Here is a 144179-nt window from a genome sequence, read left to right on the forward strand (position 1 = left end):
TACGGCTTACCGGAAATTGAGCGGCGGAACGGGGCAGCGCAAGGGGGCTCGGGCGGCTGGTACGCAGAGGCGATGGAGGGTGGTGCGGGCTCGGTTGTACTGGGGATCTTGGCGGCGGCTTAGGGCAGCTCGGGAGCGCGGCTACAGATAAGAAGGAGAGGACCGGCAACCTCGGCGTGCGTACACCGATCCAACGGGTGCCGCGCATCCCGCGGGCAGTTGCCGCTCGAGCCTCATCCGAGCTCGGGTGACTTCCAGAGGGTTCTAGGCGGGGTGTAGAGCGGGGGAGTGGGCCCAGGGGAAGCAGCGGAGCGGGACCACGCCCAGAGACGGCGGCAGAACCGGCGGGGAGAAACAGGGGAGGGCGCGAGGAAGGGGAGGGGTCTGACCCGTGGGGTCAGGCTGAGGGAATGACTGAGAAAGGAAGGGAACGACTGAGAAAGGAAAGGAATGACTGAGAAAGGAAAGGAATTACTGAGAAAGGAAGGAATGACAGAGAAAGGAAAGGAATTACTGAGAAAGGAAGGAATGACTGACCTACTTTCCTGCTTCTTCCCTTTTCTTTATCAACCCAACTCAATTCTATTTGAATTCAACTCAAATTTGAATTCAACTCATGTGCACTCAACCAAAAACAACTTATGCACCAGCATGAATGCACAAACATGTTGAACCTAAAATAAATTTTAATTCTTTACGTTTTAAAATTACTTTAAATGCGAGACAAACTAGGGAAAACCCTGAAAATTTTATTTAAGCCCAAATAAATTCCTTAAAATATGGGGGAAATTACATTAGGGTGTTACAAACCTACCCCCCTTACAGGAATCTCGTCCCGAGATTCGAATAGGCTAGCTAGCAAAGAGATCGGGATATGTCTTTCTCAACTCATCTTCTCGTTCCCAAGTAGCCTCATCCTCCGTGTGATGACTCCACTGAACACGGCACATCTTGAGCTTCTTGTTCTGGGTAACTCTCTCGGATGTCTCCAGAATTTTCACCGGATGCTCGATGTAGGTCAGATCTTCCTGCACATCTAACCCTTCTATCGGTGCTTGCTCTTCTGGCACCCTCAAGCACTCCTTTAGCTGAGACACGTGGAACACATCATGCACTCCTGAGAGATTGAGAGGCAACTCCAAACGATATGCCACCTCACCTTTCCGTTCCAACACCTTGAACGGACCAATGTATCGAGGGGCTAGCTTTCCTCTTACATTAAACCTGCGAATTCCTCTCATCGGCGAGACCTTCAGGTACACATGATCCCCCACTGCGAAGGTCAAATCTCGGCGATGCACATCCGCGTAGCTCTTCTGACGAGTCTGAGCGACCCTCAGATTCTCTCTCACCTGCCGCACCAGCTGTTCGGCCTCCTCAACAATATCCGGACCGAATACCTGCCTCTCACCAATCTGATCCCAATACAGCGGAGTTCTGCACTTCCGACCATACAGGGCCTCGAACGGGGACTTCTTCAGACTGGCCTGATAACTGTTGTTATAAGAAAACTCTGCATACGGCAGGCATTTATCCCAGCTGGTACCATACTGAATAGCACAGGCTCGAAGCATATCCTCCAGCACTTGGTTGGTCCTTTCCGTCTGCCCGTCTGTCTGAGGATGATAAGCGGTACTGAAGCGCAGCTTCGTATCCAACGAATCATGCAACTGCTCCCAGAACCGCGAAGTGAATTGAGATCCTCGATCAGATATAATCTTCTTCGGAACACCATGCAGACAGACAATCCTGGAGATGTACAACTCTGCGAGTCTAGCGCCGGAGTAAGTAGTGTTCACTGGAATGAAGTGAGCAACCTTCATCAAGCGATCCACTACTACCCATATGGAGTTGTACCCTTTCTGAGTACGAGGCAAGCCAACGATGAAGTCCATAGTGATCTCCTCCCATTTCCACTCTGGAATCTTCAACGGCTGCAATAACCCTGCTGGCCTCTGATGCTCTGCCTTGACACGCTGACAAGTGTCGCAGATAGCTACGTAGTCCGCAACGGAACGCTTCATTCCATACCACCAGAATCGTTCCTTGAGGTCGTAATACATCTTTGTACTGCCTGGATGGATAGAATATGCGGTATCATGAGCCTCACTCAGAATCAGCTTCCTGAGATCTGCCACATCCGGCACACATATACGACCCTTGTACCACAAGGTACCCTGCTCATCCTCTCTGAAATGAGGAGCCTTGCCCATCTTGAGCAACTCACGAATCTCCTGCAGCCTCTGATCTTCCTTCTGATGCTGCCTGATCTCTGCCTCCAGAGTAGGTTCTGCCTCGAACGATGTACCCGAGGTATGATGCAAGAAACCCAGACTCAACTGCTCAAACTCCTCGCATAACTCCTGAGGCATCTGAAAAGCCACGGCCATGTTAACATAGCTCTTCCTGCTCAGAGCATCTGCTACAACATTAGCCTTGCCCGGATGATAGTGAATCTCCAGGTCATAATCCTTGACCAATTCTAGCCATCTTCTCTGCCGCATATTCAGCTCACTCTGAGTGAAAATATACTTGAGGCTCTTGTGATCGGTGTAAATATCACACATCTGCCCAAACAAGTAATGCCTCCATATCTTCAGAGCATGCACAACTGCGGCTAACTCCAGGTCATGAGTGGGATAATTCAGCTTGTGCCGGCGTAACTGCCGCGAGGCATAAGCTATCACTCTGCCCTCCTGCATCAGGACGCAACCAAGACCATCCCTCGAAGCATCACAATACACTGTAAACCTCTTGCTCTGGTCTGGCAGAGTAAGGACTGGCGCCGTAGTCAGCCTCTTCTTCAGCTCCTCGAAGGCCTTTTGACGCTCATCAGTCCAAGAGAAACCCACGTCCTTCTCCAGTAAGGAAGTCAAAGGCTTCGCAATCTTGGAGAAATTCTCAATGAACCTCCGATAATAACCTGCTAAGCCCAGAAAAGAGCGGACTTCCTTCACCGTCTGTGGTACAACCCAGTCAAGCACATCCTTCACCTTCCCGGGGTCCACAGCAATACCTCCCTTGGAGATAACATGACCGAGGAACGGTACCTCGTCAATCCAGAACTCGCACTTGCTGAGCTTGGCATACAGCTTGTGCTCTCTGAGCCTCTGCAACACGAGCCTCAGATGCTTCTCATGCTCCGCTTCTGACTTGGAATATATCAGGATATCATCAATAAATATCACCACAAAGGTGTCCAGATAATCCATGAAAACCTTGTTCATCAGATGCATGAAGAAAGCCGGAGCATTGGTCAAGCCAAAGGACATGACCGTATACTCGTATAGCCCATACTTGCAAGTGAATGCCATCTTCGGGATATCCTCAGGATGAATCCTCAGCTGATGATAACCCGAACGCAGATCAATCTTCGAGAATACACAAGCACTCTGAAGCTGATCAAAGAGATCCTCAATACGAGGCAATGGATGCTTGTTCTTGATGGTGACTGCATTCAGATCCCGATAATCGACGCACATTCTCTTCGCGCCATCCTTCTTCTCTACCAGCAATACAGGAAAAGCCCAAGGAGAGAAACTGCGACGGATATAACCCTTAGCTAGCAACTCGTCGACAGTCTTCTTAACCTCCTCATGCTCGACAGGTGCCATACGATAGGGCCGCTTAGCAATAGGAGCTGTGCCAGGCAAGAGATCAATAGAAAACTCAATGTCGCGATCAGGCGGCATACCTGGCAAATCATCCGGAAAGACATCCGGGAATTCAGACACCACGCGAATACCATCCGTGGGTCTAGCCTCCATCTGATGAAGAAATCCAGAAGGCTCTGTAGCACCAACAATAACCTCCTGACCATCCGGTGCTGACAGAAGAACAGTCCTCTGAGCACAATCTATCCGGACTCCCCACTTGGCAAGAGTCTCCATTCCGAGGATCACATCAATGCCCTTGGAGTCTAACACCATCAGATTCGCACTGAAATCTACCCCCCTTATAGCCACACTGACTCTGGGACAGAAGACATGAGACCTCAACTGTACTCCCGGTGAAGATACTAACATGCACCTCTTTAATGTGCTAGTAGGAATACCATGATGCTCAACAAAAGACTGGGTGATGAAAGAATGCGTAGCACCGGTATCAAAAAGCACTGTAGCAGGATGGGTGTTGACCATGAACGTACCAATAACCACGTTAGGAGCATCGGCCGCTGACTCGGCCGTCACGTGGTTCACCCTGCCCTGAGCTGGGGCCTTGGGTTGAGCTGCACGCCCTTGCTGTCCTGCCTGCGCCTTCCGAGGGCAGACGTTGGCGTAGTGCCCTGGCTCGCCGTAGTGGAAGCACACTCGAGGAAGTGCAGCGGCCTGCTGCCCAGGAGGAGGAGTGAGCGCTCCCTGCCTCTGAGCTGGTGGAGCCGGAGGCGCTGGAAGCCTCTGACCCTGTCCCGCTTGCTGCTGCTGCTGAGGACGAGGCGGAAACTGCTGCCTCTGCTGGTACTGCTGGGGCGGCCTCTGCTGCTGCTGTGGTGGATGCTGATAGCGGGGACGAGTGTTGCTGCCCGAAGAGGATGGAGCCAACTTCCTCTTCTTATCCTCAATCTCCCGGCACTTGCGCTCGGTGTTGAGGGCCGCGTCAACCAGCTGGTTGAAGTTGTCGAAGCGGTGGTTCAGCAGCGCATACTGGATGTGATCATCCAGTCCCTCCTTGAAGTACTCCTGCTTATCGCTATCACGAGCGACGTCAGCAGGGGCGTAGCGGGCAAGCTGAAGGAAACGGTCACGGTACTCCGTCACCGTCATCGGTCCCTGAAATAACGGACACAGATAACAAGGATAGAAATCGCTCAATTAATCAGGTTTACGAAAGAAATCAAGGATAGATCAAGCTCAAGAGATTGCGGAGAATTCCATTCAAATTTACCTGCTTAAGGGCACGGAACTCCTTCTGCTTCATCTTCATAATGCCCTCAGGAATGTGATGGTTCCTGAAACGCTCACGGAACTGGTCCCACGTGAGAGAGTCGCGGTCCCGAGCTGGGTAGGACTCCCACCAGTCAAGAGCGGAGCCTCGCAGCTGCCCTGCTGCGTACAAAACCCGCTCTCGGTCGTCGCATTGCGCAACAACCAACTGGCGCTCTACCGAACGAAGCCAGTCGTCCGCCTAGAGTGGGTCCGTGGCGTGAGAGAAGGTCGGAGGATGACCTCTCAGAAAATCCGCACGCCGATCACGGGGCTGAGGTGGCGGAGGAGGCGGTGGCTGAGCGTGGATCTGCTGCAGAGCCTGAACGGTGTTGTTCAGGGTCGCCATCATCTGCATCTGGAGCTGGAAGAACTGCTCCGGGGTCAGTGGTGGAGGCATCGGTAACGGCTGACCAGTACTCTGGTTGTTCTGCTCCTGCGGGTCAGAACCGGAACCGGTGCGCCTGGTGTTCACCATCTGATTGCAACAAACGAAATTTATGAGAATAAGATATGGTGCCGCTGAGGAGATGAAACTTCGATAGGATATAACAGAGAGAAAGGAATATAGGTTTTACTCCCAACGATCTAAATCAAATTTTATTATTTAGTTCAAGTGGGGTTAGGATCAATTTGCATGAACAAGTTTAACTACTAGACTATGCAATCAACCAAAAATCCAAATCAAACATTTGCACAATAACAAACATTCAATATTCACAACTTAGTCGAGTTTTCCACACTACTCGACTAACACCCTCGTTCTAGCGTATTTTCATCGGAACAGCTTAGACTTATAGCTTATAGGGTTAGACACTCAGGCCAACGTCTACGGAAAACTCAAACTATATCTCAAAAAGATAGGTGAGATAGCAAATCAAGGGCTTAAGACTCAAGGAATAGAAGCAAAAATGAATGTTTGGGTTTTGCGGAAGCAGAGCAAGCGAAAAGAAGTCCTAAACTCGACCAGTTCTATCTAGGCTTCGTCCTACAGTCGACACGGCTCTGATACCAATCTGTCACACCCGATTTATAAGAACATAAATCGAGCAATCATATATGCGCCAGGATCAAGTCACGCATATATACAACAGATTATCAAGATATCACAACACATGCCACGAATAAAAATGTATAAATTATAAAATGAATATCTTTATTACAACTGAATCAAGAATCAGTTCAAGGAATGCGGAAGCGTAAAATGAATACATGAAGAGCTGGGAGCCACAGGGACATCGACTGGGAGACAAACGCCTAGAAGTCGTCGAAGCCACTGACGTAATCCTCCACGTTGCCGGGCACTGAGCAGCAGTCGAAGATATCCGAAAATAGAACAGAAGAGTAGAGAGGCAAGTGTGAGTACAAACTCGTACTCAATAAGTATAACACGAGCATGAGGCTCTAAGGTTAGCTGACTCAACTGCATTAGCTTTTAGTCTTGGCAAATTTTATTAAAGCTAATTACTACAAGTGGATGAATTACCATAAACCCAATGGCATAATAAATTAATCAGTATTAATTAAGAACTACTGAGAACCATCCAAACCAAAACCACCCGGGGAATCTCCCTCGTCAAAGGTTGATAACCCCACTAATCAGACGGAGGATCTGGGCCGCTCATGACTATGAGCACAGCTGATATATCAGTTTTACACTCTCGAGAGGTTGCACAACTTTACCCACAAGTCGTGGGCTACGCTAGTTGTTCATCACACTGCCTTAGGTGAGATGACTAGCAAGCACACTACGAGACCGTTACAAAGGACCACGTTGGTAAGGTGTAACCGCTAAGGATTCTGGATCAGCGACGATGGGGCCCACCTCCGGGGGTACAAGACACACAGCACAGACCAAGCCGGAGGAGCAGGGACCATTGAAGCTTACCACCCCTCTTGCCCACGCAGGTAAGTTACTCCCGAACCAAAATGACCTAATTAGTAAGTCAAGACCGTCCCATTCCAGTCTTGTGGTTGCGCGGTTGTCCCAGGTTGTTGCTCTATGAACCGGTCCTTATGGAGAGTGGCCAACCAAGCACTAAGCACCGTGCTGGCCCCCTAAACCATGTTTCTACCAAAACATCTTTTAAGGAGACGTGAGCCGCTCAAGCACACAGCACAGAGGGCCACTCTCAGAATTAAGTTGCATAAGACCATTAATCAATTTAATTAAAAAGGACCAAGTGTGTTATAGCGCAGCAACCTAGCACAACTAACCAAAATGCAACCCAAAGGATATATATATAGGATATAAAGTGGCTAGGAAAGTCCTTATAGGCATACAGTATTAAGATGCAGTATGAAATTGTATTTAAAAGTGATAGGAGGTTCATTTTATACTTGCCTTCCTCGTACTCTCCCGGCTGCTGCTCGAACTGCTCGGAAGATGGCTGCTCCTGGTACTGATCCAAAGGCTCCGCGTCTACTCACGATTATCAAGCATAGTCCACACATACACACATGCACAAACAATAGCAACTATAAGAAAACAGTACAACATTACATAGAAACAGCACACCAAACTAGTCTAAAGCTATCCTACGCGTTACAACGATCGCGTGGATATAAAGAACACCTAAAACGGAGCTAAAACGCGAAAACTACGCTTAAAACAAGTTCTAGGGACCTATTTGCGAGAAAAATAGGAAAACCAGGGGCTTCTGGATAAAAACTGAGGACTTAAACGTAATTAAAGGATAGACACGGGGCTAGCGCGTGAAAACACTAGATATGGACTGCGGGTTCAAGAAATACAGGAAGCTCAGGGGTCTAAACGAGAAGAAAAGGACCTAACTGTAATTATTTTTGAACTACGGGTGGACTGCGGGTTTATTTCCAAGAAGGCCGGGGTCTCTTTAGCAAAACTACCGGCGCTGACCGGTACGCGCGGTTCTGGGCCATTGGATCTAATCTCTACGGCTCGGATCAGATCTATTTCGTGAAGGGGTATGCGCGCATCGTGGCCGCTGGATCTAGATCTAACGGTTTACACGCGATCCGTTTACGGACGGTCCGATCTAACTGCCGTTTACGGACGGTCCGATCTGACTGCCGTTTACGGACGGTCCGATCTGTCCGAGGGGGTCCGGTCCACTGGATCTTGATCGGAGGGCTGGGATGGAAGAGGTACGCGGGATCTAATCCCGACCGCTGACTTCGGATCGGACGGCTCGGGTTGGGTCGGGGAGCACAGGCGGCGGCGGGAGACGCCGGCGATCCAGCCCGCGGCGGCGCGGCTCGGGAGCTCGCCGGAGACACGCGATCACGAGTTCCCGGGGACGTTTCACGATGAGATCAAACCCAGGAGGTAGAGCACAACGCTGGGAACCTAGCTGGGCACTTGTGGAGGTGGATTCGAGCTCGGTTAGGGTGGAACGACGGCGAGAGTGGCTCGGCACGACAAACCACGCCGGCGTGACGACGGCGCGCGGGTTCCGGCGCTACGGGTGGCTAAGAGCTACGGCAACCGGTGCAAGAGGTCCAGGGAGAGGGAGCGAAGCTCACCGAGGGGCTGTGGAGGCCGGGAATACGACGGAGGAAGGACGACGACGACGACCAGCGGCGGAAAGGCTCGGGCTCCCGCGGGGAGAGGTGTTGCCGAGGTTCTCCGGAGTACTGGTCACCGGGGATCGTTGCGTGGAGGTCCTGTGAAGGTGCAAAGAGGGTCAGCTTGGCCGGCGGCCTACTGGCGGCGACCAATTGCCCGGAGCGGCGTACGGCTTACCGGAAATTGAGCGGCGGAACGGGGCAGCGCAAGGGGGCTCGGGCGGCTGGTACGCAGAGGCGATGGAGGGTGGTGCGGGCTCGGTTGTACTGGGGATCTTGGCGGCGGCTTAGGGCAGCTCGGGAGCGCGGCTACAGATAAGAAGGAGAGGACCGGCAACCTCGGCGTGCGTACACCAATCCAACGGGTGCCGCGCATCCCGCGGGCAGTTGCCGCTCGAGCCTCATCCGAGCTCGGGTGACTTCCAGAGGGTTCTAGGCGGGGTGTAGAGCGGGGGAGTGGGCCCAGGGGAAGCAGCAGAGCGGGACCACGCCCAGAGACGGCGGCAGAACCGGCGGGGAGAAACAGGGGAGGGCGCGAGGAAGGGGAGGGGTCTGACCCGTGGGGTCAGGCTGAGGGAATGACTGAGAAAGGAAGGGAACGACTGAGAAAGGAAAGGAATGACTGAGAAAGGAAAGGAATTACTGAGAAAGGAAGGAATGACAGAGAAAGGAAAGGAATTACTGAGAAAGGAAGGAATGACTGACCTACTTTCCTGCTTCTTCCCTTTTCTTTATCAACCCAACTCAATTCTATTTGAATTCAACTCAAATTTGAATTCAACTCATGTGCACTCAACCAAAAACAACTTATGCACCAGCATGAATGCACAAACATGTTGAACCTAAAATAAATTTTAATTCTTTACGTTTTAAAATTACTTTAAATGCGAGACAAACTAGGGAAAACCCTGAAAATTTTATTTAAGCCCAAATAAATTCCTTAAAATATGGGGGAAATTACATTAGGGTGTTACAGGACCACTCTCAGAATTAAGTTGCATATAACCATTAATCAAATTAATTAAAAAGGACCAAGTGTATGAGAGCGCAGCACCTAGCACAACTAACCAAAATGCAACCCAAGGTATTTATATAAAGGATAAAAGTGGCTAGGAAATCCTTATAGGCACACAATATTAAAATGCACTATGAAATTGTATTAAAAAGTGATAGGATGTTCATGTTATACTTGCCTTCCTTAAAGTTCTCCTGCTGCTGCTCAAAGAGCTCTGAAGAAGGTGGCTCCTGGTACTCCTCCGGTGGCTCAATGTCTACTCATGATCGTAACGTCAAAACATGGTCCACATAGGCACATACATGCAAACAATGACAAAAGATAAGAAACAGTACAACAATACAATAAAACAGCACACAAAACTGAGCTAAAGCTATTCTACGCATTACATCGATCGTGTGGGCGCGAAAACCACTTAAAACGGAGCTAAGACGCGAAAACTAGGGCTAAAACAAGGTCCACGGGCTCTTCTGTAAGAAAATAGAAAGTTCCCGGGGGTTCTGCGCAAAAACTAAGGACTTAAACGAAATTAAACTATAGATGCAGGGTCTAACATGCCAAAACTTAAGGTCTGGACGGTGGGTTCTATTTCTAAAGAGCTCAGGGGCTTAAACGCTAAAAACAGGGCTTATCTTGAATTACTTTTGAACAGGGGTGGACTGCGGGTTGATTCCAAAGAAACTCAGGGTCTCTTTAGCAAAACTGCATGGCTGAAGCGGTATCTTCTCTTCTGGGCCGTCGGATCTGGATCGAACGGTTCGGACGCGTTCTGGTTCGGACAGTCCAATCTGAACGGCACGGGTTCGGACGGTCCGATCTGAACGGGGGGAACGGACGGTCCGATCTGATCGCTGTGGATCGGACGGTCCGATCTAGGCGATGGATCGGATGGTTCGATCTGAGCGGGGAATCCGGTCCACTGGATCTAAATCTAACGGCTCGGGTCGAAGAGGTACGCGAGATCTAATCTCACGCGTTCGCTTCGGATCGGACGGCAAGGGTTAAAAAGGGCTGCGGCCGGCGGTGGAACTCACCGGCGACCTTATTCCGCGGCAGAGCACGGTCGGAGTTTGCCAGACTTCACCGTAAACGGTGCTCCGGGGGTCAAATCAAGCAGGGTTTGGGCCTGTCGTGATCAGCGTGACACGCGTGATCCACCTGGGGCACTTGCGGGCCTCGGGGGTGCTCGGGGTTGCACGCGCGGCGGCGGAGGCGGGTCCGTGCAGGGGCGCTTGCCGGCGTGCAGCGTTCCGGCTGCAGGAACGGGCTAAGGCCTACGACATCTAGCGCAAAAGGACCAGGGGAGGGCACTGGTGCTCACCGAGGGTTTAGGTCGGGTTGTAGCGCCGTGCAGAGGTGTCGACGTCGGGGTCCGGCGGCGGAGACGGGGCGACGCTCGTGGAGAGGGTCGATGCAGGGGTTCTCCGGGCTTCTAATCCCCACGGGCAGGTTCAGCGCCGAGCTGGGAAGCCAGGGAAGTGATCAGCACGGTCGGAGGAACGCCGACGGTGAGGATTCACGGTGGCGGACCGACTCACCTGCGGCAGCTTCCGGGCGGAATTGTGGTGAGGTACGGGTCGGGGGCTCGATTGCAGGGCTCGAGAAGCTTCCCGGTGGTGAGGCGGAGTTATTGCGGGGCTTGGCCGGGGCGGAGGTGCAGCGGAACTGCCAGACCATGGCGGAGCAGGGAGCTTAGGATGGTGGAGGCAAAGCGGCCGGTGACACTAGGGTTAGGGTCCCAGGAGGTTGGGGATCCTATTTGTAGGGCGGCGGGGCATCCTCGGTGTGCGGGCCTGCGCGAGGGCTCGCCGGAGATCTCGGAGGACTTGGGCGCGTTGGGGAAGAAGGAAAGGAGGAGGAAGAAACACTGACGAGTGGGACCGAGCGGTCAGAGAGAGAGAGAGAGAGAGAGAGAGCGCGCGGGCGCTGCTGGGCTGGCCGGAATGGGCCGCAGGGTGAGGGGGAGAGCGGGGGAGGCAAGCTGAGCGAGGGGAGGGAAGAGGGGAATGGGCCGCGGTGAAGGGAACCGGCCCGAGGGGAAGAGAGAGTATTTCTTTTCCTTTTTCTTTTTCTAGTCCTTTTGAAATTCAAATCTATTTGAATTCAAATGAATTTTCGAATTCAACCCTATGCACTCACTCAAATAAAACCTATGCACCAGCATGAATGCACAAACATGTTGAATCCTAAAATAAATTTTAATTCTTTGTGGAATTTAATTAAATTAAATGCAAGTTAGGCAAAATAAATCCTTAGAAAATTACTGGAGCCAAATTAAATTCATTATAAATCTCGAAATTTTACATTAGGGTGTTACAGTTTCCCCGGTGGTACGCCAAAGACGTACTTTGTCGGGTTGAGCTTCCACTGGAAGTTGCGTAGGCTATTGAAGGTTTCTTCTAGGTCCGCAATGAAGTCATCGTGGTTTCTGGTCTTGACAACCACGTCAACCACATAGGCCTCCACATTGCGGTGTAGCTGGTCAGCAAAGCATAGCTGAATTGCCCACTAGTATGTTGCGCCTGCATTCTTCAACCGAAAGGACATGGTCGTATAAGCATATACACCATAAGGGGTGGTGAAGGCAATCTTGATCTGGTCTTCTTCCTTTAGGGCAATCTGATGGTAGTCCAAGTCGCAACCAAGGAAGCAAAGTAGTACGCAGCCGGCGGTGGAATCAATGACCTGGTCGATGCGTGGTAGCCCAAAGGGATCCTTCGGGCAGTACTTATAGAGGTCGGTATAATCAACACACATCCTCCATTCATTATTATTCTTCTTCTCTACAAGGACAGGATTAGCTAACCACTCTGGGTGGAATACCTCTTTGATGAAACCAACCGCGAGTAGTTTAGCTATCTCTTTTTTGATTGCTTCGCTTTTATCTGGAGCGAACCTACGAAGTCGCTGCTTCTTAGGAATGGCCTTAGTATCCACTTTCAAACTATGCTTGATCAGCTCCCTAGGCACACCTGGCATATCCGCTGGTTTCCACGCGAATATGTCTCGGTTGGCCCTAAGGAAACTGATGAGCATGCTTTCCTATTTGACGTTGAGCCCTGTACCAATTAGGGTTGTCTTGGATGGGTTGCCCTCCTGCAGCTCGATCATCTTGAGTGCAACTTCCCCGGTGTTCTGCACCTTCGAGTGGTTCGCCTTCTTCATCAGGATCTCCAGCCCAGACTGGGAGAGCTACTCTGCAGCCGCGAGTACTTCTAATGAAGGATTTGGCGGGATGTTGAAGCATATTCAATAGCCTCCTGGTTGCAGTCGTACGACTTCTTCAAGTCGCCTCGTGTGACGCTCTGAAAATTATCAAATCAAACTACGCGTTAAAAACTTTCGATCAAAAACCTGATCATCGTCAAAGCCCATCCTAACCCCCTCTGTTTTTCCCCGCTATCCTGACAACCGACATGAACTCGACCGCCGTCCCATCCCGCACCGCTCGGTGGCCTGTCGCCCACGCGTAACCACCCGCCGCGATCGGCACCGACGCGATTTCCCTTTTCTTTTCCCTCGCGCAGCGTGCGAGCGTCGTGCGCGCGTGGCCGACCAACCGCGGTCGCCGCCGCGATCGGCGCCGACGCGACTCTCTCTCTCTCCTTCTTCTTTTTCTTTTTTTTCTCCCTCCCATTTCTTTTCTTTTCCCCTTTTTCCTTTTTCTCTCTCTTTCTTTTCTTTCTCCCTTTTCCTTCTTCCTTTCCCCTCTTCCCTCCTGCTTGGCTCCTGCACGCGCGCCCGGCCGCACCCCGCCGCGCCAGCCGCCGGCCGCCTCCCCCCCCCCCCCCGTGCATGCGCGCCCCTGTGCTCGGCCGCCCGTGCCCACGCGCGCGCCCGCGCGTGCACCGCGTGCCGCGCCGCCCGCCGTGCCGCCTGTCGCTTGCACGCGCACGGCCGAGCCGCGACATCGCGCCGCCCGTCGCTGCCGCATTCCACCCCGCCACGCGCGCCGTCACATCCTCGCCCCTGTGACGCACAGCGCCCGGCCCCTCAGCGCCCACGCCGCACGACGACGACCGCAAGCAGCCGGAGCGCCATTAATGGCGCCCCGCACTGCCCGCCAGTCGCCACCATCCTGCTCCCCTCCGCCCCACCGCCCTCTCCCTCTATAAATTGGCCCCCCGCGCAGCTCACCCTCCCCACGGCCTCCACCACCGCTTCCGCCCCCTCCCAAAGCTTGCAGCGCCGCCGCCGCCCGCGGTTCTGCCGCCGCCCGCCGCCCGCCGTGGGCACACCTCCTCGCGCCGCCCCGGCCCGAGGTGAGGCCGGGGATCGAATCCCCTCCCCTCCCTCTCCCTTTTCCCCCCATCCCGAGCCACTGCCGCGCCCTGGGCCGCAGGAATCGGCCGGCGTAGGGGCTTCCCTCCCCCGCCTCTGTTTCCTGTGGGGGGAGGAGGAAGAAAGGGGATTTTGCCCAAGGACCCCCCCTTCTCTCTATTTCCCATGAGCACCCCCCCCCCTATTCACTCCCTTTTGCAAAAGAAGCCTCGCTCTTTCTATTATTTCAAACCGAACCCTCCATTACATAAACCTAGATACACTCGGCACCCTTTAGCAGGCCCTGAGTATTTCTAGGGTTCGCAAAAAGGTCCTTACTCCCTCCGGATAATTGCGAATGAGCCCCTGGACCCCTGTTTAGCCCCTGAAACCCCCTTTACCTCGTCATTTTGTGCGCCAAACGGTCTCCGATCGACCCGAATCCTTACCACACCCTTTCTAGTATAGTTCTAGCCATGCCATTAAGAAACCACCCAAAAATATTACCCCTATCTCCGTAACTAAATTATTTCCGATTCAAGCTCAACGATGAAAGCTTTTAGTTCTTTCGCATGATTGTGTGTTTGTTTGTTTGCACCGTAGGACACGGAGTGAACGAGGAAGGTCCCGACTGTGACCAAGCGAACAAGGACCAGTTCTGCGACCCCGAACCCGAGGGACAGTGCTTCGATCAGGACCTCCCGCAAGGATTTGATGATGGCAAGGTTAATCCCGCCCTTTGATGCATGTTTCTATCCTAGTTTTTATAAACACAACCCAGTGGCCTGTTTTATAAAATTGTATGGTTTTGCTTATTGAAAACATGGTAGGATAGCCACCCTTGTTTGTGATAACCATACCTTGACCACCTGGTTTTATAAAGAAAGTGTGTGTGTGTGTGGGAAGAGATAAAATGTGGTTTTGAAAGACGAGTCAGACGGGATGGATGGCATTTCTGTGTGAATTGCCGTTGGTGTGCTCGTACCTATGTGGTTGAGCGAGGAAGGGAGATATCCATCTTGTCACCCCTAAGGACCGAGTTGATGTGTCATCTCACCTAGCTTCCTGTCGTGCAAACCACTTGACCGTTGTATGGGCAACGGCTTAGCATAAATCCCACTAGTTAGTCTGATAGCCATCAGGAGAGCTGAGAGCAACGGGTGATCAAGGAGAAGAGATAAGCTCTGTGTGACTTATGCCCCGGTTAAACCTCGGAGATAGGTCGAATGACCCCTTGATGGATCCCGTGGTGGCTAGTCAGGTCTAGCTAAGGTGGGTAATCGCTTTGTTGGGATCTGCACCGACACTAAGGTGATCGTGCTGTGGTACCCCACCTGTGGGTAAAGTTGCACACCTCTGCAGAGTTAAAATCTATTCGAATAGCCGTGCCCACGGTATTGGGTAAGTTATGGTGTGGTCACATAACTAGTGTTTCTCTTTGGGAATGGTTGGACTGGTGTGGGTTGTTTGGAAATTGTCCGGCAGTTGTGCCGTGTACTACGGCGAACGGGGAGTCCGGTAGCAGTTTAAAACTTGGATCCTGTGTGGATCAACACCATGTGCTCCTTGATGCTTAACAACTTGTTTTGGAAAATTGTTTTAAACGAACCTTTGCATATAACTGAGTTTTCCGAAAATGAACCCTAACCTTATCCTTGGACTGTCCTGTGCATTGATATACCCCCCCCCCGTGGGTGTGATTGGACTTGCTGAGTACGTTTGTACTCACCCCATTCTTACTTCTTACAGCAGAAGATCCAGACTACATCCCCGAAGACGTTGAGTAGGGTTTCGTCCTGCACCCAGTCTTGCCTGTGGTTAGGGCCACCGCCGGAGTTCCGCATGGCGCAAGACTCTGATGACTCTCTTTTCGTAGCCAGTGTAGTAGTGTGGGTTTTAGTTGTAATTCTCGCGATAGTGGCGCTTCACTGCCCATTACCGCGTAGAGTTGTACGGTGATGTACCATCTGATGTAATAAAAGTGTTATCAGCCTCCTGGGACTGATAAAGTAACACTTTTAAGTCTTCCCTGATGGGGGGGACGCTTCACCTCGGAAGGTGAGCACCCCACTCTTTCCTGGCATATTGAGAAGCAGGTAGACGTAGTGAGGCACGGTAGGTCTTCCAGGATGGGGTGGTACGAAAATTTGAAGTTTGCCACCTTGAATTTAATGTATTCGGTCATGTAGTTTTCCTGCATGCCGAATGTGACTGTTAGGGTCACTGTCCCAAGTGGTGTTGAAAGTGCATCTAGGCCTCTAGTGGGTTTTGGTGAATAGAGTGACACCACGATTAAAGAACTAATGATCTTGTTGAGTATTTGAGCAGGAGTTGATTGGTATATCAATGGAATATTTATGATGAAAGACATTGAAAGTAAAGATAAAAGGCTCATATGATAAGACGTGTGATTAAGCTATGATTAAAGTGACAATATTGCCAAGCAATGATTACTATATGGATTGAGTTAAGTGTTTGACGATAACTATTTATTCTTATATCCAAATGAAGCTTGTTGACAAAGTCATAGCACTAGAAGGGAATTTCTTGTGAAGAAATGGACAATCTATCAATAGAAGATAAGTTGCAAAGAATTATGAAGAATGGATTTCATTGATGATTTAATTATGATACAAACCTATATGAAACTCTATGTGATGCAAGGATGAAGAGTTGGAATTTGGGATAGTGTTTCGAGGGACTAAGCTTGGCGAAGGGCAATTGGTTTGTGCCGAGGTACCAACGCTAGGGTGAAGAAACTTTCTTTGGATTCAACTTGAAGAATCTTGGTCATGTAAGTGTTCATATTAGCAAGTATCAATCCTTCTAGAATCTTATTGTAGAGATGGTGGTTTGAACAAGAAGTGGATTTCATTCAAAGATAATGGTTCAAGTCACTAGCTCAAGGAAGTTATGCTCAAGTTATAGAAACCAAGTTGGATGCACTCCTCAGATTGAGAATGATCAAGCCACGACATGGGACACTTTTGAGAAACTCAAATGGTTGAAATGTAATCTATCTTTGATCTTGAGTATAGGTGTGCTGTACTATCAAGAGGGATGCATCACATTATGTTTTTGTTTAGTCTCAGTGCTCAAGTAACCCAAGAAAGTTGAGAGAGACACAAAAGCCTCAAGTGCACATTGAGTGGAATTAACAGGGGCAACCTGGAAGTTCCGGGTTTTGCTTACATGGCACTAACGGCTATTAGGTTTGAAAATCCGGAGGTTCCGGGTATGAGAATCCAGAAGTTTCGGGTTCTAACTGTCATATAATTACTAGTTTCTTTGGACCCAGCTATTTATACCCTTGAGCCCCCTCCTTAGTGGGCTGCTGTTCCGGGCATTTTTCTGCTGCTTGCTGGTCGTCCTAAGAAAGCTTGGTAGTCTTGTTGAGCTCTCTTCAACCTCTCTTTGTGAGATTGTGTGATTCTTGGAATATCGTTAAGTTGGGTTTGAGAGAGTGAAAGCTTGAGAGCACTAGAGAGCACAACAAACCTTGAGCACTTGAGTTTGGCCAAAATTGTGTGTTTCGCATTTGTTACTCTTGGAGCTTTGGCTCCTAGACAGCTAAGTGTTGCCCTGCGAGCATCTAATTGTGTGGGCTGTTGCAGGAAGTTTGTTAGGGTTGGTTTCCACCACCGCAAGGGAACGGAATCAAGATAGTGGAAGGTCAAGTTGTGCTTGTGTAGTGCCTTGGCAGGGGGCTTCGCAGCGCTCCTCAACGGAGAGTAGGATTCACTGAGCTTGTGTAGCACATGCAGTGAATCCGAACTTCAGTAAAAATCCTTATGTCAATTGTGTTCAATTTTATCTTGTAGATTTGAGGAGCTCTCCATTGAACACTTGTGTTCTTGGAGAGATTGTTGTTTTTGTAATTACAGGGACTGTGTGGACCTACTTCAGAAACTCCACTTAGCCTACTTTACATCTGGGGTTTGAACTTGTAACTATTTACTCGCACTAGATTTACTGTCTTCACTCCACTCTATGTGAACCCGGAAGTTCCGGTTCGTAGAACCCGGAAGTTCCAAGTTCATCTACTATCCTACTTAAATTCGGAAGTTTCGGATTTGCTAACCCGGAAGTTCCGGTTTGGCAGGCAGTGAATTTTATTCGCTACTTTGGAGTGAAAATTATTAGGTGCGCCTATTCACCCCCCCCTCTAGGCGACATCACGGTTCTTTCAGGTGTAGCCGAGTTCCCTGGTACGATGCTGTAGATAGAAGCCTTGCTTGGGGTAAGCATATCTGTGATACCCAACCCTATTTTCTGCAAAGTACTCGCGAAGAGAAGGTTGAGGCCACTTCCTCCGTCGATGAGTACTCTGGGGAGCCTAACACTGGCCACCACTGGATCCAGCACGAGCGGGAATTTTCTCGGCTCCGAGAAGCTAGTCCACTGATCAACTCTTGAAAACAAGATGGGGACCTCCGACCATTGGAGGATGATGCATATGACGTCTCCTGACTTGTCTTCTGGTTCATCGTCCTCCTTGCCTTTGCCCTTCTTGTTGGCGTTCTTGTCAAGAGGTGGGGCATTGAAGGTTCTTCGGAGGTTGTAGCACTCGATCGCCGAGTGCTTGGCGTTCGGGTGCCATATGCATTGCTTGGGCAGGAGTTTCTCGAACTGCTCATGCGTCGTCCCTGACTTCTTGCCTCGTGGGGGGCGGTCAACATCCGCCACTAGATCATCTGGCTTGTGCTTTCGGGAGGATCCCGAGTAGTCCCGCTAACTTCTGTCGCTGCGGTGGTCGTTCCCCCGCTTGTTGTTGTTGTAGTCATTCCCGCACTTCGAGAAGTGATCGCTCTCCTGCTCCTCTTGGTCCGCCCAAGCTTGCATCATGTTGTGGAGCCCCGCGACGGTCTTGGGTCGGTTGTGGCCAAAATCCCTAGAGAGAGTTTGGTCAGTGATGCTGTTGTGGAAGCAGTCGATGATGACTTGCTCGGAGATGTTGGCGATGGTGGCACGCGTGTCGAAGAAGCGGCGAGTGTAGGATTGCAGGAACTCGTTACGTTCCTGTTTGCATTGAGACAGATCGTGACGAGTACCTGCTCGAGTAATTGCCCCTGGAAAGTTGTCGGTAAAGACAACCTTTAGATCATCCCAGGAGTCGATGGAGTCTTTCCTGAGGCTTTCCAGCCATGTGAGTGGAGCGGTCTCCAGGGCCATCGGAAAGTAGACAACCTTGGTGGTGTTGGAGCCACCTATGACTTCGATGGCTGTAGAGTAGAACCTCAGCCACAACTGAGGAGCATGCTTACCATCGTATTTAGTGATGCCGATTGGTTTGAAACCTTCCGGATACTGGTACAAGCTGAATAGGTGCATGAATGCTGGGAAGCGATCACTGTCATCCGGCACATGATAGCCCTCAACTGTAGCTCTTTTTTCTCATCGAGCTTCAATGATGTTGTGAGCGTTGCACCCTTCATTTATCTTGTCGACAATTGTTGTAGCCCCAGGCGGGTCGTTGTGGAGGTGGATGAGGTGGTGCCTGGTTGCTCCTTGGAGGTGGCCATGGCCTCCCGCCTGCAGAACGACTACCCTGCTAAGCGTCGTTGTTGCCTTCATTACCTCTAGAGGGCCATCAGTTGTGTCCTCCAGGAGTCCGGCCAACCTATGGGTGACTGCGATTTTCACCCACCTATTCTTTTCAATGGCCGACACCAATAGAGCAAGGTTTCGATGATCAAGCTGCAACCATGCCTTCTAAGCCAGTCGCAGAGCTTGTTGTGTGGCTGGGTCTTGGCTGGCCGCTAGTATGGTTGTGACACCTTCGATGTTGGCGATTGGGATTTGGAAACTCTGTTCACCAGCTACCGCAAACTCGGCATCGAGGTCCCGCTGCACACGGTGTTGGCATTCCTTCTGCGTGTGGTGCGTTTCTGGTTCCTTAATCTGCAGGGCTCGTTCGGCATCATTCGCATCGCCACTATCAGTGGTGACCTCATCCCCAGAGATTTGCTTGAGTAGTTTGTTGGGGTCCTCGTTGCCTTTGCCTTCGACTTCCGCCATGTAGACGTGGCGGTGCGAAGAGTGCTTGTCAAAATTGTCGTCGACCAGCACGGTTCCTGTTTTGCCAAAGGTGGTGAGGGGCCTACCTTCTTGGTAACGCAGCATGTCAAGGTGTGCCACAAGGTGAGCATCATCTCCAAGTAGTTCAGCGGGTTTCTTGCCCTTCCAGTACACGAAGTGGCTTTGTGGCATTGATGTGATCATCAGACCCTGATGAACTCCCATAAAAGGCTCCACACCGTCATCGGAGTCCGAGTCATAATCGGCGAAGATAGGAGCCTCCCGACATGCGGTGGCTTCTTCTTCTCCGATCTTGAGTAAGCGATCCAAGTCCTCCTCCAGTGTGGAGAGGGGCTCAAACCGCATGGCCTCCTGATAAATAGTGGTGGTGTTACGTACTCTGAAAGGGAATCGGATACGTTGTTCTTTGGATCGGATTGAATCTGACCCGAGGAAACTTGATGCAGCACAAGTTGAAGTCACGTTGAAAATGGACTGTTCCTCGAGTTTCCTGGGAAGGTTAGGGAGCAGCATCTGGTCAAGGTTGTCTATGAACTTGTCGAGATCACTGCGTCGGGTTGCTGCAGGTACTTCCGGCTCGCTAGGGTTGACCAGGTGGCTGTTGAAGCCACAAGAGCCATTGGCGATGCAGACCCAGGAGCCAAAAGTGAAAGTGGCGCCATCCTCGAGCACGGTGATGGTGAAGTTGAATGATGCCATCGAGTTCGCCAGTGGATCTTTGATGAACACTCCTACCTGTCGCGCCAGCTATCGGTGTTTAGACGCCAAGCCTACCGAGGGATACCCCGAGGTAGTAGATTTGTAGGTAGGGTGTCGCCGAAATCAGGAACTCGAAGGTGCAAACAACACAAGGTTTAGACAGGTTCAGCCGCGATGTGCGTAATACCCTACATCTTGTATGGTGGTTTGTATTGCCTTGGATTGGTTGTGCTTTGGAGGGGGTCCCTATCCGCCCTTATATACTTTGGGGAACAGGGTTACATAGAATTCTAGACCGATACTAGCTTAGGAGTCCTACCCGAGCACTACTAGGGTAGTTCCCTTCTATACTGACTAGTCCTACTCGTATCCGAGTACTTTACAACAAATATAAGGTATGTGACATGCCCCAACTCTTATTCTAGAATATTCTATACCATGTGCGCAGTCCCGTGGCCCCGGGTCTGACACCTCCTCCACACCTACTCGAGCATATCTAGCCGGAGTCGGTTGTCCAAGGTAGACCTCACCTGGTTGGATTGGCATAGCGGTAGCGTAGGCAACCGTGTTGATTAAGCCCTTATATTGGATTTGTAGCTCACAAGGTGTCCGTTGAGTGATATCATCCACAGGATAGCACTGTTGGATGGTTTCAACTGCGGGGAATGCATTGTCGACAGGGAGATCCGTGGAAGCGCAGCTGCTTCTTTGCTGGGACACATTAGCCTCGCTGACATTAGGCACCGGAGCCGGTTGTGATTGCTGCTGCTAGCTCAATGCTATGACAACTTATCGTTTCACTTCATCCGCCATTCTTGCATCATTAGATAACAACTGTTCTTCAAGCCTTCTCAAGTGCGCTTGCTCTTCTTGTTTTCCTCGGCCACATTCGAAAAAATAATGCAGGCCATCAATGAACTCCTTGGAACGTCGGTCAGCCAGCATTGTACATCCATTGCCGGTCCATCTACATTGCACGATATGGTATTTAGAAAAATCCATCACACAAGATGAATAATAAATTAAGAGATCCAAAATACAACATTATTCAACAATCTCTAGAATTAAAAGATCAAATATCCATCACACATCATGATTAATTAAAAGGTCTAAATGATCTATTGCACAACATGATTAATTAAAATGTCTAAAATACTGAATAACCTACATGCTAGTAAAAACTACTCATGAGATCTATTGACTGATGCCTCATGAACCACCTCGCAAACTCTGGACACTAAATAGTAAATTTCTGCCATTCTCGACGCTTCGCCCTTGCTTTGCGTCGAGCCATCAACTTGCGATCATTATCCGTACCATGCAACTCGACATCAAATTTACGCTTAAATTTGCATCTTGCATTATGTAGCGCGAGGCATGCTTTCTTAATGCAACGACGAATATGACCCCGAACTAGTCCAAGACGCTCTTATTTGTGGAACTCAAGGTGCGCTTCAAATGATTGTGTACCGACGCCCAAGCGGACGCACATCGCTCTAATGCATCATGTTGCAAAGCATTTCTACGGATTAAACATTAATTACTCATTAAAGTATCAAAATAATTCATTTCAGAATACATAATTACAACCTAAAATTCAATACACTATAACAATTATAAACTAAATCAATAGCAAACTGCACCTAGAAAAATTAACGCATGTATAAATAACAATAAACTAAATCAATGGCTAACTACATCAACTAATATCAACAATAATAAACATTAATTAGTCATTAACCGTTAATATATATATACTCCCATTTTAAAAATAAAAAATTTCTACTATACTCAACTAATAACTATTTTTCTATATACTCATTTTCATATCTATATTTTTTCATACTCCCATTGTATATACTCATTTTAATATATACATTTTTTTCTAAATAGCGTTCCTCTCTCTATATATACTCCCATTTAAAAAATAATATTCTACTCATATACTCATTTTGATCGACTAATACAAGTAAATCACATCTACACATACAAACCTTAAGTAAATTTGAGCTCAAATGTGTATAAATAAAAAAATAACAATTTTTCCAATCTAAAAAACCTCAAATTTCTCTATTTCTAAATGATAAAATGAGCTACACTAGCAATGGAAGATGAAAGGATAAAGTTTCTAACCTCTAGAATAGTTGGATGGACGGAGGAATCAAAAACCTTCACAAATCGTGGAAAAAATGGGCATGACCTCCTCTCACCCGAGCCAAGAACAGGAAGAACAATGGATGAATGGCTCGGGCAGCAAGACGAAGAAGGGGATAAAAGGGGCTAGGGACTAAGTGCCCACCATTAGTCCTGGTTGGTGGCCCCAATCGGGACCAAAGGCCCTTAGTCCCGGTTGGAGCCACCAATCGGGACTAATGAGGCACTTTTAGTCCCGGATGGTGGCTCCCACCAGAATTAAATGTTCCTCCACCCCTCCGCCACACCTAGGCTCCAGACCATTAGACCCAGCCCTAACCCGGATAAATGTAAAAAACGAAAGACCTGTTCTGTCCGTTGGTTCCCTCCCACCTACACATGCACGTTCCTTCTACCGGCGCCCGGCATATGTTGAAATACTATCCCAAGTTTTGGGTTTTAGCTAGGCTTTGTTGAAAATTACTTAAGGTGCACAACCTGGGAGATCACATTTCTAATCTATTTTGAAATTTTATTTAAATCTTTACATATAGCAAAATAAATAAAAAAAGTGAAACTTCTGCACGATGGTTATTGTGAACTGTTGATAAAAAAATATGCCAAGTATATTTCAGTGTATATAAAGGTTAAGATTGTGGAAACATCAAAATATGACTTGAGTTGTATGGGATACTGTATAGTCATACCTATTAGAAAAGTTATAATAATTTTTCGAACTATTAAATGACCTTAAATAAAAAATTTATCAAATATAAAATATTATATCTCGTCAATCTCTATAATTTTGATATAAAGTTCGACTTCATCTGACATCATATGAAAAAGTTATGATTTTTTTTGCGCGAGACTATTTGTAAGAGTGGGTCATGCTATCACCCGCCCATGGAAATGCATTTCTAAGGGTAAGTGATGGCATCACCCGCCCCTAAAATGGTTGTTATTTTCTAGACAAATAACGCCATCATCCACCTCTAATTTCAGAGGCGGGTGAATTGCTACAGTAACCCTGCTCGATTTGTAGAGGTAGGTTATCTTTTGGGCTGCCTCTAGAAAAAATAGGGTGTAGGGGCATCCCTACAGATTGTTTTTTATAGTGATAGCTATATTGTGGGATAGAATGAGTATTTTTTAGATTAAGGATAATTCCGGTTCAGCATACAGGGTGGATGCTCGCAGCCAGAAAAATAATTGCCTAGTTTTCAAGAAAGAAAAGGTGAATATAGATTAGTCTTACTACTTGACAGGTCAATGTCTCGATAGATTAGTCAGAGCTTAGTCATGTCAATGATCTTGCAAGTCCTCCTTCGAGAATCCAGCCACGAGCTCAAACTTTACTACTCAGCAGGATCTAGTAAAATCCAGCATGCGGAATCCCATGCAAAAGAAAAAATTAAAGTGCAGCTCGAAGTCGTGGAATCACAAAATGACACTTGATCTGCAGTTAGGTTGACCGGCACGGATCTGTTTTCAAAACCGCTGCACGTGCACACAACATTATCAGTCAGCATCCAGTCTTGATATGCAGACCTCGATCGATGATGCCGAATGACCAGTAGCAATAAGTACTGAGCTCAGGCATGCATATGGTGATCTAGTCGTTACGAGAATCTTTACTGATTATGGTAGCAATGCGTGTCAACGGTTAGAGTCAAGAGCCATGGAGTTTTTCGCGTCCCATGGACGGTCATTTATTTCATGTATAGGTTAATAATTTTGAAGTGTTTTAAACTTTGAGCGCGCTTGTAATAATTGAGGACTGATGTGTCTTGATGCGCCTTTTGTGAAAGGGTGTGAAGCCGGAACTTTTCCATTATTAAAAACATGTCTGTACCAATACCAAGCAATGGAACTATGACTCCCCAATATATACTAGAGAATTAGCCTATGGTCCCGGTTGGGAAGGTACTAGAAATTGTGGCGCTGCCTTGCCGCGCCCTTTTATGTTCTAACCAATATTAATATTACCAGTTATAAATTTTTTATTTTTATTTATTTAAGCTAGGTATTAGAATAACAGGAAAAATTGAAATTTTAACTGAACAATTTATTTGGCTTTGAATCTATAAACTTTTCCATTTTGGACTGAAAATATATCTACGTATATGGCTTTGTGCACAGGGAGCAGACTTGAATTGTTTGCCAATTAAGTTGCAGCAGATATTGTCACATAGTGCAGACGTCAATAAACTTGGTGGTGAGACCTAGCACCTTTTGTTTCTTTGATTCAGCTAGTACGCATTCGAGATCAGGTTGGCAATAGAGGAAGAGAAAAGTCACATGAGAAAAGAGTAAATGGACATCCAAAAATACCGCCAAAGATATATTAAGCTCACAGTTTACTAAATTATCTTAACTCAATGCCGCAATTTACGCTACTCGCTAGTAGTATAGTGAAATGAAATCCAAGGGTAGGAGGAAGAAAAATTAGACCCATTTGCAATGACACAAATACTGCCGTGTTGAGCCAACCAAATATGGTATGGTTCAATTTCTCCTCACACAACTTTTAGTCATCAGCATAAAATGAATATGAAAGCAATTGCAGCCTAGGCTGTGCTAATGAATAGAATGCAACTGTAGGTTCTGTTATATGTACTTAGGGGCCTGCTCTGTTTCATGAATGTCCATAGCATGTTATTAAAGAAACATCAAGCATTTAGCTTTATGAAGCATGCTACTGATGAAATATCAAGCATATAGCTTTACGGTGATTAGATACAGTTTGTTATGTTCCTCTCTGCGTCTAAGATTGTTGTTTTTGAACCTGTAGTCTTTTTCATATGATGCCTCTGAGGTTCTTAGTAGTGGTAACTTTAGAGTACCTGGATGATTTTAAAAAGGCAGCATTGATCAATAACTGAATGGATAACTTCGTTGGCATTGCACAGTAAAGCATGAAAAGTATATGTATGCATCTAAACTTTTGTGATCAGAGTGAGCAAAGTATAGTACTGAGTATTAGTAAAAGTTTTTGGATATATTGTGCTGGAGCTCTAGTGATCTAAGTTAGTGATTGAGATCAAGAACAATCTATTTATGTATGGAAAATACCAAACATAGATCATATTTATCCATGGAACCACTATGTACTTGCATTCTTGGACCAACTTCAGTATACTTATAGTTTTAGCTACCCTCTGATTCATCAAACAAAATCCATTATAATCAGTGCATTTCTTACTATCACGACACTAAGCAGGACAAATAATTACTCAAATATGCTTCATGTGCGATACAGAGTTTTTCTTTGCAACTTTTTCTTTCTGCTTCAACCAGCTTAAGGAGAGAGCACCTATTAAGCAAGGGAGGTGACAGCCATACCAATCGCTTCTCCTTGAGTCTCCTCCTAGGGCATACGAGTTGAACTTGTTAGCAGAGACAAGTGAAATGGACGAGATGCAGAAGCAGAAATCAACCTTGAACAAAAGTATTTTGGCAGGGGATCATCAGACCTTTGCCATTATCTTGAGGAAGAGAGCTGAACGCCCAGCAGCTTTGCTTGAACCTGGTGGCACTCGACCTGGATTTTGATGTAGCACATAATCAGTCTCATCGGCACTTGTTGCAATATCTGTCACTGCAGTAAATTATATTCATTTGAGAAATACACTTTACACTGCAAGGGACATGGGGGAGGAGAACCAGTAGCGTCATCTCTCATAATCAAATCATCGAGCACATCGTGTGCATCTCCTGTATTGACATCGATTCAACCTGTGCAACTGCCCGCAAGTATTTCCGAGCTTGCTAGCACGGGTGCACGCGTGAGCACCAGGTGCGAGCCCTTGGCCCAGTGAGCAGAAGCGCGATAGGGCCGCCGTCGCTGTCTGCCATCATCTGCTACAATTGTCACGGTGGCACAGGCCCGTACGGCAGACGGGCGCCGCGCGACCAGCCGCACCTGCGTGATGACGGGCGCCGCGCGACCAGCCGCACCTGCGTGATGCGACGCGGTCGGCATTACGCACGGCGCTTGCTCAGTTTTCATACGGCTGCGAGCGCGGCAACATTGGCGGAGCGGCTGCTGCCGCCATGCGTGACCGTCTTGTGGCTGCATCTCTACGATGATTGCCGGCCGCCATGGATCCCTCAAATCCAATCCACCTGCTGACCTGCAGGTTCTACGCCGATTGACATGAGGAACAGCAACAAAGGAAGCGCTCGCACTGTCGATTGGGAACGACGCGAGACACTGCAAGAGAAGGAGGGCCGGCAAGGAAGAGGAGAGGAGCAGCGAGAAAGGAAGCGAACTATCGGCCGAAACACTGCTGGATTTGGGCGTGAAAGTCCGCCGTTGCATCGCCACGAAACGATGCGACCGTCGCAAGCTCCTCCTACCCGTGTTCTGGTTGGGAATAGACGGTGGAGCAGCGGTGGACTGGCGGGAGGAGCAGAGGGAAGAAGGGTGGGTCGCACGACTCGCGAGGGACGCTGCCGCCCGAAGCGTCAGGAAGATGGCCAAGGAACGCCCGCGCGTGCCCCTGATTTTCACCATAGATACAAGATCCAACGGCTGAGAAATGCAGGCGACATGGCCCAATAATTTTGCTCGGTTTCAGCCCAGGTTTCGTGTTTTGAGATTGACAAGAAATCCGGGACTAAAGGTCTGTAAAGTTAAACACCACCAACCCTTTTTATGCAGTCCGCAGGTGCTTCGCGCATAGCTTGCTCAACATTCTATGTGTGACTTTAGACGTGTATGGAGGATCCTTTAGTCCTGGTTAATAACCCCAATCAAGCCTAAAGGATCATTTAATTCCGGTTGATAACACCAACCCGAAATAAAGGGACTAGGTTAGTTCCGGTTTGTATTACCAATCGGAACTAATGTCTTGAGAAGTTTTAGTCCCACTTATTAACACCAACCGGAACTAAAGGATAACTTTTAGTCCCAATTAGTGTTACGAACCGGGACTAAAGGGGTTTCGGGATCCATAAAATTTAGACATGGTTAAAGATAGTACTAAGATTAAGATACTCCTTTTTCTCGCCCAAATGAAGTGTACTCCTATATGTTGAGAATGGAAACTATTTTTAAATCATCAAAGGAGGTTCGGACCTTTTCTTTTCTCTTTTCTTTTCCAAATGGTAGTAAACACATCTCAACAGTCAACATACACTTTGTCAGAACTCTCAATCGGCATTGCCAACGTTAAATGTAAGAAGATTCAGCTAAACCGACACAGTACAGCTCGCAGCTAGTACTGAACAGAAATGTTTGTTATCATCCACATCATCCCCTCTCTCTCTATCTTCTTTTCCGAGAGGAATGTTTTTTCAGCCGAGGAACTGCTATTAATGGGTCAGTCCGTGACACCCCCAATCTGATAGCGGGAAACCAGCCCCATTTATCTCGGTTTAAGTCGTTGCTTAACACGGCAATCCACACGAACTGCTGCCACAGGGCCACCGAATGAAGAAGAGGCAGGCCAGTGTTTGCGTCCAGTGCTACTGCTGCTGTGCGGACGGAATCTATTAGTTAGCCCACAGCACGGTGAATTCCTCCAGGCCCAGTTCTGGCCTCATTTGCTTGGGCGGCCCACCAACTTCACATTCTTCTTCTACTTCACCAATCCCGCACTGACCAAACTCGAGCATTTCTCCACAATTCGATGAAGAATCAAACCGAATCTTTAGGGAGTGCAAGAAACCACTAGATGCATAATTTGTAAGATTCAGGGGCTGAAGACTTAAGATTGAGTTTCAACACAAGAAAAAAAACTGAGCTATGAGTAGACAAAAACATTATATTGTTTCCCTAGGCTGATGAATATTGCATGCTACAACAAGTTTGATCACAACAATAACAATAACAACAAAGGAAACGGAGCCATGGATCAGTTGCATCACACACCTAGTAGCCACCATGGCTACCTCGGTTCATTTCAACAGCTCCATAGCTCAGGTTCATCTATTTAGCTCCCCCCGCAACAGCTAGCTTTTTAGAAGAACGGCACCCTCATTGGCTCAACCTACTTGCGTCCCCGCCTGCGGAACGAGTGTTCCTGAGTTGCCGCCGGCGGTGGCTCATCCCCTTGCTCAGCTGCTTTAGCAGGTACATGGTACTCCTCCTGAGCCTCAGGCTCAGGTGGATCCTCGGAGGGTGGCTCCTCGTATGGGCTTTCTCCCAGCGTATTTGTTTGAAGGCTCAATAGCAACGCTCGGCTTCTGGCCCGGAGAAGTCATCTTGTGACACATCCACTTCACCCTGATAATAAGAAAGGGAAAATCAAAACTAATACCTTGAAGATATAATATGTATAATTTCTCTACACGAAATGATGAAGTTAAATAGCATTTACTTGCCATTCTTTAATACAGAAGATGGTGTAAGAGGCATGCATATGAAGTAAAACTCTATAATTTTAACTTTAGTTTAGTTTTTAAGCTATAAAATGATGATAATAATGTAAAGTAATGGCCATGAGAAAAAATGTATACCTCACAGGTAAGTGAGCAGAACAAGTTGGGCGCGGTGCGGAGCCAGCAATCACAGGTCAAGCAACGAGGCGTCCATGGTTGAGGCCTGAACAACTTGGATCTATTCATGGGCCTCAAATGCAGCACCATTTGTCCATTGATAATGTATGTCTGTAAAATACAACATATTTGGAAAGTATATATGATAAGTTGAGTAAAATAAGCTTAAACATGGCCTTATCTATATCCAAAATGCTACATGGAGAGGGCTCTCGATTTACATATATCGAGAGCCCTCTTGTTACTTCTATGAGCATAAGGGGGAAGTAACTTCACCATGAGAAGAAAGTAACAAAGGGAGAAAGAACAAAAGGCGATGGACGATGTTCCGACGACGTTAGGGTTCGGGGGTCCGTGGTTACCTGTGTGCTCCCAGGTCTAGAGGGAGCTCTGGCGGGTGGCTGGCTCGAGGCGGGCGGTTAGGCAAAGGGGTGATGATGCCACCGGCCGGTGCTATCAGACTCGGGCCTACGGGACTGTGCACATGGCGTACATCTTACAGGATAAGGGGTGGGACCTGGTCCATGCCCTACACCAGTTGTAACTACTCATAACATAGTAGAACTACTCGTACCATAGTAGAACTAGTCGGAACTGAAGGAAACTACCTGAAAAGTACTCGGGTAGGACTCCTGAGCTTGTATCTGGCTAGGATTCCCATATAACCCTATTCCCCCAAACTATATAAGGGCAGGTAGGGACCCATCAAAATAGGATCACACAAGATCACCCTAATCAATACCTAAGGCAATACAAACCACACACAGGACGTAGGGTATTACGCTCTCGGCAGCCCGAACCTGTCTAAACTTTGTGTTCCTTGCACCTTCGAGTTCCTATTCTCGGTGACACCCTACCTGCAAACTCACCACCTCGGGGGTATCCCTTAATGGGCGAGGCGGTAAAATACCGACAGCTGGCATGCCAGGTAGGGGTTTTCATCGAGCATCCACAAGAGAACTCGATGGCATCTTTCAGCTTCACCAGCATCGTGCTCGATGAGGGCACAACATTGGTTTTTGATTCCTGGATCTGCATCGCCAACGGCTCGGGTGGCTTCAACAGCCACCTAGCTGACTCCAGGAAGCCGGAGGCCTTTGTAGCAACTCGACGCAGCAAACTCGATGAGTTCATCGACAACCTCAACGAGTTGCTGCTCCCCGATCTCGCTGGGGAGATTGAGAGGATGTCCGTCTTTGACACGACTTCAACTCCTGCTGCACCTGAACTAGTTGGATCGGACTCAAACTGATCTAAGGAGGCTACACGGTTTGAGTCCCTCTCCGACTTGGAGGAGGACTTAGATCGTCTGCTCAAGCTCGAGGATGAGGGAGCCACCGCCTGTCAGGGGGCCCCTATTTTCGACAACTACTCGGACTCAGATGACAACCCCGAGTCCTTTTCAGGCAATCACTTGGGTTTGACCATAATGTCTATGCCGCAAGGCCAGTACGTGTACTGGAAGGGCTTAGAGCCCTTTGAACTACTCGAATATGACTCCCGCCTTGTGGCTTTCACGCGGGAACTGCCTTTTCAGGAAGGCAAATCTCTCTCTCGTATCTCGGAGGAGGGAGAGTCCAGCATAGAGCTAGTCGAGTACAACCACATGGTTGAGAGCTCGCCGGATCGTCAAGTCTACATGGCTTCCCTTCACAATGCAGATGACGACGAGCCGGGTCCTGAGTATGATGCGGAACTACTCGCAGACGTGTCCGCCGACGAGCGTACGGCGGACGACCCCCAGGACGAGCACGAGGAGCACAGAAGGATCCGATGGTTGAAGAATGGCAAGCGTGCCCAGCGCAAGCAAAACGCAGAAAACCGCGCACGCAACTAATATACCAAAGGAACCTCAACAACGCTTTCACAGCAGCTGCAGATCAGGAGTATCGCACACCGATTGGCACTATTGCAGAAGCAGTGCTCCTAGCTCAACAACTACCACCAAACCCCCAGATACAAAGGCTGCAATATCTAACCTAGTGCGCGCTCATGCAACTCGATGGGCAACACCCAATGTCCTCTACTTGGAACATGCTTTTGAGATCTAAGTGCCATGGTGACTCTGCACAAATTAGTCACACCCCTGGAGGAGGTCCTAGATATTTGGGGAACGACAATCGCCAGCGCGACCAGGACAATCTAGTCGGCCACGGCAATCCCTAGGGCCAGCAGTCTGCGTGTGGCAATGTCGAACAGGAGGTGCAACAATCGATGCGCCCACCCCGCAACCGGCATGATGCAAGGCCTTAGGGCGAAGCTCCACCCGAGGCCAGCCTCCAGAACGCTCCCACGATTGACCTAAGGCAGAAGATCAATCACGGCCGAGGCGCGCGGCGTATCATTAAGGCAAGGAGAAGGGACTGACCCGATAGATACCACGACGATGATGATAATGACCGCTTCCCCGCTTTCACCTCCAACATAACTGAGAAATCCTACCCCAAGGATTTTAAACTAGTTGGCATCCCCAAGTACGATGGCAAGCAAGATTCGCGCTAGTGGATTCATTGCTACTCTGTTGCCATCGAGGTCTCAGGGGGATCCAACTCCACCCCGGCACTTTAATTCCTGGTAGCCTTGGAATCTGCACCCCTCACTTGGCTTGAAAGCCTTAAACCAAACTCCATCGACTCCTGGGAGGACCTTAGCGGGCCTTCATCGACAACTTCCAGGGATCCATGATCTGAGCAGGCACTCATCATGATTTGTCCCAGGTCAAGCAAGAGTTGAATGAGACCCTAAGGTCCTAAACCTGGCGTTTCTTCGAAATGCGAGCCACCATCACCAACATTACCGACGAGGACATCATCCGCTGCTTCCAGAATGGCCTTTTCTCGAAGCACACTTACCACGACTGCGAATACTACCGCCCGACTACTGCCGTAGAACTACGCAACATGATGGCATGGTGGGCTGACCAGGAGGATAAGGAGAGCGATTGTTTCCCTAAGCGCAACAACGACAAGTAGGGCAACGGCAACAATCACTTCGACAAGGGCCAGCGGAACAACTCGGGGAATCCCCAAAAATGCAAGCCTGACCAAGAAGTCATGGCTGTTGAGTGCAATCCGCGGGGCAAGAAGTCGGGGAGCAATCAAGTACAATTTGAAAAAGTCCTGCCCAAATGATGCCCGATGCACCCGAAGTCATAGCATACACTCTTCGAGTGCGTCAGCCTCCGCAAGTCACTCAACGCTCCACTCCTTCCTCAAGATGGAAAGCAGAAGGATCAAGAGGACGATGATGAGGGTGACAAGGCGGGGGCTCTATGTTTCGAAGACTCGAAGAATGTCGTCAACGTCATCTTCGGCGGAGACGGCGGCTTCCCTCCAAGCGCGCGTGGAAGACCCTGCATGAAATCCTCTCCGTTGAGCCTGCCATACAGAAACCTCTAAGATACATCAAGGTCCCGATCTCCTTCTCTAGGGATGATCAGTGGACTAGCTTCTCTAAGCCGGGAAAATTCCCGCTCGTCCTGGATCCAGTAGAGGCGGGCTCACAGTTGACCTAAGTACTCATCGATGGCGGGAGCGGCCTCAACCTACTCTTTGCGAGTACTTTGAAGAAGATGGGGCTGAACATCTCCAAGATGGTCACCCCTAGTAGATTTCCGTTTTACGGCATCATCCTGGAAAACGCGGCTACACCACTCGATTCAGTGGTCCTGCTAGTCACCTTTGGGATGAAGGACAACTACCGCACGGAGTACATCAAGTTCGAGGTGGCTGACTTCGAGTTGTCATACCATGGAGTACATCAGCTTTGGACAAATTTATGGCCGTGCCTCACTACATCTACTTACTACTCAAGATGCCAAGCAAGACAGGTGTACTCACGTTCCGCGGCGACTTGAAGAAGTCGTACGACTGTGACCAAGAGGCAATCGAGGATGTCGCAACATCACGCGTGCTAGAACCTTTTGTAGAAGTCTCCGCGGCCGCGCAAACGCTCACCAACTCAGAGATGGAGATCTCCAATCAGAGGCCTATCCAGTCGAGGGTAAAATCCAACCCCAGCGACATTGGCATCAAGGCCATCCAACTGCAAGAAGGCGACTCGTCCAAGACTGCTTTGATCAGAGGCGGCTCGAGTGACAAATAGGAAAGCGCGCTCATCAGCTTCCTTAGGCCAACCGTGACATATTCACGTGGAAACCAGTGGATATGCCAGGTGTGCCCAAGGAGTTGATTGAGCATTTCCTAAAAGTTGACCCCAAAGACACTCCAAAGAAGCAGCGACTACGACGCTTCGCCCCAGACAAGAGGGAGTCCATCAAGAAGGAGCTAGCAAAACTACTCGCGGCTGGTTTTATTAAAGAAGTCTACCCCCCGAGTGGTTAGCCAACCTTGTACTATTTCTGAAAAAGAATAATAATGAATAGAGGATGTGTGTGGATTACACTGATCTGAACAAACACTGTCCGAAGGATCCTTTCACGCTCCCACGCATCGACCAAGTCATTGACTCTATGGCTGGCTGCATCCTGCTCTCTTTACTCGACTGCTACTTGGGTTACCGATGATTACTCTCAAGGAAAAAGACCAGATCAAGATAGCATTCATCACCCCCTTTAGAGCATATATCTACACAACTATGTCCTTCGGGTTGAAGAATGCAGGAGCCACCTATCAGCGGGTTATCCAACTATGCCTTGCTAATCAGCTACATCGCAATGTTGAAGCCTATATGGATGATGTGGTCATCAAGAATAGAGCCCACGACGAGTTCATCACTGATCTCGAGGAAACCTTCAACAGCTTACGTAAGTTTCGGTGGAAGCTCAACCCAACTAAGTGTGTCTTCGGTGTACCACAAGAGAAACTACTCGGGTTCATTGTTAGCCACCGTGGAATTAAAAGCCAACCTGGAGAAGATCACCGCCATTATAGACATGGACGCTCCACGAACAATCAAGGATGTCCAGAAGCTCATAGGCTGTATAGTGGCCCCGAATAGATTTATCTCGTGACTTGAAGAATGGGGATTACCCTTCTTCAAATTGCTCAAATGACACAACAAGTTTCACTGGACCGAGGAAGCGAAGCAGGCACTTGCCTCAAGCATCATCTGTAGTTGCACCCCATCTTGACGGCTACACAACCAGGCGAGAACCTGTTACTCTACATCGTTGCGACTACTCACGTCATCAGCACAACAATCATGGTGGAATGCTAGGAGGAAGGCTATGCCTTCGGTGTGCAGCGAACAGTCTGCTTTGTAAGCGAATTTCTTTTTGAATCCAAGGTTTGTTACCCAAATCAGAAACTACTCTATGCTATACTCATCACCTTCAGGAAGCTTCACCACTATTTCAACACATACAACATCACTGTGGTCACTGATTTCCCATTGACGGATATTCTCCATAATTGGGACGCCACTAGGCGCATCTCCAAGTGGGCAGTGGAATTGGGGGCTCTTACTCTCGACTTCAAGCCCCGAATAGCCATCAAGTCGCAGGCACTAGTTGACTTTATGGCAAAATGACGCGAATACCAAGTGGAAGCCCCGACCAACCTGCCAGAGCACTGGGTGATGTACTTCAACGGCTCACTCAAGCTTGGAGGTGGTGGCACAGGAGTACTCTTCATTAGTCCAAGAGGAGAACAACTCAAATATGTACTCCAAATACTATTCAAGGTCTCAAACAACGAAGCCAAGTACGCAGCACTACTGCACGGGCTACGCCTGGCAATCTCTCTGGGCGTCAAGCGACTACTTGTCTACGATGACTCCTTGCTAGTGGTCCAACAAGTCAACAAAGAGTGGGACATCAACATGGATGCGTATGTCATGGAAATACGCAAGCTCGAGAACAAGTTCTCGAGCCTGGAAATTGATCATGTGATTCGTGACAACAATGTGGGAGCAGATGTGCTCTCGAAATTGGGTTTCGATCGAGCTAACGTCCCACTGGGAGTTTTCGTACACAAGTTGCATCACCCATCCATCAAGATACCAGATCAAAGCACCATCGCTCAGGGTCACTTGGAACCCAACCTTGAGGTCTTGATGATCAAGGTCGACTGGCGGGTGACATTTATCGACTTCATCAAGGAGCACAAACTACCCCGCAGCGTCGACCCAAAAAGCGTTAAAGCCGCACGCATCCTAGGGTGCAACAAAGGGTACATTCTAGTCAGGGATAACTTATACAAGCGTGGATCAGCATCAGGCATACTCATGAAGTGTGTCCGCACGAAGGAAGGCAAAGAGATACTCCAAGAGATTCACGAAGGTGTGTGTGGAAACCATGCTACTTGTCGCATGCTAGTTGGGAAAGCTTTTAGATCCGGGTTCTACTGGCCAACTGCTTTGGCAGATGCCAAAGCACTCGTTTGCTGGTGAACAAGTTGCAAGTTCTTCAGCAAGCAGCCCCATGTCCTGGCCCACAACCTTATGACCATACAACCTTCATGGCCGTTTGCATGCTGGGGCCTGGACATGATAGGGCCCTTGACCACTGCGCCAGGAGGTTTTACTCATGTGTTGGTAGCTATTGACAAGTTTACGAAGTGGATCGAGTACAAGCCAATTACAAAGCTCTCTGCAGATTGAGTGGTTAGCTTCATCTACGACATCTTGCACTGATTCGGCTTCCCCAACACTATCATCATGGACCTGGGATCCAATTTCCACTCGCATCAATTTTGGGAGTTCTGTGAACGTAGTGCCATTGAGGCGAAGTATGTTTCAGTGGCTCACCCCTGGGCCAATGGTCAGGTTGAGCATGCCAACGGCTTGATCCTTGACGGCCTGAAGCAAAGACTCTACGATGAGCAAAAAGAGCAGCAAGTGGATCAATGGGATCTCGTCAGTAGTCTAGGGACTTCGCACACAACCGAGCAAAGCCACAGGATAGTTACTTTTATTTCTTGTCTATGGGTCTGAAGCTATATTGCCGGCTAATGTCATGTGGCACTCTCCTCGACTGGAGATGTAGGAAGAAGGTGAGGCTGATAATGCAAGACATCTCGAACTTGACTCGGCAGAAGAAGTCAGATGCAATGTTTTGCTCCAGTCAGCCCACTAATTAAAAGGCGTTCGTTGTTACCATGGCTGGAACGTTCAACAACGATCTTTCAACGTTGAAGATATGGTCCTTCACCATATCCAAGATGAAACCGGGCTGCACAAGCTTAATTCACGATGGGAGGGACCCTTCATCGTGCACAAGGTTACCGGACCAGGGTCGTATCGCTTACAGTACCCTGATGGCTAGGAGGTCCCAAACTCTTGGAATATCACCCATCTACGCCGTTTTTACCCTTAGCTAACTTGTATCCCAAGTTGTCTGCTGCAGCGTAGCATGATTTACTGGAGGGACATCGCTCCGGTAAACTGAGTTTACTAGTTCCCGACAAGTTTACTGAAGGGGCCTCGCTCCCATACTTCTAGTACTACTCCGTTTACTAGTTCTTGACTAGCACTACGTGTAGTTTATTGAAGGGGCATCATTCCCATACTTCAGTACTACTCCGTTTATTAGTTCTCGACTAGTACTATGTGGAGCTTACTGAAGGGACATCATTCCCATACTTCCAGTATTACTTCGTTTACTAGTTCTCGACTAGTACTATGTCGAGTTTACTTCAGGGGCCTCACACCCATTCTTCTAGTATTACTCTGTTTACTAGTTCTCGATTAGTACTACGTGCAGTTTACTGAAGAGGCATCGATCCTGAAGAGGGGTCACGCACCCATACTTAAAGTACCACTCCGTTTACTAGTTCTCGACTAGTACTACGTGCAGTTCACTGTACGTGCAGTTCACTGAAGAGACATTGATCCTATGACATTCAGGTACTTAGGATTAAAACACACTAGTTTCTAGTATAAAGTGCGTATGTTTGATTTTGTGTATGTGTGTTAAAATTTTAATGCAAAGGAAAAAGGCTATTTTTATAATTATAAAAAAATTAGGCCCTTTAGTGTTAAATGGGTGAGAATGGGAGGTAAAAATCAAAACATATGAAGGTTGTTTTGCAAAAGTCAATAACTTACTTTTAAACCGCAAATAGAGGTGAAACTACCCATAGGATGCAAGTGTAGTGTAGATTTTAAATAGAATTTCTTTAAAATTTAAAACTTTGCTAAGTTTTATGTTAGTTTCAAACCCTTAGCTCTTTTGCAACTGAACCTTAAAGCAAAGTTATAGATCTTATTCAACTCTACACTTTTGCTTTTGGGCACATTTTCATTTGAGCTATGGTTTGAAAGTTAACCTTGCTTTACAATGGAGTCCCTACACTTTTGGAAAATAGCAGATCAGTCCCCCTTCGTCTACCTCCAGTCCCCCTCCTCTGCTCTCCTCGCGCCCGTGAACCCCGCCACCTTCGCCGGCCATGTGCCGCGCACCTGCTACCCCGCGCCGCTCTCCTCTGTGCCACGTGCCTCCCCAGCGCCCGCGCCGCCATTCCCCACCCCGCGCTAGCCCTATCCTTGCCCCTCCACGTCGCGCCGCCACCGCTCGAGCCGCCACGCACCCCGCCGGTCACCAGCAGCTGCTCCCGCATGACTGTGCCTTCTTCTGGACCCCGAGCACGTCCTGGAGCTCCTCGTGAACTTGCTTTTGCACTTTCACACACCCATTTTGCTCACCTTTCTCTTTCCCGAGCTCTCCACCTCGCCGGACCTCCGCCGTAGCTCCTGCTCACCGTCGACAGCCGCCGCTACCGCCTCCCATCCCTAATCCAGTGCTCCTAGAGCACCACCGCGATCCACTGAAGCTCACAAGCCCGCCCAATTTTGTTCTCCTGCGCTAGATTGCCCGGACCACAGCGCCGGTGAGCTCGAGCTTCCGCCGCCGCTCGGCCTCGCCGTCGTTCCGGCGATCCACTGCCTTCTAGCCCCGGCCAAGCACCCCATCAGCACCACATCATCCCGGGGAAGCTTTCTAGCTACTTCTCCGCCGCTCTTCTGCCCTCCGGCCACCGGAACGCCATCGCCATCCCTCGGAGCTCCGCCGCCTGCCTCTGTTCGCCGTCGATACTTCGCCACAGTCCCTCTCTTCCCCAACATCGACCAACCTCGTGAGCGCCGTGAGCTCCTGAACATTTCCCCTCACTTGCCCCTCGCCGCCGGTGAGCTCCCTCGCCGGAATTTGATCGGCACCGATCGGTTTTCCTGTGTAGCTCAGCCAAGGACCCAATTGCAAAGATTCAAAACTTTCCAGGGGCCTATCTGTAGGAAATCAGTACCCCCCTTTAATTCAAATCAGCCAACTTGTAAAATCCATAGGAAATTGTAAAAAAAATCCAAAAATTACCAAACCAATTTTGTTGTACTCCTGAAAATCTAACTCTACAACTTTTATTAGTGAAGTTCAGTTTGAAACCAAATATGTTTAGAGTTATTTTAAAGTTTAACAAAAGAATATCTTTAGTATAACTTTTGCATATTAACTTTATCTCCTGTGAATTTTGGTGAGTAGCTTTTTTAGGATACAAGTGATCTTGTGTGAAAAATTCATCTATAATACTGAACCCTAGCTTGATAATTTAAACTTATGCAAATCAAGCTTGAAAGGGTTTAAATTTAATTAAGCCTATTACTAAGGTTTTCATGCTTAGATCTTTTTATCATGTGATGATATGTAACTGAGTAGTTTATAATAAATGTTTCAAGAATTTATAGGACTGCTTTATCTAAGATTTGAATTTAAACTTGACATTTGAACTAAATTCAAATGCTTTAGTGTTTATTTTCAGAAAATTATAAAAAATTCACAGTAAGCTCATCAACTAGAAGAGAGCTTACCCACAAAAATTCAAGGCTAGAGCCTTTGTGGATTTCAAAATATAAAATCAAACTTGTTACCCAAATTCTATTAAATCAAGTAATTTGATTTTGAATTAAAGCACACCTAATAAATTTGAATTCAAACCTCCTGTTTTATGAAGTTGTATTTATCAATTGATTGGATTGCAACTTTATCGTGAAATAAAATCTTAACCCAAGAACCACCTCAATTCAAATCATTGCATATCATGTAGAGTCAGCGACACTCAACGACGGAGACTACGAGCTAGTCCCGGAAGACGAGCAAAGGATTTCTGAAGATCCTGCAAATGTCGTCGAGACTTTAACTGAAGCCTTGAACCAAAGTTCGGAAGTCTCTGACATCCCTGACTCCAGCCCCGCTCAAGAAGGCAAGCCCCGGTGCATAACCCAGTATTTCAAATTACTACATTTATACAATTTTATACTTATATATTATATCTTGCATTAAGTTTAGGAGTTGAAATGAAACCCTAGATGCATGAATACTAGGAACCCATATATTGTGCCTGAGTGCTTATCGGATAGATGCTTTGCTAATAGGACCGGCAGAAGTCGAGTGATTTCCTATCACTCGCGCGATATAGGAATTGAATGTTTACTATTCTGCAATCACTATAAGGATAATGGACGGGGTCATGTGCAGTATCATGTCATGAAGGGTTACCCCGTCTGTGTTGATAAAAGTTGATAAGGTCGCAGTGTGTGGTAGTGATGGTTAAGCGTTTGAAAGTACTAGCCACATGCCGCGAAATATGGTAAGCGGTAAGCCTAGTAACCAATCGGCCCGAGGAGTGGACATACCTCCCACCACTCGTAATTTGGTTTTTCTCGCGCACCGACGTGCGGGAGTACGTTCCGCACAGCGGATAGGAGTACGGTCATGTAGTCGTGCTACAGACGTACGTCCTGCATATTGGATGTGCGTATGGTCCTACAGTCGCTTGTGGTGGCCCTGATCCACGAGTCAGAATGAAAGGCAAACGGTTGCTTCGGAACGATCATTGGATGTTCCAAGCGTGTGAGTTAGGTTTACCCTTGCAAGGTTATGAAATTCAATTTAGAATCGTCCATTTCTCGCGGAGATTGAGACTACTTATTCCTTCTACCATATAGAGTAAGAACTGTAACCCTTGTTGAAATAATCTTAATGGATGCTAATCTCTACCTTGCTTGTCTAGTATAGGTGCTTACCTAGAATGGTTAATGAGCCTAGAATTTGAAAGCTAAACATAGAAGTTAGGTCATACTCTTTATTGCTTTTCAGCAAAAAAAAACCAGAGCCTCTCAAATCCTCCATGGTCTAGTTATGGGCTAAGTATACCCGATTCCAGTTAAGTCTTGCTGAGTATTAGTATACTCAGTCTTGCTAGTCTATTTTTCACGTATGACCTTTGAGAAGCCCACAGATGGTCTAGCATGGCCAACCTCTGTTCCGTTTGGCTGGTCCGTGGAGTGGGATCCGTCCCCGGCTGGCAGTGACCCTCCGGAATGACACCATGTTTCAGGCTGAACCTGGTGTCAACCTTCCACTACTAGAAAACCCCCCTATAGATACGCTGTATTAGAAACGCAGGCTGAAAGCGTCTCTATGTCACCATGTAAATATACTTTTTAACACGATTTTAATAACGTGTCAAAGTATTACGATATTAGATACACTTATAGGGTTGTTTATCTTATAAAGACATTTTTTAACATGCTATTGAAAATGTCTAAAATTAATACAGATTTTGATATGCTTTTAAGCGTCACTATCATCTAGATACATTGTTATGCTTATTTAATAATTGTCTATACGCACATAAAGATACCTTTTGACATGATTCTAAAGACGCATGTAGATACAGTTATCAAGCATAGCAAATGACCGTCCATAGGCAACAAAACATGATTTTTAAAATAGGCAAATAAAATATCAAAATGATACGTTCATTCAAAATAATAATGTAAAATGATAGAAATAAAATATCAAAATGATACGTTCATTCAAAATAACAATGTAAAATGATGGAAAAAGGGTATAAAAAAATTGCAGCTACGAAGGTTTGAACTGTGACCTCTATGAACCAAAAAAACAATCCTTCCACTATACTAGCAATGCTTTTGAGAATATGTATACTATTTCTTCTCATACGTTACGAGTAAGATAGACGAGGTCTGGAAATCTGAGTTCTGTACAAGTAGGCATATGGAGATTTGTTTTGATACGCCTCTGATGGAGGAGAAGACGTCTCACATCCGCCTCCATGCCTCGAAGCCCCTGTCACCACCGCACCTAGAAAAAAGGAGGTGCCTCATCGGCTGTGCTAGCCCCTGCCGTTGCTGCCGCCGAGAAAAGAGGCTGCGTCTGCTGCCAGCCCCTACATACCGTTGCATGCCCAGGGATTGCCGACGCACTCATCGCTGTTCCCTGGTGCTGCTGGAGGGCTGTAGCACGGTAGCGTCGCTGATCTAACAACAGTGCGGCAAGGACGATCCTTCTATCTGTGGAAGAACCAAGCAGGTCTAATAATTCCCTTCTCTGTTTTAGGTATTCACCAATTGATTGTGCTGTTGAATACATCAAAATCATATGCTGATCATGATATGTGGCTTAATTGGATGAGTAGCCTCATATTTTCATATATACCATCTACGGGCTACCTATATAGATCATGTATGTCATGTTAGTTTCAGGGTTGGAATGATTATTTAGTTTTGCAGTTTAATTTTTTTTGAATGGTCTAAAATCTGAATGTTCCTTTTTCACCAGTAAGGCACGATGGTGTTGACCTAAATTCTATGACAATCTGCTTGATTAGAATTGTAGTCCATCCACAAGTTGATGAGTGAGCATATTTTTTTTAATATCTGTATGAATAATGTTTCGAGGCCTCAGAGAGCAAAAATGTCTGTACTTGTATTAGCATATCATTAATGTTCATCCATATGACCACTATGTATTACGAATTAAAGGTGACTTTTTTCATTTGCACAGCTCACCACAGATGATGGATCGAAGTTGGATGAAAAAAGCAAGAAGTGAGTCAGCATATCAAGATGGTGTTGAACAATTCTTGGCTTTTTCTTACCAGGACCTTTCACAAGATAGTGATATACTTTGTCCGTGTAAAAAGTGCAAGAACAGAATAAACCAGAGCCGTGATGAAGTAAGGACACATTTGCGATGTGATGGTATTCTTCAAGGTTATACTACATGGGTACATCATGGTGAGGATTATGAGAGACCAACAATTGCATTTGTTGATGTGCCAAATATCACTAGAAATTTGGCTAATTCAGGTTCAGTACAAGATGGGCAGGATGGCATGCAAGAACTGCTACGTGCTGCATTTGGAAGGGATGCAAGTATGTCTGAAGGCGTAGTAGATGATTTTCAGTCAGGCATTCCAGATATGGAACCATGTGTCAATGAGAAATATGGGAATCCAATAGAAGGTGATGCATCGGGGAGGGAACAGAATATATATGCAAGGTTCTTGAAGGATGCACATGCAAGGTTGTACCCTGGGTGTAAATATTCAAGGCTATCATTTTTGGTTCATTTATATCATTTGAAGTGCCTACATGGTTGGTCACAAGAATCATTTTCAGCACTACTGGGGCTATTATCTGCTGCACTTCTTTCTGAAGCAAATCTCCCTAAGACATATTATGAAGCGAAGAAAATCATCCGTTCATTAGGTCTTGATTATATGAAAATTCATGCTTGCCCCAAGGATTGCATGCTTTTCCGAGGTGACTATGCCAAAAAAGATTTTTGTCATGTGTGTGAGAGCTCTCGTTGGAAGGTTGATAAGAAGAATGCCTCTTCAGTTGAACCTAAGGGGAAAAGGAAACCTGCAAAAGTCTTGCGTTATTTTCCATTGATACCTAGGATCCAAAGGTTATTTTCAACCAGCAAAACTTCAGATGACATGCGATGGCATGATGAGGCCCGTATAAAAGATGGAAAACTACGGCATCCTGCAGATGGTGATGCTTGGAAAGAGTTTGATAATAGACATCATGATTTTGTAGGAGATGCTCGTAATGTATGCCTTGGTCTTGCTAGCGATGGATTTAACCCTTTCGGGAATAAGAATCTAAAGCACAGTACATGGCCAGTTATGCTCGTTCCTTACAACCTTCCACCTTGGATCTGCATGAAGCAAACATCTTTAATGTTGTCAATGATCATCCCGGGACCAGATTCTCCAGGTAATGACGTAGATGTTTATTTGCAGCCCTTGATCGATGAGCTATTACAGTTGTGGAAAGGAGTTGAAACATTTGATGCATCTTCAGGAAAGGAATTTCCTCTCCGTGCTGCGCTATTATGGACTATCAATGATTTTCCTGCATTAGCTTACCTATATGGATGGAGCACTGGTGGAACATATGCATGTCCTTCTTGTGGTCCTGAGACAAAATCATTTCACTTGAAAAAGGGTAAAAAGATGTGCTATATGGGTCATCGTAGATGGCTGCCAGGAAATCATAGATACCGAAAACTAAAGAGGCAATTTGATGGCTCAGTTGAAACTGGACTTGCACCTGAAAAAATAAGTGGCACTACTATTTTGAGAATGTTAGAAGGCAAAGAGTTTGTGTTAGGAAAAAGGGGCGCACGGCAAAGAAGGTCAATAAGAAAGACAAGAACAAGAAATTGGAAGTTGTTAGTGATCAGAAACACAAGCGTAAAAGACCAGGAAAAAAGAAGCAACAAAATGGGTGCGGTGATAAGGCGAAGAACCCAGAAGATTGGTTGAAAAAGAGGTCAATTTTCTTTATGCTACCTTACTGGGAACTCAACTTATTAAGACACAATCTAGATGTAATGCACCTAGAGAAAAATGTGTGTGACAACTTTATAGCAACTTTATTAGCTATTTGTCGTAAAACAAAGGATGACCTTAATGCAAGACTAGATTTAGTTGAACTTGGAATTCGAGATGATCTTCATCCTATTGTAGATGATGAAGGAAAGCAGAAAATTCCTGATGCACCTTTTACCATGTCTAGAGAACAAAAGGAGATGCTTTGCTCAGTAATCCAAAACCTAAGAACCCCTGATGGCTATGCATCAAACATATCTAGATCTGTCAACATGAAAGACTGTACATTGGTCGGACTAAAGAGTCACGACAATCATGTTTTACTACATGACATTCTTCCAGTGGCACTCCGTTCCTGTTACCCCAGCAAAGATGTCATGAAAATTGTTGTTCAATTATCTAATTTCTTCAAGAAGTTGTGCTCTAAGGTTATAGATGCAGAAGAGCTGGTAAAGCTTCAAGAGAGTATTGTGATGACACTTTGTGATATGGAGAGACTTTTCCTACCATCATTCTTTACTGTTAGTGTGCATTTGATGGTGCACTTGGTAGAAGAAGTTAAATTGGGTGGCCCCGTTCAGTACCGGTGGATGTATCCCATGGAGAGGTATAATTACGTTAAATTTCCATTGTCACTGTTAATATTTCTTAACACTTACATGTGTCCATGATTTTGCATTTAGATATTTTGTTCGGCTAAAGGCACTTGTGAAGAATAAAGCTCAACCAGAAGGATCAATTGCTGAAGGATATTGCATGGAGGAGTGCATGACCTTTTGTTCGAGATTTATAGAAGGAACTACACGTTTGACAAGGGCGTATTCTAGGAATCCTGCACCTTCTGATGAGAAAAAAGACATGTACCTGTTTGATAGTGTTGGTGTACCAATTGGAAAGTGTAGTACTATCAACCTTGATAAGAAGCTTCTTGTTCAAGCACATCGGTACATCTTGCGACATTGTGATGAACTTGAAGATTTTCGCAGGTATGTTTATATAGTTCTCCCTGCTATGTTTATTTATTTTCTAACTTGATGATATGACATTGCTCCTATTGTTGCAGAGAATTCTTGGATGAGGAGAAAAGCAAATTGTGTCACTCAACTAATTTGACATCTTTTTTCAGTGAGAAGTTGATCGATGAACACTTTCCTGACTGGTTGGAGCAAAAGGTGTGACAATCTGAAATTGCTCCATATTATGCATGGCATTCATACAAGGAATGGATATAATTTTTTTCATTTTATATAGGTTGTCCTAGGAGATGGAACAGGCATCACGGCAAAGGTTAGAGCTTTGGCTGCAAAACCGAACAAATATGGTGTGAGATGTAGTGGCTATATTATTAATGGTTTCAGGTTCCACACTATGAGCCGAGAGGCTACACGGTTGACACAAAACAGTGGTGTTGTGAATATTGCAGATGATGGGGTTAATTATTATGGCAGACTATCAGATATAATCGAATTATCATATGTAGAATACAAGGTAGTGATATTTAAATGTGAATGGTATGATGTTCATCATCAAACTGGGTTACGGCAAGATGAGTTTGGATTCACACTTGTGAATTTTTCTCAAAAAATTCATACAGGGGAAAAAATTGAGGATGATCCTTTTGTCTTTTCTTCACAAGTGGAACAAGTCTTTTATGTCCAAGACCCAAAAGCTGAAGCATGGCATGCTGTGGTGAGAGTTAGCCCATGAGATACTTTTGACATGGGTGTTGAGCAGTCGGTGGATGAAGAAGATTAGACAAGCCTTGGTCTTTCTAGTGTTCTGATGCTATAGATAAATAATGTAGATTTCCTTTTTGCTATTCAGCTAGAAACTATAATTTCGATGGAGTGACACTCAATTATATGTACAGACAGAGAGATCATCTGGGTCATTTGTCTTGACTCTAGAGTGTATGCTGTAATTTAAACGAGCTATAGAGTTCATTTGAACCAGTAGCATTACAGAAATTGAGACCATTATACCCAGATCATCCAGCACCTAACCATTTAGCATAGGTTCTGTTGCAATAAAATTGACACCATTCCGAAGTTAATATATTACATAGAATAGAAGCATCCAGGTCTAGAAACCATTTCGAAGTTAATATATTACATAGAACAGATGTGGAGGACCAATGGTTCAGCAGGCGACCAAGCCCTTGGCCAATGTTAAGAACACCTATGAAATAGAATAATAGTTCCGACATCTACCACATTAATATCGTTGGCGTAGTGGTCTGGCTCCAAGTTTTCAAGGCCACAAGGTCACGGTTCTATTCTGTGCTATAGCACAATTTTTGCCATTCTTTTTTCCCAATTTTTAATTTGCTATTTTTATCAATTTCGAGATACATCTAATGTTTGATTTTTTTTTATCAGCCTGAAATAGCAATTCACATATATGGTTTCACGCAAGGGCTAGAAATCTTATGGGTTGGTATACTTACATTTTGGTATCTCATATGGGCATCATCCACCATGTATCTTTATCATCTCTTCTTCCAAATTAGTTTGTCACTCAAAGGATATTTGTTAACAACACGCCTAAACTAATGCTAGTGACTTGCTCTATCAATATATCTATCTCATCCTCTTCATTTGAATAAGTGTGTCAATTGGAAGGCCATTATTTACATTGAACCCAAACTAATGCAACTTACTTGCTCCTGAAAAATATGTTTCTCGTACTCTTCTTCTAAGTGAGTTTGTGACTTGAAAGAGAAAGACCATTATTAAAATTATTGTTGAAAAGATATGGGTGATCATCATAACTTATTAATTAGTCAACTTTCTAAGAGATTCCATCTAAATACAAATGGAACCTTTACCTTCCTACACTAAATATGTTAAATATAAAGAGATTCCATCTAAATACAAATAGTTCCCATTTAAATGTATGTCAGATAATATTTTAAAATATTTCCAATGCTTACAGATGGGATCTTTAGCTCCGTACAGTAAATATGTAAAATATAAAGAGATTCCTGCCTACAAATATTTTTTTGGGGGCCTATTTGTATTTAGATAGCCTGCACGTTCAAAATATTGACAAAATTCAAATGCTGCTATAGATGGCCTGCACGTTCTATGACTTTTTAGCTAAAAATTGACTTGCCGCCAAGAAATTGCATTCCTTTCCCGCCTAAGGGCCCAAGTGTCAGGGGATTAGCGAATAAATCTCCGCGCTTAACCTCCCCACGTCCATATTAAGCGCGTAACTCCCCTGTTTCCTCCCTATGCATCCTCGATCTTAGATTGGGGTGGATTCCCTGGCGTGCCCACCACCGTGCTGATCTTCACCAGTCCCGGCGCCCTCCAGTCGCGATCTTCGGGGTGCGGGGTGAGCGTGGTTACTGCAGCAGGTAGGCACCTGCGCAGCTCTTCTGTGCTGACATCCTCTCCCTTGGCGGCTGCCTGCAGCAACTGCATTTCAAGGTCAGTCCCCTGCATGCTTGTTTCTCCCAGTCCCAATCTCAATTACTTTGGTAATTAGAGTTAATCTCGCCGAAAACTAGTCTTTCTAAATCTGAATCTGAAAGCCCCTGCATGCATGTTTGCATTGGCCCAATCCAAATCCCAATCTGAAAGTCCCCACGTGCGTGCGTCTACTGCTCAGGAGGCATGATGCTTTCATGTTAGCGTCTACTGCTAGCGAAGCCTGCTGCATTCATCTGATTGTAGAGGCTTGGCAAATAGCAAGAGACTACCTACTGTTCAATTTTATGAGTGTTTATATTCCTAGCCATGCTGGATGTGCCGTTCTAGCCTTCTAGCATGTAATTATTCATGTTTCCTTCTTGATGGCTTCTCAAATAACCTGCTATATCATGTTCCATGACAGCAGTTTCGTGTGCCATTTTAGATACTGTGTGCTGCATTTTTTTTCTGTTCAAAGAAAGCATATCCAGTAAAAGCCTAATTTGGTCTGACTCATTGCATGTACTGTAGATAAAGTCTACTGCATTTTATTTGTGCATGTCATTTTAAGCATTGTCTGTACCTTTAATTTTTTACTTGTTATTTAGTTTTGCATTAGAGTGAGTCTGTTTGAATCATATGCTGGGGTTTTATATGGATGGAAGCAGCCTCAAATGTACTTAAATTGTCTTGTTCTGATAAATTCTTACCAACAGCACAACCCTGAATGGAAGTAGCCTCCAATGTACTACAATTATTTAGTATTCAGTCCCATAATTTGCTTGTGCTCTTAGCTCAAACTACAGGAAACTAAGTAGGTTCATTTCTTCTACTATGTTGGTACTAGTCTTTTTTTTCTTCCTGCCTATTGCAGCAGGAATCATGGCAACAAGACCTCGAAGATTAAGGAACTTGAACCTTGAAGATGAAGATGATGCAGAACCTTTCCAGGAGGGGCATGAAAATTTAATGGACAATGAGAACGATGATAACTTTCAGGGTCCTCCTGATATTGATGGTTTATTAGCCCGCATGCCACGCCACCAACCACGAAGTCCAATTAAGATAAGATGTAAGTTTTATTTATAGTTCCATTTATATTCAGATGCAATGTCAACTCAGTCAATTTTATTTATGTAGGGCCAAATGGAGAGGTGAGACAAGTTTTAGGTGATTTCAGAGTTTCAAACCTATTAGAATTACAGGGAGGAAAGATAATGGTAGGGACCGATGAAAATGGTGTCCCAAATGAAAGGTCAGCCTCCATTCTTGGACAACACCTTGGACAAATAGCAGAAAAACCATCTTTAGCTCCTTTACATATTCAAAGATGGGACAATGATCTGTTCAATACACACAAGGAAAAAATTATCAAGGATGTTGAGGTAAAAATTACCGTACATTGCAAGCAACTACCTCCCACATTTCATCCATCTACTAAGATTTACCTTTCTTCTGTATAGGAAAAGTTTGCCTTCCCCCGTCAAACGATATAGCTTACAAGGGATTGGATCCTAAGGACTGTTAACAATAGGTGGCGAGCATACAAATCTAAGTTGAAGAAACAATATTTCAATCGTGAAGAGAGATCTCTAGATGAAATCATAAAAGGGAAACCACCAACTGTTAATGAACATCAATGGAGAGCTCTTGTTGGATTTTGGTGCCAAGAACCACATAAGGTGACATCATTTTACAAAATATTTGTATCTAATTTGAAAGTGATAGATATATGTAATGCTGCTTCATTATCTTCTATCTTTGCAGAAAATATGTGCAATAAACTCTCGGTGTGCAAAAGAACAGAAGAATACACACACAACCGGGAGAAAAAGCCATGCTAGGCTCAAAAAACATATGGTGAAAAATATTCATCTATATTCACAATCACCTAATAGAGATTACAAATGATATGGTAATAACTTTGTTGTGCAGGAAGATGAAAGGAAAAGAAAGGTTAATAGGCTTGAAGTATGGGAGGTGGCTCATAAAAAAAGAATGGCAGATACACTACCAACAAAGTGGAAGCATTAATTGTACATTTTCTGCTCCTCACTAATTATGTTTGATCTGAAATTCAGTTTACAATCTAGTGACCTTCCAAAATACTTGTTTCAATAGGAAATGTCTAGTGATGAGTTAGAAAAAAGGAAGCAGAACAATGGAACTCTATCAGCTCAAGATTTCAATGAGGTGTTCAATGAGGTAGTTGCTAAGGAGGTAAAACCACGTGGATATTACGATGACAAGTATTGGAGTCAAGTACAAGTTTCTCAAGGTGTTACTTTTGTTACTCAAACTGAGGAAGAAATAAGGTACAAAGAGAAAGTAAATGCAATGGACAATAAGATGCAACACATGAGTGGTCTCATGAAGCGCTGGCTTGCTTTCATGTCAAAAAAATTTCCACAAGAGGATTTCTTAGATGAAATGGAAGCAGCTCTACAGGATGATGAAGTAAGCATCTATTGGACCATCCTATTCTAAGATTGTTTGCTCCCTCTAATGCCGTCCTCCCTCTCTGAATTGTGATGCGAGCTCTACTTTAATTTCTTGCATGAGGGTCTTAAGGACACAGAAGGTCATATTGATAACAACCGTGAAGACTCAAATGCCATGTACTCTCCACCAAATGATGTGCAGGTATTACAGTACCTAGTTTATTTCTAGTATCCTACCATAATAATATTTGAGTTCTTGCTGATGTATACAATATGGTTAACGACACTGCAACAGCCAACAGTCCAGATAAATAATAGAGAAATAGAAGATCATACATATTTGCCAAGTGAGCGAACAATTGAAAAGGTATGCTTGTGTTATTCAGAGCATAGTGATTGAGTATAGCATAATCAAGTAGACAAAGCTTTCCCTCCAACACTTAGCTACATACTTGCTTCCTTGTTTTTTGATAGAAGTTTTCATGCAAATGACATCACCAAAAAAACTGAAATTAACATTTAAGTATAAAAAGGCAATTGTTTTCATGGCTGCACAGAACATGGGCTCTCGGTTGGCTGCCAACCTGCAGGAGCTGCTGCATGGCCCTACAGCGGTGCTGCTGGCTGGTTGCCCAAAACTGATGTAGAGGCTGCTGCATGTAGAATTTTTTTAACTCAGATGTAAACTAAGCTGTTCTCTATGGCTGCAGGAGGCACATATTCAGAGTTTTAAGAGTGGTTAAGGCACCAATGTACCAACTGATGCATTAATGACCAACATGGTATGATTTAGCTGTCATTACAATATTGATTCATATACATATATGGCTGAACTACTTGAGCAATGTTATATTTTTATTATTAAACTTATGTCTACTACAGAGATCTCGAAGAGTTAAAGCCCCCAATGCGAATTTATCAGAGTCGGTATGGTTCTTTTTTCCCTATTTCACTTTAAATAAAATTAGTTGAAAACTCAAAGATCATATCTATATAGTTTGCAAATTGGTAGAGCCAGGTGGACGTTTATCTTATTTCACTGAGAAACAAAGGAAGAGTTGTGGCTAAAGGAAAGTTAATGACATCTGATAGCAAACGAGTTATTGGAGGATGCATGCTTGGAAGGGAATTTGTGGGTGTTTATGTCGATTGTCTTGAAAATGTCGCCAGTGGAAATAAAGGAGATGAGGAGTTACCTAGACCACTTTATGATATGAGTACACTAGTAGAAGCTGTTGGCTTTGTTATTGCTTGGCCTCGGTCACATGTAAGTTTTATTTTTCTGCTGAAAGAGTACTAAACGATCCTGTAAAATCTTCAAATTGTGTTATTAATCCAACTCCATGCCCCATTGCAGGTGAACAAAGCAACAAGTTCAATTCAAACCTGAAACAACTTGGTATGTTTTATTTTTCACTTGTTTGATATTTCTGTCAACATTCCTATCCTCCAGCTAACCTCTTATAACATGCCTATCCTTCTAAACTTGTTTAATGTAATGCACACTTTTAGATTAAACTCAAATTTAAAAAATATATACCAAGTGGTAACGTAAAAAATTATGCCTGCCCCCTTTTACTGTTCTTTGACTGATCAGAATATTCCTGTAATATCCAGGTAGTTAGACAACTAGATACTAAGTTTGGGTGTATTACATGTAAGCATGTTATAGTGCATATAAGTTGTACAAAGCATAAGGGTGAAATTGTAAATTATGAATTTCATAAGTTTCTATGTGCAATTATGTGAAAATACTCTTAAATGTCAAATTCATTTGATTAGAGCAAAGTAAAGCACAAATGTTAAGTTAAAATCTAAAAGAAATAAACTTTGTATGAAAGTAAGGGCTTAAGTGTAATTAAAACAAATATAAGGGTTACATATGAAATGGTTGGAATATAAAAGTCAAATTCAAATTTACTTAAGGGTTGGTGTGTAAAAGTACAAGTAATCATGACAGGTCAGAAAATTTGTGAAAATGCCCAAAGTTTGATCAAATTTAGGTGGGCAAAGTCAAATTTAATTTAAATTTAATCTTGTTTCAAAATGTAATCCAAATAGCTGTAAACTTTGAATTTCTGAACCCAAGCCCTAAAGCAATGTTGTAGAGTTTGAAAAACTCTACAACTCTCATGTTGAGAACTTTTTCATTTGACCTTTGTAGCAGTAGGAAAATTTTAGTTTACAATAGGGTCCCTGAACTTTTTGAGAATTGCAAATAGATCCCCTGACACCTCTCTGCTTCGTCTACCTCTGACCGCGCCACTTCCCCCTCTGCTCTGCTTCTGTCGCCGCCGCCCACCGCCGGCACGGCTTCCCGAGCACCACCTCCAACTCCTGCGCGTGCCCACGCGTCGCCTGAGGGCCTTTCCACCGCACTAGCCTTTCCTCGGTGTCGCCCCGTGCACACGCCACGGTAACCCGATCGCCCATCGGCCGCCACCACATCGCCGCCGTGGGGGACGCCTGACCAGGCCTTGAAGCCCTTACCTTTCACGCGCACAAGCACTCCGAGAACCTCTACATTCCATTTCCCCATTTTGCCGCGGCATTTCCTGAACCCTACACCCACATTCCGCGCTACTCCTCTCTCCCAGCTCCGGCCGCGCTCGGCACCGCCGTGGGCAGCCCATCCCAAGCCACTTCACGACACCACCATGCTCTAGCCTGCACCACGCCAGCCCTACGACGCTCCCTGACCTGCCAATTGGGTTCTTGAGGCCTTACATTGGCTCCCCGACGAGCTCCCCGAGCTTCCTTGTCGCCGCCGTGACCGGTCCACTGTGGGACTCCACCTTCCGGCCTTCCCTAGCCCCAGCTGACCCCGGCCTGAGCTCCAGCACACCCCCAGGCAGCTCTCCGACCTCTCCACCGTCGTCCAAAGACACCGGAACACTGCCCCACCGAACCACCTCGCCGCCGGCCGCAGGGCTTCGTCGCGCCGCCGCTCCGAGCCGTCTCCCTCCAATTACCGGCTCGTGCAGGTGCGCATAAGGCCCTAGATGCTTCCCCGCCCCTCTGTTCTCACCCCTAGAGCTCGCTGTCGCCGGAATAGGCCGGTCAACGTCGGGCTTTTACCTTGACCGAGGGGGAAATGGGGGGAGGGACTGCGGGTTAAAAGAAACGAAAAATCCAGGGGGTTTTGTGCTAGTTCTAGGGACTGATGTGTAAACCTTATTTGAGTTTCTTGCTGTGAACTTTGAAAATGCATAGAAAACAGTAGAAAAATCAGAAAAATACGAAATTAGTTGGGTTAGAAAACTTATGATGAGCTCTGCAACTTTTATTTTATAACCATGCCATGAAAGTGCAAAGTTTGTTCTGTATTTTAAATGCTAGTAAAAGGATGCATTAATTAAATCTTGTGATCCATAGCCTCGTTGCTGTTAGTTTTTGGAGCATGTGTTGTAGGTAATGTAAATAGCTCTGTGTAAATTTTTGAGGCCTAGATCAGCTCTCTAGTTAGAGTATTTGATTACTTTTGTTATAAGTTAAAGAAAGCTTGGTAAATTAATCAAATAATAACCTAAAGTTAATTACAAAGTTTAACTAATAAAATAAATAGGAATTGCTGAGTAGTGTTACTTAGGATAATTAGATACACTACCTAATAAAATTAAATTGGATGTTTAGAGTAACCCCCCCGGTTGCCTAACAAGACTAGTTAGTTTAATTAGTACTCGATAAATGACTGCCCAGTACAGGGTAGTTAAGTTGATTGTCAAAATGTAATGTCTTTTATTTAGATTGCAACTTTATCGTGAACTGAACTACAAATGTATGCATCCATTAAACTTCATTTTGCATTCCATATAGATTCGACCACTCTCGCCGACGGAGATTATCAGCTGATCCCGGAACAAGAAGAAGGTTATTCTGAAGACCCCGGGACTCTTGTTGCGGATTTCTCTGAAGCCCCGAACCAAGGTTCGGAAGAAAATATTTTGACTAACCCCAACCCTACCAGCGAAGGCAAGCCCCGGACATAACCCCTACTTTATTACACTGCAACCTATATTATTATTTATGTATATCTTTATGCATTAGGTTCTTAGGAGTTGTTTGGAAACCTTAGTTGCATTGTTCCAGGAACCAATGTATTGAACACTAGAACTTGAGTCCGAATAGCTGCTCTGCTTATAGGACCGGTAGAAGTCGAGTGATTTCCTGTCACTCGCGCGATATATAGGAGTTGTAATGTTTACATTCCTGTTATCACTATAAGGATGACGGACGGGAGTTTTATGAGGTATCATGGTCAAGATGATACCCCGTCTGTTTTGATGAATTGATAAGGTCGCAGTGTGTGGTAGCGGTGGTTAAGCGTTTGAAAGTACTAGCCACATGCCGTGAAATATGGTAAGCGGTAAGCCTAGTAACCGATCGGCCCGAGGAGTGGACATACCACCCACCACATGTATTTGCTTCTTTTGGTTACTTTGTTCGACGTGTAGGCATACGTGTTGCTGGGCAACCAGGAGTATGGGTTTTGTAGTCGCGCTACAGACGTACGTCCTGCACTTTGGATGTGCGTATGACCTGCAGTCGCTTGTGGTGGCACTGATCCACGAGTCGGAATGAAAGGCAAACGGTTGCTTCGGAACGACCCTGTGGTGTTCCAAGCGTGTGAGTTAGGTTTACCTTGCAAGGGTTGAATCTCGATTCAGAATCGTCCGCCTCTCACGATGTATGAGACTGCTTATTCCCTTTACCACATAGAGTAACAAGAGCAATTATGTGATTATCAAAGATGATGTTTGAGTAAAGATTCTACCATGTTTGAATAGCTATAGGGGCTTACCTAGAATGGTTAATCAACTAGAACCTGAAAGCTAAAAGTTGAAATTAAGAATCTACTCTTTGTTGCTTTTCAGCTGAAAACCCTACCCAAAGCTAAAAGCCATCATGAGTCTAGTTACGGGCTAAGATATACCCAATTCCGGGTAAGTCTTGCTGAGTATTAGTATACTCAGCCTTGCTTTCGTTGATTTACTTCAAGTAATCCTTCTGATGAGCCAGCGTTCATTACACCGTGGCCTTACCCTTTGCCTGATGGTTGGTCCGTGGAATGGGATCCGTCCCCGGCCAACACAGACTCCGCCGAGTGATATTATGCCAGGGCTAGCATAATATCTGTAATGACGCCGTGTATATTGACTCTGCTTTTCAAACTCCGCTGTTTTAACTAGAAACTTGAACTTGTGTTGTAATAAACTCTCCTCAGTGAGAACAAATGTTATTTTGTACATTTTTGTAATATAACTGCCTGTGGTGTAAATTATTTTGGCATTATATCTCTAGACTCACCTTCGTGTGAGGTGCCTTGTTGGATCCTGAGTTCGGTGGTTCATCGGGACGTTACCCGACAGACCAATAGTTTTATACCATTTGAAGTACGAGATAGCCCTTCAGTGAGGACTAGCGTACTTGAGTCGGTATAATTCAGGTTGGTTCTGCCACAGCTGGTATCAGAGCTAACAAGTGTACTCTGGAGATATAATTAGCCTTAAAAAGTAATTTTTAGTATAAAAAAAAATTGATTAATCAAGTATTTGCGAACTACGGTGGTTCGTTAAGGATTATGTATAGTACGTAAGCCCTAGGGTAATGTTATTAAGGGAATTAGAGGTGGCTGTAATATATATATATAATTCTGACTTCCAGCATTACTTTTCTGTTGAAACTTAAATTTATGCACAACCCAACCTTACTTTCTGTAACGACATCTTCGATCGTGAGGTAAGAAGGTAAGGATCCTCAGCCAACTGAGGGAGCTTGGCCTTCCTGTCGGTGATGCGAACCGAACGCTGTTTCTCAAGCAGTGGCCTACTTGAGATGCTGCCAATGTACCAATTTCGGTTGACTACATTGGGAGTATATGGTTCGGCGCAGGGTATGGCGATCGCTGTTCATACCCCCGCATTTTGCGGTACCCCCGTGAATACGTTGTTCAATAACGTATGTTAAACGTTGTCTGTACGGCGGTAATTGTACAGATGCTGTTTCTATAGTGAGCAGTAATGAATGGGAACGCTTTCATGACATGCTGGCATGAAAGGTTCGTTGAATATATATATATATGCATTGTGGTTTTCTGCAGGTACACTAACCACGATTCCGAAACTAGGACGGATAGGGTTTATCGACTAGTTAATAGTGAGAGACGTATTTATATTGTGCCACCGTAACTAACCACGTAAGACCAAGATTACTTGGCAGTTAATTTTTGTTTGTGAGATCGGTTAGTACGTGCATGCATAATCCATTAATCAATTAAATTGAATGCTTAAATTGATGCTTCCTAAGAAATAGGCAACATGTTGGTATTTCTTAATTTGGGTAAGTAGAATCTTTAGTTGGGTATCTTAGGCATCCATCTGATTTCCAGCCTTTGCTGTTATCAGAATCAGCTATCGTAATCCAATTTACCTTGTAAATTTCTTAACAGGGTAAAAATATCTTACCATTTGCATTGTTGTCGCAGATGGCTGCTCCTGCTAATACCTTTTGGGATCAGGAGGGGCACTTTCACACCAATGGTTTACATTGGGAAGGGTTTCCTCATCTTTTATGGGAATCCTTGAGTATGTTCCATTATACAGAGCCTCCTCTGTATGATGGGGTAGAGTATCGTGAAGAAGGAGTTCCCCGCTGCAGGGTTAAGATGATAATTCCTCAACATCCTTTCCGCTCCTTATGGCCTCCCATAGAAGTGGAAGTGGTTGGATATCATCTAGTGGATACTCTTGAAACTGCTGCTTTAGAAGCTATCAAACTCTTCTGCAATCAACATCCGATTGAAGTTGCTGCATATCCTATTGGGTTATTTCCTACCATAGACCCGGGTAATTCGGACTGGGATTTTCGGACAGACCATCATGGTCATCTGCTAGGAGATCTGGCTGAAGAAACCGTCCGTATCATTACCAGGTTTATGGATGTGCAATATCATTACCAGATGCTACTGCGTCATGGGGTGAGTCAGATAACTGGTGTGGCTCAAAGTCACTATCGGAATGCTGACCATCAAGTAACCCAAATAGAAGAATTACAAGCTTTGGTGACTCAGAAGGATGAAGTTATTGCAGCAAGAGATGAGACAATCCTCCATCGTGAAGATCAGATCAATGAGAGTGATCATATTATCACTCAGCGTGACACTGTTATTGAGTTCCTACAGGCACAAATTCATGATCTGATACTTGTGGCTGATGATGCCCAGGCTCACATTGAGGAATTGCAGCAGCAACCGATACTTCCCGCTATACCCATAGTACCTGAAGAAGAAGAAGAAGACCCCGAAGAGATTGAGGGTGTTTCAGAGATTGACTCTGAGCATGGGGATCCAGTTCTTAGTCCCTATCACTCTTCTTCTGGCAGTCAATCTTCTGTAGGCAACTTCGACGATTTTTAGTTTAGTAAATCGTCGACTATTTAGATGTAACTTAGGGGGAGTGTAATGACTTAAGGAGTATGTAACTTAGCTAGATCTCATGCCAATTGTTGTAACATAGATGGCCTGCGTAGAGATCTTTCGGATGTACGATGTGGAAAACAAAAGAACCAATATTGTAATATAAGTTTCCTGTTTTATCATCCTGTTCATTATCCTTATGATTCTGAAATGAGATGATTGAATGGAGTATGTGCTTTGTTTATATCTTCTGAAATTGGGAGTAAGGCTATATAGTTAATGATGGACATCTCCTTTGTTTCAGATGGTTGGAGCCACACGCGGAACCCCGGAGGGTTTCCGGGCTGATCAGGCCAGCGGTTCCCAACAACCGCCACCACCTCCTCCCAACCTTGCCGAAGTCATGGCTCGGCAAACGGAGCTGCTCAACCTGCTGGTACAAGCCCAGCAAAACCAGCAGCATCAATTCCGAGGAGGCCGTGATGATCGCAATCCTCCTGTGGCTAGTTACCAAGATTTCCTCAGTACCCAGCCGCCTTTCTTCAGTAAAGCCGAGGAACCGTTGGATGCTGATGCCTGGCTCCATATTATTGAATCAAAGTTCGCTCTCCTGACCATACCATGTGCGGACTCTAGCAAAGCTTCCTTTGCTGCTCAACAACTTCGTGGTGCTGCTCGAATCTGGTGGGATAATTTTAACGCCATGCAACCCGCAGACCATGTCATCACTTGGGATGAATTCCGGGTCGCTTTCAGAGCACATTATATTCCAGCCGGATTATTGGAGCGAAAGCTTAATGAATTCCTGGCTCTTACTCAAGGTGCCAATACAGTTCTGCAGTATGCACAAAATTTCAATCATCTGTGCCAGTATGCAGGGTATCATGCCGATAATGATGCCAAGAAACAAGACCGTTTCCGCCGAGGCCTTAACACCAAACTCAAGGAACGCCTGAACCTTGTGAGGGCTAATACTTTCAGTGAGTTGGTCAATATGGCATTAACTCAAGAAGACTGTATTGTGGCGCATTATGCCGAGAAGAAGCGGAAGAACCCTGCTGGACCCTCGAGTGCTCAACCACCGAGGTATCGGGTTGTTTCCAATACGCCGCCCAGAGCACCACAGCGCAATGCTCCAACGGGAAGATTGGTTTTTAGGCCGCCTCAACAGCAAGGAAGGTACAGACCTCCTGTGCCCCCGCAACAAGCACAACAATCTAGCCAACGGCCAAATAATCAGCAAGTGCCACAGAAAGGCAGCAACTATCGCTGCTACAATTGCGGAAGTGCGGACCATTTCATCCGAGATTGCCCGCGGCCTAAGAAACCTAATCAAGGGCAGAGCTCCACCCAGGGAAATCAGAATAAGGGCAAGAAGCCGGTGATGCAGGTCCGACAAGGACGAATTAACTTCACCACTCTTGCAGAACTTCCAGATGGAGCTCCTGTCATGTCGGGTACATTTTCTATTCACCACCAACCAGTTGTTACTTTATTTGACTCTGGGGCAACACATAGCTTTATTAGTAACAACTGTGGAACCTGACTAGGACTTGAATCTTGTCCTATCCAGGGGTCATATATGATCACTACCCCTGGAGGAAATATTACTTCCAACCGAATAAGTAGATATGTGCCAATTCAATTAGGTAGTAAAGAGATTAAAACTGATTTGGTTTTACTCAGTTTAGAGGGTATCGATGTCATACTTGGGACAAACTGGATGGCTGAACATCGAGCCCAGTTAGATATATCTTCCCGGGTTATTGAAATTGATTCACCATATTGTGGGGCCATTACTCTTGTTCTGCCTCCGCCAGAATGTCTACACCCTTGCATGTATGCTATCACAGATATCAAAGTCAAAGATATCCCTGTAGTATGTGAATACCCCGATGTCTTTCCAGACGATTTGCCTGGAATGCCACCAGATAGAGACATCGAGTTCATTATTGAACTTCAACCTGGCACTGCTCCAATTTCAAAAAGGCCGTATCGCATGCCTCCAAATGAATTGGCAGAACTGAAAATTCAGCTACAAGATCTTCTTGATAAGGGTTATATACGCCCCAGTGCTTCACCTTGGGGTTGTTCTGCTCTTTTTGTCAAGAAGAAAGACGATAGTCTGAGACTATGTGTCGACTACCGTCCACTCAATGCGGTTACTATCAAAAACAAGTATCCTCTTCCCCGCATTGATATCTTGTTCGATCAACTAGCTGGAGCAAAGGTCTTTTCCAAAATTGACTTACGCTCTGGTTATCATCAGATCAAGATCAGGCCTAGTGACATTCCAAAAACGGCCTTCTCAACCAGATATGGACTTTATGAATATCTGGTCATGTCATTTGGACTTACAAATGCACCGGCATATTTCATGTATCTCATGAACTCCGTATTTATGCCGGAACTTGATAAATTCGTTGTGGTCTTCATCGATGATATTCTGATCTACTCCAGAACCAAAGAAGACCATGCTAAACATTTACGTGTCGTTCTTCAACGACTACGGGATCATCGCCTTTATGCCAAATTTTCAAAATGTGAATTCTGGCTGGATAGTGTGAAATTTTTGGGACATACTATTTCTAGTCAAGGCATATCGGTTGATCCAACCAAAGTTCAAGAGGTTATGGACTGGAACCCTCCCACTTCAGTCCATCAAATACGAAGTTTCCTTGGATTGGCAGGATATTATCGCCGATTCATTCCAGACTTCTCCAAGATAGCTAAACCCATGACTGAGCTACTTAAGAAAGAAATTAAGTTTCGTTGGGATGATAAGTGTGAGGAAGCATTTCACGCTTTGAGAAAACTTCTGACGACTGCTCCAGTACTAGCTCAGCCAGATAGTACCCAGCCTTTTGATGTCTATTGTGACGCTTCTGGAATTGGCCTTGGTTGTGTCCTTATGCAAAACAACCGGGTTATTGCTTATGCTTCCCGAGCACTTCGGACTCATGAGCAAAATTATCCAACACATGATCTTGAATTGGCAGCAGTTATCCATGCTCTCAAGATCTGGAGACATCATCTTATGGGGGCTAAGTGTAACATTTACACTGACCATAAGAGCCTCAAGTATATTTTTACTCAAGCTGATCTAAATATGAGGCAAAGGCGTTGGTTGGAGTTAATCAAAGATTATGACCTTGAGGTACACTATCATCCGGGCAAAGCTAACGTGGTTGCGGATGCACTTAGCCGCAAGTCACATTGTCACTGCTTAACCATATCCACCTTTAATGACACTCTTTGCCATCAAATGCGGAGACTCAATCTTGAGATTATTCCCCAAGGTAGTTTAAACTTGATCTCCGTTGAGTCTACTTTGCGGGATAAAATCATCATGTCGCAGCTACATGATGAGGGTGTCAAAATTATTAAATCCAAGCTATCCCAGGGAGAAGCTAAATATCGGTGTTTTCACACTGATCATCAAGGAGTCCTATGGTTCAACGATCGAATTGTTGTGCCTAAGGATCATCAACTTCGTAAGCAAATTCTCGACGAAGCACATTTGTCCAAATTCTCTATTCATCCTGGTAGCACCAAGATGTATCAAGATCTTCGGCAACATTTTTGGTGGACCAGAATGAAGAGAGAAATTGCCAAATATGTGTCTGAGTGCGATACGTGCCAGCGAGTCAAAGCCAGTCATCTCAAGGCTTCTGGTACACTTCAGCCATTACCCATACCATCATGGAAATGGGAAGACATTAGCATGGATTTTATTGTCGGTCTTCCCAACACATCTCAAAAGCATGACTCCATATGGGTGATCATTGATAGACTCACGAAAACAGCTCATTTTCTTCCTGTGCATACCACTTACTCTGCTAAGAAGTATGCCGAAGTCTATCTAGAACAAATCGTTCGATTGCATGGGGTTCCAAAAACCATCATATCTGATCGAGGGCCCCAATATATTGCACGATTTTGGGAACAATTGCAGTCAGCTCTAGGGACCAAACTGATTCGAAGCTCTGCGTATCATCCCCAGACTGATGGGCAGACTGAGCGAGTTAACCAAATTCTTGAAGACATGCTCCGAGCTTGTATTATTCACTATGGTACAAGTTGGGACAAATGCCTTGCTCTAGCTGAATTTGCTTATAACAACAGTTATCAAGCTAGTCTTCAAATGGCTCCTTTCGAAGCGTTATATGGTCGCAGATGTCGAACTCCTTTGAGTTGGTCAGAGACCGGTGAACGCAAAATCTTCGGACCAGACCTAGTCGTTGAAGCCGAAGATAAGATTAAGGTTATTCAATCTAATCTTAAAACCGCTCAGTCCAGACAAAAGAGCTATGCAGATAAGAGGAGGAAACCTCTGCAATTCCAGATAGGAGATTTTGTATATCTCCGAGTATCACCTACCAAAGGCGTCCAACGCTTTGGCATAAAGGGGAAATTAGCACCTCGATATGTCGGACCCTTTGAAATTCTCAACGTTTGTGGCCCAGTGGCATACAAACTTTGCCTTCCGTCTCAATTGGCTGCTGTTCACGATGTATTTCATGTCTCTCAACTTAAGAAGTGTGTCAAAGTACCCGCAGAAATTGTTGAGACATGTGCCATTGAGATTGAACCCGATCGCTCGTACATCGAGCAACCTCTTCGAATCCTAGATACTAAGGAGAGATTCACTAGAAGAAGGGCAGTTAAGATGTACAAGATCTTATGGGATCATCACACCGAAGAAGAAGCGACTTGGGAAACCGAGTCTTATCTTCAACGGAATTTCCCAGACTTCCTTCAAGCCAATCCCCAAATCTAATTATCCATTTCTGTTCAGCTTCGGAATCTCGGGACGAGATTCTTTTTAAGGGGGGAAGGCTGTAATATCCAGGTAGTTAGACAACTAGATACTAAGTTTGGGTGTATTACATGTAAGCATGTTATAGTGCATATAAGTTGTACAAAGCATAAGGGTGAAATTGTAAATTATGAATTTCATAAGTTTCTATGTGCAATTATGTGAAAATACTCTTAAATGTCAAATTTATTTGATTAGAGCAAAGTAAAGCACAAATGTTAAGTTAAAATCTAAAAGAAATAAACTTTGTATGAAAGTAAGGGCTTAAGTGTAATTAAAACAAATATAAGGGTTACATATGAAATGGTTGGAATATAAAAGTCAAATTCAAATTTACTTAAGGGTTGGTGTGTAAAAGTACAAGTAATCATGACAGGTCAGAAAATTTGTGAAAATGCCCAAAGTTTGATCAAATTTAGGTGGGCAAAGTCAAATTTAATTTAAATTTAATCTTGTTTCAAAATGTAATCCAAATAGCTGTAAATTTTGAATTTCTGAACCCAAGCCCTAAAGCAATGTTGTAGAGTTTGAAAAACTCTACAACTCTCATGTTGAGAACTTTTTCATTTGACCTTTGTAGCAGTAGGAAAATTTTAGTTTACAATGGGGTCCCTGAACTTTTTGAGAATTGCAAATAGATCCCCTGACACCTCTCTGCTTCGTCTACCTCTGACCGCGCCGCTTCCCCCTCTGCTCTGCTTCTGTCGCCGCCGCCCACCGCCGGCACGGCTTCCCGAGCACCACCTCCAACTCCTGCGCGTGCCCACGCGTTGCCTGAGGGCCTTTCCACCGCACTAGCCTTTCCTCGGTGTCGCCCCGTGCACACGCCACGGTAACCCGATCGCCCATCGGCTGCCACCACATCGCCGCCGTGGGGGACGCCTGACCAGGCCTTGAAGCCCTTACCTTTCACGCGCACAAGCACTCCGAGAACCTCTACATTCCATTTCCCCATTTTCCGCGGCATTTCCTGAACCCTACACCCACATTCCGCGCTACTCCTCTCTCCCAGCTCCGGCCGCGCTCGGCACCGCCGTGGGCAGCCCATCCCAAGCCACTTCACGACACCACCATGCTCTAGCCTGCACCACGCCAGCCCTACGACGCTCCCTGACCTGCCAATTGGGTTCTTGAGGCCTTACATTGGCTCCCCGACGAGCTCCCCGAGCTTCCTTGTCGCCGCCGTGACCGGTCCACTGTGGGACTCCACCTTCCGGCCTTCCCTAGCCCCAGCTGACCCCGGCCTGAGCTCCAGCACACCCCCAGGCAGCTCTCCGACCTCTCCACCGTCGTCCAAAGACACCGGAACACTGCCCCACCGAACCACCTCGCCGCTGGCCGCAGGCCTTCGTCGCGCCGCCGCTCCGAGCCGTCTCCCTCCAATTACCGGCTCGTGCAGGTGCGCATAAGGCCCTAGATGCTTCCCCGCCCCTCTGTTCTCACCCCTAGAGCTCGCTGTCGCCGGAATAGGCTGGTCAACGTCGGGCTTTTACCTTGACCGAGGGGGAAATGGGGGGAGGGACTGCGGGTTAAAAGAAACGAAAAATCCAGGGGGTTTTGTGCTAGTTCTAGGGACTGATGTGTAAACCTTATTTGAGTTTCTTGCTGTGAACTTTGAAAATGCATAGAAAACAGTAGAAAAATCAGAAAAATACGAAATTAGTTGGGTTAGAAAACTTATGATGAGCTCTGCAACTTTTATTTTATAACCATGCCATGAAAGTGCAAAGTTTGTTCTGTATTTTAAATGCTAGTAAAAGGATGCATTAATTAAATCTTGTGATCCATAGCCTCGTTGCTGTTAGTTTTTGGAGCATGTGTTGTAGGTAATGTAAATAGCTCTGTGTAAATTTTTGAGGCCTAGATCAGCTCTCTAGTTAGAGTATTTGATTACTTTTGTTATAAGTTAAAGAAAGCTTGGTAAATTAATTTCAGAAGTATCTACGCATATTTAGGGATGAAATTTTTACTATAGTTTAGTCTTTATGAGTGTGATATAAGATAAAGATTTGAGAAACAGAAACCTAACATAACTTGAGTTATAAATTTCAAACTTAGATTTCAAGATAAATCATAACCAATAATTAGAATGCATGAAAATTTATAAAACTTTTTGGTATGCTAAACTTAAGTAGTTTATGATGTCTTTAAGTTTAAACCCTAATTTTAATATAAAACTCTAGTTATACTTATACTTGAAATTTCACATTTTGATTTTGTTTAATTAAGTAAGTTGTTAATTATTATATAAAAATATCTTGAGTAATGCTATCTTAATTAAATCCATTTAGGGTAATTTTCATAAGTATTCATTTAATTTTACTAAATTACAATTTGCCTAAAAATTAATTCAAGATTAATCATAATCAAATAATAACCTAAAGTTAATTACAAAGTTTAACTAATAAAATAAATAGGAATTGCTGAGTAGTGTTACTTAGGATAATTAGATACACTACCTAATAAAATTAAATTGGATGTTTAGAGTAACCCCCCCGGTTGCCTAACGAGACTAGTTAGTTTAATTAGTACTCGATAAATGACTGCCCAGTACAGGGTAGTTAAGTTGATTGTCAAAATGTAATGTCTTTTATTTAGATTGCAACTTTATCGTGAACTGAACTACAAATGTATGCATCCATTAAACTTCATTTTGCATTCCATATAGATTCGACCACTCTCGCCGACGGAGATTATCAGCTGATCCCGGAACAAGAAGAAGGTTATTCTGAAGACCCCGGGACTCTTGTTGCGGATTTCTCTGAAGCCCCGAACCAAGGTTCGGAAGAAAATATTTTGACTAACCCCAACCCTACCAGCGAAGGCAAGCCCCGGACATAACCCCTACTTTATTACACTGCAACCTATATTATTATTTATGTATATCTTTATGCATTAGGTTCTTAGGAGTTGTTTGGAAACCTTAGTTGCATTGTTCCAGGAACCAATGTATTGAACACTAGAACTTGAGTCCGAATAGTTGCTCTGCTTATAGGACCGGTAGAAGTCGAGTGATTTCCTGTCACTCGCGCGATATATAGGAGTTGTAATGTTTACATTCCTGTTATCACTATAAGGATGACGGACGGGAGTTTTATGAGGTATCATGGTCAAGATGATACCCCGTCTGTTTTGATGAATTGATAAGGTCGCAGTGTGTGGTAGCGGTGGTTAAGCGTTTGAAAGTACTAGCCACATGCCGTGAAATATGGTAAGCGGTAAGCCTAGTAACCGATCGGCCCGAGGAGTGGACATACCACCCACCACATGTATTTGCTTCTTTTGGTTACTTTGTTCGACGTGTAGGCATACGTGTTGCTGGGCAACCAGGAGTACGGGTTTTGTAGTCGCGCTACAGACGTACGTCCTGCACTTTGGATGTGCGTATGACCTGCAGTCGCTTGTGGTGGCACTGATCCACGAGTCGGAATGAAAGGCAAACGGTTGCTTCGGAACGACCCTGTGGTGTTCCAAGCGTGTGAGTTAGGTTTACCTTGCAAGGGTTGAATCTCGATTCAGAATCGTCCGCCTCTCACGATGTATGAGACTGCTTATTCCCTTTACCACATAGAGTAACAAGAGCAATTATGTGATTATCAAAGATGATGTTTGAGTAAAGATTCTACCATGTTTGAATAGCTATAGGGGCTTACCTAGAATGGTTAATCAACTAGAACCTGAAAGCTAAAAGTTGAAATTAAGGATCTACTCTTTGTTGCTTTTCAGCTGAAAACCCTACCCAAAGCTAAAAGCCATCATGAGTCTAGTTATGGGCTAAGATATACCCAATTCCGGGTAAGTCTTGCTGAGTATTAGTATACTCAGCCTTGCTTTCGTTGATTTACTTCAGGTAATCCTTCTGATGAGCCAGCGTTCATTACACCGTGGCCTTACCCTTTGCCTGATGGTTGGTCCGTGGAATGGGATCCGTCCCCGGCCAACACAGACTCCGCCGAGTGATATTATGCCAGGGCTAGCATAATATCTGTAATGACGCCGTGTATATTGACTCTGCTTTTCAAACTCCGCTGTTTTAACTAGAAACTTGAACTTGTGTTGTAATAAACTCTCCTCAGTGAGAACAAATGTTATTTTGTACATTTTTGTAATATAACTGCTTGTGGTGTAAATTATTTTGGCATTATATCTCTGGACTCACCTTCGTGTGAGGTGCCTTGTTGGATCCTGAGTTCGGTGGTTCATCGGGACGTTACCCAACAGACCAATAGTTTTATACTGTTTGAAGTACGAGATAGCCCTTCAGTGAGGACTAGCGTACTTGAGTCGGTATAATTCAGGTTGGTTCTGCCACAATTCCTCCATGATCGACTATATGCATAAGTTGGCCTATGATATATTTTACTAGTTTAAGGTGTACTTCAATTATGGGTTCAAGGATATGTGCACATCTGATGGCATAGTCTGATTTGTGTTTCGGCTTAGCAATTCTTGCTTGCTTGCTTGCTGTGATGCTGAAATTAAAGCTTGGAAAAAAATAGAACCGCTAGTTTGGTTGGCTTCAAAACCATGCTTACTACTTGATTCAAACTCTGGCTTTTCTAATTTCAGGAAATGTTTGAGAAGAACCAAGCACTGAGTGGGAAGAAGGGAAAGGCAAAGAAGGGGCAAAGGAAGAAAGTTCTTAGAATTTTTTTTAGAAATGTGTACGATAATGCCACTTTGTCTATGTTTCTTTATGAACGCAATTGTCTTGTTGAGTGTACTGAATTAATGGACCTGTTGGTCAGTTTATTATATGATTTTACAAATTCAATGTCATGGATGATATGCTTTTTCATTATTAACTTTATAGATTAGAAGCATAAAATAAAATAAAATAAATAATTACTATATATTGAATGATTCTATTAACGGGTCAATGCACGATATAAATGTATGTATGAAAGCGTCTATATATGTGATGTGATGCAATGAATCATTGCTGTATAACGTGTCTATATTGGTACACACGAAAAAAAATGTGCTTATAATATTGTTTCTACATTTGTTAACATGAAGTAATGTGTTACTATAATACATGTCACCTACCACGTCATCTACTACATCACATGCCACACGATCTGCCACATCACCTGCCATGTGTCACATGGCACGTCATCTGCCATGACCTGACACCTCACCTCCCACATTTTCTAGCATGTAAAAGACGTCACTAGAAACCGTGACTATATTAGTAGACATGTAATTCAAATGTGTTTACAAGATTGTCTCTACCTTGATTGACATGTGATGAAGCGTTACTATATTGTGTAACTAAATCAATAGACACGTTATATAGATGTGTCTAAAAAACATGTCAATGTGTGTTCATATATCTCTAACGTGTCTACAAAGCGTCTTTTCCTTTCATATACACGCTTAAAGGATTCGTTTCTACAAAACCTGACACGGTGCATATGAAGACGCTCCTAATACGCTTTATGAAAGCATTCCTACGTTGGTATAGAGATGAAATAAACCGTATCTACTTTCAAATCAAGCGTGCCTACAGGGGGGTATTCTAGTAGTGTTCACGACGTGTGTAGTCGCGTGTGAATTTTCTTCCGCTGTGACTCTACACAAGCTTGCATAGCTTGTGGTTTTTAAACAATGGTGTATAAGTATACTTAAGTTTGAAACAGGTTTGCAATAATGTTTAATATTCTGTGAATTAAAAGTTGGTGAGCTATTGTGCGATTGTAAACTCGCCTTCGTGCGAGGTAAACCTGCTTCGATCCTGTTGAACCGTGGTTGCATCGGGGGGAGACCCGACAGACCTATGGGTTATTCCGTTTGAAGTGCGTTGAGTTAGTATCGGCTGTATAGCGATGTCTAGTGCACTTGAGCCGGAATAATTCAGGCGGTTCTGCCACAGCTGGTATCAGAGCTGTAGGTTTACCCTTACAATCGGCAATGTATTGCAGCAGCGCTTAAAAATGTTTTTCAGGATAAAATTTGCTTAACAAAAGAATTTGCAAAGTGCGTTGGATTCGGCAAGGATGGTGTTTAGATCGTAAAGCCCTAGGGATTTATATCGGAATTATCAGGTGGCTACTAGTATATATATGTGTATAGTTCAGTTCTAACCTGCAGCACTACTTTTTGTCAAAACTTACTTTTGAGTACAACCAACCTTACATAGCTAGTTGTATTGTCTGTTCCCCAACGTTGAGACAAGAAGGTAAGAAGGTAAGGATCCTCAGCCAACTGTGGGAGATTGGCCTTCCCATCGGTGATGCGAACCGAACGCTGTTTCTCAAGCAGTGGCTTACTTGAGATGCTGCTAATATATCAACGATTAGTTGATTATATTGGGAGTATATGGTTAGGCACAGGGTATAGTGATCGCTGTTCATACCCCCATTTTATACGGTACCCCCGTGTATATGTTGCAAATATAACGTATGCTAACGTCGTTCGTACGGTGGAAATTGTACGGATATTGATTCTATAATGAACAGTACTGTTTGGGGACGCTTTCATGTCGTGCTGCCATGAAAGGTTCATGTCATACAAATATGGTCTTCTGTAGGTACACTAACTACGATTAAAATGTTAAGACGGATAGGACCTATCGATTAGTTATTAGTGAGAGACGTATGTGTTATGCCACCAAAATTAACCACGTAAGTCCGAAGGTATTCAGCAATTGTTTGGGTTGTGAGGTCGAATAGTACGTGCATGCATAATTCATCATCAAGCAAAGTGAATGCATTGAATGTGTTGATCTTTAAGGATATATAGAGTGTGGTCTGTCTCTAGTATGGGTTCAATAGGGTTCTTGTGGTAGCCTTAGTTGAGTATCTTAAGCATCCATCTGATTTCCAGCCTTTGTTGTTACCAGAATCGATTGTCTCGTTCCATTTACCTTGTGAGTTCTCAGCAGGGTAAATGAATCTCACCATTTGAATTCTTGCTTCAGATGGCGGCCCCTTCAAACATTTTTCGGGATCACACAGGGCATCTTCATACCAATGCCTTGCACTGGGAAGGTTTTCCCCATCTTTTATGGGAATCACTTAGTCTATTCTTCTACACCGAGCCTCCACAGTACGATGGAGTGGATTATAGAGAAGAAAGTGTTCCTCGGTGTAGAGTCAAGATGACTATTCCTCAGCACCCTTTCCGTTCTCAGTGGCAGCCCATCGAGGTCGATGTGGTTGGCTATCGTCTCATCGACACTATGGAGACCGCAGCTCTTGAGGCCATCCACATTTTCTGCAACCAGCATCCCATGGAAGTTGCCGGGCATCCCATCGGTCTATTCCCTGCAATAGATTCCAGTGATCCTGAGTGGAATTTTAGGATAGCCCATTATGGCCATATGTTGGGAGATTCAGCCGAAGAAACACTCCGTGGTACCATCAGGTTCATGAATGTCCAGCACCACTATCAGATTCTGCTACGCCGTGGTATGGGTCAGTTGACTAGTATTGCTCAAGGACACTATAGAAATGCTGATCGACATGTCACTCAGATAGAGGAGCTACAAGCCTTGGTCACAGAGAAGGAGGAAATTATCGCAGAGCGAGACGAGACCATCATCCACCGGGAGGATCAAATCAATGAGAGTGATGCAATAATCACTCAACGTAACACGATTATCGAGTTTCTCCAAGAGCAAATCCACAACCTCATTCTTGAGGTTGACGATGCCCATGCTCACATAGACGAACTTCAGCAGCAGCCAGTACCTCCTGCTATACCTGTAGCACCTGAAGGCAAAGAAGAAGACCCAGAAGAAATCGAGGGAGTTTCTGATCTCAACTCCGAGCATGGAGATCCAGAGCCTAACCCTCCGCCAGATCACTCCTCTCCCAGCAGTCAGTCCTCCGCAGGTGACCTTGACGATTTCTAGTCTGTTCAAATTGTCGGTCTTTCAGACCTAACTAGTGTAAAGTGTTGCGACATAGGTAGTGAGTAGTTTACGTGGACCTAGAGTCACTTGCTGTAAAATATGTGGCATATGTATGTATGGCTTGACCTGTAGCAACTGAACCCCTTTGATGTAATATGTAAGGACAACCAGTGTCTGCTGTGTAATCTAAGTCTTGTGTTCCGTTATCTTGTTTCCATATCTATGCACCTTGAATGAGTTAGTCAAACAGAATGTGTGATTTACATATCTGTTTAGCAACAATTTATCATCTGAAAATGGGACCAAGAATATGTTGGTAATAATGGACATCTCCTTTGTTTCAGATGGTTGGAGCTACTCGTGGAACCCCGGAAGGTTTCCGGCCAGACCAAGCTAGCGGTTCCCAACAACCGCCACCAGCCCCGCCAAATCTAGCAGAAGTCATGGCCCGACAGACGGAACTTCTAAACCAGCTAGTACAGACTCAGATGGGCCAATTTCATCACCAGTCCCGAGGTCGTGATGAACCCCCATCGGCTAGTTACCAAGATTTTGTCAGCACTCAGCCCCCACAGTTCCATAAAGCAGACGAGCCCCTTGATGCTGATGCATGGCTCCGCACTATAGAGTCTAAGTTCGCATTGTTATCTGCACCATGTTCAGATGCGAATAAGGCACTCTTCGCAGCCCAACAACTTCGCGGCACCGCCCGCATATGGTGGGACCATTACTACGCCATGCAGCCAGCTGGTCATAGTGTCACATGGGACGAATTCCGGACCGCTTTCAGAGCGCATCATATTCCAGAGGGACTCATTGAGCGGAAGCTCAATGAATTTCTGAATTTGACTCAGGGAACCCGCACTGTCATGCAATATGCACCGGTCTTCAATCACTTGTGCCAGTACTGTGGCAGAACCAACCTGAATTACACCGGCTCAAGTACGCAAGTCCTTTCTTTCAAGGGCTCCAACGTGCTTCAAATGGTGTAATCCCTTGGCCTGTCGGGTAACGTCCCGATAAACCACCGAAAGCAGGATCCAACAAGGTACCTCGCACGAAGGCGAGTCTAGAGATACAATTGCCATCATATTTTACATCACAAGCACTTATATTACAAAAGTTTATAGAATAGCATAAGTTTTAGACTGATAAAAGTTATTACAAACCAGATTAAACTTCAAGTTCACAACAGCGGAATTCAAAGTACGATAACTGTACACGTCGCCAGTATGGACATCATGCTAAGCCATGGCATGATCTCACTCGTTATGGTCGGTGTTGGCCGGGGACGGGTCCCACTCCACAGACCAGCCATCAGGCAAAGCATATGGCCAAGGCATGGGAAGAGTAGGATCTTCAGAGACATTACCTGAAATAAAATCACATTGCAAGGCTGAGTACTCTAATACTCAGCAAGGCTTATCCGGAATTAGGGTATACTTAGCCCATAACTAGACCATGAAGGCTTTAATAGGGTTTTGGGTCTTGTCTCAGCTGAAAAGCAACAAAGAGTAGATCCTTAATTTCATATTTTAGCTTTCAGTTTCTAGTTCCTTTAATCATTCTAGGTAAGCACCTACAGCTACTCAAGCAAGGTGGAGCTTCTTTAAAACATATTTCAGTATTACTCCTCATAAGATTTTCCATGTTACTCTATGTGGCAAAAAAGTTAAGCAGTATCAATCTTCGTGAGAAACGGACGATTCTGAATCGAATTTCAACCCTTGCAAGGTAAACCTAACTCACACGCTTGGAACACCAATAGGTCATTCTGAAGCAACCGTTTGCCTTTCATTCCGGGTCGTGGAACAATGCCACCACAAGCGACTGTAGGACCATACGCACATCCAATGTGCGGGACATACGTCTGTAGCGCGACTACATGACCGTATTCCTGTCTGCTCTGTAGAATGTACTCCCACAGTCGGTGCGTGTAAACATAAAAATAAAAGTCGAGTGGTGGGAGACGAGTCCACTTGCCGGGCTGATTGGTTACTAGGCTTACCGCTTACCATATTTCGCGGCATGTGGCTAGTACTTTTAAACGCTTAACTGCCACTACCACACACTGCGACCTTAACCAAATTCATCAACACAGACGGGGTATCCTTAGATACTACACATAACCCCGTCCGTCATCTTTACAATGATTGCAGAATTGTAATCAATCAATTCCTATATTGCGCGAGTGACAGGAAATCACTCGACTTCTACCGGTCCTATTAGCATAGCACTAGTCGGACTCAGTTTCTAGTATTCAGTACATTGGTTCCTAGGGAGATGCATCAATGGTTTCCAGACAACTCCAAAGAACTTAATGCACAAGTATATAAATATATAAAGGTAAATTGCAGTGTAAATAAGATACTGGGTTTATGTCCGGGGATTGCCTTCGCTGGCGGGGCTGGGGTCGGAGATGTTAATAAATTCTCCCGAACTCGGGTTCGGGGTCTCAGTTATGTCTCCGACAATGTTCCCGACGTCTTCAGAGACTTCCACTTCGGGTTCCGGGTGAATCTGATAATCACCGTTGGCGAGAAACGTCGAGTCTACATGTGATGAAAATGATGCAGTTTAGAAAATGCATAGATTGTTACTCCACTTCACAACAAAGTTGCAATCCATCGAACTTAACACTATATACTAGCAAGCAACACAGTTGCCATTTACTGGGCAGTCATTTATCGGGTATTAACCCATATACTTAGTTACATAAGTGAAAGGGGGGTAACTCTAAACATTTAACTAACTATATGAAGTAGCATGGTTGATTATTAAACTAATTACATTTAACACCTTTATTTATTTAACTAGCTAATCTCCTTGAATAACCCTAAGTTATTATTTATTATGGATCTACTAGTCAAGTTCAATCTATTTTAGTCATTTTACACCTGATCATGGGTTGAAAATTTGTGGGTATGCTACACTACTCTAGAGTAACATTTTAAAATATTTTCATAATTTTCCAGGAATAAAAGCTAGTATAATTGAATTATCTTTGGAAACAAACCAAAAATTCATAACTTGGAATATGGTCTACTATTCATCCTAAAATTTTTACTATGGATTACACATTTAAAAAGGAACTTATGGTATAAATTTCAATTATAAATACTAACAAAAACATCCTTAATTAAAAATTTAAGCATTTCATCAACATATAACAAAAGTACTCGAAATCTAAGTAAATGAGCAGTAAAGAACTCGAGATTTTTACACAGAGCTATATATGGCACATACAATCTAAGTTCCAAATTTCAGCCACAACACATGCATATAACATGAGATACAAATAAAACATTCATTTCATCGAATTTAATGTACATCAAAAACTACACTCATACAGCTCAAACTTGCTATATAAAAGCAGTCGAATTTAACTTAAGGATTCCAACAAAACTGGTTTGGCATTTTTCTGAATTTTGTACAATTTTCTACGAATTTTTGAAGTTCACAGCTTTTGAATTGGGGGGCTCTGGAAATTTACAAGGACACCCTTAGCACTTTTGAAAACTTTGCACATATGCCCTTGGCTCGTCGGGGAAGAAGGGCAGGGGGTGATGCCAGCCAAATTCCGGCGAGGGGACGGCAGGGGGTGGAGGAAGGGGTGGTCAGCAAGCACCAGGAGGTCAAGGCGCATCTGCTGGGGGCTTAGAAAAGGGGAGAGGATGGCCGGAAGGGGCGTCCCCACCGCGGCCGAGACGGCGGCGGAAAGGTGCTCGTCGGCGAGGGGATTCCTGGTGAGGAGGAGGACCAAGCTTGGGCTTGAGAGCTGCAGCAAGACAAGAGGAAGCTAATGGAGTAGTCGAATTGAACGGAGGAGGGGTGGAAGTATGGGCTCGACGGCGGACAGGAGCTTACCGGCGAAAGGAGAACGGCGGCGAGGTAACTCCGGTGGAGGTCCGGCCACGGGGAGTGGCTGGTGAGCGCCAGTGGGGTATGGGGAAGCTTCCTAGGGGGTTGGGGTGGGCAATGGAAGGCTCGAGGTGGGGGCTCCGCGGCGACCAGTAGCTCACCGGCGAAGAGGAAGGAGGCGGCAGTGAGTTCTGAGCTCTGGGCAATTGGAGAACGCGTGAGTGAGTGGAATAGAAGGAGGGGGAGCTAGTGCTACTCTTGAACCGGAGCAGAGAGAGCGAGGGGGTGTGCACAGGCAGTGCCACGGTGGCGGCGAGATGGCGGCGGTAGAGCCGCGGGACAGCGTGGCGCGCGCAAAAGGGCCAGGGAGGAGAAGCTAGAGCGGCGCTCAGGTTGGGGGCGACGCGTGGAGTAGCTAGGAGCTGGAGGTGGCGCCGGGGAGCGACCGAGGCTCAGCACATGGCCGGTAAAACGGTGCTGACACCGGCGGCAGGGGTGCAGCGAGCGAAGCAGAGGAGTTGCCAGAGGAGGAAGAAGAGAGAAGGGGGTTCGAGGGGCCTCATTGGAAAAAGCAAAAACCTCAAGGACTTCACTGTAACAGAATTTTCCTGCTGATCCAAAGCTCTACTGAGGAAATGGTCAAAATAGAAGTGGTAGAACTTTTCAAAACCTATAACTTTTCTTTAGGGATCAAGTTCAGAAACCTAAAGCACAATGTTTTAACTTACCATTTTTCATTCAATTTAAACTTTACATAAGTTTTGTCCTAGTAGTGTAAATTTTATGAACTCTTGGGCTTATCTACAAGCATTTAAGACTGGTCATGATTACTTTCCCCTTTTACATTTTGCCCCTTGGTAATTTTTGGGTGTTACTTTTATATTTCAACTAAGTTATGTAAAAGGGCTTGTACTTTCATATATTTACACAAATACCCTTATTTACATATCCTAACTTAGTTTTAACACAAATTAATCCACACCAAAACATTCTCCCTATTGGCTTGCTCTATTTGACACCTAGGGTGTCACAAGTACGCGGGTTATCATGCGGATACTGACGCCCGAAAGCAGGATCGCTTCCGTCGAGGCCTGAACACAAAGCTTAAGGAGCAGCTAAATCTGGTAAAGGTCGAAACTTTCAATGAATTGGTCAATATGGCCATTACTCAAGAGAATTGCATCTCAGCCCACCGAGCAGAAAAGAAACGGAAGATACCCACGGGACCCTCAGCTGCGCAACCGTCAAGGTATCGGTTGGTCCAGAACACTGCTACCCGAGCACCGCCCCGAAACAATCTACTAGGCAGATAGGTAGCTAGGCCACCCCAGCAGGCTCAATTCAATCGGCCACCGACACCACAACCCCAACAGCAACAGCAGCAAGGCCCGCGGCCGAGCTTTCTGCCATCCAATCAAGTAAACAACAACCAACTTTGTTTCAATTGCGGCAGCCCGTCCTATTTCATTAAGGATTGCCCCCAACCCAGAAGATCTTTCCAAGGGCAAACATCCAACCCGAACAACAAGGGCAAGAGGAAGAAGCAGATGGTACAAGTCAGCCAGGGGAGGGTGAACTTCACAACTCTCTCCGAACTTCCCGATGGTGCGCCAATGATGATGGGTACTTTCTCTATAAACCATCAACCTGTGATTATACTTTTTGATTCTGGTGCAATCCATAGTTTTATCAGTTCAAAGTGTGGGGCAAAAGTAGGCCTGGATATTTATCCTACTAAAGGAGCCTATATGATGGCGACTCCTGGCAGTAAAATTGCATCAAATCAAATCTATAGAAAGGTGCCAATTCAGTTGGGTAGTAATTTGATCAAAATAGATTTACTATTATTGGACCTAGAAGGAATGGATGTTCTCCTAGGTATGGATCGGATGACTAAGCACCGAGTGTCATTAGATATCTCTTCCCGAGCCGTGGAGATAGATTCACCCAAACATGAACCTACTATTCTCTATCTTCCACAACGGGAGTGCAATAACTCTTGTGCCTATGCTGTAGAAGGGATCAAGTTAAAGGACATCCCTATTGTTTGCGAATACCCAGATGTTTTTCCAGATGATTTACCTGGAATGCCCTCGGATCGAGATATTGAGTTTATCATAGAACTACAACCTGGCACAGCCCCCATCTCTAAGAGGCCCTATCGTATGCCACCCAATAAGCTGCCCGAGTTAAAAATTCAACTCCAGGACCTCCTTGACAAGGGTTTCATTTGTCCAAGTGCTTTACCATGGGGTTGTCCAGCCCTATTCGTGGAGAAAAAGGATAATAGCTTAAGGCTATGTGTAGATTATCGTCCCCTCAATGCGGTAACCATCAGAAACAAGTATCCTCTACCCCGCATTGACATTCTATTTGACAGTTAGCCGAAGCCAAGGTATTCTCTAAGATTGACCTACGCTCTGGATATCATCAAATCAAGATCAGACTGAATAACATTCCAAAAACAGCATTTTCCACCAGATATGGACATTATGAATATCTGGTCATGTCGTTTGGTCTTACCAATGCTCCAGCATATTTCATGTATCTCATGAACTCTGTATTCATGCAAGAACTTGATAAATTCATAGTGGTCTTTATTGATGACATCCTGATCTACTCTAAAAATCCGGAAGATCATGCAAAACATCTTCATGTTGTTCTTCAAAGATTGAGAGACCACCACTTGTACGCCAAATTCTCCAAATGCGAGTTTTGGCTGGATACTGTTAAATTTCTGGGTCACACTATCTCCAGTGATGGTATATCCGTTGATCCCAGTAAATTATAAGAAGTATTAGATTGGAAACCTCCTACATCAGTCCATCAGATCCGCAGTTTTCTTGGTCAAGCTGGCTATTATCGTGTTTCATTCCTGACTTTTCAAGAATAGCCAAACCTATGACTGAACTGCTAAAGAAAGGAGTTAAATTCTCCTGGGATCAAAAATGTGAGGATGCATTCCACACCCTTAGAGCACATCTCACTACTGCCCCAGTTCTGGCTCAACCTGATGTTTCCAAACCTTTCGACATCTATTGTGATGCTTCGGGAATCGGACTTGGTTGTGTGCTTATGCAGGACAATCTAGTGATTGCTTATGCATTGCGAGCCCTTAGGACTCATGAACAGAATTATCCTACTCATGACCTTGAACTCGCAGCTGTCATCCATGCACTTAAGATCTGGAGACATCATCTGATGGGTACAAAGTGCCATATCTATACTAACCATAAAAGCCTCAAGTACATTTTCACGCAAGCAGATCTAAATATGAGGCAGAGGCGTTGGCTAGAACTCATAAAGGATTATGATCTAGAAGTACACTACCATCCAGGCAAGGCCAACTTCGTTGCGAATGCACTTAGCCGCAAGGCACATTGCTCTTGCTTATCTGTTGAGGCTTTCAAAGAGACGCTTTGTTGGGAGATAAGGAAGCTTAATCTTGAAATCATTCCTCAAGGTAGCTTGAACCATCTCTCAATTGAAGCTACAATTTAGGATAACATTGTTCTGGCACAACAGCATAACAAAGGGGTCAGAATCATCAAGCAAAAGTTAGAACAAGGAGAAGGAAAGTATAAGTGCTTTCAAGTAAATCGTGAAGGAGTTCTATGGTTCAACGAGCGTATCATTGTACCCAAGGACCATAAGCTTCGTAAGCAGATATTGGATGAAGCTCATCTGTCCAAATTCTCTATGCACCCTGGCAGTACCAAGATGTACCAAGATCTGAAACAGAACTTTTGGTGGACCCGTATGAAGCGAGAAATCGCCAAGTATGTCTCGGAGTGTGATATTTGTCAAAGAGTTAAGGCCAGTCATTTAAAAACTGCTGGTATTCTTCAACCTCTACCCATTCCCTCCTGGAAGTGGGAGGATATCAGCATAGATTTTATCGTTGGCTTACCTAACACCTCTCTGAGGCATGACTCTATTTGGTTAATCGTTGATCGATTAACCAAAACCGCCCATTTTCTTCCAGTGCATACTACGTATAATGCCAAAAAGTATGCCGAGATCTATTTAGATCAAATCATTCATCTCCATGGAGTACCTAAGATGATCATTTCTGATCGTGGAGCTCAGTTCATTGCTCGGTTCTGGGAGCAACTTCAACATGCTCTTGGAACTAAATTAATCTGAAGCTCCGCATATCATCCTCAGACAGACGGACAAATGGAAAGGATAAATCAGATTCTGGCAGACATGCTCAGAGCCTGCGTACTTCAGTATGACAAGAATTGGGATAAATGCTTATCACTGGCAGAATTTTCCTACAACAACAGTTATCAGACAAGTCTCAAGATGGCCCCGTTCGAAGCATTATACGGTCGCTGTTGCCGAACTCCATTAAGTTGGTCACAAACCGGCGAGCGTAAAATCTTTGGACCCGACCTTGTCACTGAAGCAGAGGAAAAGGTGAAGACTATTTAGAATAACCTAAAAATAGCCCAATCTTGATAGAAAAGCTATGCTGACATACGAAGGAGACCATTACAGTTCCAGATTGGAGACTTCGTATATCTTCAAGTATCTCCTACTCGAAGTGTTCAACGGTTTGGCATAAAAGGGAAGCTAGCTCCTCGATACATCGGACCCTTTGAGATTACCGAAGTTTGTGGACCCGTAGCTTATCGTCTTCAACTTCCTCCTCAACTAATGGCCGTTCATGATATCTTCCATGTGTCTCAACTCAGGAAATGTGTCAAAATTCCTACCGAGATCATAGATTCCTAAGCCATCGAGATCGAATCTGATCTAACCTATACCGAACATCCGATCAGAATGCTCGACACCAAAGAAAGAAGTACTAGGAGAGAGACCATCAAGATGTTCAAAATTCAGTGGGATCATCACACAGAAGAAGAAGCGACCTAGGAAACCGAATCCTATCTTCAACGAAACTTCCCAGACTTCCTTCAAACCAACTCCCAAATCTGATCGTCCAATTCCATCCTGTTCCAGAATCTCAGAACGAGATTCTTTTTAGGGGGGAAGGCTGTGACATTCAGGTACTTAGGATTAAACACACTAGTTTCTAGTATAAAGTGTGTATGTTTCATTTTGTGTATGTGTGTTAAAATTTTAATGCAAAGGCAAAAGGCTATTTTTATAATTATAAAAAAATTAGGCCCTTTAGTGTTAAATGGGTGAGAATGGGAGGTAAAAATCAAAACATATGAAGGTTGTTTTGTAAAAGTCAAGAACTTACATTTAAACTGCAAATAGAGGTGAAACTACCCATAGGATGCAAGTGTAGTGTAGATTTTAAATAGGATTTCTTTAAAGTTTAAAACTTTGCTAAGTTTTATGTTAGTTTCAAACCCTTAGCTCTTTTGCAACTGAACCTTAAAGTAAAGTTGTAGATCTTGTTGAACTCTACACTTTTGCTTTTAGGCACATTTTCATTTGAGCTATGGTTTGAAAGTTAACCTTGCTTTACAGTGGAGTCCCTGCACTTTTGGAAAATAGCAGATCAGTCCCCCTTCGTCTACCTCTAGTCCCGCTCCTCTGCTCTGCTCGCGCCCGTGAACTCTGCCGCCATCGCCGGCCATGTGCCGCGCACCTGCTGCCCCGCGCCGCTCTCCTCTGTGCCACGTGCCTCCCCAGTGCCCGCGCCGCCGTTCCCCACCTCGCGCTGGCCCTATCCTCACTCCTCCACGTCGCGCTGCCGCCGCTCGAGCCGCCACGCACCCCGCTGGTTGCCAGCAGCTGCTCCCGCACGACCGTGCCTTCTTCTGGACCCCGAGCACATCCTGGAGCTCCTCGTGAACTCCTGCTCGCCGTCGACAGCCGCCGCCGCTGCCTCCCATCCCTGATCCAGTGCTCCTAGAGCACCGCCGCGACCCACTAAAGCTCACAAGCCCGCCCAATTTCGTTCTCCCGTGCTAGATTGCCCAGACCAAAGCGCCGGTGAGCTCGAGCTTCCGCCAGCGCTCGGCCTCGCCGTCGTTCCGGCGATCCACTGCCTTCTAGCCCCAGCCAAGCACCCCATCAACACCACATCATCCTGGGGAAGCTTTCTAGCTACTTCTCCGCCGCTCTCCTACCCGCCGGCCATCGGAACGCCATCGCCGTTCCTCGGAGCTCCGCCGCCCACCTCTATTCGCCGTCGATACTTCGCCACAGTCCCTCTCTTCCCCAACATCGACCACCCCCGTGAGTGCCGTGAGCTCCTGAACATTTCCCCTCACTTGCTCCTCACCGCCGGTGAGCTCCCTTGCCGGAATTTGATCGGCACCGATCGGTTTTCCTGTGTAGCCCAGCCAAGGACCCAATTGCAAAGATTCAAAACTTTCCAAGGGCCTATCTGTAGGAAATCAGTACCCCCCTTTTAATTCAAATCAGCCAACTTGTAAAATCCATAAGAAATTGTAAAAAAATCCAAAATTACCAAACCAATTTTGTTGTACTCCTAAAATCTAACTCTACAACGTTTATTAGTGAAGTTCAGTTTGAAACCAAATATTTTAAGAGTTATTTTGAAGTTTAACAAAAGGGTATCTTGAGTGTAACTTTTGCATATTAACTTTATCTCCTGTGAATTTTGGTGAGTAGCTTCTTTAGGATACAAGTGATCTTGTGTGAAAAATTCATCTATAATACTGAACCCTAGCTTGAATTAATTTAAACTTATGCAAATCAAGCTTGAAAGGGTTTAAATTTAATTAAGCCTGTTGCTAAGGTTTTCATGCTTAGATTTTTTTATCATGTAATGATCTGTAACTGAGTAGTTTATAATAAATGTTTCAAGAATTTATAGCACTGTTTTACCTAAGATTTGAATTTAAACTTGACATTTGAACTAAATTCAAATGCTTTAGTGTTTGTTTTCAGAAAATTATAAACAATTCACAGTAAGCTCATCAACTAGAAGAGAGCTTACCCGCAAAAATTCAAGGCTAGAGCCTTTGTGAATTTCAAAATATAAAATCAAACTTGTTAACCAAATTCTATTAAATCAAGTAATTTGATATTGAATTAAAGCACACCTAATAAATTTGAATTCAAACCTCCTATTTTATGAAGTTGTATTTATCAATTGATTGGATTGCAACTTTATCGTGCAGTAAAATCTTAACTCAAGAACCACCTCAATTCAAATTATTGCATATCACGTAGAGTCAGCGACACTCGACGATGGAGACTACGGGCTAGTCCCGGAAGACGAGCAAAGGATTTCTGAAGATCCTGCAAACGTTGTCGAGACTTTAACTGAAGCCTTGAACCAAAGTTCGGAAGTCTCTGACATCCCTGACTCCAGCCCCGCTCAAGAAGGCAAGCCCCGGTGCATAACCCAGTATTTTAAATTACTACATTTATACAATTTTATACTTATATATTATATCTTGCATTAAGTTTTGGAGTTGAAATGGAACCCTAGATGCATGAATACTAGGAACCTATGTATTGTGCCTGAGTCCTTATCGGATAGATGCTTTGCTAATAGGACCGGCAGAAGTTGAGTGATTTCCTGTCACTCGCGTGATATAGGAATTGAATGTTTACTATTCTGCAATCACTATAAGGATGATGGACGGAGTCATGTGCAGTATCATGACATGAAGGGTTACCCCGTCTGTGTTGATAAAAGTTGATAAGGTTGCAGTATGTGGTAGTGGTGGTTAAGCGTTTGAAAGTACTAGCCACATGCCGCGAAATATGGTAAGCGGTAAGCCTAGTAACCAATCGGCCCGAGGAGTGGACATACCTCCCACCACTGGTAATTCGGTTTTTCTCATGCACCGACGTGCAGGAGTACGTTCCTCACAGCGGACAGGAGTACGGTCATGTAGTCGCGCTACAGACGTACGTCCTACACATTGGATGTGCGTATGGTCCTACAGTCGCTTGTGGTGGCCCTGATCCACGAGTCGGAATGAAAGGCAAACGGTTGCTTCGGAATGATCATTGGATGTTCCAAGCGTGTGAGTTAGGTTTACCCTTGCAAGGTTATGAAATTCGATTCAGAATCGTCCGTTTCTCGCAGAGATTGAGACTGCTTATTACTTCTGCCACATAGAGTAAGAACAGTAACCCTTGTTGAAATAATCTTAATGGATGCTAATCTCTACCTTGCTTGTCTAGTATAGGTGCTTACCTAGAATTGTTAATGAACCTAGAATTTGAAAGCTAAACATGGAAGTTAGATCATACTCTTTGTTGCTTTTCAGCAAAAGAAAACCAGAGCCTCTCAAATCCTCCATGGTCTAGTTATGGGCTAAGTATACCCGATTCCGGTTAAGTCTTGCTGAGTATTAGTATACTCAGTCTTGCTAGTCTATTTTTCACGTATGACCTTTGAGAACCCCACGGATGGTCCAGCATGGCCAATCTCTATTCCGTTTGGCTGGTCCGTGGAGTGGGATCCGTCCCCGGCTGGCGGTGACCCTCCGGAATGACACCATGTTTCAGGCTGAACCTGGTGTCAACCTTCGCGACGTGTGTAGTCGCGTGTGAATTTTCTTCCGCTGTGACTCTACACAAGCTTGCATAGCTTGTGGTCTTTAAACAATGGTGTATAAGTATACTTAAGTTTGAAACAGGTTTGTAATAATGTTTAATATTCTATGAATTAAAAGTTGGTGAGCTATTGTGCGATTGTAAACTCGCCTTCGTGCAAGGTAAACCTGCTTCGATCCTGTTGAACCGTGGTTGCTTCGGGCGGAGACCCAACAGACCAATGGGTTGTTCCGTTTGAAGTGCATTGAGTTAGTATCAGCTGTATAGCGATGACTAGCGCACTTGAGCCGGAATAATTCAGGCGGTTCTGCCACAGATCCTATACTTCGAGTACTACTCCATTTACTAGTTCTTGACTAGTACTACGTGCAGTTTACAGAAGGGGTATCGTTCCCATACTTCCAGTACTACTCCGTTTAATAGTTCTCGACTACTACTACATGTAGTTTACTGAAGGGGCATCATTCCCATACTTCCAGTACTATTCTATTTACTAGTTTTCAACTAGTACTACGTAGAGTTTACTAAAGGGGCCTCACACCCATTCTTCCAGTACTACTCCATTTACTAGTTTTCGACTAGTAATACATGCAGTTTACTGAAGGGGCATTGGTCCCATACTTCCAATACTACTCCGTTTACTAGTTCTCCACTAGTACTATGTAGACTTTACTGAAGGGGCATCGCTCCCACACTTCCAGTATTACTCCATTTTACTAGTTCTCAACTAGTACTACGTAAAGTTTACTGAAGGGAAGTCGCTCTCATACTTCTAGTACTACTCCATTTACTAGTTCTTGACTAGTACTACGTGTAATTTACTGAAGGACACTTGGTCCCATAACACTGTGTTTACTAGTTTCCGACTAATTTTACGCGTCGTCAGCTACCTTGATTCCTTGTGTCAACTACAAACAAGACATTCCAAGTGCTTTTTGACGCACTCCTCTAGCTCCCATGCTCGGGGGCTGGGCACGACAGGGCACTTAAGGTGCTTTCGGGGGATCATTTAAGCTCTCACGCTTTAAGGCTGGACGCTGCAAAATTACTCGGTAGATCCTAATTTAAGAGGCCTTAAGGATTTATCTTGGAATGATAATTGTTTAACCATTATTACAGGGGTTTATTCCGAAATAAGGGAGATTTTCAAAATTTTAACCCAGAGGACTTATCTAGGCATTGGCTCAGCGAACAAGTTTGGATTTTAGCGGTAATTTAGGGTGCTTTTTGGACAAGCTATTTGTTTAACCATTTTTTCAGGGAATTCATTCCGAAAAAAGCGGTTTTCAAATTTTTGAACCAATTTGCCCATATTAACCATCAAATTCTTATCATCATATATTGCATGCCATGATTCTTTGGATCCTTTTTATCAAAACCTTGGGGATTTGGATTCAAGACTCGGGGGCTACAGGGACATGTGTCATCATTGACTTATTTTTCAAATTTTTTGAAGATAAGGACAGAAGATTCAAGACTAATTTGACCCTCAGCCTGATTCTTTGATTCAACCTAAGGCTCAGGGGCTACTCCATATGGAGTGCGAGTTCAATCGCACCCCATATAAAAGAAGACTTGTCAACTACTCGGGGCATGAGTACCTCATAACCTCGATGCAGTCAAGGAAGTACTCGGAAGACACCTTCAAGATGGAGTTCGTGAGAACTCGAAGACGCCTTCAGAAGTACTCGGAAGCCTGCAGTACTCGACTACGAAGAGCTAGGGGGCTTGTTAGATCCGAGCCCACGAGACTGTGCACATGGCGTACATCTTACAGGATAAGGGGTGGGGCATGGCCCACACCCTACACAAGTTGTAACTTCTCGTAACATAGAAGAACTACTCGTACTGTAGTAGAACTAGTCGGAACAGAAGGAAACTACCCGAAAAGTAGTCGGGTAGGACCCCTGATCTCGTATCTGACTAGGATTTCCATGTAACCCTGTCCCCCCAAACTATATAATGGCAGGTAGGGACACCCTCCAAATAGGATCACACAAGATCACCTCGATCAACACCTAAGGCAATACAAACCACACACAGGACATAGGTTATTACGCTCTCAGCAGCCCGAACCTATCTAAATTTTTTGTTTCTTGCACCTTTGAGTTTTTGATCTCGGTGACACCCTACCTACAAACTCACCACCTCGGGGGTATCCCTCAGTGGGCGTGGCGGTAAAACACCAACAGGTGAGGCAGAGGACATCGGTGGGTGGTGTTGGGGTAGGGCATTCTCCAAAGACGAAGAAGATACAGAGGGGTAGGAGGAGAGGGAGGGGAAGGAGAGGAGAAGGATGGGGAGGGAGGGGATGGGTGGGGGTGGGAGGAGGGCGGTCCTTGCCGGCGAGGGGGAGGTCTCCTGCAGGGGTGGAGGTGGGCGGAGGGGCGGACGGAGGCCGGATAGCTTGGAGGAGGGGAAGGGGAAGTATGGGCGAAGCCAGCCGATCACGTCACCAGGGTTGGCTTCATTACATATCGGGGTCAACTATGGAGATGAAAAGTGATATACGTGGAATTTGACAGATTTCATCGGGGTCCGGCGATGGAGGAGGGGGTGAAGAGGGTTGGAGGAGGGCGGTCCTCGCTAGCATTGGAGGGTGATGTGGCAGAACCAACTTGAATTACACCGGCTCAAGTGTGCTGATCCTTTCTCGGAAGGCAGTAAGGACTCAATCGCACTTCAAACGGTGCAACCCCATGGTCTGTCGGGTAAAGTCCCGATAAAACCACCTAATTCAAGATCAAAACAAGGTACCTCGCACGAAGGCGAGTCCAGAGATACAATCACCGGCAATTTGACATCACAGGCATAATATTACATTAGTATTCAAACATATATAGTAGCAAGACCTATCTAGTACGAATTTATACAAAACTGTTCAAAGTTAGAGTATCTGCAGCGGAAAATAAAATACGACACTACCAGACATCACGGAACGGATATTGAGCTAAGCCCAAGCTCAACATCACTCGGAGGGACCTGTGTTGGTCGGGGACGGATCCCATTCCACGGACCAACAGGAAGAGCATAGGGCCAGGGCATAGGTAGAGTAGAGTCCTCAGGGGGATTACCTGAAAAGAAAAGTCACATTGCAAGGCTGAGTAGTCTAATACTCACCAAGGCTTGCCCGTTTCATGGTATACTTAGCCACGTAGCTAGACTATGGAGGCTTGTAATGGTTCTAGGTATAGTTTCAGCTGAAAAGCAATAAAGAGTAGATCCTTAATTTCAACTTTTAGCTTTTAGATTCTAGTTGGTTATCCATTCTAAGTCAGCAACTATAACTACTCAAGCATGGTGGAAATTTTCTACACAAACATCATCTGTGATCATCATAAGGTTACTCTTCTTACTCTATGTGGCAAAGGGATTAAGCAGTCTCCATCTCCGCGAGGGTAAACCTAACTCACACGCTTGCAAGGGTAAACCTAACTCACACGCTTGGAACATCCAATGATCATTCCGAAGCAACCGTTTGCCTTTCATTCCGACTCGTGGATCAGTGCCACCATAAGCGACTGTAGGACCATACGCACATCCAATGTGCAGGACGTACGCCTGTAGCGCGACTACATAACCGTACTCCTGTCCGCTGTGCGGAACGTACTCCCGCACGTTGGTGTGTGTGCGAAAAACCAAAGTACGAGTGGTGGGGGGTATGTCCACTCCTCGGGCCGATCGGTCACTAGGCTCACCGCTTACCATATTTCGCGGCATGTGGCTAGTACTTTCAAACGCTTAACCACCGCTACCACACACTGCGACCTTATTAAATTTTCATTAACACAGACGGGGTTTTTACCAAGGTCATGAATCATAATCACAACCCCATCCATCATCCTTATAGTGGTTGCAGGAATGTAAACATTGCAAGTCCTATAAAGCTCGCAAGTGACAGGGAATCACTCGACTTCTACCGGTCCTATTAGCTTAACAGCTAGTCGGACTCAGGTTCTAGTTTTCAATACATAGGTTCCTAGGAATATGCAACTAAGGTTTCAATACAATTCCTGAAGACTTAAATGCACAAGTAGATATACATGAATATATAAATTGCAGTGTAGTAAAAATAGCGGTTTATGTCCGGGGCTTGCCTTCGCAGGTGGGGTTGGGGTCAGAGATGTCAACACTAAAAGTTTCCAAACCGGGGTTCGGGGCTTCTGTTGGATCTCCGGTGACGTTCCCGGGGATTCAGAAATTCCTTCTTCTGGTTCCGCGATCAGCTGGTAATCTCCGTCAGCGAGAGTTATCGAGTCTATATGATATGCAAACATTACAGTTGAGGAAATGTATACATTTCCATTTTATTTCATGATAAAGTTGCAATCTAACAAACAAACATTTTATTTAGCAAACATATCATCTATTCTTATACTGGGCAATCATTTATCGAGTATAAACATAATTACCTAATTGCAGTAAATGACATGTTGAGTTACTCTAAGCAACTAAGTTAATTACATTAAGTAGCATTGGAAAAGATCCTAATTTATCTAACCAATTTCCTTAAACATTATTAGTTTACTTGATCAATTAGACTAATGGTCTTTTTAAGAAAAAGGGTTATTATTATTAAAAATCTTTGTTTTGATTCAATATTCAAACCCTAAGTCAGGAGTGATTGTTAATATTACAAAAATTAGTATGAATAGGTTTAATTGAAATAAGCTTATCACAAAATTTTTAGAACATTTCATGCAGCATAGCAATCAGAATAATTAATTCAATCAAACAACATGTAGATCATGAACTATTTTTCTAGTTTGATCTACTACAAACCTAAAGACACAAATTTTACTGGAGAAAGGCTAATCTGAATCTAAGCTACTGTGATTTTATCAAGATTTTTATCCTTATAGCAATTACGCTATAAAATAAACAAAAACAGCATTGTGATATTAAGATCTATTTATATCAGAAGTTCTACACAAGATCTTGTGCTGAAATTTTGTAAACCTATTACACTACTCAAAAGTAACACTCTAATTTAATTTCATAAATTTTTCATAAAGTAGAACTATTATTCATGAATTATCTTTGAATCTAAGCCTAAATTCATAACTCAAGCTACTCTATGCTACTATATTCAAAATTTTATCATGGATTACACATGTTGAAAGAAAGTTAGAGTAAAATTTTCAGCTACAAACACTAACAGATTCACCCTTGAATAAATCCTAAAGCTTTCATTAATATAAAACAAAGATACTTAAACATCATAGCTAGGGAACAGTTCTGAGTCTACAAATTTTACATAAAGTTATACATGAGACACACATCCTATGTTTCAAATTTCAACAACAGCATAGCCATGGATCAAGAGATCTGATTAGCACACCTATTTCCTAATATTTATTCTAATTCTAAATATTCACTCATTCAGCTCAAGGCTATAACACAAAAGTTGTAGAGTCTACTTCAAGAATTCAAACAAAACTAGTTTGACATTTTTCTGAATTTCCTATGAATTCTTACAAATTTCTAAATATCACTGATTTGAATTGAAGGGAGGGACTGGAATCTTGCAGCCAGGCCCTCAGAAAGATTTAGATCATTGCAATCGAGTCCTTGGCTCGTCGGGGAAGAAGAGCCGAGACTTGCCGGCCAAATTCCGGCGACGGTGGTTGCCGGCGGCGAGGGGAAAACGGCCAGGAAGGATTAGGGGGCTAGAACGGGCCTTGCTGGGGGTGATGTGATGGTCGGGGTCGACTGGAGGGGGTGGAACGACGGTGACCCGAGGTGGCGGCGATGGAGCTCGACTACAGCGGCGGTGTTCCGGCGAGGGGGTTCGCCAGCGGCGGTCTAGAGGTTGGGGAGAAGCTCGAGGGGAGCAAGGCGGTTCAATTGAGCACCTTGGCGAGGGTTGGGGTGGTCGGAAAGGTAGATCCCCACGGCGGACCGAGGCGGCGGCGGAGAGGTCGACGGCGATGGCGATGCTCCGGCGATCAACATTTGTGAAGGCCCTGCGCACGAGCATCGGTGAGCCATGGGTGATGCACTGCTACATTCAATTGAGGCTAATGGCTACGGAGAAGGGGTGACCAACGGTGACCGTAATGACGGCGGAGGAGAAGAACACCGACGAGCGTCGGGAAGGCCAAACCGAAACTCAAAGAAGTCGAGTGAAGGGTGGCGAGCTTGACAGGGTCAAGGTGAAGCTATGGGAGGGGCTGTCGTGGATCGGGAGGGGGTGTGGTGGTCTGCCCACGGTGGACAGGGGGTTCGCCGGAGAAGAACACGGGCGGCGACGGCGTTCAGAAGCTCGGGGTGCAATGAGAATGCAAGAAAGAGCAAAATGGAGGGAGGGGGAGCTACTGAAGGTCGTGGACCAGAAAAGAAGGGTGGGGGAGGCATGCGCGGGCGCTAGCCACGGAGGCGGCGAGGTGGCTGTCGGGCGGTGCTCGGGCAGAGGCGGGGCGGCGTGGCGCGCGCGGAAGAAGGCCAGAGGAGAGGGGCTAGGGCGGCGGCCGGCCTAGGGGCGCCGTGTGGGGGCTGCCAGAGGCAGGAGGTGGCGCCGGCAGAGCTGTAGCGGCAGTGAGCGGCGGCGGCCTGCTGCGCGGTAGAGGGGGAGACATAGGAAGAAGAAGGGGGGGGGCGCCAGGGGCTGATGTGAAGTTTCAAAAACTCTAGGGACCTTGATGTAAAACCAGATTTTCTCACTATTTTATATCTCAAATGAGAAAATGGTCAAAACAAGAATTGTAGAACTTTTCAAAACCTACAACTTTTATTTAGGGTTCGAATTCAAAAACTCAAAGGATAGAACTTTATTTTAAAACCTTAGACTTAATTCAAACTTTATAAAGTTTTTGTCCTTATTAGGGTAAATTTCATGTATTTTTGGACTTAATTGCAAGTTTTATGTAATGTAATGATGACTAACACTCTTACACTTTGACCCCTAGTAAATTTAAGAGTTACCTTTGTAAGTCAAATATTTTGCATAAAAGGACTCATATTTTTGAAAAATTACACATAAGTCCTTATTTCCACACATTCACTCAATTTCACTCAATTCAATACATACATTACACATTCTTTCCTAATGTTTTATAATTTTGACACCTAGGGTGTCACAGGTGATGCTAGCTAGGCGGGCGGCGGGAGAGGGCGTGCAGTCCTATTTTTGTTCACCCCCACGTGATGAGCGGATAAGGGCGGGGGCTCTTGCTGAATCCCAATTTGGAGTGCTCCCTCTGCCTGAATGCTTCCTATCTACATATGTCTTCAACATCCATAGTGTGTATGTGGAGCTACTGTGTGTTAAACATGCGTATGCATGGTTAGTATGTCATGGATAAAATATGATACTCATTTGACAAAAATGCTAATGCAATAACCTATATGCAATACCTGTATCCTTGACACATCAATCTTGAGATCCAGCATATCCTTGGCAAGGACGACGGAGCGGTAAACATAGCGCCGGATCTTGAGAAGGTGGTGCCCAAGCATGTCGTGGGTGCAATGTGAGCAGCTCACATTGTAGCAGTGCAGGCAGAACATGCACTTCTCGGCCCTGTTCTCAGCTGCATGCTCCATGCATGGCTCCCAGAAATTGGTCCTCAGTAGCACATTGAGCTTTTCTGGCCTTTCCTCCTCCTCATCCACTGTCACCACTGCCGGCACATCCTCCAATGGTGGCAGTTGCCCCTCCGCCATAGGCTGCTTCTGCTGTATCAAAAACACCACAAAGATGAACAATAATCATATACTAGCTAGGCAGATTGGCCTGACGATTTGCTTTCTTAATAAAAAGTTTAAAGTTTATTTGGTGAGATATAGAGTAAAGAATATAAAATTGAGAGCTCATGTATAATTCTATCTATTGCAAGTGCTACAGATTGAAGCACTGATAACTAGACTTGCAATGCATATGACTCGAAGCATACGGTCACATATTAATCGTGATATCTATAACATAACGATCGACATCGATCTCTTAGTCCACAAACCAAAGGTGCATGTAGATCATAGTTCTTACAAAACACTCAAACGGGTCAAGAGTTGATTTGGAGTGCATTAGGAGATAGGATGTCAATCGTAGGAAGGTGCGCGCCACGTGCATACTGCCACTATGGTACACACATTTTCTGAGAACTAATGAGGCATATGTATTTTTCAAATTTCAAGAACTAATTAATGTGGCGCTCACATTTATAGGCAACACACACTGACAGAAGTCACCATATTAGAGTAGTTTTGCAAAGGGACACATGAAGTGATTCACAAGTCGTAATTTACCTTATTTATCTTTCCATTCAATACAATCCATATATTCACTATACCGAAACCCTCCATCGGACACATCTCTTCCTCATCAAGCAAACTCAAATTATAATTTTTTTTAAGAAAGCTTTCAGCAAAAGTTTCTCTAAACATTATGATTTGTTCTAAAAGTCTAAAAAAGTATTTTCCATAAACTTGCGAGAAAATTTATTTAATAAAATGTCTGGAAAAGTTCCTCTAAATGTTTTTACAGAAACTTTTGAAGAATTTTCTCATGAATCTTTTTATTGGAATCATCCAATCTAACATTTTAATTTATCAGTTATAGTATTTTGGCATATTCCAATATGGAAAAAAGCCATGGATTAAACCATTTTATACCATGGAAGACAGCGAGGGAGGGAGGGAGGGGGTGCTAGCAGCCTAGCACCATATGGATTCAACCCAAACAAGAAGTAAATAAAAGAAGCGAATAATGTGTGTGTCCATGCTGTGAATATCGAGTGCGGACACTGGTTTCCCTCCTCTCTACTTCATTCTCTTGGGCAATGAACATCATCCGTTCAATCAAAATCCAATGGTCTCTGAATTTCTTCATACTTAATGCTGCTTCTTTGCGTAGCAGTGCACGATGGGTGATGGCTCACTCCCCAGTCTCCTTTTCTCTATCGTCAGTGGTATCTCCACTCTTAGGTCCGCTCTTCGCTGCCACTACACTGCCCTCTCTACCCTAACTTGCCATGCAAGGATGCCCACTCCCAACCACGTGCCATCTGCTGGTTTCCTTGCTGCTTCACTGCGCCCTCACGGGGTCATGCCCATATCCACTACTCTGACCCACCAGAATCCAAAAATCCTCATAGCTAAGCCCCTTCTTCCCCAACCTCTGCGATGTCGCTTGAACTTCTATTTTCATTTTCTATGTACTCCCCCGTCCTGTAATATAAGGCATTCTAGCAATTCTAAGATAAATTAAAGGAGAGAACAAAAGACACATGTGCCCTTCGAGAGCTCTTAAACCAGCCATAATTAAAGTTGTTCCTAAGATTAAGCAGGGGAGGAAGGAGTAGAAAAGGTAATTATGCAGCTAAGACCCAAGGAAAATTAAATGATTTCCTTTAATACTTATCCAAAAGTTCTACAATACCTTATATTTAGGTACAAATTTTGAACCCTTCAATACCTTATATACCTTATATTCCAGGACGGAGGGATTAAGAAGATGTGATTATATAAAGGGCACCAACTGGACAACGCAGCCCATAGGAGTGATCTAGTTATTACTGCTACCAGTCGCTCCCTGATCGAACTAAATAGATGGACATCAAAACCGTGACCATCCAAAAAACTCAAAATCATGGAACTAGCTACTTGACATCAGTTGGACCAAAGTACAGATCACATATGGGAAAAAAATGCAGCAGAACAAAATAATGTAAAAGGGACGGCGAGGGATTCACGCTCATATTTGTGTGAACACTACACCAAAACAGCTCAATTTCGTCGACCACGTTTATTTTCGTCGGCCTATGGCAAGCCGACAAAAACCACTACATTAGTTCGTCGGCTTATCCAGCCGACGAAATTAAACTTATTTTCGTCGGCCTGGTCGCGGCCGACGAAACAAAGGTAATATTTTCGTTGGCTTAACTGAGGCCGACGAAAATAAGTGTAATTCCATCGGCCTCATTTGAGCCGATAAAAATACAGTTGCCCTAAGTAGCGAACTGGCTCCACGCACATTTTCTTTGTATGCGCCGCCAAGCCCCCGTGCCGCCAAGCCCCTGCACCACCTCCCCCGCGCGCCGCCGCCCCCGCGCCGCCTCCCCCGGGCCGCCGCTCCCCCGCGCCGCCGCTACCGCCCCCGCACCTATTCTGACCGCCGTTTTCTTTGTACGCACCGCCAACCCAGGGCGCAGCCTCCGGCGCCGCCACCCACACGCCCGAGCTGCCGCCGGTGCGCTCCTCTCGGCCCTCCCCTGCTCGAGCTCAGGTATTAACCTATTGATTGTTGTTGTCTTTTGGTTAATCCTATTAGAAATGTGGTTGGTCTTATTGTACCTATATTTGTGATTCTGTTCGTAGAAAATTTCTGATTCTTATAAGATTTCTGATTCATTTCTTAGAAAATATATACCATTAATGAAGTAACATTTCTTAGAAAATATATGCTTGATAATTTTTATTTGCTTACTATCATTAATGAAGTAACATTTCTCACTTTCGTTAATGAAGTAGCTAGTTTGAGAAAATGGGAGATGATCGAAGTTGGATGTATGATGGTTGGAGAAGTAACGGAATGTCTACGCGAGAGTGGATAGTCAACACACAAGCTTTTGTGGATCATGTATTTTCCTTATCTCCTAGCGGTGGTGTAGGATCAAGAACACCGACTAGAGGGGGGTGAATAGGCGGTTTAAAACTAAAACTCACAACACTAGAGAAAATTTAATTAGTAACACAAGAGAGTCCTATGTCATGCTACTATTATCTCTAAATGGTTTGCATCCTAGGGTGACAAGATACAATTCAAGCTCTAATAAATTAAATTGCTCAAAGTAAAACAAAGATAAAAATGAGCAAGAGAGATAACCAAGCTTGACACACAAATTTATCCCGTGGTGTCGATGACTTGCCGGTCACCCCTATTCCACGTTGAGGTGGATTCCAAGAATTAACCGCTCCTCTATCAAGAACCTCTTGATCTTGAGCCGGCTAGAAACAAGGAACCGCTCCACACCTCGATTTCACTAGAGTTGCTCTTCACCACTCCGGCAAGGTGAGCACAAAACCTCTCACAACCGAAATCGGGGCTTCTCAACAATCTCCTTCAAGAAGCTCCACGAAATCACCTTCTCCAAGCCGTCTAGGGAGCGGCAACTCCCAAGAGTAACAAGCCAATGATCCTTGCTTGAAGATTCCCTAGTGCCACAAAGCTCAAACTCTAAATGCAATGCACTAGGAAGCACTCTCACTCTCAAAAATGCAAATCCTTAGCAAGTGTGTGAGAGAGAGGGATGTCTTAGCTCTAGAGAGTCAAGAATGCAGTCCAAATGGCCAAGAGAGAGACCCAAAGGCCGGGCATTGGGTATATATAGACATCCCATCAAAAACTAGCCGTTACAGTCTTTTCTGCGAGATCGCGGACCGTCCGGTTTCAAAAACCGGACCGTCCGCCGTTATAAGCCAGAGAGTCAACGTGCATTAAATGCGTGTCAGAACTAGCCGTTACAGCCCTGGTGGACCGTCCGCCGTATAACCAGCGGACCGTCCGCGGTTAGGAGTTCCACCACTCCAGAGACATGGCAGTCTCTGGAACAATCCTTAAATCAGCCAGCGGACCGTCCGCGCGCAAGGAGCGGACCGTCCGCGGTTCATTCTAGAAAAACAGACAGAGACTGCAAGGTTTCTGGTTCAACATATCGCGAGTCCAGCGGACCGTCCGCCCCCCAGAGGCGGACCGTCCGCGGACCAGGCCACAAGACAGACCAGAGAACACCCTCTTCTGGAACCAAGAGAGTTAGAGTGGCGGACCGTCCGCCCAAGGTGGCCGGACCGTCCGCCCCCGGTGGCCGGACCGTCCGCCCCCGGTGGCCGGACCGTCCGCCGGCCACAAGACACTCCCACTATCCTTCAGTAACGGTAGCGGACCGTCCGCTCCCATGGTGCGGACCGTCCGCTTTTGAGCAGACAGCACTCAAACTTGTTCTTTTTCAAAATCCGACAAAACGTAGTTAGCCCTTATGCATGCACTTAGACATTTTGAGCAAAATGGCACTAGGGACCCATCAAGCACGAGTACTTGACCCCTCTTGATAGTACGGCTATCTATCCAACAAATCCGGTCACTTCTCATCCACTAAACACCTTGTGACCGGTAAAATTTAAAAGTCCCTATTTTATACCTTTGCCTTGAGCCCAAGCTTTACTCATTGTCTCCAAGAGTCCACACGTTCACAATTGACTCTCATTCATCCATGGATCAACCTTCACTCATTATCTCAAAGAGAATTGTTAATCCACAAATCGTTGTCATTAATTACCAAAACTCGAATTAGGGGCCTAGATGCTTTCAATCTCCCCCTTTTTGGTAATTGATGACAATACTAAGTTTTGGAGTGATAAAAGTGTTCAAGTCAACTTTATACACTAGGCATAAGGTGGACTTGGAATTTAACTTTGGAAGAACTTACTCATTTCTCTTGAAAATTTCAGAATGTTGTATGAATAAATTCACCAAGTTCGATGAGTAGAGAGAACTCCCCCTTGATATGTGCATATAAATTTGAATGAATACCAAGAGGACACATATCTATATATAAACATTTTGACGGAGTTTCCCCTACAAGTGGAAATCAAGGCATACAAGATACAAGATATATATGATATGAATTTTAGCTTGATTATCATAGCCTCACAACCACAAGATGAACATAAGTAAATAGAAGTAGTTCAAAACAACATAGTTCATCACAAGTTACAAGCCAAATCCACACAGGATATAAAACATAAGTCCATGCAATAGAGTTCAACACAAATAAAATATGAGTGGCAAACGGAAGCGAAAAGCGAATGAGTTCCATGAGAAATCCATGAGCTCCCCCTAGATCAAAGCACTCCAAAGCTCCTTCTCCCCCTTTGGCATCAATTGCCAGAAAGATCAATCCATCGGCGGCGGAGGAGGTGGTGGTGGGTAAAACGGCTGGTGTGGGTAGAACTCTGGAGGCGGCACTGGAGCCGGGAACACTGAGTAGAAGTGGTCAGAAAACCTGGTGAAAGCTGTGCTGAAGGTATCAAAGCGCTGCTCTAGATCCTGCTGCCTATGCTCAAGCTGCTCAAACTGCTCAGAAGAAGGCAAATCCTCAAAGCGCGCATCAAGAGCGGCTATATCTGAGTGTAAGTTCTCCTGAACCCCCTGCATCTGAGCCATCATGGGCTGGAACATCTGCTGCTGCATGTTCTGGAAGTTAAGGTCCATCTGATTCTGCATCTGACTAGTCAACCCAGCAATCTGAGAGGATAGGCTCTCCTGCATAGATGCAAAGTAAGGATCAAAATAGCCAGCTGGAGGAGCCCACTGCTGCTGTACTGGAGAGTGCGGTGGTGGCATGCCATGCTGTGCTGCAGCTGCTCCTATGTGAGCATCATCGTCACTATCATCATGACCACCATGCCCCTGTGCTTCAGCATCCCCAGGGAAAGGAGTCAACGGCCTCATAAGAAAAGCATGGTCATTCTTGAATGGCCGGAAGGGAGTATGCTTGCACTCACAAACACCTCTAAATGATGTCTTTTCCTTGATGATGGACATGATGTACGGAGCAAAGTATAAGTTCATTTCCATATTAAGCCTTAAATCTGCCAGCTGATCCATGATGAGAGCAATGACATCAATCCTATTTCCATTCATGATATGAGAAATCACATTCCAATAGAGCCCTCTAACTTTGTCCTTGTTGCCACTCTTAGGCATGAATGTGACTCTTGCAATTTTATTGATCACTGCAGGATGATGCCTCAGACCCTGAGTCCCCCCAAAGGTTCTGGCTATACCAAGATGTGCAGGCTCATAATACAAGGGGTAGTCATTCTCATCTAGAGGATTTTCTAAGATGACATTCATGCTTTGCTCACTAGTGATGAAATCATAGTCCAACTGATTAGCTGCAGCAAACTGAGCAAATGTGGCAAAATATGTTCTCTTCCCAGTGGACCATCTAAATATACCAGCTACCATGTCAATTTCTAGAGTGGCATAGAACTGGCGTATGACAGTTTCATTCCAATCACATCTATGTTGCAGGAAATTAGCTAACCCCATTTCCTCAAATCTATCCACTAGATCAGTCATGATAGGATGTGATCGCATATACCCCAGGTCAATAGTTTGATGTTTGAACACAGTTTTCTTAACTAGATGACCGAAGTAAGCATCTTGTTGTACCTTGGTGCTGAAAAAGAGGATGTTGGTGTCACGAGGCATGGCGAACTGATTCACTGCTCTAGCATTTGCATAGCTCTCAGCAGTCCACTGTCGGCTAGGAAGATCTAGCCCCATCAAAACAGTAATATCATCTTCAGAATCCTCTAAGTCCTCATCTGAAGATTCATCACCAACACCACCCACTGAGGATGCTGTAGCCATCTCACTAGGATGAGGATCATAGTCCGAATCATCGGAGTTATCACCGTCTCGTTGCCGCTTTGATGTCCCAGCCTTTTTGATTTTTGAGGTGAATGCCTTGAGAATTTTCCGAGGTGGCCTGAGATTGAGAATTGACCATAAGAACAATAACAAAAGGAAGAAATCCAATCCATAACCATATAAGTCAATTCAGAATCTTTGCTGAAAAATTTTGCCACCAGCGGACCGTCCGCGGTACACAGGCGGACCGTCCGCTTGTAGAAGCGGACCGTCCGCATACTGACCGCGGACCGTCCGCATACTGACCGCGGACCGTCCGCGACTCATCTGTTCAGTGCATGAACACAGCAGTCGCCCCAACATTCGATCCATCCACAATCTGAGTTTGGATTCAAATCCACCAACCGAAATAAAACTACACCATCTCCTCATCACTAGGAACAAAATGCCCCAACTATTTGCAAGAATCCATGGCCCAAAAATAGATCGGAGCAACTAACCCTAACTCTTTCCAATGAGTAAATCCAAGAACAAGAGTTAGGGATTCATCGAAATACCGAGAGGACATGATGAAGAATCACGAGAAGAGTCCGGGGATGTGCTCGGACTGTCCGCGAATCACGCCAAAAATCCTTGACCTTGAAGTCTTCCCCACGTGCTTGAGAGAGAAAGAGAGAGAGCTTTTGGAGAGAATGTCTCGGGTTGGTGAGAGGAGAGAAAGAGACAGCCCAATATAAGGCAACCCTGGTCGGCCCCATCCTTCGGTCAAGTGGCGGACCGTCCGCGGTTTCCAGGCGGACCGTCCGCTTCCAATTTTTGCTGCTGCCATCAGTTCTGCAGAGCGTCTGGTGACCAATCCAAATGGCTCGCGGACCGTCCGCATCTTACAAGCGGACCGTCCGCGCCTTACAAGCGGACCGTCCGCTTAGTAACACTGCGCCCCAAAATTAACGCTGTAGTCCCTCTGGCGACCAGTTCACATGACAGGCGGACCGTCCGCGCCTGACAAGCGGACCGTCCGCTTCATAACTTCTGCGGCCCAAAACAAGTTGCAGTGTCACTGTTGAACAAACCTCATACATGGCGGACCGTCCGCCTCTTACCCGCGGACCGTCCGCTGAACCAAATTTCAATCTGTTCAGAATACAGCCAATTTTCACAATTCCAACTTCAATATGGGATCATTGCTCATATAAAAATCAAAAAATCTCAAACCTTGCATGAAAACCTTCCAAACTCTCATATGAGCAAGTTACAACAAGAATTCAAAAATAAATCGAATAAAATCATGAAAAGTAATAAACGGCTCAAAAATCCATCAAAAATTCAGAAAATTGAAACAAGGAAAACATGGAAGAACCATATGTCACATGTGCTAGCTTTCAAGCCACATTTGAGAAGTCAATGATGTTCAACTCATTTCTTAACTTGCAAAACCGAGATTCATCCAAGGGCTTAGTAAATATATCGGCTAATTGATCATCCGTGCCAATACCATCAATCTTGATATCGCCCTTGTTCACATGGTCTCTAAGAAAATGATGACGGATATCAATATGCTTGGTTCTTGAATGTTGAACCGGATTAGTAGCAATCTTCACGGCACTTTCATTATCACACAACAAGAGAATTTCATCAAATTTCACACCATAGTCAAGAAGAGTTTGCTTCATCCATAACAATTGTGCACAACAACTTCCGGCCGAAATATATTCCGCTTCGGCGGTTGAGAGAGCCACGGAATTTTGTTTCTTTGAAGACCAAGAGACAAGCGATCTTCCAAGAAATTGACAACCACCGGAAGTGCTCTTCCTATCAACCTTGCACCCCGCATAGTCCGAATCCGAGAATCCAACCAAATCAAAGTGAGCGCCCTTAGGATACCATAAACCAATATTAGGAGTATATTTCAAGTATCTCAAAATCCTTTTGACGGCGGTCAAATGACATTCTCTAGGTGCGGCTTGAAATCGTGCACACATGCAAACACTAAACATCATATCGGGCCTAGATGCGGTCAAATAAAGCAAGCTACCAATCATAGAGCGGTAAAGCTTTTGGTCAACCGGGTTACCTCCCTCATCTAGGTCGAGATGCCCATTGGTAGCCATAGGAGTCTTGATTGGTTTTGCATTTTCCATACCAAATTTCTTCAAGATATCCTTTACATATTTTGATTGACACACAAAGGTGCCTTCCTTGAGTTGCTTGATTTGAAGTCCAAGAAAGAAACTCAATTCACCGATCATGGACATTTCAAATTCCCTAGACATCATTTCACCAAATTCCTCACAAAAACTTGGGTTAGTTGAGCCAAAGATAATATCATCAACATAAATTTGACAAACAAACAAGTCCTTACCAATGGTTTTAGTGAACAAGGTAGTGTCAACCTTACCAATTTTGAATCCCTTGGAAATAAGAAAATCTCTCAATCTTTCATACCAAGCTCGTGGAGCTTGCTTCAAACCATAAAGAGCTTTAGAGAGATTATATACATGATTTGGTTTCTTGGGATCTTCAAAACCGGGAGGTTGCTCAACAAAAACAAGTTCACTAATTTTGCCATTTAAGAAAGCACTTTTCATATCCATTTGAAAAAGTTTTATGTTGTGAGAGCAAGCATAAGCTAATAAGATTCTAATAGCTTCTAGTCTAGCAACGGGGGCAAAAGTTTCACCGAAATCCAAACCTTCGACTTGAGTGAAGCCTTGAGCCACCAATCTTGCCTTATTTCTCACAACCAACCCATCTTCATTTTGCTTGTTTCTAAAAACCCATTTAGTGCCAATGACATTATAATTTCTAGGCCTCTCAACTAAATCCCAAACTTGATTCCGGGTGAAATTGTTTAATTCTTCATGCATAGCATTCACCCAATCCGGATCTCTCAATGCATCATCTACACGGTTAGGTTCAAGAAAAGATACAAAGGAATAATGTTCACAAAATGAAGCGATGCGAGATCGAGTTTGGACACCCTTACTAATATCACCCATGATTTGATCCACGGGGTGATCCTTTGCAAGAATATGATGAGTCCTTTGAGGAACAACGGGTTCTTGAGTTGATGGGGAAGTTGCACTTGAAGAACCAACTTGATCTTGTACTTGAGGATCATCATTACTAGAATCTTGTACAACTTGTTGTGCTTGATCATTTGAGATAGAAGTTGAAGGATTAACTCTAATAGAGATAGAATGGCCATCATCACCTTCATCTTCTTCCCTTGGTCTAACATCACCAATTGACATATTTTTCATAGCATTTCTTAAGCCATCACTTCTCACATCATCAAGATTTTCTTGTTCACTATGAGACCCATTTGTTTCATCAAATTCAACATCATATGCTTCTTCAACAATGCCATGCGTTTTATTGTAGACCCGATAAGCCTTGCTACAAGATGAATACCCGAGAAGAAAACCCTCATCACATTTGCTTTGGAACTTTGATAACCGAGTTCCCTTCTTGAGAATATAGCATTTGCAACCAAATACTCTAAAATATGATATATTTGGTTTCCTTCCAATGAGCAACTCATATGGGGTCTTGTTATGGAATCTATGGCAATACAATCTATTAGATGCATGACATGCCGTGTTGATAGCTTCGGCCCAAAAACTATCGGAAACATTGTATTCGGAGAGCATTGATCTTGCCATATCAATCAAGGTTCTATTTTTCCGCTCAACAAGACCATTTTGTTCCGGAGTATATTTGGTTGAAAATTCATGTTTGATTCCTTTCTCATCACACCATTCTTCAACTCTTGTATTTTTAAATTCACTTCCGTTATCACTCCTCACTTTCTTCACCTTGAGTTCAAATTCATTTTCGGCCCTTGTCAAGAATTTCTTGAATATATCATAAGTATCGGCTTTGTCATGAAGAAAGAAAACCCAAGTATACCTTGAGTAATCATCCACTACAACAAGACAATAGCAATTTCCACCAATACTTCTATATGTTGTAGGACCAAATAAATCAATATGCAATAATTCCAAAGGTCTTTCGGTTGACATGACACTCTTAGAGGGATGACCATTTGCAACTTGCTTTCCGGCTTGACATGCACTACATAATTTATCTTTCTCAAACTTTACATTCTTCAAGCCAACTACTAAATCATGCTTTATGAGACGGTTGAGTTGTTTCATGCCAACATGACCAAGTCTTCTATGCCATAACCAACCCAAAGATGATTGAGTGAACAAGCATGTAGACAAGTTTGCCTCTTTAGTAGCAAAATCCACAAGATATACATCCTCATATCTAAACCCCGTAAAGATGTGATTTAGTCCATCCAAGCTAGTCACTACAACATCATCTTTAGTAAAACTACACTTATATCCAAAATCACAAAGTTGAGTGACCGCTAAGAGATTAAACTTGAGAGAATCCACCAATAAAACATTTGAAAGAGAATGATCACTTGAGATTGAAATCGTACCAACACCTTTGACTTTGCCTCGGCTATTGTCACCAAAGATGATATCACTATAGCCATCCACATTCTCATTTAGAGAGGAGAACATCATTGGATCTCCGGTCATGTGTTGAGTGCATCCACTATCAAGCACCCAATGTCTTCCTCCGGACTTGTAATTTACCTACAACAAAGAGACAACTCTTTTAGGTACCCAAACTTTCTTGGGTCCTTGAACGTTAGTGACCAAGACTTTTGGCACCCAAATGGCATTCTTTTTAGCACCATCTATAGGTATTCCAACAAATTTTGCACTAACATTGCCATTTGAATTTCTCATAAGAATGTAACTAGAATCAAAGGATATGACTTTCATGTTGGTGCAATTCTTCTCAACATGACCAACCTTCTTGCATTTTTCACAATATGACTTACCACTACTCTTCACAAAAGTGGTTTTGGTGTGCACAAAAGCCTTCTTCCCTTTCTTAGAAATATATCCAACCCCTTGCTTGTTCAAAGTGAACTTTTGACTTGCCCAACAATGATTAAACATGGCTCTACTATCATAGCACTTTCTCAAATCATTAGTCAAGCAAGTAACCTCTTTCTTTAACAAATCATTTTCCATAATAAGAGATTCATTGCAAGATGAGTCATCAATTTTGGTGCAAGAGGAACTAGTTGAACTAGAATCGCAAGGTTTATCATCAATTAAGTCACAACTCACACCAATGCTCAATGTTGCTTTTCTTTCATGATTAAGTAGGGCATTGTGAGCTTCCTCAAGCTTCTCATGAGTTTCTTTGAGATTCTCATGTGAAGTCTTTAGCTCCTCATAGGAATCTTGAAGAGAAGTAAACTTCAACTTCAATTCCTTTAACTTGGCCTTTTCCTTAGTCATGAATTCATCGGCATCATTTAGCATTTCAACAAGATCATCATATGAAAGTTCATCAAGTTCATCATCTTGTTGTACCTTTGCACCACCCTTTGCCATAAGACAATGTGGTGTGGAGAAGAGTGATGGAGCCTCCTTGATGGCGATTCCGGCAACTCCCTTGGATGGCTTGTCATCATCATCATCATCATCATCGGAGCTTGCATCGGAATCCCACTCAACAAAATAAGCTTGACCATTCTTCTTCTTCTTGATGAACTTCTTCTTCTTCTTTTCATCATTTTTCTTGTCCTTCTTGTCATTTTTCTTGTTTGGACAATTGACACTAATATGACCCATTTCACCACATTGGAAGCATGTCTTGTCCACAAAAGGATTTTTTCTTGATGATTGACCTTTCTTGCCAAAGTTCTTCTTGTTCATCATTCTATTGAATCTCTTGACAAAGAGAGCCATCTCTTCATCCGATTCTTCTTCTTGACACTCACTTTCTTCTTCCTTTTTGCTATCTTGAGCTTTGAATGCCACACTTTTCTTTTTCATATCAATTTCTCCCCCATGAGCTTCATCTTGAGATTTCTTGAACATGTCATGGGTGAGAACTTCTCCCAATATTTGTGTGGGAGTTGCGGTCTTCACATTTGACCTTACAAGCAAGGTCACAATTGTGTCATATCTTTCCGGAAGACATCTAAGAAATTTGTGGTTGAAATCCGCATCCGGTACCTCAAATCCAAGTCCCTTGAGGTCATTCACAATGTCATTTAGCCGGTTGAACATCTCGGCTATACTCTCATCCTTCTTCATGGTAAATTCACTAAAATTGCCCTTAAGCAAATATAACTTGGCCTCCTTCACACTTGATGTGCCCTCATGAATTTCCATGAGCTTTTCCCATATGTCATGTGCATTTGTGAGACTCTTGACTCTATTAAATTCGGTCACACCAAGGGCACTAAAGAGCACATTGACCCCTTGATCATTTAGTATCTCATTTTCTTCTTCTAGGGGTGTCAAATTTTTTGAGTCCAAAATGACATAACCATCATTTACCACTCTCCATAGCTTTCTACTCATGGCTTTGATATGAGCCGACATCCTAGTCTTCCAATAATCATAATTATTCCCATCAAAGAACGGTGGCTTCCCAACATGAATTCCATTATCACTAGTCATTGTTCTACTCCAAGATGGTTAAATCCGCAATTAATGGAGTACTTAGCTCTGGTACCACTTGTAGGATCAAGAACACCGACTAGAGGGGGGGTGAATAGGCAGTTTAAAACTAAAACTCACAACACTAGAGAAAATTTAATTAGTAACACAAGAGAGTCCTATGTCATGCTACTATTATCTCTAAATGGTTTGCATCCTAGGGTGACAAGATACAATTCAAGCTCTAATAAATTAAATTGCTCAAAGTAAAACAAAGATAAAAATGAGCAAGAGAGATAACCAAGCTTGACACACAAATTTATCCCGTGGTGTCGATGACTTGCCGGTCACCCCTATTCCACGTTGAGGTGGATTCCAAGAATTAACCGCTCCTCTATCAAGAACCTCTTGATCTTGAGCCGGCTAGAAACAAGGAACCGCTCCACACCTCGATTTCACTAGAGTTGCTCTTCACCACTCTGGCAAGGTGAGCACAAAACCTCTCACAACCGAATTCGGGGCTTCTCAACAATCTCCTTCAAGAAGCTCCACGAAATCACCTTCTCCAAGCCGTCTAGGGAGCGGCAACTCCCAAGAGTAACAAGCCAATGATCCTTGCTTGAAGATTCCCTAGTGCCACAAAGCTCAAACTCTAAATGCAATGCACTAGGAAGCACTCTCACTCTCAAAAATGCAAATCCTTAGCAAGTGTGTGAGAGAGAGGGATGTCTTAGCTCTAGAGAGTCAAGAATGCAGTCCAAATGGCCAAGAGAGAGACCCAAAGGCCGGGCATTGGGTATATATAGACATCCCATCAAAAACTAGCCGTTACAGTCTTTTCTGCGAGATCGCGGACCGTCCGGTTTCAAAAACCGGACCGTCCGCCGTTATAAGCCAGAGAGTCAACGTGCATTAAATGCGTGTCAGAACTAGCCGTTACAGCCCTGGCGGACCGTCCGCCGTATAACCAGCGGACCGTCCGCGGTTAGGAGTTCCACCACTCCAGAGACATGGCAGTCTCTGGAACAATCCTTAAATCAGCCAGCGGACCGTCCGCGCGCAAGGAGCGGACCGTCCGCGGTTCATTCTAGAAAAACAGACAGAGACTGCAAGGTTTCTGGTTCAACATATCGCGAGTCCAGCGGACCGTCCGCCCCCCAGAGGCGGACCGTCCGCGGACCAGGCCACAAGACAGACCAGAGAACACCCTCTTATGGAACCAAGAGAGTTAGAGTGGCGGACCGTCCGCCCAAGGTGGCCGGACCGTCCGCCCCCGGTGGCCGGACCGTCCGCCGGCCACAAGACACTCCCACTATCCTTCAGTAACGGTAGCGGGCCGTCCGCTCCCATGGTGCGGACCGTCCGCTTTTGAGCAGACAGCACTCAAACTTGTTCTTTTTCAAAATCCGACAAAACGTAGTTAGCCCTTATGCATGCACTTAGACATTTTGAGCAAAATGGCACTAGGGACCCGTCAAGCACGAGTACTTGACCCCTCTTGATAGTACGGCTATCTATCCAACAAATCCGGTCACTTCTCATCCACTAAACACCTTGTGACCGGTAAAATTTAAAAGTCCCTATTTTATACCTTTGCCTTGAGCCCAAGCTTTACTCATTGTCTCCAAGAGTCCACACGTTCACAATTGACTCTCATTCATCCATGGATCAACCTTCACTCATTATCTCAAAGAGAATTGTTAATCCACAAATCGTTGTCATTAATTACCAAAACTCGAATTAGGGGCCTAGATGCTTTCAGGTGGTTTGGCAAAGTATCCATGTAACAAGTATCAGAATTGTTCTCGTCAAGATTGATATGGAGCGTCACCTCTGCAAGTCTCGTTTCATGCCGAATTATGAGAGGTGGTACGAACATGGGGAATCACAGGAGCAGGAGGCATACAACCCAGTTGATAGCTTTGAGGAAAATGAAGATAGGATGGATGCAATGATGGATGATTTTGTCGAACATGTTGAGAATGCTGCTGAGGTCCTAGAATATTTTGGTCTGCTTGCGTCATCAAAAGAACCATTACATGGGGCCACTACTTTATCACAGCTTGCTGCTGTGACACGGTTAATGGCGATTAAGTCGAAGTACAACTTTTTAGTAAGTTGTTACAATGATCTTGTTAACTTAATATTGGATATGCTTCCCAAACCTCACAAGTTCCCGAAATACTTTTACTACTCAAAGAAGCTGTTGGCTGGTTTAGGGATGCCGTATCAGAAAATCCATGTGTGTGAGAACAATTGCATGTTATTTTGGAAAAAAAATAAAAATCTCAAGTACTATTCATTTTGTAAGAAGTGCACATACAAGAAGGTGGTGAACAAAGATGGAAGTGTGCAGATGTTACGGTACCTACCTTTGAAATCAAGGCTTCAATGATTGTACCTATCTCAGAAGATTGCAAAATATATGAGATGGCACAAAGAGGGAATTCGTAATAATACAGGATGCATGAATCATCCATCTGATGGTACTGCTTGGAAGGCCCTCGATCATTATGATCCAAGTTTTGCAAGAGACCCCCAGAATGTGCGTGTTGGGTTGGCCACTAATGGCTTCACTCCCTTTAACTCAAATACTGCCCCATACTCATGTTGGCCAGTGATTACAATTCCATACAATCTTCCACCATCATTATGCATGAAGGATGAGTATGTGTTCTTGACTCTCACTATACCAGGGCCTGACAATCCCAGTAAGCGTTTGGATATGTTCATGCAACCATTGATTGATGAGCTGCATGACTTGTGGAATGGAGTTAGGACATATGACAACAGTAGGAAGGAATTCTTCAATATGCGGGTAGCATTTCTTTGGTCTATTCATAATTTCCCTACATATGGAATGGTCTCAGGATGGAGCACACACGGTCTTCTATGTTGTTCGGTATGCATGAGTGCTACAGATGCTTTTCGTTTGAAATATGGTGGCAAATTCTGCTTTTTTGATTGTCACCGTCGGTTCTTGTCTCATGATCACCCGTTCAGGAGTCAAAGAGATGTCTTTCGCAAGGACACAATCGTTATTAAGGGTCCACCCAAGCGTTTGACCGGTCAGGAGATTGTAGCAAGCCATTTCGGTTAATTGCCACGGATGATGGGTTTGAAGGGGTAAAAGAGGAGCATAATTGGACTCATATAGCTGCCATTTGGAGCCTTCCTTATGCTGCTGCTGTGATCCTTCCACATAATCTAGATGTAATGCATCAAGAGCGCAATGTTGCAGAAAGTATAATTAGTATGGTTTTTTATTTCAAAGATAAGACTAAAGACAATTTGAAAGCTGGGCAAGACTTAGTTGAAATATGTGTTCGGCCAACAGGAAGCCACGTGCTAAGTATTATCTTAAGCCTGCTGAGAGGAAAGAGGTTCTTTTCTAGCTCAAGAACCTAAAAATTCCTGATGGATATGCAGCTAATCTGAAATGGGCGGTGAACATTGTAACTGGAAAAATAAATGGTTTGAAGAGTCATGATTACCATATCATCATGGAAAGGTTGTTGCCTGTGAAGCTTCGTGGGTACTTCGAAGAAGAAATTTGGATAATGTTGGCTGAGTTAAGTTTTTTCTATAGGCAATTATGTGCAAAAGAAGTTAACAAAAATACAATGAGAAAACTGAGTAAGGAAATACCTATCTTAATTATGTGCAAAAGAAGTTAACAAAAATACAATGAGAAAACTGAGTTAAGGCAATTATGAATGTAATGCAACACTTGTTAGTGCATTTGCCTTATGAAGCTAAGGTTGGTGGACCCGTATAATACAGGTGGATGTACTTTGTAGAACAAGACTTAAAGAGGCTTAAAGCAACCATCAGTAATAAAACACGAGTGGAGGGATGCATTGCTGAGGCATTCTATCTCAAGGAGATATCATACTACACGAGCACATATTTTGCAGAAGAAAATAACATTAATACTCATATACCGCGCTACCACACCTCACATGAGATACGAGGAGCAATCTCAAGTTGTTTCAGTGGAATGGTAAGGCCATCGGTGGTAGTTTGGTTTATGAAATATGCATACAAGAATGGAACACTGCATTGTTATATATGTACACAAATATGGAGAAGGTGGATATTTTGTGTAAGTACCACCATATATCTCTTATGTGATTCATGTCTAGCGATGTACTTGTGCTAAATAAAGAATATGTAGGTTGTTTGATCAAGAAGAATGGAGATATGCACGACAACCAACTGCTAAATAGCTTGAAACCTTACGACGTGAGGGTTTACGTGGTGGTCCCAATTTTGTCACATGGTTTAGAAAACATGTAAGCATTGCTACTCTAACTACATTATTTATATAACTCGTTATGAGTTAAAAACATTGCAAAACTTGCAGTGCATGAGGGATAGCAGTGTCCATGATGATCTAAGACAGCTTTCACATGGAAGCACGACTGCAAGGAGTTATGGTTGTTATGATATGAACGGATTTCGGTTCCGTTCAACCAAGTTTGAAGCAAAAAAATTCACATGCTGCCACAACAAATAGTGGAGTTGTAACCACCGCGAGTGCCTCAGATGGTTCTATCATGGAGTGTTTCGGTGTCATTCAGAATATAGTGGAGCTGAAGTTTGAAGATTCAAAAGATCTAAGAGTTGTGTTCTTTTATTGTGATTGGTTCAATAATAAATTAGGTTCTCGGGTAAAGCATAACAAAAAACTAGGTTTAGTGGAGGTGAACCACAAATTGCGAGTTTCAGGTTACAATCCATTTGTCCTCGCACATCAAGTTGAGTTGGTATATTATATGTTGTATCCATGCCGTTTGGAAAGTTCAGAACCATGGTGGATTGTCCAGAAAGTATATCCTCCTGGTCGATTGCCTATTCCTGAAGATGAAGGTTACGATGAATGTGAGCTTGATCGTACTGTTCCTGAAGCATATCAGGAAGATGAGTGTAATGGACCTTTTGAAGTTGATATTGGGATGGCACTTGACAAATTAGATAGTGACACCGGTGATATAATAGTTTCTAAGGTATGTAAGAAAAAACGACCACGTCGTGCAACCAAAGTTTTATTGACAACATATGAGACGAGGCATGGTACTAGTCATGGTGACACCATAACTGAAGAAGATGACACCGAGGACTTTTAACATGTAATATGATGCAAAAACTAGTTTTTCTTATTAGTGTATTATTTGCTAATTGTTGTTATGAAACTTGTTATCTTCTATTTACCATTGATTTATACGATATTAACTATCCATAATCCATTTCTATCAGGATGAGGTCATTTGTGCACTCTTTGAAGGGAAAGAAGGATGGCTCCTAATCTTCAAGGAGTCAAGGAAAGAATAATGATGGCTCCACATCTTCGGATAGATCTTCTCTCTTTAGAGGCAGCAGTTCTCACCTCAGTCGAAGAAGTGCACTTCAGCGATGTCTAGACGAGGCTCAACAAGTAAGTCATATTTAGTTTGCATGTGTAATTTAATTTCTTTAATCACACTAAATATCTACTTGTCTTTGAACAGCAAGAAGAGGAAGGTAGGGGTGCGGAGGAGGAAGAACATGTTGCCAATATGGATGGCGATGGAGATGGAGGTGGAGAGGGAGATGGGTGCGAGGAGGGAGATGGAGATGGAGAGGAGGAGGAAGAGGAGGAAGAAGAGGAGGATACTGCTGCTCAACCTGTGTTCAGGTAGTTATGATCATTCCATTAAAAATTTTATATGAGCCAGCTAACTAATACGATATATTTAGATTTAGAGGCAACAATGTGATGACTCCTGCTACCAATCTAGCAAATTGTCGACAAATTAGGCAACATGGGGATTGGTAAGTAATCTATTTTATTGTTGTGATTGTTTCGTTCAATATATTATATAGTTTTAGTAAGAAACATGATGAGTATCATATTCTAATTGTAGGCAATGGGATGATATTTTTTGGGAGGGAAGAAATAGGTTAAGACCTGTGAATGCAACATTGGGAACACTTTATCGGTTTCACTACCAGCAATGGTCACAATTGGAGGTGTGCTTCAGCCTGTATTAAAGTGGGAGCACTATAAGCTGCAATCAGATAATCAGGGCGTCACAACAATAGTGAGGGTTTGGAATGAGTTCTGGGTACTATTTTTATCATAACTTGTATAACTATCTATTTGATTCATTCATAAGTTGTCTAAATAATAAAGTTTCCTGTTTAGGAGAGGTATCATTTGCTAGAGGGGGAGGAGCAGTGCTTACAAGCTAGGGCTCGTTCTGTGTTTGACAAGGCAGCGACGAAGGTGGTTAGGGACATGATATCCAATGCTCGTATACAGTGTATTTACTTATACTACAAGAAAATAAAGCAGCAAGACATGAACAAGAAACTGGACGCTTCTGAGATATATCTCCGAGAGGATGAGTATCTTCAAGTTGATATTAGCGTTTTGCCTTGGTTGAGAAAGTATCCGGATGCTTGGCGAGCACTTTGTGCTTACTGGGCTTCACCTAGCTTTGTGGAAAAATCCAAGATGAAGAGAGCTAATCGTCAAGCAGGACCACGGGTTACACAAATATATGGGGCGATGGACACCTTCGTTTGGCTCGTCAAATGATAGGTGTTTATTATTTCAATTTGATTATTATGTACTTGCTTGCAATATCACAATTTTTTCTTTGGCAGGAGGTAGAAAGTGGGGTGGCCCCCAGCTATATTGAGATATACATTCAAGGCCACCACGGCGCAGATCCTACACAGCCAGAGTTGCTTTGCAGTGAGAATGCCACACAGACTCTGGTTAGTAAAACAATTTGATTTCAATTAAACGATGATTCGAATATTGTCTTAATATTGCTTGCCTGAATGGTAGATGAGATATGATGATGAAATGATGGCACGTCATAGGGAGGAATACGATTGGAGGAGGAGTGATGTGGATGTTGGTGCCTTATACTCAAGCGGGGGAGGGAAGAAGCATGGTAGGTTCAGCATGTTGAATGGTGTTAATGATACAAGTGGTGCTTTAAGTGAGGCAAGGTCTTCTCAACCCTCTCAGAGTTCTCGAGGCTACGAAAGGGAAAGTCGACTGCAGGAGGAGATAAGGCAGCATAGAGAGGCGATGCAGAGGCAAGAGGAGTGGGCAAGGCAACAACACGAGTACATGCAAGGTTTTTTCGCTCAGCAACGACAGCTTCAGGTACTATGCAAGTTTGATATTTTTCAAGTCACTGTACACTTTTTATTGCTATAAGATACTTGATCTATTATCAGTTTTTAGGAAATGTTAGTGGCTACCCTTGGATCACAATTTAATTTGCTACCTCTTCCTTCGCCTCCTCCTCCACCACCGCCAACTTTTGTACCATACATGCATCTACTATCTCCACAAGTGGTAATTCTTTCGTATAACTAGCAATGCTCAAATTTTCTTATATACATGTACTATATACATTTAATTTTATCTATAATTAGAGTTCGACGAGTAGTCATTCTCGAGAAGTTTCTGGCAGTCCGTCCACGCCACCATCGACAGCGCATAACATTTATGGAAGTGACGATGGCAGCGGATATAATATTACCCCTTATTGATTCGTGCTTTTGAGTTTGGTTGACATATATATGTTATTTAGACTATGGATTTCATGATTGTACTTATGGGATGTATTTTATGAATGCATGATAATGTATGAATGATGTGGTATGCTGTGCTTATGGATGACTATTTTTATGTTAATTAACTGCTATTTGTAATTCTGAAAAACTAGTATGCAGCAGCTGTTTTTTAGCAGGCGCTCTGTATTTTCATCGGCCAGGGGCCGACGAAACAACTGGTAAAGCGTATACAGTATTTTCATCGGCTAGGGAAGCCAATGAAACTAACTACGATTATTTTCGTCGGTCTTAGAGGCCGACGAAACAAACTATATCTTTTTCGTCTGCTATGCTGGCCGACGAAAATATGGTGTATATTTTCATCGGCTGTCTTGGCCGACGAAAGGAGATGTATGAGATGTATTTTTATCGGTTGCGGATGAAAATACGTTCATTTTCGTCGATTTTATTCCGTCGGCCGACCGACGAATATATATATTTTCGACGATTTTCTTGCTATTTTCGACGGTTTCTAGCCGATGAAGTTAAGCTATTTTCTTGTAGTGGAACTATACCCATGTCCATGTGGATTCCATGTCAGAACTGCATGGCATGCCTCCCTGGTCAACTGATAAGCCCACAATCAACTCCTAGGACATTTGTGGGACTTTTCAAAAAGTAGCTAAAAGAAATTGCACGGAAAACTACTAGAAACACGTACGCAATGGTAAAGGTTCTAATAACGGCTCCACATTTGTAATCCTTAATACCAAAGACTCAAAACGAGCACGAATATGGGAGCACATATATATAAGAAGCGCCACATAAGGAACAACCTAGAACAATTATGCAATCTAAAGAATGATACATCATACATGTGCTCCTAAAAAAAGGAGATCTTGAATTTAACTCGACACCTAACATACAAGACATGATGAATCTGCACTTTAGATCTGAATCGAGACCCCTTACATGAAGCTATTGCTTGAATTTACAGCACACAGGCATGAAACTTGAATATGAGCAAACCTCATAAACAGGTACCAAGAATCCAATTTTAATATATAAAAGAAAAAAATATATAAAATTTTACATTTGCATCGGTTTGATCTTTTCTTACCTTCTTGCTGGGGAGGACGAGAAAGACATGGTGTGTGCCTGCGTGGTGAAGAGTACTCTCGTAGCTTACAAGCCCAGTCCTCTTGTTGCTTGAGTAAATAGCACAAGCAGAGACACAGAGGGTCAAGCGTTATAAATAAGAGAAAGTGGAAAGGGAAATAAAACTAAACAACTGTAGTATAAAAAGAAAAAGAAAGAGAAATTTTACGGTGGTTGGAAAAATAGGAGTCATCCATCCAGCGAGATCGAATGAGGTACCACGGAAAAGGTACTAGAAAGTATCAAATTGGTGGGACCATAGGACCAGTACCAAATGTAGACCAATACCTATTTTAATTTAAATATTTTCATTTAATAAAGGGTAAATTGGTAAATTCAGTTTCTCTATTTTCTCTCATCCGGAAAAAGAATTTGGTTCCCAGACTAGAAGTTTCACTCTCGTTCTCGCGTGGATGTGACCGCCGGGCGGATGCCGAATCGAGCTCCGATGCTTGCCTCGCGCATCCGGACGGGACGGTGTGCCGAGGGCAGGCCCAGCCAGTGCGGTGTGGCTAGGATGGGCTCCGATCTGACTCTGGTACAGCGGACGGATCCGACCGTTCACCCGTCCTGATTCCGTCGCCCTAGAGGAGTGCGCCGCTGCCTCCCTTCCAACCTCAAATCCAGCCGACTTCGGACAGCCCCACCGCCGGTGAGCCCTCAAGCGGAATCCCCTCATCATTCTCTTTCAATTTCTCCGCTCCCCATGATCTCTCATGCACCGAATCGACGAGAATTTGGAGACGACGAGGACCAGCGGTTGGGCTTCTGCACATCGTGGTGAAGCTCATGGTGGTGGCGCTCCGGCGATGGAGGGGTGACAAGGAGGGCGGAGGAAGTGCGCGATGACCAGGAGATGCCCGTGATGGTGGTGGTGGTGCTCCATGCTGCTTGAGCTATCCCTTGGCACGGCGGAATGGCGGCGTGCAGCGTGGGTGAGGCGCCGACTGTGGGCGCGCGCAAGCACTAAGGTATCAGTGTTCCTGTACTTCCGTATCGTGTCCGGATTCCAGCTCATCTCTGTCGACGGCCGCCGCGCCACCGTCGTCGTCCCCAACAACCCTGACCTCATCAACATCCTCGCCACCAACGGCGTCCACATCTCCGTCTTCAAGGGCGAGGCCGCCGGGCCCGGCGCCTTCCTCGCCTTCCTTGGCAACCTCCTCTTCCCCTTCCTCGCCTTCGCGGGGCTCTTCTTCATCTTCCGCTGCGCGCAGGGTCGACTCATTCTGCTGCATTTACCATGGTCGCTTGATTGGTAACACACTCAGCGTGGCAGCGTCCCTGCCAGTGCTAACACACCCTGCAGTGCATGCATGTTCATAGTCTTGGAAAATTCACTCCTGGAGAAAGAATTCACAGTGCAATTCGTTACTGTTTGCAGAAATGCAGAAAAGGCTGTGTATTTTAACAGTGCTCGTTGGCTTGTAACTTAGTGGTTGCACTATTTGTTTTTTCGTGATTTGCAAATGCAATTTAATGGCGATGTTATGACCATTGCTACATTTGCGCCTGGCTTGCTCGCCATATGCGCACAGGAGTCAAAAGATTACAACACAGTGACTCTATCTCGAACAGAGGAGACAACAAAAACACGGAAGGTTAACAAAGTTATCGCATCCAACTCAACTCTTAACTGATCAGGAATGGTATGAATTTGATTTAACAAACCAGAACGTACACAGTTTACAACAACGCCATGGCAAAGCCCAGTCGCTCGTCAGGTGATGGGCGCCGTTCTATCTCCTCGTCAGGAAGGAATGTCTATCGTATGTACAATGGTACTACAGCACAGTAGAATTCCACTCATCTACAAACTGTACAAATCACGCTCCCGTTTATCTGACTTCAACCTTTCTCAGTTGTTTGAGGCGCATCTTAGCGCGCTCAAGGCTGGGCTCTTGGTGCGCCAAGCCGTGCCAGGTCTCCGCCTGCCTTCCGCTCAGCATTTGGTGCCTCGCTGGCTCGCCATGGAGGGATGCGACGTTCACTATAGGCACTGTGTGGTCGGCCGCCCATGAGCACACTGCAAGAGAGGGTTCTATTCAGCGGAGGAAAGCTTCTTTCCATAACAGGAACACAGAGTAACATGTGGAAATAATAATCAGACAGCATTCGGATGGGTAGCAAGGGGTCACCAAACATGGTCGCCCCTACAGTAAGCCAAGAAGAAACATCAACAAGCCATATTTTATCTAAGTGATATATACAGCAATGCTTGCATTATGGACAACTAGGGGGCAAATAAGTAGTAACCTCTGCAAGCTTTGAAGTTAAGAATTCCGAGAACTGCTGGGCATGGTTCTTACGGTGGTAAGGCGAGGCGTGGCGAGTCACCACCACCCAGCTGCCTAGGCAGGCTAGGCGACGCCTTAGCCCAAAACAATGGAAGCGTCTTGTCGCCTAGGCAACGCCATGAAAACCATGCTGCTGGGGGCATAGCTGACGACCCATCAGTCTCATCAAGCTGGAAAAGACAGTAATAGGTAACATGACTAAAGGTTAATGAACTAACTGCAATAAAATATCAACATACAATTTTATTTTATTACAGATAGAATCAGATGAAAATCTGAGGCTTATTCACTTGTAGAGCTATTTTTGCAAGTAAGTGAGGACTTAGGAGGAATTTAAGTTGCCCATGATAACATAGTGGTTACTTGCTGGATAAACTCCATGAGATCTTTCCCTGTCAAATTTACACCCAAAATACATGGAACCTGTGTAGCACAGAATATGTTTAGCATACATGGACACGACATACAATTTACCTAACATGTACATAACACATAACAAATAGAAATACAAATCAGTAGGCCACCATATCCAGCAGATTCAGGAAAACATATATGATCAGCATTGATTCCAAACAAGTTAAATGGTACAGACAGAAGCAAGGGTGTTCCTTACAGCAACAAGAGTAACAAGACGGGTTTGTCTCCTGAATGTTCATGTTCCTGAAATATACAAAGCAAATCTCAAAAAAAGAAATATACAAAGCAAATGATCAAATGACATTCATAAATTTGATCTATATAGATGACGTGAATGGCTTTTGCACTTCAGAGGAAAGCAGCTCCCCAAAACAGGTTTTTGCACTTCTCCCTGAAAACAGATATAAGAAGCAGAATAGCAGGTGAGCACAATAATAAGCTTACAATGCATTTCAGTTTAGAGTTTAAGATATATACAAGAATGCTAACAGATTTGAACTCTTCCTAACATAAGTTATTCTTATTTTGTGCAATGATTCAACTAAATAAGTTACAAGTGCATCAAAAATGGGTCAATTAAACAGGGAAAATTAAAGGGAAAAATAATTAGATACAGTGGTGCAGATGCACGAGATTATCAGTGTTGTGGCTGCATAACAAACTAATACTATTTACTAGTATGTGCAGTACAGGAACCTGAGAGTCCTAGAACTTGTTAACGATACTTAAACACTGAATTGCATTTTACTCTAAGGAAACAGTACTGTAGGCACAATAAACTGATGATATCTAAAGGCTAAAGCAATGGCCATGGCGGACAGGACTCCTGGCAGCCGACCTGAGCCAACCTTGCCCGAATTCAGGCGCGCAGGAGACCACAACAAGGGGGGCAAACGAGAGAGGACACCGAGGGATTCCGTTTGTGGGCTTACTTGCGGCGATGACGCCCTGCTCGGCAGGAAATCGGTGGCGGTCGTCGGCTGGCACGGCTGCTGGGGATGGGGGCCGGCGTCGGGGTTTCAGCTGGACCGGGCCGGTCGAATCGCCTCACCGGAGCGTGGCTGCGCCAGCGAGCCCCCCGCACGGTGGTGCTGCACGCGACAGAGGGGCGAGACAGATGCGCGAGGCGCGAGTTTCCCCTCCGAGCGGGAGATCAGGACGGCGGCCGGAGCTCGAGCTGACTGGGCGCCGGCGGCGGCCTAATCTACTACCGTGGCGAGGGAGGCGGCGGGCACTCGGAGGAGCGGGGAAACGGCGGCGGCGGGCGCCCGGAGGGGGGGAAACGGCAGGCGGCGTGCGCTCGACGAGATGCGCGGAGATGGGAGCCGAGCAGCGATGGTTTTCAGTTCTTTTTTTTCAACGTGTACACGTGGATTCCACATGGGGAAAATAGATAAAGATTAAAATGTCCTTTAGTTATTTTTCAATTTCGTTAATTAATCTGTCTCAGATCGACGGTTAGAAAAAATCGAAGAAAAGAGTACCATCAAGTACTATTAGCTCCCAATTACCACAACATACCTTGGAAAGAAAATATAACAGTTTTCACAATGTGATTCTATCTCGTCCTCCTATTTTACTATCCATGACAGCCAGATCCTACTGTAACTAAAGATAATGCACGTGTACGTAAAACTAGAAAAATACTTCCACATTTGTCATACCGTTCTAGAACATGTTATCGAAAAATACCACTTATACTCTAAGCTATCGGATTGACACCAGAGGGTTGGGATCTTAGCCCTCCAGTGCTAATCCGCTAGCTGAGAGTACACCGCACCATAGAGTAAACATCTCATTAATTCGTGTATATATAATGTTCATTAGTTGCAAGAGCAAGATATATCTATATTCTTTTTTTGAGTGAAAACATGACCGTTGTTAAATCTTTCACCTACCAATCCAAGCGATCTCAGGCTACACTCTAGTCTCCAATGCTCCTCCAGCCAATGGAGAGGGGAGCTTGACGACAACTCGGACAGCCAACTGGTTGCAACGCTGTATCTTTCCGGTCAATACGTTTCTACAATGCTCTACTCATTCAGCAATGTGCTCGCATGTCAGTTGTTGCAACGTTGGACGATAGCTTGAAACAGTGCTAAACATATGAAATAAATTTTGCACAGCCAATGATGAACGTGTCATTCTTCACATTTCTTAGTACTGCAAATAACACGAGACTACTAGTTGGATACCAGCTACGGTTAGGAAATCAGCCAAATCAGCCAAGATATGCCAAATCTGCTTGCAAAAAAAATTATTAGTGAAATCAGCCTGGATATCCCAAATATGCATGAATGCATGCAATTTTTCACTTAGCATGACCACAATTGTTTGGCCACGTCATCATTGACGAAAATGACGGTGGTGTCAGGCATGGGAGAGGCGTGGTGCACTAGGATTATTACTGTCCAAAACTGTAGCTTTTCTTTTGCAAGCTTTAAACAAACGTGTTGTTTTTCTATCAGCCATAAATTTTGGAAAGATTCAAATTCTTCATCTTGTGCGGCATGACAAAATTACAGGGTGGACCTGGTCCAACATGTTAATAACTGTTGATGCAAAATATTAATTGCAGTACCACAAGATGTATATATTTTCCTTAAAATGGGGGACGAGCCATTGAAGAGAAGGTAGGGAGATGAGCCGTATGCCAATCGAAGACATAGAAAATGTCATATTCCTTCTCTGCAATTGCTTATGGTGAATGCTAATACAAACATAGGTTCAGAGCGAGGGGAAAGGATCAAGGTGCGTAGTATGCTTCTTACCCGCTTTATCTGCTAGGTCTAGAGAGAGCTAGCTTTAGGGGTTCCAGGGCAAAAGCTATATCAGTTGTATAAGCGAGACAACCTTGTGTAGTACGGGGAACGACCCAAGCAAGAGGTTTTGGTTGCAGATGCGATTTCTTATGCCACTGTTGGTGTTGGGTTAGAATACGCTGTTTGTTGTTCGAGAAGAAGCTGCTATTTCATCTGGTTTTATGACACATTGACACTTTTTAGGCTTCCACCGATCTGCTCGTGCGTCTCTATCACCCGTATCCCTGATATCAGACAAGCTATTTCCATTGCTATCAAAGGCCGGAGTCAATAGGTTTCGTTCACTTAGGGCGTTGTTGCCCAACCAAGCCCCATAACCTTGATATCCAAGGAACGCTGTCCAAGGTTTTTCCCCGATACCCGATTCCCGAGCGTTGAGAAATACTGATTTATTGAGTCAAAGCAGAGTGACATCTTTATAGCCTGAAGTTGGCTGGCTTAATTCCTTTGAACTCCCCTTAGTTAGTTTTCTGGTAAGCTAATACAGGCGCTGGTCTAGTTAACGTTCAAGCAGAATCCCCATCAGACTCTCCTTTGTTGGTTGGGATGGGATCTTAGGAGAGAAAGGAAAGCCCTGAAACAAAGTGAGCCTACGGGCGGGTGTCAAAATGCCTCAAAGCCTACGAAGCAAGTTCTAAAGAAAGTTTGAAAGCTCACTGCAGAAAGGGTTTTGACCTACTAGTCAGATTGCCCCATTACGGGTGTGTTATGCTAGAAAGTTCCTCAATCCTGTGCCTGTTCCCGAGCGAGTCAGTCCCATTTCGATGACGAACAACACGATGTGTGCCTCCATGGAGCTTCCCAGCTCTCTGCTCTACCTATTTGTTTGCAATGCCTTGCTTATCAAAATGGTATTTCTTCAGTATGCCCACTCACTTACTTATGAGCAATGCCCACTCACTTACTTACGAGCAATGCTCACTTCTCTCTGATGTCCAATGTAAGGCTAGAATATGTTCAATTTCAGATACTCTTACTAATCCTTCCATCCAGGTGGTATGACTAGTGCTCATCTATCCTCCAAGAAGGATCGGTTGAAGCTGCACTCTTGCTCTGCCTCGGTCTAGCCGCGTTTCGGAAAATGCCTTGCACATTGAGCAAAACAGTGTATTCTTTAGGTTGGAGTAAGATCAATGGAGCCGAAAGTAAAGCATCGTTAGTGAGGCTTTCCTCCATGAGGAATTCTCCAAAAAATCCACAAAAGCTTAATAAGAAAGGGAAAAGAAAGTTGTTATTATCAGGAATTTTCGCAAAAGCGGTTAGAAGCCTTTCCTATATCTCTTTTTCCCAATTTGCTAAGGGAAACCAAAACGGTAGGTAGCTGCACAATCCGACAAATTTGAAATCCAACTAGTCTATGTGAGCAGAGATGCACTGCCTCTATGTTCTTGATATAGCAATGAAACACTAGGAATTTTCAATCATTATTCTAGAGTCGTCCTCTCATGCCACCACCATCCACATCGACTAATATCATGGGCATTTATACTACAGCTAAAAGTATAATTTTGAGCATGCTACTAATGCGCTCACACTGTGTCGTTATGGATAAGGAAATGGATTGGGTGAAGTACTGGGCTCTCTCTCCTTTTTGCTCCCTAATTTGCAACCTAGTAGCTAAGGGTTTCTCGGTAACTGAAGGGCAGCATCACATCCGTTGCCTTTGTAGTTTTCCAGGTTATTGTCTTTTGTGAAATATTTTCATAATATCTTATCCTAAAACTATCTTTCATGGAGTTCCCCTGGATCGATCTATTTTTGGTTAAAATTTTTTAGCTTGATCTTAGAAAAAGACTCATATGAAACATTTCATAAAAGTTGTGTGCATGTAGTCTTTTCAAAAGTTACTTAGTTGAACTATTTGGAAAATCCCAATAAAATGAGAATTTTTTCTTGTCATTTTTTTATTTATATAGAAAGGAGAAGGTCGCCTCACTGGGGTTGAACTAGAAAGCCATACCACCGTACAATCTGAATAATGTACACTTTGTGTGGATAAAGATAAAATGAGAGGACTCAAACCACACGCACATCACCAATTTCAGAAAGGAAATTTGCAAGGTGGACATTTCGAAAAAGATCACTGGACACTTATCAGACAAAGTTGGAGACGGCGTGTGGTAGTGCGTGGTAGAAAGGCATAATTAGGATATAATGCCATATTTTTTGTGTGAGCCTCATAAGATTGTCTCTTTTTGGTACCATTTATTCCAGATCATTTATGCATGTGTCATCCACCAAACTGGTTCAATTCAGATCCCCTGTAGTGTTATTCTATGTTTTTTTTCAAGCAATGACATTTTCCATTCATAATATTTCTCATCATTGCATAGTTACCATTTACCAACATTGCAAAAATTCTAGAAAAAAAACTAAGGATAAGCATATGCATATGCTACTTATATGTATGCAAATGTGTACACATGGCAACACTATTTATAATTCACCTAAAACATATTATTTATGACATTGAAGACAAACACTTTGTATTTATCCTCAAATATGTAGGAGAGCTACTCACTTTTGTATTAATAGAAGCAAAGCGGACGTTGTAGTAACCCAAATTCAATGGATCTAAGAAGAAGTAGCCCAAACACCTCTTTTAAGAATCTACGTCCTAGTGAATATAATAATATATTAAATAGAAAAATCTGATAATGTTGTGCAAAAGTTGGATGAAACCCTACCAAATGAGGATGTAAAAAAGGGATAAAATCTATTTTGTCTCATTCAATTACCGCTAAATTATGGGGTTTCTCATTCAACTGCAATTCTATTTATCCAAGCTTTTCTATCCCTCCAGATTTTAAGATCAAAATTGAATGGTGTTGTGCGCATACTCAGGATCAAATTTAATGCACACCTAACAACATTATTATTGATATCATGTTTAACTTATTATAAAATGTCTAAAACAAAGTACAACACAACTTGGTTATCATGTTGCATAGAGAACATACTAGAGGCCCAAAGAATCTTGCATAGAGAATATACTAGAGGCCTAAAGAGATGGATAGAGAGAGACCACCCAAACAACTTGATGGGCCGGTCCATAAATATTTCAAGGAACAGATCACTTTGTTCTTCCTCTCAATTGGCCCACATGATGACCTGTATCACCATTTAGTGCCATCAATAATGATAAATATTATTAAAAAGAATGTGCCCATCAACAATACTATTATAGAAGTAAACAAATATATCCATCTAAATTAAAGATAAATGATAAATATGTGTAATTATAAAAGAAATAATTCTATACTATTTCTCAAGTAAGCAATGGTTCCTTAGTCCATCAATCCGAATTCTAATCATAACCAGACAATCAATGCCTCGTGCGGTTATGACACAGCCTGGACATGGAGTGGAAGAGCACAAAGTTGGTGGTCTCATATCGACAGCCCGCGATCTCGTCGAATCATGTTTAGCATTACAATACGATAATGTATGCATTAGTCTTCGATCGTAGCCAATACGGTCATATTTGCTAGTAAAAAATAAAAAGGAAAAAAATGAAGAAGAGAAAAGAAAAGAAATGGGGCCATCATATTTCGAAGCTGCTTCTAACTGGGCCACATGGGCAATTAAAAAGAAAGAAGAAAATAGAAAATTGTTGTGGGCCACTTTTAGCCTGTCTAGAGTAGGATGCGTGAATGAAGGTTTTAGCCTGGCAAGAGATATTAGCTTAGCCCAAGATAAATAAAAAATATGCAATGAAAGGAGAAACTCGCATGTGACCTATTTTTTAAAAGTAGAGGGAAACACGCTTACAGGTTTCTAAAGTCTTTGAGTAGGACTATGTTCTACATCCAATTCAGGTTCAAAATTGTTTTGGTTGGAGAGATAAAGAATGACAAATGTCCACTAGTGTGAATGCACCTAAAATCTGTCATTTTTTTTATCTCCCCAACAAAATAAATTGTGCATAGTTTATGTAATATGACCTCACCAACATGCCATCAAAATTAAAGAATCTTTGAAAACTGTTAAGCTTGTTTCACGACGGCTTTTTACCGTTTTTAAATAATAGGTACATTTGCACTAGAGAATGCACCCGCTGTTTGGTGGTATGTTTGGTCGGTCTTCGTGGCTTGCAAGCGCCATTTGCAACATATTCATTGCTCGGTATGAGCTCTTTCTTCCTCCAGTCAATTTTGAGTGATGTTGTCAACTGGTTTAAATTTAAATGTCAATATCATTTTGAATACATCAAGCAAAATTAGAACTTGATGATGATGATGATTATTTTACTAGGTTTTATTACATAATAGTTCCATAAAAATAATAAAACTAATACTGTAGTGACCGGTACCAGAGCCGTGTTTAGTAACTGTAACTTGAGCCCTCATCTCATCTCTTTATTCTTAATCCTACGGCTCCCAAGGATTTAAAGCATAAAGTTCAGAACTTGGTAAAAACCTGTGAAGCTCATCTGCTGCGCCGCGCTGGAACGCCCGCTACCCCGCCGCTGCGCCGTCGCACCCCCATTTTGAACACTCGTCTTACATTTTGAAAAGGGGATTTTTGCCACAGGACACTCTACAAAGTCATTTTTTGCCACAGGACATCACTCAATTTTGCATTTGCTGCTGGACACCTTTTAAGCGTGCAATTTTGCCAATAGACACTGCAGCGAGTATAATATTCATTTTAAGAAAAATGGAGCGAGAAAAGTTTGTAAATACCTAAACTACCCCTTGCTCATACCCTAACGAAACCCGTGTACCACCCCATCCTCCCGCGCAGCCGCCCTCCCCCCGCCCCTCCCCACCCCCGGCGCCGCCCCCCCCCAACCCCCCCCGGCGCCGGACGGCCAGCAGAGCCCCCGCGCAGCCCTCCCCAGCCCCGGCCCCCCAGCAGCAGCCGCCCCACCCGCGCGGCGGCAAACCCGACGCCCAGCCCCCCGCGGCGGCCAGCGCCCCCCCCCCCCGCGGCCCCCCCACCCCCACGCGGCGGCGGCCCAGCAGCCGCCCCACCCGACCCCGCACGCCACCGACAGCCCAGGCGCACGCTCCTAGAGCCCCCGCCCCCCCCTCCCCGCAGGCCGGCGCCCCCCCGCCCCCCCCCCCCCGCGCGCGCCGCAGGCAGCCCCCCCGCGCGCAGGCAAGTCCCCCCCCCCCCGCGGACACAGGCGCGGCGCCCTCCCTGCTGGCCGCGCCGCAGGCAGCCCCCCCCCCCCCCCCCCCCCCCCCCCGCGGACAGGCAGGCCCGCGCCAGCAGCGCCGCCTCCGGCCTTCCATCTGCACCATCAGAGCCCGACCACTCGTTCTGTCGCCATGAACTGAGCAGATCGTCATGGATTTACCTAAGAAACTCAACCTTTCATGGATTCCTGCAGGGTATGTCTTCAATCCACCAGTTATTTGCATTTTATAATTTAGATTTAGCGATAAATGGTTATGGTTAATTTAATTGTTTGTTTAATCTGCATTTACGAATGCGTAGGATGGATCGTAGCTCGGCTTGTCGAGTTGTGATTCAGGTTCCTGCGTATGTGGAGCAACCTGTTGAAGAGTACCATGTCACTAGCAAAAACAATATTATTGTAGACAGAGATACTACAAATTGGATTGATTTCTCGGCTGAGCTAGATGCAATGGTCAAGCATGGTGAGCAGCAGGAGTTGCATGTATCATTCTTGGACAAAACTTGCAATGAATATGTGCGGATTGCTTCTGATGCTGCACTGCTTGAGGCATTTTCTCAGTACTGGGACATAAGGAGGCTACCATTACAAGTGATAGTTCATGACCTCGAACCTCTTGAAGAGGTTCTTCCTTCTACTAACCTAGAGACTACTCTAATTGTTGCATGTGTCGAGCCATCTTCCACTCCTACCCATAAAGAACTAGACCTAAACAAGCCAGCATCTTGGGGAGAGGAACATGAAATTGAGTATGTTGGGGTGGATGATGAGAAGGAGAAGTATAAGGATTTTAAATTAGATGATGATGTTATGATAGACCCAAATTACATTCCTAATTCTGATGGGAAAGATAGCGATGATGAGTTGAGTGTTGATGATGACAAGGGATGTGAAATGCATGTGCATGTCACTGATGTAGAAAATCCTAAGATAGAAGTTGGGGTTACCTTTGAAGATGGGTTATGTTTTAAGAAATGCATTAGACAATATGCAGTCCTTAATGAAGTTGAACTTGCAGTGCCATATAGTGAGGCTGATAGATATAGAGCCTATTGCAAATCAAAGAAATGCAAGTGGAGAATTCATGCTTCTAGGTTGCATGATGGGAAGACATGGATGGTATGTCATTTGAAGTCATCTTTCTTGCTGTCCCATTTTTCTTTTTGTACCAGTTTTAGTATTGTACTAACTTTCTCTTTTTTTTCTTGTTGTACAGATTAAGAAGATGCCCCACAAGCACACTTGTCCAAGCACTAGCAAATTGGAGCAGAATTGCATGGCAACCAGTGCATGGGTAAGGGATAGGGTGACTGAAAAATTGAAGAAAGACTCTACGATTGGGGCTGCAGCCTTAAAAAGGTGGTTGGAAGAGAAGTACTGCATTAAGTTGTCTTATTATGTTGTGTGGATGGCAAGGAGAAGGCTCTGGATGACATACTTGGCAGCTGGGAGGATAGTTTAGACCATGCTTTTTCCTTTAAGGCAGAATTAGAGAGCAAGTGTCCTGGTAGTGTTGTGGAGGTGGAGTATGAGGAAATTAATGGGAATCATAGATTTACCAGGATGTTTATTGCTTTGAAGCCTTGCATAGATGGATTTCTAAATGGTTGCAGACCATACCTAGGCGTTGACTCTACAGCTCTTACAGGTAAATGGAAGGGTCAATTAGCAGCTGCAATTGGAATAGATGGGCACAATTGGATGTTCCCTGTAGCTTATGGTGTATTTGGAAGTGAGACACTTAAAAATTGGGAGTGGTTCATGAAAATGCTGCACAAATCCATTGGTTCACCCATAGGACTTGTCTTGTCTACAGATGCTGGGAAGAGGATAGACAAAGCAGTCACAAATGTGTTTGAAAATGGTGTTGAACATAGGGAGTGCATGAGGCATTTAGTTAAGAATTTTCAAAAGAGATATTCTGGTGAAGTATTTCAAAGGCATTTGTGGCCTGCATCAAGGGTGTACAGAGCTGAGCTTTTTGAAGCACACTACAACACCATGAAGGAAGCATGTCCAGAGTCAATGAAATGGATTGAGGAAAATCACAAGCACTTTTGGGCAAGGAGTATGTTCTCTACCTATAGCAATGTCGATTATGTTACAAACAACATTGCAGAGGCATTCAACAATTGGATTAGAGATGAGAAATCACTTCCTGTCATTGATCTTATGGATAGGATTAGGCAGATGATAATGGAGAGATATTTCACAAGGGCAAGAATTGCTGAAAAGTTAACAGGAAAGATCCTTAAGACTGTTGTCAAAGAAATGAATGACAAGAGTAGGAATTTGAATTACAAGCTGCACAAAAGTCATCCATTTATTGGTGAAGTGAGTGGAGTTGACAAAGATCTAAAAGTTTGGAGGCACATTGTCGATCTGAAAGCTCATGAATGCTCATGTCGGAAATGGCAGATGAGAGGCATACCTTGCTCACATGCTATCAGCTACATTTGTTCTCGGAGAGAGTTAGACCTAGAGGATTTTGTAAGCCCATATTATTCAGTTCAGATGTTTAAGGCAGCTTATGCTACTTGGGTGCCAGGATTACCTGACAAGAGCATTTGGAAGAAGGTGAACATGGGATTCAAATTGCTGCCTCCCATACTAAAGAGAGCTGCTGGTGTCAAACCCGGGGCTACCGGGCTGGGCATGTAGCGTAGTCTATGGAGGTTTAAGAGATTAAGTCCGTCTTATCTCTTATTCATTTTGTTTATCTCTTGTTTATCCCGTTTAAATAGGAGATAGGGCTAACCAACACGGAGAGGATCTACTCGAGATCGGTTCTGGTGTGATCCCTCGGTGGGGTTGGTTAGCATCTTTGTAACTCTGACCTCTCGGGTATATAAGGGAGGTCAGGGACCCCTCAAAACAGAGATCATTAGGTCATTCTACACCAAAGGGAATACAAACCACCATACAGGACGTAGGGTGTTACGCTCCGTGCGGCCCGAACCTGTCTAAAAGTCTTGTGTTCCTTGCACCTTCGAGTTCCTGATCTCGGCGTTCCCTCACCCAAAATTTACCACCTTGGGTCTATCCCTCGGTGGGCAGCCGGTTAAACACCGACAGCTGGCGCGCCAGATAGGGGAACGCGTCGAAGATCCACCGGCGAGCTCGATGGCTTCGTTCAGATTCGTCAGGTCGGTTCCCTCTCAGGGAACGACGTTTGTTTTTGGTTCATGGGTCTGCATCGCAGATGGTGCGGGCAGTTTCCGGCGATTCCTTGTCGACATGAAGCCAAGGACCTCCGCTACGGATTTCCGCAGCGACCTCGACAAGTTTGTCGACGACCTCGGCAACTTGCCGCTCCACGCTCCCGCAGCACAGGACGAGGTGGAGTTCGCTTCAGCCTCGACTTCTTCTGGTGTTGCGGCAACTCTCCCTGGTTTGGACTTGTTCCAACCTAGGGATTCGCTTAGCCGATCTCAGCTCGGTTCGTGCGAATCGGCCACTGGTCTTCAGGAGGCCGACGCCTTTGGGTCCCTTTCCATGTTTGAGAAGGACCTGAACTTGTTACTCCAGATCGGAAAACTCGAAGCCACCGCGTGTCGGGGGGCTTCGGGTTGTTCCGGTTCCGGTGATCTGGTGGTCACCTCCTTGCCGGGGGGGCACGTGGTGCACTGGAGGGGCGTAACGCTCCCCAAATCACTCGAAGCAGAGGATCGACTCGTGGCTCACCTCGAGCCCTTGCCTTTTCAGGAAGGCAGGCCGTTGGCCACCGCGGCGGAGGGGACGACTGAACTAGTCGACAAAGGTTCTCACGAGCTTTCCTCCCGCCAGGTGCTGATGGCCGAAGAAGGCGAGGACGGTGGGGATTTTCTCATCGACAATTTTGAAGCGATCTCCGAGGATGAGATCACGGCCAATGTTGGTGACGAGAACGACGCCGATCGAGAAGCGCGGAGGGCCAGAAACAGGGCCCGCACAATCCGGCGGAGGAAGGCCAACGAGCGTAGGCGATCTATGCATCGCGAGCTTGATCCTGAGTTCGCCGCTGTCAGCGAACGGGGGTTTCGGACTCCGGTGGCCAACATCGCTAGGGTTACGGCCATCCTCGAGCGCAGCCATGACCCGGAGGTACGTCAAGCACTCTTGTACGCGCAGAGGGCTTGGATCCAGTTGGATCAACACAACCCGGCGCCTACCATCAGGGAGGAGCGTGTGGGAGAGAGTCGAAGTCAGGCCCACAGCCGAACGGCTGGCGGCCGTCCTTGACGTCAACCCAGCAACGACAACGCTTGCGGGAGCCAGACCCCTGGCGGGAGGCAGCAGCCACCGCAAGGGGGTCAGCCACGACAAGCCCATCATCGATTCCTTCCGGAGGATCTGCGCCAACACATCAATGAAGGCTGCGATGCGCGCACCGTGATTTCTTCCAGGCGCAAGACCCGTGAAGAAGTCGAGAATGAAGGTACTGACTGCAGCGATCGATTTCCTGCTTTTTCTGCTCGTTTCAGCAGCTACAAGTACCCGGAGGGCTTCAAACCGATCGACATCACCAAGTACGACGGCAAGCAGGCTCCCCAGCAGTGGCTTCGTTGCTACTCCACGGCCATTGACGTCGCGGGGGGCTCAAATATCACCAAAGTCGTCTACTTCCCAATGGCTTTGGACCCTGCGCCGCTCACTTGGCTGGAGAGCCTTGGCAGCAACACAATCGACTCATGGGAACGGCTTAAGAAGGTCTTCATCGATAATTTCCAGGGAGCAATTACCCGTGCAGGTACTCGACACGATCTTGCCCAGTGCAAGCAGGAACGTAACGAGCTTCTACGGTCCTACACGCGTCGCTTCTTCGACGTCCGCGCCACCATCGCGAACATCTCGGAGGAGGACATCATCGACTGCTTTTACAACGGCATCACCGACCCGAGCATATACAGAGATTTCGGGCGGAACAGGCCGAAGACCGTTGCAGGCCTTCATGATATGATGCACGATTGGTCCGAGCAGGAGGAGAAGATGCGGGAGCGGTTCCCGCGGCGTCATGATAGCAATCTGCGGCGCCCAAACGACAACCGCAGCGACAAAGGCCAGCGGGACTTTTCCGGGCCACCCCGAAAACGAAAGCCAGATGATGTCATCGCGGCTATCGATCGTCCTTCGCGGGGCAAGAAGTCGACGACGCAGGAGGAATTTGAGAAACTCCTGCAGAAGAAGTGCCCATGGCATCCGGGCGCCAGCCATGCCGCCATTGACTGCTACCACCTCCGGAGGACGTTCAGCAACACCGGTGGTGGAAAGAAGAATAAGAAGCCTGCTGACAAAGAACCCGAGGATGACGATCACGATGACCAGGGCGCAACCCGAAGTTTCAGGATGCCTCGAAGGTCGTCAACGTTATCTTCGGCGGTAATGAGGATTTCGGTTCCAGGAGGGACCAGAAGCTGCTTCTTCGGGAGATCTTGTCCGTCGAGCCGGCGGTACCACGGCCGCTCCGTTGGTCGGAGGTCCCCATCTCGTTCTCTCGCGACGATCAGTGGACGAGCTTCTTGGAGCCCGGTAAGTTCCCATTGGTCCTGGATCCTGTGGTGGCAGAGGTCAAGCTTACCAAGGTCCTCATCGATGGCGGAAGCGGGCTCAATCTCATCTTCGTCAGTACTTTGAAGAAGATGGGCCTGGATTTCAAGGATATGCTGATGCCCAGCAAGTCTCCCTTTTACGGGATTGTCCCAGGTAATGCGGCGCATCCGCTTGGCACGGTGGTCCTCCCAGTCACCTTTGGTACGCGGGGGAACTATCGTACCGAGTTTATCAAGTTTGAGGTGGCTACTTTTGATTCCTCTTACCATGCAATATTGGGTCGTCCGGCACTAGCTAAATTCATAGCAGTGCCGCACTATGTTTATCTGCTTCTTAAGATGCCAGGACTCGGTGGAGTGCTCACCCTCCGTGGCGACTTGAAGAAGTCATACGACTGCAACCAGGAGGCGATCCAATATGCTTCGACTACTCGTGTGCTAGATGCTTCGGGAGAAGTACTCGCGGCCGCGCAGCAGCTTTCCCAGTCTGGGCTGGAAATTCCCTCCAAGAAGGCCAGCAAGTCGAGCATCCAGTCGACTGATGGCGCGGCCCTCAAGACGATTCAGCTCCAGGAGGGAAATCCATCTAAGACCGCCGTCATTGGCGCGGGCTTAGGCGACAAATAGGAACTCGCGCTCGTCAGCTTTCTTCGGGCTAACCGAGACATATTCGCATGGAAACCTGCGGACATGCCAGGGGTGCCCAGGGAGTTGATCGAGCATGCTTTGAATGTAGACCCGAAGGCCATGCCCAAAAAGCAACGCCTCCGGAGGTTTGCTCAAGACAAGCGTGAGGGCATTAAACGAGAGATCGCTAAACTCCTCGCGGCTGGATTCATTAAAGAAGTAATTCATCCAGAGTGGGTAGCGAATCCCGTGCTTGTAAAGAAAAAGAACAATGAATGGAGAATGTGTGTCGACTACACCGATCTCAACAAGCATTGCCCAAAAGATCATTTTGGGCTGCCGCGCATTGACCAAGTCGTCGATTCGACGGCTGGGTGTGTCCTTCTTTGTTTTCTTGATTGCTACTCAGGGTATCATCAGATTGCGCTCAAGGAGGAGGACCAAATCAAGACCGCATTTATCACCCCATATGGGACTTATGCGTACAAAACAATGTCTTTTGGGTTGAAGAATGCAGGAGCAACATACCAACGCGCGATCCAGATGTGTTTCGCGGATCAGCTGCACCGGAATGTTGAGGCTTATGTGGACGATGTGGTCATCAAGACCAGGGACTCCGATAGCCTGATCGAAGATTTGGAAGAAACATTTAGTAGTTTACGCAATATCGGTGGAAAATCAATCCCACCAAGTGCGTCTTTGGAGTACCTTCTGGGAAGTTGCTTGGGTTCATCGTCAGCAACCGGGGCATCGAGGCCAACCCTGTCAAGATCACGGCCATCACTGATATGGAGGCTCCGGCCACAATCAAGGATGTGCAGAAGCTGACAGGTTGTATGGCGGCCCTGAACAGGTTCATCTCCCGACTCGGGGAGAGAGGACTACCTTTCTTCAAGCTCCTAAAACGCCAAGACAAGTTTCAATGGACGGAGGAGGCCGAGCGAGCTCTACAAGACTTGAAAACTCACCTCCAGTCGCCTCCAATCCTTACCGCTCCGCTACCGGAAGAGGATCTACTACTCTATATTGCGGCAACAACCCATGTTGTCAGCAGCGCTATTGTAGTCGAGCGAGGCGAAGAAGGCCATGCGTTCGGAGTGCAGAGGCCCGTCTATTTCGTCAGCGAAGTCCTCTCCGAGTCAAAAGTACGGTACCCAGCTGTTCAAAAGCTCTTATATGCAATTTTGATCACATCAAGAAAGTTGCGCCATTACTTCGACGAGTACAAGATCACTGTGGTTACGGACTTCCCGCTGGCGGATATTCTCCATAATCAAGATGCCACGGGACGCATATCTAAGTGGGCAGTGGAACTGGGGGCTTTGTCAATTGACTTCAAGCCACGCACTGCCATCAAGTCACAAGCTCTAGTCGACTTCATGGCTGAATGGAGGGAGAATCAAGTCCCAACCCCAGTGGACAAGCCAGAGCACTGGACCATGTATTTTGATGGGTCCCTCAAGCTCGACGGTGGAGGCGCTGGTGTCTTGCTCATCTCCCACGAGGCGAACAATTGAAGTACGTCCTTCAGATCTTATGGAAGGTATCTAATAACGAAGCCGAGTATGAAGCCTTGCTTCACGGGCTTCGTTTGGCGATATCACTAGGGATCAAGCGATTACTTGTGTATGACGATTCTCTTCTTGTCGTTCAGCAGGTCAATAAGGAGTGGGACTGCAACAAGGAAACAATGGATGCATACGTTCAGGAAGTGCGCAAGCTGGAAGGCAAGTTTTCTGGCTTGGAGGTTCACCATGTGCTACGGGAGCACAACGTTGGCGCGGACATCCTGTCCAAGTTAGGGTCAACGCGCGCTCAAGTCCCACCGGGAGTCTTCGTCCAGGAGCTTGATCAGCCATCTATCAAGCCTTCTCCGCAAGTAACCATCGACTCGGGTTCCCAACAACCCGATCGAGAGGTTCTGACGCTGGGGGAGGACTGACGAGCGGCTTTCATCGACTTCATTCAAGACCAGCGGCTACCAGCGGGAATTGACGCTAAGAGTGCGGAAGCGGCGCGGCGTCTTAAGAAGAAGCAAGGTTTTCGTCCTGGTCAACGGCAAGCTCTACAGGCGTGGCGCTCGGTTAGGAGTTCTTATGAAGTGCGTCACGAAGGAAGATGGGTACGAACATACTACGAGAGATCCACGAAGGCGTTGCGGCAACCATGCGGCGTCAAGAACGCTGGTTGGGAAAGCATACAGGGCCGGCTTCTGGTGGCCCACTGCAGTAACCGACGCGGAGGATCTCGTGCGCAGGTGTCAAAACTGCCAATTCTTCGGCAAACAGACCCATGTTCCTGCTCATAGCCTCATCACTATACCACCATCGTGGCCTTTTGCTTGTTGGAGTCTCGACATGATCGGGCCCTTCACGACGGCGCCAGGCGGTTTTACTCATGTTCTGGTGGCTATCGACAAGTTTACAAAGTGGATCGAGTACAAGCCAATCGCCAAGCTCACGCCAGACCGGGTTGTTGACTTTATCTCAGATATTCTGCACCGATTCGGCTTCCCCAACACTATCATCACGGACTTGGGGTCAAACTTCACGGCCAACCATTTCTAGGAATTTTGCGAGAACGCTTGCATCGAAGTCAAATATGTCTCAGTTGCATACCCGCGGGCCAATGGACAAGTCGAACGGGCGAACGGCTTGATAATCGACGGTCTCAAGAAGCGACTATACGATGAAAATAGCAAGAAGGGAGGCAAATGGGTACGCGAGCTGCCGCATGTAGTCTGGGGGCTTCGGACTCAGCCGTCCAAAGCCACAGGCCAAACACCTTTTTTCCTCGTATATGGATCTGAAGCCATTTTACCAGCCGATATCATGTGGAAGTCCCCAAGGGTTGAAATGTACAATGAAGGCGAGGCGGACGAGGCGAGGCAGTTAGAGCTCGATTCTGTGGAAGAAGCTCGTTGCACCGCCCTTGTCCAGTCAGCCAGGTACCTGCAGGGGATCCGCCGGTACCATGATCGCAACGTCAAGGAGCGGTCATTCAGCGTTGGCGACCTGGTTTTACGTCGTATCCCAGGACGAATCTGGCCTACACAAACTCAATCCAAGGTGGGAGGGCCCGTTCGTCGTCAAGCAGGTCACACGGCCAGGATCGTATCGACTACAATGCCCCGAGGGCCAGGGACATCCCAAACTCCTGGAACGTCCAACACCTGCGCAAGTTCTACCCATAAGCAAATACCTGGTGATATCCGAATTCCTCAGGGGCTTGGACGATCTCCTTTTTTCGATGCATATTGAAGGCTATGAGCCACAATATTCGGGTTGAACATTCATTCTCCGGCGCACGACGGCCACGGCCACGAACCAACACTCGTGTAAACTGGCCGCTCGTCGTGAATAAAGTTGCGACTACATTCACAACTTATCGACTTTACTTTTTGTCGAACCATCTGCTCCGGCTACAACTCCTCGATATATCGAGTTCCGCCATGACCTTGGGTGGTCGCACGCGACCGAAGTCGCACCTTGTCCAACCCAGTTGATCCGCTCGACTGGCTCAAAAACAGCACGTTGGACAGGCTCGCATGAAGAGCTACCTCGACTACATCCTGAGTGGCGGCACTCAGAACAGTCATGTTTTTGCCAAAAAAATGGCCAAAACGCGGCAACGACCGCACCTGCTCCTAATAAGCCCGATCTGTCCGCCCGGGTCTCACACAGCTTACGGAGCACGCTCATAAGCAGGAGCGATTTTCGACTACACTCAGAGTCGCCGCACTCGAGCTAGTCCTAATTTTTTGCCTACGCACGGCAAACCCGCGACGATGCTCGCGTTCCTCCCTAACGAGTCTAGGCCTACAATTTCGGGTTGTGGGCCACTTGTTAGACGAGTTCCTACACGGAACTACGGCTACCTTCAGGGTCGTTGCACACCCCGGGGGTAGCGTCTGCTACTTGCGCCTTGTAAGCCTGGACATTCGCTCAGCATAGGCACACACTCACACAAGTAGAGACAACGACATAAACATGTATACAAGAGACCGAGTACTTGTTCCTCATACCCTAATCCTGCAGTACATTGTGTACAATTTGTTCTGCTACAGGTTGGGCTTCACGCAGGTACTCTTCAAAACGCTCGTCCGAGCAGTCTGCCGCCATCCCCTGCGCAAAAATGTCTAACTGCGCATTGGGCACGAAGGACTTTACATATGCAAGGGCGTTGCTCACGCAAGCGACTGGAGCTTCGGATAAAAACTTGAGCATTTTCTTCGGGGCTTCACGGAGCCGTCCCAGCAGGGGCCGCGGGCCTGCCTCGCCTTCTTCTGGCGGGTCCACCATGTCGACCAGTTCCTGGGCGGCTCCCTGAGGTCCTCCAGCTCCTTGCGCCGCTGCTCGTCCTTCTCGCCCAGCGCTTTGACTTGCTGAAGGCAGTCGACGAACTGACGTTCAGTGTCGTCGATCACCTTCCGCAGCCTTTCGACTTCATCTGTACGACGATACAGCACATTCTTCACGTCAGTAAGCAGCTCCTCTTTGTGTTTTATTACTTTCCTAAGCTCTGTGGTGAAGATGTTTCAGCAAGCAAGTGAAATCACTAAGCAAAAGTACTCGAGGGAAACGGGGGCCTACCTTGGTGCGCCTTCTTTTGCCTTGAGCTGCTCCTGGTACTCTGCTTGCTCCTTGACCCGTTGTTGGAGCTGGAGTTGGCCTCCTTGACCCGTTGTTGAGCTCGGAGTTGGCCTCTTCAAGGTTCTTCAGGTCATTCTTGAGCAGCCAGGTCTCTCGAGTCCTTTCCTGCTTCAGCATATCAAGCTCGCGCTGCAGATAGCAGTTCTTCGTCTTCTCCTCGGAAATGCGCTTGTGCAGGGCACCTAACTCCCGCGCGTCACTCACAACCGCGCGGAGTTTCTCCGACTTCTTCTGGGATTTGGTAATCACATGCTGCGCCAAAGGAGGAAAATGAGTACTAAACAACTCACCAACGCACACACCCGGAACTTTACGCAAGTACTACCATAGAGAAGTTGTATAACTCCTTGAAGGTGCTCTTGAAGGTCTCCAGGTTCTCGGCCGTTAGCAGAAGATCATCCACCAGGTCGGTGGTGATGATGTTCTGGTACCCTGGCCCGGTCCTCAGCACCTCACGGGGACTCTCCGAGGGCCCGGCGGCATCCCCGGACGGCGGCGGCTGGACACCTGCAAGCATACGAAGTAGTCACCATATTGTCCTCGGACCCTGGCATCAAGCCGCGGGCGGGTAAGCGCGTACCTGCACCACTGGTAGGAGCGGCACCAGGGGCCACGACTTGTTCCCCGCCACTGGGCCCGGCTTCCTCTTGCCCGGACCCGGGTGGCGGCAAGTCGGGGAGCCCCGCACCCGCTGCCGGGGCCACGACTTGTTCATCGCCACCGGGTCCGGCCCCTTCTTGTTGGGACTCGGGAGGCGGCAAGTTGGGGAGCCCCGCATCTGCCTCAGGGCCCACCTCCGCGGGTACAGGCCCCCCAGGCGCCGAGGGCTCGGGGGCTGCTGCAGCCGAGGCAGGCGCCGCAGCCCTGCCCGGTTCCAGTTGGAGTTGCACCGCACTCGCAGCCCTGGCGACATCGACAACATGGTTATCCACGCAGGCGCGGTCAAGCTTTTCAAGCGATCGAAGCAAAACTTACAGTGTCGACTTCTTCTTGGCAGCCTTCTTCACCCGCTAGGCCCGCCGAGGAACGCTCGTCGCTGATAGCGAGGCTTGGCCGGCCGATGGAGGGGTTCCCGCCACGGCAATTGTCACCGCCGCGACGTCGGAGGGGCCTGTCCCCACCCTTTTGGGTTCAGATCCGGGTGGTGGAGCAGGAAGACTGCAAGGGGGTGCTGTTAGTGTTCGGCATCATTGGAATTTGGTAACCGGCCCAAACAACAACTCCGTACCTGGAGGACTCGACTTCTTCGGCCTTGCGTTTGCGCATCTGCCGCTGACCTTTCGGCACCGGTGGCAGAACGCCGGCCAACTCCAAGCTCTGGTCGGAGGAGCTCTCCCGGCGCGCTCCCCCCTCGGTTCCTTCACTCGCCGGCGAGTCCACGCACTCGGAGGACTCGCCGCTGCCTCGAACCGTAGCAGGGCGAGTTGTCTTGGTGGCAACAGCGGCAGCCGGGTGCGGTCCCTCTCTGGCGTCTTCCCCCGCCCGCGGGCCCGCGCTCTCGGCGGACTCGTTGCGGCTCTGAGCCGCAGCAAGGCGAGCCTTCTTGGTGGCTGCGGCCGCAGAGGGGAGGAGGTGATACGCTCGGGGGAGGTCCGGTTGTGGCGGGTAGCTGCAGTACAACTCCGAGTGCCCCTGTAGAAAAGTTTTTCAGTACACCATCGGCGCAGTAACAGATTTCTCCAGTAAAAGAAGTCGAACACTCACCGGCGGGGGCGGATTTTGCACGGAGAACAGAGTGGGCACGTATGGCACGGCGTTCACGTCCACCAGCACCCGCTGAACTCGCTGGAGCGCGACTTCGTCGGGTACCTCTTCTGTGCACATACGAGAAGAGTCAGCGGGGCCGGTGTACTCGAAGCCCAGATTGCAGCGCTGCTGGATGGGTTGGACGCGGCGCTTGTAAAAGGAGAACATGACGGAGGCGCCGGTCACCCCCTCCTTCTTCAGTGCATCGATGGCCTCCAGCAGTTCCTTGACTTGAATCATTTCCATGCCGGAGGGTTCAAGGTTCCACTCCCCCCTCACCACGGGCGGTTTGCTCGACTTCGTCGGCAAGGGGGGAGCATGGTTTTCGATGTAAAACCAGAGGTTTTTCCACCCAGGAAGGTTGGAGGGGAATCTATATGCAAGGTATCTCTCGCCGGCCTGCTGTTGCAGTTGGATGCCGGCGCCCCCTACCACGGCGAGTTTTTTCGCGGTTGGATGGGGTTTCACGCGGAAGAGGAAGCGGAATAGATCCCAGTGGGGCTCAATTCCGAGAAATGCTTCACAAAAGTGGATGAAAATGGAGATGTGGCAGATGGAATTCGGGTTGAGGTGTTGGAGCTCAAGCCCGTAGTAGTAAAGAAGGCCGCGGAAGAAAGAACAAGTGGGGAGGGCCAATCCCCGTTCGGCAAAATGGAAGAATGTGACGATTTCGTCGACATTCTCCATGGGGAAAGGTTCACGGAATGAGGGGCGCCAGTTAACAAGGTTTTTCTCTTGGAGCAACCCCTCGGAAACCAGTTTGTTCAGATTGTTAAGGGAGCACTTACTGTGTGACCATTCCTCGGTCGATGGTTCTGCCGCTTTCTTCTTCCCCTCGATCTCCGACTTCTTAGGCGCCATCTCCAATGCGCTACGCCACGAGATGCTCGGGGGCTGCAGGGAGAGGGGCGGGGAAGTTGGAGTAGGAGGATCTCCTTGGGCAGCGGCGGCGGCGTTCGGCTCAGATTGGGGTTTTGGTGGTTTTTGGCGGAATGCGGACTGAAAGCACAATTTCCCTCCTATGGCCGCGGGGTTAAGTAACTTGCGGGATGGGGAAAAGTTACTGTTCAGAAGATCAAGAGTCGTTTTGTGGAATATTCCGAAGGTGAGGGGTCACTTGGTGGTCTGATTAGATTGAATATTTGATTAATCATTTTTTCAGGGCTAATTAGCCCGAAAGAAGGGGTTTTTCGAATCTTTGGTCTAATTGCATCATTTGTACCATCACTTTGGTCTCTCCTTACAGTGTCATTGTTTAGCCTGTATGCCACGATTCTTTGGACCCTTATCTCCAATTTCGTGGGATTTGGATTCAAGGCTCGGGGGCTGCGGGGTACGTGGCATCGACTCCTTATTTTTCAAGTTTCTTTGAAGGATAAGGAGGATTACTAAAATTCGGGGCATGAGCACCTCATAGCTTCGATGCGGCCAAGGAAGTACTCGAAGCAGGGTTTCAAGACGAAGCTTCAGAAGAAGTCGAAGACTGCTTCGAAAGTACTCGATAAGCCTGCAGTACTCAGCTACGAAGAGCTCGGGGGCTTGTCAGACCCGGGGCTACCGGGCTGGGCATGTAGCGTAGTCTACGGAGGTTTAAGAGATTAAGTCCGTCTTATCTCTTATTCATTTTGTTTATCTCTTGTTTATCCCGTTTAAATAGGAGATAGGGCTAACCAACACGGAGAGGATCTACTCGAGATCGGTTCTGGTGTGATCCCTCGGTGGGGGTTGGTTAGCATCTTTGTAACTCTGACCTCTCGGGTATATAAGGGAGGTCAGGGACCCCCTCAAAACAGAGATCATTAGGTCATTCTACACCAAAGGGAACACAAACCACCATACAGGACGTAGGGTGTTACGCTCCGTGCGGCCCGAACCTGTCTAAAAGTCTTGTGTTCCTTGCACCTTCGAGTTCCTGATCTCGGCGTTCCCTCACCCAAAATTTACCACCTTGGGTCTATCCCTCAGTGGGCAGCCGGTTAAACACCGACAGCTGGTAGGCCAAGGACTAGGAGGTATAAAGGTGTCGAAGAAGGTGGTTCAACCAAAAGGAGGGCTAAGTGCAAAAGATGTCAAGGGTTTGGACACTTGCAAAAAACTTGCAATGAACCTGTAGCTGACCCAGATGCTCCTCCTCCTGCACCACCCAAGCCAAAGCGTGCAAGGAAGAAGCCAAAGAAGATCCATGTCACTACAGCCCCTGAAGCATCTAAAGATGGTCCTGCTGCACCTACCAAGTTAAGGAAGAAAATTAAAAAAGTGCATGTTGCCACTGATGCATCTAAAGATGGCCCTGCTGCACCTACCAAGTCAAGGAAAAAACTAAAAAAGTGGTTGCTGCATCTCAAACATCTAAAGCTGTCCCTGCTGCATCTAATGCTCCTGAAGCATCTATGTGAGTGTTGTTCTTTAATGGAATTATTGTTCTTTTGTTTCATGAAATTATTGGTGCTGTTTTATAAAATTATAACACTGACAATTTTTTTTAGAAAAACACCCCAACGTCAAGTACCTTCACTGGACCATCAAGAAATAGGCTTGACAACTAGCCCTGCAAGTCCTCTTACAAGGGCGAGGAAGGCACTCCTACTGGCCACAAACCATCAAGAAGTGGACTTGACAACTAGCCCTGGATCTCCTCTAACTAGGGCGAAGAAGGCACTGCTGTTGGGCAAATAAAATTGAAGTGCATGTGCTGTTTACGTTTTTCTTTTGATTATGGCTGAACTTGTATGGCTCAACTTGTATGGCTTATCATGTATGGCTTTAGAACCTTATTATGGCTGCTAGCATGTATGGACTTTTAGCCTTGCAATGCCTCCTAAATGTATCAATATTAGCCCTTTAATGGCTCTGAACATGTATGAATTATAAAACTATGAATGCCTATCAACGTCTAAGATTTGTATATTTTGTGAAATATGAATGTGAGCATTTTAGCCATATTTAATCAATATATATATACATATATATATGGGTAGAAAAGATGCTCACTTTATTATGTCTTGTATGAAAGAGTGACCTGTGAAAAAAAAATTAACATTGTAGAGTGTCTAGGAGCAAAATTACCTTTACTTGTGAGCAGCCTACCATTGCAAGGGTATTTTGTTCAGCTCACTCCTTTTCTCTATCCTCCCAACCAGGAAATGCATATTATACTCGCTGCAGTGTCTATTGGCAAAATTGCACGCTTAAAAGATGTCCAGCAGCAAAGGCAAGATTGAGTGATGTCCTATAGCAAAAAAACGACGTTGTAGAGTGTCCCGTGGTAAAAATCCCCTTTTGAAAATGTCCGTATATATGGCATGATGCAAGTGGAGCTACCATACCGGCCCCACAAAATTAAAGGCCCCCCAAATCAGCGATTAATTAGCCGATGTCCCTAATCAGTAGCTAGTTAAGCCCACATCCTTTCAATTCAAAGTACCAAAGCCCACGGTAGACTGGAGTCAAGGCTCTGCAATGAGCACGAGACTGGAGACTCAGATGGACACTTCACTCCTTGAGACCTCGCGCGAGCGGGACGACACGAGACGACGCCAAACACGGTCACATCAAGATTCCTCGCCTTGGACACTCATGTGGAGACGCGATTGCTACCAGGCACCATGGCCGTGACCTACGACTCGCTGATTGCTACCATCACCATCTCCGCGTCACGCTGAGTACTTTCATCTAATTTTTTAATTCTCAATTGAGTGTGGGATGCTGCGTAAGTGTATATATGGATGCTTGGGCTGCGACTGATTGGCGTTGGTCATCGCATTTCATATTATGATCACAAATAAATTCTCTCCATTGGTTACCATGAACTTTATCATCTTTATTTTAGTAAGCTTTTGTTCTATTTGTTATTTGTGAAAAGAGAGATCCATTACTTTATCATGTTTTCTAGTCTTAAACAAAGGCATGAAAATATTTGTGATGAGATGTCTTAATCAGAAGACATTTTGTTTTGATAAATATTCCTTTTTATAATGTGAACTACAATGAATATATAAGAAATAATAATGTACACAATTAAAATAACCACAAATAGGCACCGTGCAAATAAAATTGAAATATTCTTTCCCTAATAGTTTAAATCCTAGGGAAGAAGCTTTCCATGTAGGACACTATGCCACACGAGCATGTTCCCTAGGAGCTGCGAATCCTAGGGAAATGTTTGTTTCCCTGTAGTTTTTGTTAGAAACTGTAGGGCAAGATCTCTTTCCCGTCGAAATTATCCCTAGAAACCTTTCTCTACCAAAATTCCTAGGGAACATGTTTCCCCTTTATTTCTTCTGCCTTTCCCTAGGATTTTTGGCCCTAGAGAAACTAGCGCTTTCCAGTAGTGTCCGGTCAAGAAGCAGAGTGACTCGAATAGTTTGGTCAAACTCAGAAGGTGCTCTTGATAGATTTATTGTCACAGAAGTTTTATAATTAAATTCAAAATGCATTTAGATTATTTGTATTTCGTAAATATAGGGTCACATTTTGTATTTCGCACTAGGGCCTCAAAAACTTTGGTTCAAAATTTTTGAACATATAGAACATATGGGTTTCATTTTAACCTTGGGCCGAGTCACTTGCTGGGCTGGGATATGACAATCCGTTTACTATTTTATCCATCCATTTACTGTAACACTAATCAAACACTAGAAGAAGGTATATAATCTCAAATCTCAAATCTTTAATCTCAAATCTATTTTAGGTACGGTGCACCATAAACCCTCAGCAAACAAGACATCCATGGCCATGCAAAATGTCTCAAGTCTTTGGGAGTGGTGGGATGCTCTGCTCGTTCCTGAAGTAGTCACTGGGATCCACCAGCGCCTTCACCGCCGCCAGCCGCCGGTAGTTTCCCATGAAGTACCTCTCCGCCCACACCCTCCCGCTCGAGTACGACGACACGCCGTCGCGGCCGACGACGTTCTGGCCGAGGTCCAGGTCGCGGTAGTTGGCGAAGGCCTCCCTGGGGTTGCTGGTCGCGTACTGCCCCAGGAACCCGTAGAGGCCGTCGAGCCACTCGAGCGCCGTCGCCGCCGCGGTGCCGTTGGCCTCGCCCCACCACATGGACCCGTACTGGATGTTGAACAGCACGCCCCGGCGGTGCGGGTACGGTGAGGTCGCGTTCGTGTTGCCGCCGCCGACCGCGCCGCCATGCGGTTCCAGGATCATGAGCATGTTGCCGTTCCTGGAGAGCTGCTGCTGGAACAGGCTCTCCCACCCGGCCCGGCCGACGGCGCGGCGCACGTAGTCGGACTTGCTCTTGAAGTAGGTGCCCAGGGAGTTGGTCCGGTTGAGGAGCCCCTCGACGGGGGTGTTGGTGTTGCCGAAGTAGATGAACGCCATGGCGCGCAGCCAGCTCATCTCGTTGCAGTCGGCCGCCGTCATGCCGAGCTCCGGGAAGACGCCGCGCACCGTGCGGAGGAGGTCCGAGCACCGGCCGAGGTAGAAAGTCTGGAAGAAGGCGTGCCTCTCCTGCAAGACGACCCGGATGGTGAGGTCCGGTAGGGAGGGGGTGAGGATGGTCGTCTCCCACTTGGCGAGGAGGTCGGCGACGCCCTGCTCCATGGTCCGGAGGTTGTTGACCACCGTCACTGTCGGCGGGACCCTGGAGAGCTTCAGCCGCCACGCCACGACGACGCCGAAGCTCTCGCCGCCGCCGCCGCGGATGGCCCAGAAGAGGTCCTCCCCCATGGCGGCCCGGTCGAGGACGTCACCGTTGGCGTTCACGATCCTAGCGTCGAGGACGTTGTCGCCCCCGACGCCGTACTTGCGCATCATCAGGCCGATGCCGCCGCCGCTGATGAAGCCGCTGACGCCAACCGTGGCGCACGCACCGCCGGGGAACAGGAACCCCGGGTTGGTCGTGCCGACGGTGTAGTAGAGCTCGCCCAGCGTCGCGCCGGCGTCCACCCACGCGCTGCCCTCCCCGGGGACGACGCGCACGCCGCGGAGCCTGGCGAGGTCGAGCACCGCGAACACCTCCGGCCGGACGGAGCGATAGGACAGGCCCTCGTAGTCGTGCCCGCCGCTGCGCACGCGGAGGCGCACGCCGTGCCAGCCGCCGCAGCGCACGGCGGCCTGGACGTGGGAGACGTCGGACGCCGTGACGATGCACAGCGGCCCCACCGTGGTGTTGGTCAGGAACTTGGGGTTCTGGACGGAGGACTCCAGCACAGACGTGAAGCCGCTCGAGCTCTGCTGGTACACCAGCTGGCTCGGCATCATCGCCGAGAGGCATTGGAGGAAGGAATCGGAGGAGGCTGATGAAGGGAGGAAGGCGTTGCCGCACAAAAAACACAATATGGCCAAAGCTAGTGCCATTTTTTCGGAATCTGCCATTTGGACAAGCTTGCTGTTAGATTTGGATGCTGCTATTGGTTGCATTGGCTCTAAATATAGCAGTGTGTGCCTAGTAGCAGTGTACTGCTCAGCACTTATCTTATAATATACGTGGAATGCTTATTGGCAATTTCCATGCTATATGTCTGGCTTTTCTATCATGGTTTATCCGGATTGAGAAGTGTCAAGCAGGGACGAATCCACGTTAGACAGTCAGGCACGGGCCGTCACTCAATTTTTCTTGCTGGATTGGTGGTTGAGTGGTCAGAAGTCACTGCACCACAACCCTCGGCTTTTACGAATGAATGGTCAGTGGTATAAAGTTATACCAACAAACCCTTGCAGTCAGTGTAAGTTCCGACGGTAAAAGTTTTTACCGACAGATACTGCTTTTAACGACTGACCATCTGCTGGTAAGTGCATATATACCGACAACCAGCTCGTAAGGATTTTGATTTCCTTGTTATGCTTGTAAAAATTTGGAACATCTGGCTGCAAAGGAACGAGAGGGTGTATAGAGACAACATAGCGGCGGCCGCAACATCATCATAGAGGTCATCAAGGAGGCACAATGCTGAATCTTGACAGGAATGGTCGACCTCATGTTCTTCATCCCCGATGGCTAGTTTTTTGTTAAGTCTAGTTATAGGTTGTTTCTTCTTTTTCTCAGTTCTGTAATTTTTCTTTTCGAGTTCTTGGTGTGAGCAAGTACGTGCCTTGTAAAACTTCTGCTTTTTCTTAATGAAATGTTTGTCCAGTCAAGTTCTCGAAACAATTTCTTGTTCAATGATGTTTAGATCTGTTTCACTGTAGCTATGGAAGCTCAACAACTAGCACGACGCCACTAAATTCTTGAGTTGGACCTGCCCTTGGTGTCAAGAGCACAAATATTTGGTGTCTACTATGGGTATCACGTTACATGACACAATACCTGAAAGGCTGAAGTGGGAACACAACTAGAGAACTCATTTAATTATAGCGGGAGACTACAGTTGTATTCAAAGATTTGTACAGTCGTTTCGTTATCCAGACCGTCGCAAATGCCCCAGGAGCGGTAGAGTTCACTCCAGCAAAATTTGCTTCCACCCTTGCATAGAAAATCCGTGGTTTCTTTTACTCTCTATCATTCATGATTTGTGGCCCGAGCTTCTTTGGGTAGACATTTATATATGTATGAAATGATTGGTAGAGGTATTATTGGATTTATCAATATAGTGACATGCCGACATCTGAGACTTTGTGAAACGATAAATTAAGCTGCATAAAATATGACATATATGCTCTATGGTCATAATCGGGAGATCATTCTCAACTTTCTCTACATATACTAATACCATACCCAATCTCCCTCGACGTTTCCAAATGCAAGTTTGGCCAACAATATTGGCCCCGTTTGTTTTAACTTCTGGCTGACTTTAAAGGCTCAACTTTGGAAAATTCAAAAGCCAGATAACTCCCAAAAGTCCAAGAAAACATGGTATATTCAATGGTGTTGAAAATAAGTCACTATGATTTCGAGCCACTTATTCATATTGGATTGAGTGCTCATGCATCTTCTCTATTTCTCCTCTTCAAATATGAGTGATCTCGAATCAACAAATAGAATATTTAACAACTGTGGTGAATGGTACTCATTTATATTAGTAGTTAGTACAAATCCAGCAATGATAACTAATCAACTAATAACATGAATTTATCATATACTTCAGCAGGGTATGTAGAGCATCATGCAAGGATATTACCAAAGACTACATCTGCCACTCTTGATCATCAATCCGGTCATGCTCAATCGGCTGGCCAACCAAACTGTGGTTAAAAAGCCGAAACTTGATTTGCTGAATATATGTACTATTATCCATGTTAATGCCTTCAGCAAAACATTTTTACTATTGGCCAGGTGAAGAGTAGATCCCAAAGTTAGAGTCAACTAAGTTCCATGTTCATCGTGCAGTGCATCAGTTAAGTTGACCAGCAAAGTTATTTTGTGCAAATTGTGCAACGTGCACAATGCTAGTTGTCGACATTTGGCACGCAACTTTACAACCCACCTTGATTTTGCATCGGCGTAGACTTGACCTCGTCCTTCACCAGAATCCTTACTAATTACAAAATGATTAGGATGCTACCGATGCAGCTTAACAAATGTTTAAATTCAACTAGACACCATTTACCGAAGTCAGGGCAAGAAACATTAAGGTGCTTCTGAAGTTATCGTGGTATTGGCAGCACTAGGTTTCGGAAACCCTATGCGATGCGCAGTTGTTGACAGGCAGGCAGATCAATTTGCCAAGTTGCTTCGCGCGCACAGCATAAGTTGGGAGTGCGGATCCGGACACCGATAATGGTAAACTGAACATAATGATCACGATCAACAAGAGGACTGATCTTGATATTCAGGGCTTTGATTTTGCACTAGAAGGACTAATCGGGTCAAAATAACTCAATTTATGCAGCTACATACTACCACGTTTATAAAGATTCACTACTCCAGCGCCCCCTCACTGTCGGTTTTGAAGGGCGTTGGATTTAACTCGATGGTGATGGAGGGGGCCATCACTGCCGGTTAAGGACTGGTGGTGATGCATGTGAGAGAAAACAACAAAAAAAGCTGCTTGAGTTCGCATGCTGCCGACCCGCGCCGCCCGCCGCGAGCCGCTGCCTCGCGGCTGCTCGCACCGCCACCCTGTGTTGCTGGTTGCCGCTCGTCCCACGCGCTGCACGACCCCGCCCCTTGTGCCACCACCCCGCGCGCGCACGGCAACGCCCCTTGCGCCGTGGCCCTGCAGCCTCTCTCGCTGGGGACGGGAGGGGCGGCGGCCGGCGGGGGAGGGGAGCAGCGCCGGGGATGGGAGGGGCGGCGGGGAGGGAGAATCGTTGGGGGAGGAGGATGCGGCTGCAGAGGGGGGTAGCGGGAGATGGGAGTGGCAGTGGCTAGACATCACCGCCGGTTTGTAATACAACCCTGTGGTGATGTCCAATATCACCGCCAGTTTCAAAAGGAATTGGACCATCACAGTCGGTTTGATTCGAACTGGCGGTGATAG

The 144179-nt window shown here is 45.5% G+C and overlaps 1 protein-coding gene, 1 long non-coding RNA gene and 1 pseudogene across 7 annotated transcripts; all 3 read right to left on the reverse strand.

Moving 5' to 3' along the window:
- Positions 1-28110: 28110 nt before the first annotated feature.
- Positions 28111-89658, reverse strand: LOC112903722 (annotated as a pseudogene).
- A 23526-nt stretch (positions 89659-113184) lies between these two features.
- On the reverse strand, positions 113185-115637 carry LOC112903234. 6 transcript variants are annotated; one of them, XR_003230762.1, is made up of 4 exons: positions 115220-115637; positions 114484-114678; positions 113830-114040; positions 113185-113726 (listed from the first exon to the last, which is right to left on the reverse strand). It is a non-coding gene; the product is annotated as an uncharacterized LOC112903234 (long non-coding RNA). The 6 variants fall into 6 exon arrangements; XR_003230764.1 differs by having other exon boundaries at positions 113830-114293; XR_003230766.1 differs by having other exon boundaries at positions 114234-114678.
- A 23820-nt stretch (positions 115638-139457) lies between these two features.
- LOC112903128 (berberine bridge enzyme-like 4) lies at positions 139458-141145 on the reverse strand. The gene has a single exon (XM_025972342.1). The coding sequence runs from the start codon at positions 141133-141135 to the stop codon at positions 139555-139557; it is 1581 nt and encodes a 526-aa protein (XP_025828127.1). The 5' UTR covers positions 141136-141145; the 3' UTR covers positions 139458-139554.
- Between the last annotated feature and the right edge of the window lie 3034 nt (positions 141146-144179).

This window comes from Panicum hallii, chromosome 8, assembly GCF_002211085.1.
Source record: "Panicum hallii strain FIL2 chromosome 8, PHallii_v3.1, whole genome shotgun sequence".
Lineage (NCBI taxonomy): Eukaryota > Viridiplantae > Streptophyta > Magnoliopsida > Poales > Poaceae > Panicum > Panicum hallii.

What these genes read in the sequence shown, in the direction of transcription:
- LOC112903128 (XM_025972342.1), bottom strand. Translation starts at nt 141,135, where the DNA reads ATGGCAGATTCCGAAAAAATGGCACTAGCTTTGGCCATATTGTGTTTT.